The 144,179-nt window shown below is 44.5% G+C and overlaps 3 protein-coding genes across 4 annotated transcripts in view; 1 reads left to right on the top strand and 2 right to left on the bottom strand.

Annotated features, from left to right (window-relative positions):
* LOC146073981 (cocaine- and amphetamine-regulated transcript protein-like) overlaps window positions 1–1,276 on the bottom strand; it is a 12,879-nt gene extending 11,603 nt beyond the window's left edge. Inside the window, exon 1 of one of the 2 annotated variants that reach the window (XM_083181621.1) lies at window positions 1,025–1,276. In XM_083181621.1, the coding sequence (XP_083037747.1) occupies window positions 1,025–1,156 (132 nt within the window). In that variant the 5' untranslated portion in view covers window positions 1,157–1,276. The remainder of the gene's footprint in view (window positions 1–1,024) is intronic. The other variant, XM_083181630.1, reaches the window with a different exon arrangement.
* Window positions 1,277–28,946: 27,670 nt separating this feature from the next.
* On the top strand, window positions 28,947–90,000 carry MAP1S (microtubule associated protein 1S). The gene is made up of 7 exons (XM_083181597.1): window positions 28,947–29,132; window positions 35,408–35,509; window positions 70,158–70,240; window positions 70,329–70,472; window positions 70,562–73,634; window positions 75,551–75,792; window positions 88,025–90,000. The coding sequence occupies exons 1-7, from the start codon at window positions 29,018–29,020 to the stop codon at window positions 88,178–88,180; spliced, it is 3,915 nt and encodes a 1,304-aa protein (XP_083037723.1). The 5' UTR covers window positions 28,947–29,017; the 3' UTR covers window positions 88,181–90,000.
* Window positions 90,001–93,730: 3,730 nt separating this feature from the next.
* Window positions 93,731–105,036, bottom strand: LOC146073972 (acetylgalactosaminyl-O-glycosyl-glycoprotein beta-1,3-N-acetylglucosaminyltransferase-like). Its single transcript, XM_083181608.1, has 3 exons — window positions 104,923–105,036; window positions 98,928–99,035; window positions 93,731–96,941 (listed from the first exon to the last, which is right to left on the bottom strand). Exons 2-3 carry the CDS (start codon window positions 98,940–98,942, stop codon window positions 95,781–95,783), a joined length of 1,176 nt encoding a protein of 391 aa, XP_083037734.1. The 5' UTR covers window positions 98,943–99,035; window positions 104,923–105,036; the 3' UTR covers window positions 93,731–95,780.
* Between the last annotated feature and the right edge of the window lie 39,143 nt (window positions 105,037–144,179).

Below are 144,179 nucleotides of genomic sequence, written 5' to 3' on the forward strand. Positions count from 1 at the left end.
ACAATAATAAAAATAAGATTTTTTTTATATATATATTCTTTGTATTTTTGACATACATTATAAATTCAAAACTCCAGCATATACATTAGTATGACAGGAAAGGCTGTGCCTCACCCCACTGCTAACAGTTAGGGCCATTGTGGGAATTAAACCCATGACCCCAATGCTCTAAGGCAGTAATGCTAACCATCACACCATACATTCTGCCTAAAGATCTAGCCAGAAAGGTTTCTGTAAAATATCATGCTTCATATTTTGAATAAAGATATAATTTACTGTTGTGGCATGGGCCACAGTGCAGGGCAGTTAGGAGTCAAGGGTACAGGTGGAGAGGAGGATAGGGGGAGGGTGAGGACTACTTTGTCCACTCTCTCTACCTGCTGCCTCATGTCCTGACCCTCCCTGCCTTCCTCACTTCTTGCCTCAAGTCGCCTTACCTACACCTCATGTCACCTGTCTGTCTCCCCCTCCTTCTAGATTGTAAGCTCCTTAGAGCAGGGCCCTCTTCCCCCCTGTTAACACCCTTCTTGCATTTCAACTCTTACTCACCTACAATCTATACCTGCATCTCTTCTCACTCACTTCCCTATATCTCAGCTGTATTGTGTACTAAGATTTGTGCTGTTAATTGTTAATTGTGCTCTGTTTTTGATCTTCTTTCGCTGTTATGTCTAGTTCTGTGCATCCAGTACTATTCTAATGTGTTCTGTATGTACGGTGCTGCGTACCACTTGTGGCGCCTTATAAATAACAATATAATAATACGCTTTATAATTAAACATGTTGATTAATCATCTCCAGTGGATCCATATGCTGTATACTTCAGTGCTTTACAATAGATGTAGAATTACAAATGCAGCATAAAAAAAATAATACAGAATAAAAAAAATGGAAGAAATGGAATATAAGAAAGGATAGCAACGACAAATCACAATACACACAACTTACACTGTAAATGAAATGTTAGTTTTAGATCTCTGCATATCTTTTAATATCTCTTGGATACCTAAAGTACAGTACTCACCAGCTCTTTCTCTTCCTGGCTGTTGTTGTCGGATATTTCTACTGACCTGACCCCGATTGTCTCTTCGCTGCATGCTACCAGCATTAATAGAGATAAGGAACAACAGAGGAGAAGTAACCGACTGCTCACCATGGTGCTGATCCAGAGGATGTCTCTTACTGAACTGTCTGTGGTCCTGATCGGCACTTTTATACCTGACTGTGATTATTAAATGGATGCCAGTGTAATTACAGCTCTACTGTATGTGTATTTGTTAATGTTTATTGTTTGCCGACACCCCTACATGGAATTGTTAATGTTTATTGTTGACACACCTCCCATCTTCTTGATGCTCACGTTTTCTTATTAACCTATTGACTTTTACAGCAAACATGTGAAAAATAAATGGCACATTATTTATTAAGGAGCCAAACAGTTATACCCATGAGAGCCTGAAGAGGTGGAACATTTTGTAAATATTACATAATTAAAATCTATTACTCAATGCCATGCATGTTTAACCCCCCTATGTTAGAAGATTTTCAAGATTTATAAAAACACAGTGTATGCCCTATAGAAAAGTTATATGAATAAATTAATATTAGTTTCCAAAGTCATGTATACAAATTAATTATATATATATATATATATATATATATATATATAAGGGGGGTAGATTCGCGGCACTCACGCGGACTTCCAAATAACCACACAACACAGAGGATGCGGATAACGTTTCGGATATTACTCCTTTGTCAAATCCAAGAACCAAATGCATACAATACATTGCTTACCTATATACCGTGCTGGGTCCGGCTCCTCCTCCCGGCGTCTCGCTCACCTGGTGCGCTCTGTTCTCCCGTCGCTTCCGGGTCTACCACGCTGTACACTGAGTGACCTCACATCACCGCGTCAACGTGCGTCCCCGATAGCGTCCGGTTGCCAGGCAACCAGGGCGTGAGGTGACGCTGGAGAGTCGCCCGGACCTATACAAATACAAAAACCAAGACATAACAATAAATATAAAAAGTGACATTGGACCCACATAAAGAACATTACAACAAGACTGCGGCCATTATAGAAACATGTTAAATGAGATATATTTATTCAGCCCTCTAGGTCTCACTGTCCCCAATTTATGGATCCAGAATGTCTCCAACTGCAGTAATCTCTTTGCACGATCCCCACCCCTCTTATCTGCCGGGACATGATCAATTATTGTATACTTTAAATTAGCCAGGCTATGTTTTGCCTCGGCAAAATGCCTGGCTACAGGCTGATTGTTTTTTACAACCGTGTGTACAAAGACTGAGCTTTTTATATTTATTGTTATGTCTTGGTTTTTGTATTTGTATAGGTCCGGGCGACTCTCCAGCGTCACCTCACGTCCTGGTTGCCTGGCAACCGGACGCTATCGGGGACACACGTTGACGCGGTGATGTGAGGTCACTCAGTGTACAGCGTGGTAGACCCGGAAGTGACGGGAGAACAGAGCGCACCAGGTGAGCGAGACGCCGGGAGGAGGAGCCGGACCCAGCACGGTATATAGCTAAGCAATGTATTGTATGGGGTTGGGATCATTTGGTCTATTGCATTATGGTCAAAAGTCATTAGGTCGAATCCATTAGGTCGACATGCTAAAAGGTCGACATGACTCTAGGTCGACATGGGAAAAGGTCGACATGATTCTAGGTCGAAAGGTCATTAGTTCGACAGGTCATTAGTTCGACAAGGTCATTAGTTCGACATTGTCTATGTCGACATTCACAAGGTCAACATGGGGTTTTTCACTGTTTTTTTACCTGAATGTCAACACAGTCGACATGGACACAGTTTAAAGTGCACTGCATCCCCTCGCATCGCTCGCTGCGCTCGCGATGCGTCGGGCACGGTGCCTCGCTACGCTCGGCACACTATTTTATTCTCCCACCACGCCCTAGTGGATGGTAGGGCATGAAATACCGCCTGTCGGCACATGTTGGCTCAAAAAACAGTGAAAAACTCCATGTCGACCTTGTGAATGTCGACATAGACAATGTCGAACTAATGACCTTGTCGAACTAATGACCTGTCGAACTAATGACCTTTTGAACTAGAATCATGTCGACCTTTTCCCATGTCGACCTAGAGTCATGTCGACCTTTTAGCATGTCGACCTAATGGATTCGACCTAATGACTGTCGACCATAATGCAGTAGACCAAATGACCGCATCCCGTTTCAAGGCATGGGGTTGGATGTACAGATATATGCATACAGCAACGGTTCCCAAACTGTGTGCCGCGGCTTCCTTGGGTGCTTCAGAGAACTTGCAGAGGTGCTCTAGTTTGGTGGCCCAGAACCAATTCAGATTATTTATGTTCAATGTATTAGGCAAAGCCAGTGCTAGTGGCTTCTATCATAAAATATGTGGATAAACAGAAGCGAAAACTGTCCCTCACCCTCACAAATTCCTTCTCAACTATGTAATTGCAGCCAACTCAGGGACAAATGCATGATTTCTGGAGAATCTACAATCTCCCACTCTGCAGAATATTGTAGCAAGTGCATTAGACCAGGGAAGTGGTATAGGAACCTAGTAATGGGCATATTTGTTTATATTAGTCCTTTTCAACACTGAATATATACTAGATTGTCTATAATATATGCTGTATCAAACATTTAATATAATAAAATAAGTGGTCACGAAAAAAGGTTGAACATATTATCTAAACACATAAACATAACCAAACATGTAGGAGACAAAACTGCACTTTCTAGCACACATTCTCCCACCTCATGGTAATACACTTATCTCTTCTTCTTGGCAGCTACTGTCTGGTCCTGAGCACTGAGGCCCTTATTCTGGTTCACTCGCAGGGGCAAATACCTTCTCAAATGGACAAAACTATGTGCACTGCAGGGGGGGGGGCAGATGTAACATGTGCAGAGAGAATCAGATTTGGGTGGGGTTTTACTTCAAACGGATATCTATATTGCAGTTTAAAAATACAGGAGTCTGTATTTCCCCTGCACAGAAACAAAAAAACTCACCCAAATGTAATTCTCTCTGCACATGTTACATCTGCCCCATCTGCAGTGCACATGGTTTTGTCCATTTGAGAAGGAATTTGCCTCTACGAGTGAACCAGGATAAGGTCCTGAGTGATGGCTCAGATCCGGATACAGCAAACTTGGTAGAAGAAGTTACTACAGCTAGACATGTGCAGAAGCTTTGCTCTATCCCTTAAACTGCATGTAATTGTATTATGTATTGTGTATATTGTCATAATTTGAGGTGCTGGCTAAGCGGACAGGGTCTCCAGAAAACCGGAAACCTGCCTGCACTCGACTATGCAACTTGCAGATACTGTAGCTCAGCACACAGCCCTGAGCGATCTTGCTGAAGCGATTTGAGCGATCTAGCATCGCTCAGAATGCTTCAGCGTCTCCCCGTGTCGGTCCCTTAAGATCAGTTTGCTTGGCCACTATGGTGCCCTCCTCTGGGTCAGCCAACCCTAGAAACCAAAGGTGGAAGGATGAGCTGGCACTCAGAGACTTTAAGTGCAATAAAGTCTCCATTTTTGAAAATTAACAATTCATCTGCAGCAGAGAATTTAAATAATTTAAATCTTTAAAATGGTTCCTCATTTATAGATTTGGTTAAGTACGAAGGGAGAAAAAAAAATCACCTTCTACAAATAATATATATGATGGTCACATAAGCTCTGCATTCACCATATTTAAAAAAAAAAAAAAAAAAAAAAAAGAACATCAACACTGCTGTTGCTATCACGTTGGTGTTAAACATAAAACATGCCTCCTAGTCAAACGCTCACCTGCACACTCGCCTTTAAAGTTAATGCTGGGTACACATGATGCAATATCAGTAACAAACGATATATATTTAATGACATCATCGGAGCTCCCACACGAATTATATAGGGCATACATACTGAACGTTATTGTTAACCTTTGAGTGCCAAGAGAATTTGTCAAAATCAGTGTGAAAATTGCCAAGCAAACATTTATATTCATCACAATGACCTGTAATGTTTACCTTTTATATGAAATATAATCCTTTTTTTTTTTACACAATTTTTTTTATTTGAATTCTTATAATAAATGTGAGAGACGCTGGTATTTTTGCAAATATTTCGCATATCTCCCACAGAGCTGTTGGCACTCATATTTTGCTCACCTCTCACAGAGATGTTGGCTTTTTTAGTGGATATTTTTGCGTATCTCTCATAGAGGTGTTGGCACTCAAAGGGTTAAAGATATCGTTCAGTGACGTCACCCGGCTCTCTGCTGATCATGCAGTCATTGACAATAAATGCAGATCTGACTGCATGATGAGATAGCAGGAGGAGTCGTGTATATACTAGACCAGTGGTAGCCAACTCCAGTCCCCGAGAGCTACCAACAGTTCACATTTTCCAGACAATCTAGCTGCTGCACAGGTGCACTCATTACTCACTAACATTTTAAAACATCCACAGGTGGAGCTTATTAATTCACTATTAACTGTTGGTAGCTCTTGAGGACTGGAGTTGGCTACCTCAGTACTAGACAATAGCCATGATAATATTGTTAATTGTATCATTATCATGCATATCGTTTAAAAATATTGCATAATGTGTATACACTTATATTGCGCCCCCCCGCCGAAAATTTAGGTAGCCCCCCCCCCCCCCCCAGTAAAGTTAACACCACCACCACCACCACCACCGCCCATGCCCCCTGTGCCTTACCCTCCGCTCGCTGTGCCAGGGACCCGCAGGTTTTGTCTGCAGTCAGTCCCAGCTCCCCTACTGGCTTCTGCTGGTATGAAATGGACCATCATAAAATGTCCGCTCCCATACAGCAGACAGTTTCAGAGAACAGTCTGCTGTATGGGGATGGACATTTTATGATGGACCATTTTAATTTCTTTAGAACAAAATCCTCAAGAAGGGATACAAAGCAATAATTACTGTGACTAGGTGAGCTAACATCTGAGATGGGACACTATATATACATTTCCTCTCTCCCACAAGGACCAAATAAAATTTAAGCATCATTTGTAGCCAGCCCAGGGAAATTCTTTTAATCACTAAACTTTTTCTTTCTGTGCATTTGCACATCACAGTATATGTTGTGTGTATGTATGTCCAAAATTTTTAACTCTCAAAAAATGTCACAAGCTACAGAAGGAGACTATTCTGTGAGATCCTATATGTTAAAAAATCTGCACAGGATTATGTTCTCTCTTTTTACCTGAATATATTAATAAAGGTTACATTTTAAGAACCAATTTATTTTGAATATTTCCTCTCTTTGGAATATCTCTTCTCTTTGGTGTGCATCCACTGTGCAACTCTTTCTCCTCCTAAGCATTCTCATTTCAGCAGAAGCATGGAGGGGAGCCGGGACCGCTGCGCAGACGGGTAAATCTGTGGGTCCCAGCTGCAGCACAGCGCCATTACAATAGCCCCGCAGACCCCCGGCGCCCGCACTTACACAGCACCCCCCCCCCCACGCGCGGACGCAGAGTCTGCGGGGCTATTGTTATGCCACTGCTCCACCAAGCATGCCAGCTATAAAACACCTAGAAAAGCAACTGACACAAGTTTGATTTAATGAGCATACAGTGTGGTGCTTAAGAAGATGTGATCACCAAAATATGAATAAAAAAATGATCTAATAAAAAGCAATGATCTGCTGCACATGCCACTCCTATAGCTGGGGTGCAAATGGTATGTGACCACATTGTTAAAACAAAAATCCCCCTCCAAATATCATGTCAGCATGCTCAGATCACATGCAACCTGCCCTTACTGACACATCATTTATTTTTTGATATACTATGAGCTGCTTGGGCTCCTGCTCCCCCAATATATGTGTAACTGTCAGAATGTGGCTTCCTGCTTGTCTCCATACCGATTTTCACATCATGACACTGCCCCTGTCACATGCATCCCTGTTCCACATCTCCCAACAATTTATATTCGCAATTGTGATACTGCATGTTTTTCAGGAAAGGGGGCGTGGCTTTGCAGGAATGCCCACAATTGCGAGGCCATGCCCCATTTTCAGCACTGTGGGGGCATGGCCAGTACTCTGAGAGTGGCTGGCCATACCCTGTTCCCGCTTTCTTCTTTGAACAAGCAGCAAATAACAAGGAGACCATCAACTGCCCCCCCCCCCCCATGGGACACTGCTGCCCCCAAATGGGACGCAGGACAGTCACAAAAGATCATGACTGTCCCACAAAAATCAGGAAGGTTGGGAGGTCTGCTGGGTACTTGATTCCTAGAACGGCGCCAGCGATAAAAATTGTATCCATCGGGACCTAAAAAATCACGTCGATCGCATGCGATGCGATCGACGCGATTTTTACATTGGAACCAATGTAAAATGGTCCCTGAGACCCGATTTTACATTGGCCCCAATGTTAAATGCCCCCAGACCCCAATTATCATTGTATCCCCACCCTGATGGGTCAAATGTCCCCCCATTGTTAACGCCACCCCACGATTAACGAATACCCAAAGCATGGCGTGTGAAGCGAGGCCACGAGGGGCGGCGGTACGCGTCCTCCGACCTTTTCATACCCCCACTATCCACGTCGGTGTGGAGTTGATTTTATATAGTGTGACGAGCGCAGCCAGCCACCGAGCCCGAAGCATGGAGAGCGCAGCGAGCCCCGCGAGGGGACGCGCATAACTTCACAGGTATTACGCGTGCGCTCGCCACGCTTAGGGCTCAGTGGCTCGCTGCGCTCGCCACACTATATAAAATCAACTCCACGCTGACGTGGATAGTGGGAGTATGAAAAGGTCGGAGGACGCGTACCGCCGCCCCTCGCGGGTTCGCTGCGCTTGCCGCGCTTCGGGTTGGCGTTAACGATGGGGGGAGCATTTTACATACAAGTTACCCATCAGGGTGGGTATACAATCAAATATCGGGTCCATTGAGCCATTTAACATTGTTCCCTATGTAAAATGCTAGGAAACAAGTACCGTCTGCTGTACTCACTCATACCAATTCAATTCTCTGATATACTCTGTGCTGGTGTGACCATGCTCCATTCACTACTGTCAGACTGCTGCTTCCTACTGCTTCCATTTCTCTCCCCACATCACTGCCCCATCACATACAACCCTGCCCCACTCACCATACCTCCCAACATTGTAATCTGGGACACTCTCCAAAACGATGGAGCCTATAGGCTGACCTATCCTGAGATATCCCTCTAATCTAACTGGACTGTGCATATGGGACATTTCTGCCTTGATCCTAATTAACCCTCAAAACCAGTGGGACCTGCAATCTTTAGGAGTCTTTAGCTCTTGAAATCTAAAGCACACTAAAGCTATCTGTGGGAGGCACTTTTTTATGAATATTATTCTACAGCAATTACAGCTCAAATTCTAGTTTGATGTGTAATATACACTATATTCTACCAGCAATCATTTTATTGTGTTCTATATGTTAATGTCTCTTTTATACACATAAAAAAATAAAATTATAAAATTTATTAAACTATCTAGTAATATTTCAGTCAGCGCTGGCACATTCTCTGTTTGGGCCTATGGACAAAGGCATGTGGCAAATGCAGCCTTGTTCTCACTGACACATACTGTATCTAATCTCTTGATACTTTGTGCTGCTGGGGAGTTTGCTCCCTCCACTGTATAACTTTCAGTCTGCTGCTTTCTGCTGCTTGTGTTGTATACTTACATAATGTCAATGCTCTTGTCAAATGCAGCTCTGTCCACACTGACATCACTCATTTCCTGATATACTCTAAAGTACGGCAGTTGCAATTTCCTCATCTCCTGTTTTCACAGCAATAGATGCTAACTGCTGAGAGACAGACTTTATCCTGTCTATATAATCATTTATACTTCTGCATTCATGTAAATTTGTTATACAATACACATCTCAGGATTTTTTTACTTATTAGCCCTCCACCCTGATATGCAGACCACATGTCTGTAGATAAAACTTTTCCACTCGTTTAGGCACATGATACTAATGGCATGGGCCGATTTTCAGATAGCTTTAAGTATAAACCAGGGATTTGCATTTTGCTGCCATATAGTGGCATGCGATGCGATAATGATTTGTAATTGTACAGGCCCTATTTTTAATTGTACAGGGTCCCTGATGTTAAATGAACCCCTATTGTTAACGCCACCCCCACTATCAACGCCAACCCAAAGCGTGGCGAGCGCAGCGAGCCCGCGAGGGGCTGCGGTACGCATCTCCGACCTTTTCATACCCCCACTATCCACGTCGGCGTGGAGTTGATTTTAGATAGTGTGGCGAGCCCGAAGCGTGGTGAGCGCACACAGATTACTTTACAAGTACATACAGATAGTGGTAGATGCTCAATTAGTTCACTAATATTACTCAGGTGCATGAGGGAGGGGTTAATACTGAGTAAGTAAAACAAGACATTTTTTCCCTCAGCTCACAGAATAGTATTAGTAACCAATCTTGAACACTACCTGATAATAGAATTCAGAGATATTGGTTACATATACCTGCGCAGGTGTATGCTATGCCCCCAAGCCGCGTCAAGGCTTCTCTGTATATTGGGGGTCCCTAGCGCTATATCTAGGTGCAGGGTGTGGCACCCCAAAAACTATCATAAGCTAGGAAGCCCAGAGCGGCATGCCAGTGAGATACTATAGTGTTAATAATTAGTGATAGGAAGCCGAAGCTATATATAAAGAGAGAGAGAAAAAATAAAAAATGAAATGTAATTAAAATAAGAGAGAGATAGTGTTAGTGAGGGGAAAGTGTTAATAGAATGTAAGGGCGTGCCGCATTAAAGCCACCCAGCCCAACCAGTCCAGGGGCACCGCACCCCACATCCCCGTTACCCTAAACTGGGTCTACGATCACACGGAAGTGATGACGCAATTGCGCCTTCACTATGTGTGACCACAGCGTGGGTTCACGCAGATCAGTGTGCCCGAGTCATCATGTGCGCCCGCTTGATATGCGGCGCACACTGAATATTGCAATGGGTATATACTCCACAGCCCCACCTGACTGTGACTACAAACTATGATTGGTCGATGGCTCCGATCACGTGACCGAGCCGGGTCAGCTGATCGGAAGCCACAGAACAGGGTAAACTACCTTTATTTATTTGCCACTAACAAGGTTTAATTAGAATACTGCCTCCATCTCAGTCTGATTTTATTATTATTAATATACAAATTAATTGGATGATCTAAAGCACTCAGGTGCAATGTATTGTTGTAATCACTAGGGTATATAAGTCAGCATGACAATCACTATTACATCCTTGATAAAGCTGCACTCTGGGTAAGCAGCGAAATGCGTTGGAGAACCACCCAACTTCACACTGCTGCTTTGCTGGACACCCCACGTCAATCTTTTGACACACAATCTATTGGATACAATACCAACTAACCACCTCCATTGAATTGCTGACAGTACGACCGGAAAAACTCCAGTGGCCATGGAATCTGACCTTCTTTCCTGTGGCCATTCTCTAGAGAGGATCCAGCGTTTAGGAGCCATTTACCCTCCCAGCCCATTGGGGTTATAACATCAATCTCCACAAAACAATAGGAGAATTATACTGGAAATTGTTGGGACATCTATTCCCCACAAGCCAACTGGCAGGAGGATTCCTATCACCTATGTCACATATCATCTCTTTGGAGTGGTAAATATATCCATATAATACTAACTGTACTACGTCCATCCATTTTCCATCTTGGGACTACTCACCAATGTCCAACATGCAGAGTGTGCTATACAAAGTGTAATATCTTGGGTATGCATTGCCCCCTGACAAGGACAACTTAATGGGGGAAATTTACTAAAGGAAATTTGTAAAAAAAATAGGTGTGTTTGTATCCAGAAATACATTTTTTTTTTTTTTTTACATTTACTATCCCGAAAATACGGCAATTCGTAATCGTATTGATGTGCTATAAATACAAATACGAATTGCCGTATTTTCGGGACAGTAAATGTAAAAAAAAGGTGTATTTCTGGATACAAATACACCTATTTTTTACAAATTTCCTTAGAGATGCCCTTAGAGACTCTGCCGTTGACCATGACAGAATAAAGGAAAACAGACCCATAGACTAATGGCCCTTGCCATCCGTGCTTACAGTAGTGGACCAATCAGACCCCAGCACACTGGACCGGATTCAGTATTGAATCCCGGCGGTCGGGATCCCGACAGCCGAAATGCCGACAAGGGGGGGGACGTGGATCGCCCCCCCTTGCGGGCTCGCTGCGCTCGCCACGCAGCGGGCCCGGTGCCTCGCTACGCTCGGCACACTAATTTATTCTCCCTCCAGGGGTGTCGTGGACACCCCAGGAGGGATAAAGTGTCGGCATTTCGGCGGTCGGGATTCCGGCGTCGGGATTCTGAACGCCGGGATCCCGACCGCCGGGATCGTAACTGCATCCCCACTGGACCACAAATTAAGATGGCCCCAGTATGCTTTAAATGCGGACAGCAAGGACATTACCATGAGGGAATGTAAGATGTAAGGAAGGTCTTATATCACACAACCACAAAACAGTTGCAGACCCAGCAACCAACCCATATCTTATTAGACAGGTGGTGATATTACCAAACTCAAGACTTCCCTAGGGCGGTCAGATGGGCGCTGCCGTGGGGTGTGAGGTCAAAATAGAGCTGCTACTTGAGGGACTGAGTAGGTCCCTAAATATAGAAAAAAAGGGGAGAAAAGGAAAGTAGCGCTCACCAATGAGGAATTAAAGTAAAAAACATTTAATGTACATATAGATAACAATAAAAATTACATAGACATATAATGAATATAAAAACTCTCATATACGGCCCTTTATAAGGTGGTTAGATGGTAAGAATCCGCTCCTATAATACCGCCTAGATGGTGTATCAATTTGGGGGTGCAGTTCTTGTGGGGGAGTAATGGGTAAGCTTTCCACTGGATTCAAAAAGATATTTTGGAGGTAGATATAATTACCACTGTGGGTCACCTGGGAGTCTTGTATCCGTTTTGGGACTGCATGTATAGCTGTGATCTCCGTTGGGTGAGGTAGATGAATCTTTTCTCCACGTTAAGAATCACGATGGTTTTGTGGAAAGAGATGGAATTTTCCCAATAAGCAGTTCTCCGATGTTAGGAGGATAAGGGCGGCTGGTTGGATCCAGAAAGTGTACAATGCAATAATGGCAGTTAGGGGCCTTGAGAGTAGCAGCTCCAACGTGTTTCACTGCCTCTAGGGGCAGCTTTTTCAAGGATAAAAGCTGCCCCTAGAGGCAGTGAAACGCGTTGGAAGCTGCTACTCTCAAGGCCCCTAACTGCCATTATTGCATTGTACACTTTCTGGATCCAACCAGCCGCCCTTATCCTCCTAACATCGGAGAACTGCTTATTGGGAAAATTCCATCTCTTTCCACAAAACCATCGTGATTCTTAAATTGGAGAAAAGATTCATCTACCTCACCCAACGGAGATCACAAAATATATTTTTGAATCCAGTGGAAAGCTTACCCATTACTCCCCCACAAGAGCTGCACCCCCAAATTGATACAGGCGGTATTATAGGAGCGGATCCTAACCATCTAACCACCTTATAAAGGGCTGTATATGAGAGTTTTTATATTCATTATATGTCTATGTAATTTTTATTGTTATCTGTACTGTATGTACATTAAATGTTTTTTACTTTAATTCCTCATTGGTGAGCGCTACTTTCCTTTTCTCCCCAGGTGATATTACCAAGAATGAATCCCATGTTTCTCTGGTTCGGCATTTTCAATGCAGGAATTATTGAGTCAGACAAACAAAGACAGATTCCGTACATACTGAGAGGAACCTGGTGTTGTATTTTTAAGAATTGGAAGCAAGTCTGACAAGAGCTCCTGCTCTGGGTTTGCCTGGCCACAGGGCCATGTGATTTGCACTGCAAATAACTTGCTGGGTGTGCGACTAAAGTAGTGACGTAGAAACCTGGTGATGCCAGCTGACCAATGGCGTGTTGCAGTGCACAATTAAACCCAGTTGCTCGAGCACTTCCTACTTGTTTACACAGTGTAGTTGCCATAGCACTACCGGTAAACAAGACTGAGGATGTGGTGTTGGGGTGTGTTTTAACTATTTATGCTCCTCATATAGGCCCTTATTCTGATTGATGCGGACTTTACCGCGTACTTACGGATCGCGTCTTTCTGACGTCTGCGCATGCGTGGAGAACGCTACGCGCATGTGCCACGCCTTGACTCGGTACCAGTTCGGCCAAATCCCGTCCAAAACTGTTCACCGCTATCAGTCGGGAAATAGGGGCGTATTATGGGCGTCATGCGGAATGACACATGGGCGTAGTTTCAAAGTGGGCAAAACGGGGCGGAAACATGGGCGGACACGGGGGAGTACACTTATGTTGGGGGGCGTACATTCGGAAACCACTACGAATGCACGCGATGAAAAATGGGCAGAAATGTGCGGTGTCCACAAGTGTACTATTGCTTTGCGGACACCACTCGTTCATGCGGTTGGCGAACGTACGCCTAATGACTACAACCATTAACACCTGAACCCAATAGAATCTACTCCTTTACTCATTACTCACTAATAGGACGCTTGTCAGTGCTTTAATTGAAACCATTGCTGCTTCAAGGAACCCGTACTAAACACCCACATATGCTGTACTTGTCAGACACTTTCAAACTGCTAACAATGGACATGACAGAATATTAATACTAGCAATACACATGTGTATTTGACATGTACTCATGAAACCACACATTTTGGGTAAAGTAAACACATTTATTTATATTCATGTCACAGTCAATGGCAGTGTGATGCAATGACCATAAAATAATACATACAAACAATAAACAACATGGCAGGAATGCCGCAAAATAAATAATAATACAAAACAAATATAATTGCACACAGATGGACTCCAGCACCTCCTATGTGCCACTGCACATGCAGCCAGTGGGAAATGAGGAGGCTGCTGGCCCTTCTACAGCAGGGCAAGCTGCACCTGACCATTCAACAGCAGGGCACCCTACACCTGGCCCTTCTGCAGCAGGCCAACCTGCAGCTGGCTCATATGCACCATCAGCAGAATCATTTGGAACACAACCGGGGACTTCACAAGATAGTACCATGGCCATCACTTCAAGTACAGCTGACAGTAATGCCAGGCAAAAGAGGGCAACAGGGGAACCACAAAGGACATATGAAGCAAGGCCTCAGCTGGTTCCCCTCAGCACGTGATTGGACACAAGAAGCTGACACACACAGCACAATGGAAGATTTGGGAACACATAACGGCAGAGATTAATGCAGCCACAAGTTCATTTCCGACCACGTTTGGCCTTGGTAGGCTCCTTGGCCTGTGCAGCAGCTCTTCGGGGACGGCCAGATGCTGGGGCAGGTGGAGCAGATGATGTGGAGGGGTTGGCTGGTCTACCCCTCCTGCCAGCAGGGAGTGTTGCCGCTGGTAATGCACCAGAAACGGATGCCATTAGGACCCTGTTGCTGGTAACCAGCTCCACCATAAGCTCATTATGGTGGAGGAGGAGATCATTTTGGCGGGTGGCTTGCTCGGCCAGCACCTGAGCACTTGCAGCCATGGCCTGCATGCTCGCAGCCATGGACTGCTGGGTGCTGACCAAGCTCGCCAGGATCTCCTCGGTCCTACGCACCCGTTCTGATGCCAAGTCTCCCTGCTGGTTGATGTCCCCAAGCACCTCGGCCAAGGCGGCCAAATCGGCTTGGCCCGATGCCTGCTGCTGCACAGGCCTACCTCTGGGGCCAGGTGGCACGGACTCCTCCACCTCCTGAACAGAGTCGTCACCAAGCGGTGGGGTGTCTGTGGGCAAAGATAAACACAATTAGGAGACATTCTACGATAATTACTTGCACAAGTTTATGGCATGACCAATATTTACCTTCCAGAAAAGACGCAAACACTTCAGCTGGGGCCTCGCTATCCATAGTGCTCACCCCCCGGATCTCCTCAACTGATATGCAGCTCTCGGCCATCACCTCCAGGGGGGTGAGCTCTAGCCCTGATGGCATGGGGCCGGCCCCAGATGTCTGGCTGTGGTCCCACCGCTTGGTCAGCTTCCTCTTCAGGTTGGTTTTGAAGTCCTGCCACCTGCAATGTAAGTTGACATATTAATACATGTCACTCCCAATGTTAGCTGTTGCAGCCATTGCTCTGTGCTACATATTACAACATGTGATTATTGTCCCATATATAATTTTACATGCAACTATGATATCAACCGTTACAATACACATTCACAATCACCGTACTCTAACTCACAATGAAATTACATGGCAATAATGTATGTGTATTGTAACAACCTCACGGGCCATTTGCTAAATGCATCTAAGCATCAATTCAATCATTACTTGGCTATTACTGGCCACATGTATCACAAAACAACTTGCCTCTTCTTCACATGGTCCGTCTCACGAACTTGTGGCGCTACTTCATTAATCTCTGCCGTTATCTGTTCCCAAATCTTCCATCTGCGTGTGTGTGTCAGCCTCTCGGATGGACACTCTATCCAATCACGTGCTCGGGGAACCAGGATGGCCAGCTCCTGTGCTTCATATGCCTTATTTTTTTTGGGTGGTTCCGCTGTTGCACTGGCTCGCCCCTTGCCACGTCCCTGGCCACGCCCCCTGGCACCAGTCGCTGCACTTGAAGTGCTGGCCATGGTACTACCTTGTGAAGTCCCCTGTTGTGTTCCAAACAATTCTGCTGATGGTGGATATGAGCCCGCTGCAGGTTGGCCTGCTGCAGAAGGGCCAGGTGTAGGTTGCCCTGCTGTAGAATGGTCAGGTGCAGGTTCCCCTGCTGGAGAAGGGCCAGCAGCCTCCTCATTACCCACTGTCCGCATGTGCAGTGGCACATAGGTGGTGCTGGAGTCCATCTGGTCAAATAGTTGCTGCAGCACTGGGTCCACCTCTGGTTGGGTTCCAGACATGTTAGCAACAACATTGTCACCTTCTAATACACCTTTATATACTGTTTGTGTAATCTGTTTGGCGGACATCAGCGGCAGCTGCGTTCCGTGCGTGAGCGTACGTCGCTGGTTTTTCGCGCCGCATACGGTGGCGGAAATTCCATTGTGTAAAACCTGGCGAAAGTTCGACATGAAATACTGGTCACCAATGCAAACATTGCATCGAATCTTCTGATACACCTGTGACTATTGCTCAATACACATGCTATTTGCTAGCATGACATGACATTTCATTCATGACTACTGTGGTATTGTGGCGTTTTAGTGCAAGCTAAAAGTAGCCCATTCCCTTAGAGAATCCAGGCCACAAGTCATGCAATACTCATCTCTACTGTTATAGACCACACATGTGAGAGCCCTATAAATAATGTCTTCCTGCTAGAATCATTTGTCTTCAGATCTGGACTTGTCAGGGTCTAAGGTAAGCTCTTCCATGCTCCTTGTAGATATGATATCCATTAACAATGTAAGTGTATGAATGTATGCACTATTGCCTCACTGACTACAGATTGTTGGGCCAGCAAAGTGGTGTATTATTATTGCAACATGTCACATGTTCACTATTTCACTCACAGGGCTTAAACCTGTGTGGGTTCATCTATTGCAGGACAACATGTCCCAGCAATAGATGAAATGTGTCATAGTACATGATGTCTGCAAAAAATGCTGACACCTTTATCTGTGTGTTTTGGACGGTGTGTATTGAGTTCATATTATTGTGTCATCATTAGAGAGTCAAATGGATCTGCGGGATTTCATGGGGCGGCCATCTATTGTACGTATTGAAGGCTACAAATCTATTTGTAGTGGGATATGGCCATTATGTGCATAGGTGCATCAGTATTTATGTTCATTTCTTTATAGGTTGCAGAAGCTATTATGCGCTACATGGAGAGGAGGCTAAGGGCACTTGCGGCTCTCCCCACTCGTCGGCCAAGGAGGCCAGGACGTGCTAGAATCTATCGCACACGGGTGACTCTGTTTGCTATGCCCGATGATGAGGTACTTACTAGGTACCGGTTACCGCCACATGTCATTCTGGATCTGCTCACCTTAATTCAGAGCGATCTGGAACCTCTACACGGGATCACGACAGCAATTCCGCCTCACACACAGCTGCTGGCGGTGTTGCATTTCTGCGCCTCAGGATCATTCCAACAAGTAGTGGCAGTACTTGCTGGAATATCTCAGCCGGCCTTCTGCCGAATCCTGAGGCGTGTGACGTCGGCCATGTTCAGGCGCAAGGGGCACTTCATGGCCATGACATTTGCCACCGAGACCCTGCGCAGAAGCCAGCAGGCCTTCCATCAAATTGCTGGCTTCCCTAATGTGATAGGGGCTGTGGATGGCACCCATGTACCATTTGTGCCTCCATCTCGAAGTGAGAAGATATATAGGAACCGCAAATTGTTCCACTCACTGAACGTGATGGTGGTATGTGGCCCATCCATGGAGATTCTCGCCTTCAACTCGAAGTTTCCCGGAAGTGCCCATGACTCTCATGTCATCCGACAAACCGGGATATGGCATAGACTCCAAGAGCTGGAAGGCCGTGATGCGTGGGTTCTGGGTGACTCCGGTTACCCATGTACGCCCTGGCTACTTACGCCGTACAGCTACCCAGCACCGGGCCCACAGGAGGCATTCAATCGGGCGCATGTTGCCACCAGGCAAGTGGTGGAGCGCTCAATTGGGCTTTTAAAAGGTCGATTTAGAGTGCTCCACCGCACTGGTGGTGACTTACAATATGCGCCTGAAATGGTGTCGAGGATCGTGGGCCTGTGTATATTTTTCCACAACATTGCTGTGCGGCGTGAGATACCCTTTGATGAGTGGGAGGTACCATCTGAGCCGCAAGATCCGCCCATGCGCCCATCCCGCGCCCCTGAATGCCGGAGGGGATACCAGCTGCGGGACTCTGTGGCGCAAAGATACTTCAGGTACATGTTATTGAGTTGACAGAACACACCAATTAATGTACAAATCACCCCTTCAAATAAGTACAGTGTGTTAGTTGTCAGTGTTACAACACGAAAATTAGCCAGCCTGCCCTCCTAATGGCAAAGAAATAGGAGATATTTATCATATGTGCTTAGTTTGGGGGGAAGTTCAATATAGGTGCTAATTATTATACCTTGGACAAGGGATCTTATGTGTTTGTTATATCTTCATTATTGTAGTTGATACTATCCCTGATGACTGGTGAGTACATTGATTTATTCTATCATGTGTTGGGGATTATTTCCTGTGTTGATGTATGATTTGTTTGCATATATAGATATATATCTATATATGATGTTGGAATTTATTCACATGTTTCAACATTTCAAGGAGCATGCAGGCAGGCAGGCAGGCAGGCAGGCAGGCAGGCAGGCAGGGCTGGTGTATAATGCTGGTTTCAGGATACCTGCAAGTGTGTGTATGTGTCTTTTACACATAAATGTACGCATACACATAGATGCATAGAGTAATTAATGCTAACTACAGCTATGCGTTGCTAAGCTATAGCACGCGTTGCTTGGCGGAGCGCGGCCTTATTGGATTTGCTAAGGGCATACACACTGTGTTTTATATATATCAGATTTGTTCATTGCCATACATCAACACTACGGTTTTGAAGGCATGCGAATTTGTCACCATTTGTGTTGGCGCAGAGACGCTGTTAATGTCAAAATGAACAATAAAGTTATTATCACAAATAACTGTGATCAACCAATGCCACCACCTGATTGGTTGATAGATGCCATTGTCAACATGGCGGAGACACGAAGGGCAGAACCCTTCACGCATGAGGAGCTGCGAGTTCTTGTCTCCGTCATGGAGACAAGGCTGGGCCGTGCAGGGCCCTTTATAACAAACAGGCACAAGCGGAGGGCCTATGCTGCGGCAGGGCGCCGAATTTACGCCCGCACTCGGGTGCGGAGGTCCCTCGGGCAGCTGGAGAGGCGGTGGTCGGACCTCCGCAGGCGCCAGCCCCAGCTGCTTCACCAACTCAGGGGCGAAATAGCTGAGTGTGAGTATTTTAGCTATGAAATTTCGCACTTACAACATAGCATATATAAACAATAAAATGTGTCTCATGATAAGTGGGTGTCCATGGGTTTAAAAGTCCATAGACTGTTATGTGTGCTTCTTCCTGGTTAACATGCAGTCATGTGGCTTTTATATGTAATGGCATAGCATTGAGGATTCTGATGCATACAATGTGCCAGATCTAATATGTGTTACACATTGATAAATGCCTGGGTTGTAATGTGTGAACAAATTACTACCAATCACATACTAATTTAAATGTCACTATTTGGAATCCATTAACAGTAAGGAGCTACTTTCCTGCATCGTTTGCCATCATTATCACCCTTCCATGTATGTCTTGTTTTGGATTAATAAATGTGCCCCAATGAGCCAACATTGACCATGATGTTTTTTTCTACCACACAGCACGAGCCCGAGCCCGACAGGCCCGTCAAGAGGCGGAGGCAGGCCTGGCCCAGGACGAGGGCCAACACCCCGAGGAGGACGTGCCGGCAAGGGTGGAGGAGGAGGAAGTTGGCCAGGAGCAAATGGTGGAGGAGGAGGTGGAGGAGGAGGAGTTGCGTGAGGAGGTGGAAGAGGAGTTTGTGGCGGAGGAGGAGGTGTTGGTGGCGGAGGAGGAGGAGGAGGAGGTGGTGGTGGTGGTGGAGGAGGAGGTGGAGGAGGAGTTGGAGGAGGAGGTGGAGGAGGAGTTGGAGGAGGAGGTGGAGGAGGAGTTGCAGGAGGAGGATGTTGTGCCCGAGGAGATGGCGGAGGAGGGGGCTGAGGAGGCCACAGTTGCCCCGGACACCTCCAATTCAGAGGGGGAGGAGGCGTGCCAGGCACCGGAGTCGGCGCAGATCGGTATGTTGACATAATGCATAATTCATGAAGTAGTTGTACTGGTATTTGTTTTTTAGCACTGGTGATTACAAATTTTGGGCCCATACTAATCATATAGACCCCAAAGTGGGTAGCTACAGATACAGGTACGGGTTAGATGGGGTGTCCAAGGCATCCCTTTCATCCAGGACACCTCTGAATTACACAGGTTTGTGGGATGGGTTGGAGGTCCATTTTGACTGCCACATAACCGTTGTAGTTAAACTGGATCCTGGAGTAAAGGGATGAGTGGATCATTTGTGGCTTAAATTCACCTGCTGCAAGCGTGGATTATGACCCATCAAATAGTGGAATCTATATTGTTGGTGAATGTTATTTATAAACTCTAGGATGTATGCTATAAATGGAGTATGGCCCGGCCTACCTTGGAATGGAGTCAGAAGTTGCCAGTGTCCCAGGAGCCTCCTCTACCTAAACACCCCCTGTACTTCAGTTTTTTTTTTGGCCGTCACAGAATTGTAGGTTGGTTTAGACAGAATTATGATTTTGAGGATGTGTACTGTGCATTCCTTACATTTGCATAACTCCCATGCCACGAACCATCACTGAACTTATAGACTGAGCAGATTGTGACAAGTTCTTATTGACGGAGGCCATGACCTGCTTGTCATTGGTTAGTCATGGGTGGGTTGTGACTGAGAAGAAACAATATGACTGTTATGTCTTCTGCAGAGTAAAGTGTATAGGCCAAAAAATACAGTATGTAGTAAATAACTTAGCATGTATGTATATATGTGTCATATCTATTTATCTATGTGTGTCTCTATCTCTCTACATCATGGGTCCTCAAAGTGCGGCCCTCCAGATGTTGTGAAACTACAAATCCCGCCATGCCTTGCCACAGTTTTAACACTTCCTTATAGCAAAACTGTGGCAAGGCATGCTGGGATTTGTAGTTTCCCAACATCTGGAGGGCCGCAGTTTGAGGACCCATGCTCTACATAGATATATATATATATATATACACACATGTCACCTAGCATTTGTGCAATTTCTGTCGCAGTATGTGAAATGTATGCAAGAATAACATGACTAATTGTTGCCCCTTTGACATGCCCACAGATGACACCACACCGGCAGATGAGGGTGTGCATGGGGCCCTCCGGCGACTGGAGCACCATCTGCGGCTGGCGCAAGCAGACCTGCAGGACCTGAAGGACCTGCTTCTTTAATTTCTAATTTTATATTTTTTTCATTATGTTATTTGTCTCGTTAATAAAATTCTTTATGCAAGTTCACAGTTGTTGGTTTTATTTGCACTTTAAATAGTATATGTGTAGATTGTTTATAATCTTTTACACAGGGTGTAATACAAAGCATTGCACTTACATTGCTGTAAGGGTTAATGTGTGCAATGCATGTGTTAGGCATGCTTGTAAGGATATATTGGAATCTAATTGATTCCAATTCCAAATAAGCAGTTTTTTATGAGGATAGGTAATTGAATAAGTGGGTCATGTGATGTCTTGCAGAAGATACTTCATAGTGGGTTGTTTGGCGTAAATCCTCCGCTTACGTGCGGTAGCACCGCTTGGCTCCCGGTCGGATGCGGTATTCCCGAGCATACTCTGTAATACTCTGTAATACCGTGCCGAATCGGAGTGTTTCTCCCGCACACGCATGATTTGTATGTCGTCCGTAAACACGCCCTGTTCTTAAAGAGTGAGTCCGTCCGAATGCGGAGGACACGTGGGCGTTTCTACGGACGATGGCCGCATGCGGCAAAACACCGTGGCGTGCGGACCGCTCCGTAAGAATGCGGGAATATCCGCACAGATCAGAATAAAGGCCATAGTCTGGACACTCCTAAAATTCTGCCTAAACATGAGAAAAAGATTAATCAGCCAAGTTCACTAAATGGGAACTTGCATTGATGAATTTTATAAATATTACCAGTAAAATGTGTAATATTGTAAACCCAGCAACACTCTTACCAGGTGTGCCCTCCAAGGCACAAAGGGTGTGAGTTGATTCTGAGGTTACTGGAATGGTGGAATTTAGTGAGGGCCTAGACGAACATGATTCCATGACATGTTTGAATCAGACCTTTGCAGCATATCCCCAAAGGGTGGTAACAACCCATTGGAAGAGGTAATTAAATTTTTATTCTCTCTTTTCACTGATGGCAGCTGCCACAGAGACACCGAGATGGGAAAATTGTGCACTGGCTATACCGTGATAGATGGAGAAGGTATAGTAGAGACTGGGCCCCTTGGACCATCTCACTCAGCAACAGTAGCCTGGTTACTGGCACTGACCAAGGTGTGTGAGCTGGCTGATGGAAAAGCAGTCAATATTTATACTGACTCTAAGTACCTTTGTTGGGGTAATGCAAAAGATTTGGGGCCCTATGGCGCCTCAGTGATTTTGTGACAGTAGCTGGCACTCCAGTGGCGCAAGCGTTGTATGTCCAACGACTCCTGACAGCCGCACAGCTGCCGGACAGAGTGGCTGTTACCAAGTGTAAAGCCCACACCTTTGATAAGGATTCAGTGTCATTTGGTAATAGCCGTGCTGGCAGGGCGGCTGGGTGAGCCACACGCTCTGCGAATAATGTTTTTGTTCCCCTGTAAATGTCTGTGTGTTCACATAGAGGTGCAATATTTGTGTCCCCTGCAGGAGAAAGCAGTCTGGAAGCCGAAGGGATGTGCACAGAAATGGAAAGATGGACAAGGAAAACCAGTGACTCCCAGAGCATGCCACACTGTCATGGCAGAGATAGCCTATGGCCTGACTTGCCTTGGCAGGGAAGGTATGTGGAAATTGGTCAAAACTTACTGGTGTGCCCCAGAGTTCACTCCACAGGCAGACGGCAAGGTCATGCCTTACTTGTCTGAGGAAAGATACTGGAAAGGCTGTTCCCACAGAGCCATCTCCACATTCCTCCTCCAGAGGATTCTTTGCAGGTAATACAAATTGACTTTGTACAGTCCACTCTAAAAGTGTTTAGGAATTTCTTTGTATATTACTAGTATGTGTTGATGTATTTGTTTATAGATATGGTATCCCAAAAGCACACACTGTATATGAGAAGTCTTCTAAGTCATGTGTAAACTCCTAGGGATTGATGGTAAACTCTATACTCCTTGCGGATCTCAGGAAATTGAGCAAAGCTATGGTTGAAGTAAGGGTTTGCTATGGCCTGAGGCATTGCCGATAGTGCTGTATAGTATCAGAACCACTCTCAGAACTCCACTTAAACTGTCTCCCTTCAATTTATTGCTCAGAAGACATACACATTATGGCTAAAGTGTAATAATGAAGTGACTGTTAAATATCATAAAAAAGGAGAATCAACAAGTGAGGATGTAGCAGAGGAAGTTGACGTATCGCTAGAAGCTCTTGTTCCGGGAAGACTGAGAGACGACTAAAACCAACATATCCTAAAAGGAAAAGACAAAGGAAAGACTACTCTGACTATCCCCTGGCCAGACGAAGAAAGAAGCAGCAAGCAGAAGATGAAGACCTTACTTCGTTCTTGTTTTTCCCATCTCTTTTCTCCCCAAGGTGTTGCGTCGCTACCAAAGGGTGGATAAGGAAAGGCGGAGTTCTAACACTAGGTTGGCGGATCATAAGCAAGCCATGATAGGATCCCTAAGTAGTCCGGATACTTTGTTCAACCCTGGAGTTGGTAAGGAGTCTGAAGAACATGTAGTGTGAAGGTAATGTGATGGGTTGTCGTCTGATGAATATTGTATTTGCAGGAGGGGTAACCCTGAAATGGAGGAAACTTGTATCCACACGTCAACATGACTTGACAGCTGATGTAATGCAACTTCCTTTGGGTGGGTATCACTCGCTTGTAGGAAGAGTTTTGGATCAGACAGAATGATGGTTATGTTTGCAGGTACCCTGGAGCCGGAGTAGTATGGGTCTAATCCCGTACCCTCTAACTTTGGCAGAGATAAATAATCTAAGCAAAGGAAGACCCTTGCATATGAAATACGTATGCACTAGATCTTCTGCACTTAGATTACAACCATATCAGGTAGAAAAGTCCTTTATATGTTGGAACTTTGTTAGTTCAAAGGTACAAGGGACATGGGAAGTCATGCGGTATAATCAGACGATAACCTACTAGCAGCAGCCGATGGAGAGTCGATAGATTACAAATTGTAAGAAACCCACACAAGTGAAAAGACAGTATAAATAAATCTTATCGGTGAGTGCATACAGCCAAACCCTTGTGGAAGTCAGGTCGGGAAGGAGGGAGGGAATGCTCATATGGATATTGTATGACAAAGTTGTAAAATTCTCTGAACCTCATTCCTTTCCAGATGACGTTTATTTTTATTTTGTGACAGGCGAGCATTTAAAGGTGCTTTGTGAACCAAATCGAATGGTGTTTATTTAGGTGGAGCGATGACCCTTACACATGACTCAATGGTAAAAATCCACAAATGTATACCCTCTCCTTATACTCATACACACGTCAAACAATTCTTTAGAAGAGATCTGAGTGTCAGAAAGAACCTCCAGTCTCAGATCTAGTCCATGAGACCTTCGGGTGTCAAATTCCCCTCACATTAGATATCACCCATACTGCAAGGAGAATAATTAACTTCAATACTAACAAGTATTGACAGACTTAATGGATAACATAATGGAGACATATGATGACACATTCCGAAACACAGGAAAAGAGCTACAAGCCTATAAAAGAATTGGTTCTGCTCAGGAGGTTATGAACAAACTAGAAAAGGGACCTCCTGGTAGAGCCCAATGCATTGAGTTAAGAATGGTCCCAGGAGATCATAGACAACATAGAGAAACTGTTGCTCTGTATCAGTGGTGTCATCATGTGGCGCCGCTGAATGGCTCGGTAAATATGTTCCCCATGTTCGTGTCCCTTATTAGAATGCGTCTTGTGCATATCTGTATGTGTGATGTACATCTGTACTGCCATTGTTGCATGTTCCTAGTACTGATAACCCTTTCTATTGCAGTATGTGCATTGTTATTTTTAATGTCTGTAAAGCGCCTTGAGTCCTGTTGGAGAAAGTGTGCTATATAAATAAAACTTACTTACTTACTATCATATTATTCAGAGTGTTATTTAAAAGTATGTGGTGGGTAACCCGGAATAGACACAAAAACATTAGAATAATGAGTATAAGGACAAGTGGTCCCATGGAAGACAACCCACAGATAGAAACCATTATTTAGAAAGGGATACCATATCTAGAAACGTATGCCTGTTCCTGTTCCCATTTCCCAGTTATCACATGCCCCCTCCTTTTTAATCCCCCTATCGCACAAGGAGAAATGACTGCTTTCCACTCTTCCAAGTTTACATTATCCTGTAAAAATGTTTTGTTATGTTGTCCATCAATGTTTTTCCCAGCATCCTTTATAGGTCATATGAAGGTGGTTCACCCTATTACACCTTGCGGCAGGTTATACAGCACACGACCAATGCAGGAACACCACACTCACATATACACATCCCCAAATGTATCATTAAGTCAGGCGTGTCTGGGCTGTGGCCCTCCAACTGTTGCAGGGACCTGGTTTGGACATGCCGGCAGTAAATAAATGTACTCCCCCATATATTATTAATCTTGGATTAGCCCTAGCGCAAAAATTATACATCCCCTCTTACTGCACATACACACACAATCCACGCTTCACGAATCTCTATCAATGAAAAATTTTATGAAAAATTGAAATTTTTATGAAATATGGAAATTAATGCGAAATTGTGAATTAATTGTGAAATGTGAGTTTTATTTGACTGTCAAAGGGTGGACTGTGGAAAACGAAATTGCATCTCTACGCCATTAAGGTATTACGACCGCCCTCTGCGCAATTCCATTACGCCATTTGCATCTTATTAACTTAAACGTATCTACCAGGGCCGGACGTGAAACATTAATGGTTAATTCTTAAAGCTATGTTCCATTTGTCTTTCTCTGTTTGCGTGAAACTCCCTGAATAAACCTCAAATGTTGTTTTGATTTAACTTATCACAATTGCCGTCAACAGTCGCAAAGGTCAGTTTGGTGAAACAATCACTACACATGACCTTACTGCTACCTAGTCTGTGTTGTATGATGAATCAGTGTGCTTAAGAAACAATGGCTATAATTCCAGCTTATACCAGTTCCCTGTTCCACCTCACCCCAAGAACAAAGACAAAGAATCCAGCATGGTCTGACGAGATTCCCATTTACAGGAAGACGTCCCCGTGAAGCTGAGAGCCAAGGAAGAGTTGCCCAGGCCCCTTTCTTGTACCCAATGATCATCCAACCTGACCCCACACCCCTTTGCTTTAAAGGCCCAAGCATGGGATCCAAGAGCCACATATGTGATCTAACCAGAACACATACCCATGATCCTGGGATTTGTATCCGCCCATGGTATCTGCTTCCCTTGACGGTAATTGCTGTTTATTACATTTGGGTAGTAAATTTTTAACTTTTTGTGTACCTTTGAGCGCCCCACACTTCCTTTTTCTTGTGCTATGATCAAAGTACGCTACACTGATGCACCTCCGCCAACAGAACCCTCCACCATACAACCTCTCCCGGCTGCACACAACCACACAAATATACTGTGCTTGTTTTTCTCTGTTTTGCAGCAGCTCTCAGTATCTTTACATGTGGACCAACTGGTGCCTCAGAGCTGGTTTGGTGCTTGTAATAAATATCCCACTGTGCCTGGGGTTTTTCTGTATACACGCTGAATGTTCTGATGCCTCTTTTCCTAATTATGTTGAGGTGTCCCTTCTGTAGTGAAGTGTTCTATGTGTATTGGAACATTCATGCAGTGTCTGGGACTTGTAGTACCTTAGGGGTAGATTTATGAAGCAGTGAAAAGGGAGAAGTGATAAAGGGCCTGGTACTTTATCACCTAGGATGGATGAGATGCTGATTCATGCTACAGACTGCTGAACCTGACCCAAATCCACCCACCGGTGTCACACCTTTTTTTGTAACAGGAGGGAACACCAAATTCTAACTCGCCTTCAGGTGAATGGGATGAACTTACACCTCTGTTCAAATCACTGATGGTCCCATCTACTTTTACCAATGATTGAGGAGAACAGATGATTTACTGGAATTGACGTTGATTGGCTTACAGTTCACTAAACATTAAAGTACCGGTGACCATCGGTATGTAAAACCCATTGATGGTTCCCTTACAAATGGTTTTACTCCACTGAGGTTATCCATCAATGGCTATCCCTATCATGATAGCAGTGCAGAGTAGGGTTGACCATGGACCATCAATGGTTAACCACCAATAACAATGGATATTTTTGCCATTGAAGAGGGGAGCCAATGGTTATCAAAAATCAATGGTAGAGCCCCCCCTAGTGTGTTTTTACTTTGTGCCAGGACACAGAGCCTAGCCCTCTTCCACAGCCCTTATGCTCTTTTTCGCCTGCAGCCCAGTGAGTAATGAGCAGGAAGGACCATCAAGAGTTTGAAACCATCAACAGTTCTGTAAATGGTTTTAAACCAGAGCCAGTTTAGACCTCATTGCGCCCTAGGCAAGATACCAGTTTGAGGCCCCCCCTCCCTCAAACAACTATAGCGCTATATTTTAGCTGCTGAATGCAGGTGGCATTGAGAGTACCTTGGTGCGTGCAGTCTAAGGATAAATCATTAGCTGTGCAAACATCAGCATTGCATACAAATCTGAATCAGGTTTTAGGTGTTTTAGAAGTAGGCTCAATTTCTGTGTCATGTATAAAGTAAATACACATACAGTGAATGAAACCATTTTATCCTATCAAAGAGACTAAGGGAGTGCAGACAGGTCCATGTGATGTTGTGACGTCTCGCAGGCACCTCTGGGAACATTTTGGTTGTCTAGGATATCTTTATGGGGCACTTTGGAACCTGCTGGGCCCTAGACAGGCACTTAGGTTGTCTTGTGAAAGCCATCAAGATTATCCTCCAATAGTATCATCTATAATTAGCCCACAGATGAGCATGTCTGTGGCAGGGCTTTGGAACACCAGTTATTGTCAGGTAAAGTAGTGGATCACAAGAACTAAAAGGAGGCTATCCGTCCTCTACCATGCTGCTCATACACAATGGCAAGATAGAATTGCGTATGCACTGTACACTATAGGTAAACATCTTGATAAGGGAATGGAATTTCCCAAGAGGAGCCATGTAGCCACAGCCGTAGTGCACTTCACGTCTAAGGCTGGGGCCACACATAGCGGCCAGGCGGGTCCCGGCTGGGGTCACACCTGCAGAACAGGATCCGGCCACTGCCAACCAGATTTCAAGGAAAACACAGAAGTAGTATTTGGCGACTGCAGCGCCGCCACAAATGTATGCATAGGAGCCTGTGTGCAGGCTCCTTCCGACCAAGCACTGTGCCGCTATGTGTGGCCTGGCACTAACAGGAATAAGTGGCCTGGCACTAACAGGAAAAAAAGTGGAGGGGTGTTGAAATGAATGATAAAAGGGTACTTCCTCATCTTTCTGGCCACTGCTAATGCTACAGAACTTACGTAGCATCATAGTCCCCTCGCGGGCTCGCTTCACTAGCTGTGCTTCGGGCTTGGTGGCTCGCCACAACTTTTCTAAAGGTAATAGATGGTTGTCGTGGACACAGGGTGGTGCGGTTCCCTCACCGAAAATCCTTATGGAGCGGTTCAGTAGCGGCAAACGTAACTGGCGTAGCGGTGGCTGCAAAGATGAGGAAGTATCGATAAAAGTCATTTGCATCCCTGCTTCCTGTGCAATATGCAAGTTAATATTTTTTGCACAGTCTCCGCAATCCACATGGGACATTACTCCCGCTCGCCATAGCAGCATATATACATGTAACTGGCGGTAATACAGTATATTGCACTATTCTGCAGCACTGTACACTACAGCGCAGACTTTCTGCATTGAGGACACCGGCGGCTAAAGGCGCCCTGTAGCTCACTGACCACACTGATTAAGCTATACTGTATATCAGGCAGATGAGCGTGCTGTCACCTCTTGCGGTGATGTGGGTGCGTGTAACTGCGGCCGCCACTGCCTCCTCCGTGGGCGGGCTCGGGCCGGCTGCTGACCTCCGCTGACTACATCACTCTCTCCGTGCAGCAGCAGCTGTGTGCGTGTTGATGTCACATGCAAGATGGCGGCGGCTCGGGTGGGTCCTGGGCATCCTTGCTGCTCCAGTCTAGTGGTGTGTGGTGAAATCAGCCGGGGGCCAGGGCTGGTTAAACGGGCGGTGAACGAACTAAAAAGAGGTGAGACAGCCGCCTGTGTGTGTGTGTGTGTCTGTAGCTGCCGTGCCTGTCTGGAGTCTGCCTTAATGGGCACCCGGCTGCTCTGGTCTGCATGGGCTGTATAACTGTGTGCTGCAGATTGCCCAAAGCCCTGTCCCTGGTGTGCCTACTTGCTGCTGTGCACGGGTTACTAGGCTGCAGAAGGAATATGCCCCACACGCAAAGCATGTGAAATCGCCTTACAGTACTTCATTATATGGGGAAGAGGTACTAAGGCTTGGCGAGTGTAAAGTGGAGAGAGATAACGTAACAGCCAATCCGTTCCTATGTTACAGGCTGTTTTAAGAAAATTATAGGAGCTGACTTAAGCTGTGTGTACACGGCGGGCAATATATTGCTCAGTGTCTCCTTTTCCTCAGCGACCAGAGATGCAACCTCTGCCAGGGGAGACGCAGAGGGAATCGGCTGGTCGCAGGAGCAAGCTCCAGCAATCATAAGAGGGCTAAAAACAAGAGCGTGCACCCAATCGCCGGTGCACACTTCAATCGCTGGCAATATGGTCGCTCAGCGATAAATGCCCGTGTGTACGCACATTTAGTTTATCTCTACAGTACCATTCTCCAAGGCTTAGTACATCTGCTACTATAGATCAGCAGCCCAAAACATAAGCTGTATCTGATGCTTTGCACAATTACTGTGGCTGCATGTTTCTAGCTGTGTGGTTGTTACCTATGGCTGTGAGAATTTTTTTGGCTGATAAAGTAATTTTGAGGTAGGTCCACATCATAACTGACCATAGGTTCTGCATGTGATGCATTACACTAGTAAGGGTGTACATAGTGTATTTTTTTATTTACATTTTCTTATATAGTGCTTAATATTCTGCAGCATGTATTCATCACATAGCCTACAGTATTTAGCTGTGAACTATGATTTAGTGAATGTAAAGTTGATTTCCTTTATATTTGGCATGGAATAGGTGTGGGAGTGGGGCACAGTAACTACTATGGCACTTAAACTCTTTCCCAACACCAGACTGATGATTCTGACCACAGTACTTCTGTGTTCTAAATGGAGACCTTGTGCAGGTCATTGTTTTACAAGCCTCCATTACTATAAATACAAATTGCGATTATAGGAAACAATTGGTTCACGTAATTTACTAATTCTTTATGGTCATGTTTTGTTTTTCTTTGTGTTATCTTTAAAGCTGTCCATACACTTATACAACTTGGGCCCCTTTGACCCAATTCTGATCGGGCCAGCAAATAGGGTGAAATTTGCCCAAATCATACGTGCCTAACCTCCGATCGGATGTGCGGTCCTGTGAGCATTGGCTCCGGAGATCGAAAGTGCTACACCTAAGATTTATCGGATCTGGCAGCACTTGCTGTGGTCGCAAACAATACATTGTATGCTAAAGGACCACATATGATGTATCGTCTGCGGTCCAGCCGTCAGGGAACTGTGAGCAGTTTCCAAGGTATCGCATGTGAGGTTGCATGAGATATCTTGGATAAGTGTATGGCCAGATCAAAAACAACTATGTGTTTGATGCACGCCATTTTAATTCTGTCATTTTATAGGGAATTTCTCCGGTGGGAAAATTGCCAAGAAAACCATTATATTTAACCATTTGAGTGCCAACGCTGAGAGAGATTCTCAAAATATACGCTATAAATGCCAGCATTGATCACAGCGATTGTTCTTTTTTTTGGGGGGTGCAATATTTAACTAAGCTTTAATTAGTTGACTTGTATTTATTTAAACTAAAAGAACAGTAGCGGGCCAGGTGCCTCGCTACGCTCGGCAAACTAATTTATTCTCCCTCCAGGGGTGTCGTGGACACCCCAGGAGGGAGAAAGTGTCGGCATTTCGGCGGTCGGGATTCCGGCGTCGGGATTCTGAACGCCGGGATCCCGACCGCCGGGATGGTAACTGCATCCCCCCTCATCACACACCCGTCACTATCCCCACCGCTCAGTGAAGTTTTCTGCCACTTGGGAGTGTTCTGGCGCCTGAAAACATGAATGCACGAACACCGGAGATCTCCTGAGCCACCCCCTAGTGGCCCTGATCTATCCCAAGCAGCCGCACTCAGTCAATGCCAGACACAGCAGCTCGCCCTGTCTGTTATTTATTTTTATTTTTTTGGTTGTTGTCATTTCTGTATTGTTAGGCACTGCGGAACCTTTGTGGTGCACAAGCAACTTAATACCTGTTTTTTTTTTTTTTTTTTTATTTAACCATCTGGGCTGAAGAATTTATCACTAATACCTGTACTGTTAGTGGGCCTTGAGGACCAAGGTTGGGAATGAACACATACTCAATAAAAAAAACACATACTCAATAAAAAAAACATGAAGCCGCATGTACTGTAAAATTGTTCTGATTCAGCAAACTGAAATGAAACACACTGAGCAATACCCCTTTCAGACAGACATACCACCCGGGATTTTAAACCCGGGACAATCCCGGTTATTTAAAAATCGTGGGTCTATTACAGGTGCACAGGACCCGGGATTTAAAATCCCGGGAATAGCCATTTAGACATACGCTAGTCCCGGAATTATGCGCCTGCATGTGAAAAATGCCGGGATTTTTGCCTTTTCGCCTCTATATGTGCAAATAAAAATTTTGGTTAGTGGTGCAAAGTGCCTGTATTCCAACCAATTACCTGGCACTTTTGCAGCCATCAAAATTGATTGAGTTGCCCAATAAAAATGACACCACACCTGGGTAATTTACTGCTGTTTGTAAAGGGGCGAATCAGCGATTGCCTTTAGCTGCCCATACACGCTGCTAAGCGTGCTGAGCCGGTGTGCTTTGAGGTGCGCGCTCCCGCGCACCTCATCGCACAGTACAAAAAGTATGTGCTTGCACATACTTTTTGTACTTAGGTTTCATCAAATTGCATCGCATTGCATGCACATGCACATGCAATGCAATGTGATCCCTGCTATTGCAGCCCACAACGCACGCCCGCATCAGGACGTGTATGGGCTGCTTTAGCCTGACTTGCACAGCAGCCGCATGGCAGTTTAGCCTATGAGGCAGTGAGCACTTTGGGGCAAAATCCCACTGCTGTAAAGTATGGCAGTATTGACTGGTTTGAGTACCCCTTAGTAAAGAATACTTTATAATTACAGGTTTAGATCTTTTAAATGATTAAACATTGAGTCACATGTTGGATTTGGGATAACCTATAGTTTAAACAAATTCTTACACTGTATTTCTGTAACTTCTGTCCAAAAAGTAAGCTTTCAGCAACAATTCTGGATCATGCAAAGTGTATATCTGAGGTGGAATAGTACCATTACCAGGTGTTAATCTATTGCAAAGTTTGTAAGCACTCTATTGAGAGCCTTGTTGGTAATCCAATCACCGCATGACTGGTCATTGCAAATAAGAACATGTTGTTTTTTTGATACCTCCAGAGAGGTATTGGCCTAATGCCAGCATGTCATTATGGATGCTTTCAGATCTGTTTCTCCTATATAAAGAATAGTGTATACTCAAAGGGTTGTCATTCAATATTGACTTGTAAGTTTCTTAATGATTTAAATTGTATGCTTCTATCTACTATATCTGATGCACAGGTGGAACCTTCAATAATATTGGAGGGGAGAATAAAATAAGTGGCGAGCCACATTGCCCGCAGCGTGGCGAGTGCAGCGAGCCCGCAAGGGGCTTCATTACTCTTTCCCCGATGTCCAGTCGGGCTAACGACTGTCGTTGTGTTATACCACACCCATTAGGATATCCCACTTAAAGCTGCTAAACATATGTAAAGTACGGCACGCGGTAGAAAGTGACATTTTAGGTACGTTCCTTTTAACTGGCCAAATTTTCTACTGGCCCCCTCTGGCCTACCAAATAAACAATAGCTCCTTCTGGGTGCCAATTACTTGTGGACACCTAAAAACAATTGAGTTCTGCCCAATGAGTTAATGGGAGATCACGGATGATGGAGACATACAAATGCAATTGTTGGGGGGGATGGAAAAATATTGTGCAAAACAGAAGGTTAAGTGATTAAAAAGTAATATACAGTAGCATGGGCAGTGTTTCAGAAATGTTAAGTACTCGCAGGCTAAAGAAGAAATAGAATAAATTAATGGTTGTGACTAATGAATACAGAGGTTTTTATGTGGGATTATTATGGACTAGCTAGTTACTGTGGTGGTGCCATGATTGTGCTGAATCCATCTGAAGTTTTTTATTCCCCCTGTATTCACCTAATAGCCTCCAGTTGAAAGCTAAGGCAGTAGCACAATTTAAACATGCTTGGGATAGGCATATGAAGATCCTTACAAATAAATAAGGATCAAATAGGCTTTAAAAAAAGAGCAACTACATGGGCCATATCTGCCATTACATTCTATGTTTGCAATAAAGCGTATATTATGAAGATCTTTGTTTCTGTGAGATGAAATTAATAGCTTTGGGTCTGGTTTAATATAGTATGTGTAACAAACCTTTTTATTCTTCTAAAAAATGGGATAGAGGAAAGGAGAGGATATATATACGGATGATCAACGGTGGGGATTCCAGCAGTTAGAGTACAGACGCCCAACCCTAACCCTCCCTACGTTGTACACTGGGTAATTTGATTTGACTAGGTCACTGAGAAAATGCCCCTTCATCACTCTGTGTGTAGGGGCCATAGTGATGTGCTGCTCTAAGTGTTGCTATCACCCGGCGATTAAGATCCAGCATGCTGGATAAATCTAGTTAGATCACCAGTCAGGGCCAGTGTTCTTATAGGAAAAAACGGTACTTTTTCCTAGAACGGTGCCCACAATTTTGATCTTAGGCATCACAAGGAAAAAAAATCGCGTCGGTCGCATCACATGCGGCCAAAAAATCGCATGCGATGCGACCGACGCGATTTTACATAGGGAACAATGTTAAATGGCCCACAGACCCCAAATACCCACCCTGAAGTGTGAAATGGCCCCCCAATTGTTAACGCCACCCCACGATCAACGTCAACCTGAAGCGTGGCGAGCGGCGGCGGTACGCGTCCTCCGACCTTTTCATACCCCCACTATCCACGTCGACGTGGAGTTGAGAATAGAAAGTGTGGCGAGCCCGAAGCGTGGCGAGCGGACGCGGAACACGCTCCCGAAGTGTGGCGAGCGGACACGGATTACTTAACATGTATTCCGCGTCCCCTCGCAGGGCTCGCCGCGCTTTGGGCTCGTATTCCGCGTCGCCTCGCTTCGGGCTCGCTGCGCTCGCCACACTTTCTATTCTCAACTCCACGCCGACGTGGATAGTGGGGGTATGAAAAGGTCAGAGGACGCGTACCGCTGCCCCTCGTGGGCTCGCTGCGTTCGCCACGCTTCGGGTTGACGTTGATTGTGGGGTGGCGTTAACAATTGGGGGGGGCATTTCACACTTCAGGGTGGCTATTTGGGGTCTGTGGGCCATTTAACATTGTTCCCGATGTAAAATCGGGTCATTTGGGCCATTTAACATTGTTCCCTATGTAAAATCGGTAATCGCGTCGGCCGCATCGCATGCGATTTTTTTCAGGCCGCATGCGATGCGACTGCCGCGATTTACATTTTACCATGCATTTCTATGTAAAATCGCGGACATCGGTCGCATCGCATGCCATTATAATGGCATGCGATGTACATGCGATGGGCGCCATTCTAGGAAGCAAGTACCGAAAAAACTGGCCCTGACACATTGCTCAGCACACATCGCTGACACATAGCTATGCCTCGCTGTGAGCTGAGCGACCTAGCATCACTCGTCAAAATCTCTACACGTCTACCCCATTCCCTTCCCCTCCACCACCCCAGCCTTCCACTCCCCGTGTACTTAGGTTCAGGATGCAGTCTGAATTCCAACACAACATGGGACGCACCCAGGATTTGGAACCTGGGTCACACCTTTCACACTGAACCTGGGTCGCCAACTATGCACAGGACGATCTGGGTTATTCGGCCCGGGAATAACCTGGGTTATAAGTTTAAATAGTTTTAAATAAATAGTTTTTCAGGAACTTCAAAAAGCTATTTTGGTAGTACTTATGGTTTCAAGATGGTCACCAAGGTAATAAAACCTCTGGCATGGTATCCACTGAAGACTCTGTAGTGGTTTTTGTTTAAAAACTGTTTGCAGGGAAAGCAGGCACTTGTACAGGAGTCTCTGAGTGTTGAATCTAGCCAGTTTCATCCCTGTTTCCTCAGGGATAAGTTTAGGTAGCCCATGTAATGCCCACTAACACCGGTTTCGTTTTTCATTAAACTATGTGGTAAGCTTGTTTTCTTTCTTTATAGGTTTTTGTTCATGGGACTTGGATTCATCTGTCTGTAATTTGGATGATCAGTTGAAATTATTTGTCTCCAGACATTCAGCCACATTCTCCACAGAGTTTAAAGGTACGTTAATCTCTCATTCCCAATTCTTTCTTGGGTTTAAAATCTCTCTACAGGACACAATGCATTTTCCATTGTTTCCTTGCTGCACAGGGGTATCGTAGCTGTTACTATACACAGCACAATATTAAAACTCTGGTCATGGATGCTATTGTAACATTACCAAAGGACACTATGAATTTTTTTATGTTTTCAAATACAAGGGAAAACATGCAGAGGTGTCACCAGTTGTGGTGACACCAGGTACATTTAACAGAGCTCCCTCAAAGGGGTGTGGCATTGTAGGAATAGGCGTGCTCCTGTATTCATCAATCCAGGTGCGTGCCTAGTATTCCTAGAGGAGGTTCCAAAGACTTTGGCTGCACTATTGGCTCCTCCTCAGTTATATGAACCAGTGTTGTAGACAATGTTACAGTGCTGCACCAGACTCCCTGTCACTGTAGAGGAGCCAGTAGTTACCCCTCTTAGGGTGACACCCAGGTGCAGTCCACAAAACCATAGTCATGTCTGTGTGGAAGAGTGGGGCTTGTAATACTTACATCCAGCAAGCAGGAGGAGGAGTTTGCAGGTGCACACTAAATATATATGCTAGACCTTTTAATATCTTGCTATATTGCATTTGAGGTTATTAGCATAGTAATGGCCATTAGTATCGGCTTGTCCACCGCGTCCAGGTTACCTCATTAGGACAAGTCCCTAACACTACTCTGGGACAGGTCCAGGGCACAGGGCCCCCCAGGCCAGCCCAGCAGAACCACCCCATGGCATCACATTAGTATAAAATTAAAGTGATAGTAAAAGGGATAGGGGAAATTATATGTGATAGGACTTACCAAGGTAAGAAGTAATAATAAATGTGAAGGGTGCTACATATATATTAAACAAACTAAAGGGGTGATTGAAAGTATACGATATGATGCCATGGAGCAGCCCAGCAACAGCAGCCCAAAGAGCCCTGAGCCCCAAACACGGTCCCACAGACTAACACTCAGCATATATGTATAGTAGGACTTACCCTCATAGTGCCAAGCTGAGGTGTGCAGACGCCTTCCTCCTAAACTTGCACCCCACCCACCTGTCCCAAATTGATTTTAATTAGGTTGGAGTCCCAACATTCAAGACTGCACACCTCAGCTTGGCACTATGAGGGTAAGTCCTACTATACATATATGCTGAGTGTTAGTCTGTGGGACCGTGTTTGGGGCTCAGGGCTCTTTGGGCTGCTGTTGCTGGGCTGCTCCATGGCATCATATCGTATACTTTCAATCACCCCTTTAGTTTGTTTAATATATATGTAGCACCCTTCACATTTATTATTACTTCTTACCTTGGTAAGTCCTATCACATATAATTTCCCCTATCCCTTTTACTATCACTTTAATTTTACACTAATGTGATGCCATGGGGTGGTTCTGCTGGGCTGGCCTGGGGGGCCCTGTGCCCTGGACCTGTCCCAGAGTAGTGTTAGGGACTTGTCCTAATGAGGTAACCTGGACGCGGTGGACAAGCCGATACTAATGGCCATTACTATGCTAATAACCTCAAATGCAATATAGCAAGATATTAAAAGGTCTAGCATATATATTTAGTGTGCACCTGCAAACTCCTCCTCCTGCTTGCTGCACTACAAGTCTCAGCAGGTAGCACCTCATATGTCCAGGGTGTGCAGTTTAGGGCCCCTCCCCCTAAATACTTACATCCACAAAGATTGCATCAAACTACTTGTATATTTTCATTTAATTTGCTTCTAAATTTCAAAAAGGCAAAAGAAGCATGCTCACTGAAATCTGGCCATATAAGACTGGTCCTGCCACTTATAGTTTAGCCACCTACTGTATGGGTGACTTCTGTGAATTCATCTGATCAGACCATAAAGAGGCTGCTTTTGCTGCAGTAGTGCCTGTTACTGTATAACATATAGGGCAGTATTCAATGAGGCTGATTTTGTGCTATTTTCGTGCTGTAAGGCGATTTTTTTTTTTTTTTTTTTTTTACTAAAACGGTGAATCACCCTATTCAATGACCAGATGGCGAATACATTTCAAGGTTTTTATCGCCATGATTCACCGAGTAGCAATCGCTATCTTTTTATGGTGAAGTGGAATGTAAACTTTTTTAAAAGTGTTTTGTTTTTTACATTTGGTGTCAAAAAATCAGGAATTTTATTCTGAGGAGGGGCATGCTATTTTTATTCATGTGCTGTAAGTCAATAAGTTTTCCCAGTTTTTTTGTTGTGAAATTAGGTGCCTCGGCTTATATTCGGGTTGACTTATACTCGAGTATATACGGTACTAATTCTAGTAAAAGCTCTTTCCTTGTGTATCTCAATGTGCAAGGACTGAGATGTTCATTTAGATGCCCAGTGGCGGAACTACCAGGGGTGCAGGGGATGCAGCTGCTATGGGGCTCGGTGGCTGGGGGGGCCCGATGGAAAGCAGGCACTCCCCTGCACCATGCTTAAAATCTTTATTATATTTTTAAGAGTGCCGCAGCAGCTTTTAAGAAGGCTGAGCTGCACGGCACACGCAGGAGAGTAAAGAGCCGGGGGAGAAACGGACACACCCACGCTGTCTGCTAGGAGGCAGGAGCGTTATCGGCGGTGAGAGAAGACTCCTGTCAGTGAGTGTTGAGTCGACGTGCACAGACGTGGTGGTGGTTGGCTGTATCCATGGAGGCACAGCCCCCCGCCGGCTGCCGCCAATACACCCGCCGGCAGCCGCCAATACCTCTGGCCTCCCCTCCAGCTGCCGCCGATACCCCTGCTCCCCCCCGCCGGCAGCTGCCGCCGATACCCCTGCTCCCCCCCGCCGGCAGCTGCCGCCGATACCCCTGCTCCCCCCCGCCGGCAGCTGCCGCCGATACCCCTGCTCCCCCCCGCCGGCAGCTGCCGCCGATACACCTGGCCTCCCCTGCCGGCAGCCCCCGATACCTCCGCCCGCCGCCGATACCCCCGGCACCCATCTGTCGGCCACCGCCGATACCCCTGCCCCCCCCTCCCTCAGGGACAGGTGCAGGAACAGTCAAGCAGATCGGGGAATAGGCTGGAAGCCAAACTTGTAGAGATAGCGCAACTGCATGTTGAATTTGCCGCTATCCATGAACTAATCACTGCTCGCTCCTGATTGGCTTCTGGTCTGTGAGCTGTGATTAGCTTCAGGAGAGCGGCAAATTCAAAATGCCGCAGCACTGTCTCTACAAGTTTGGCTTCCAGCCCAGTCTCCGACCGATCTGCTTGACTCAGAGTCCTAGGAGGGACAGTATCAGCAATCTCCTGCATCTCAGGAGCTTTGTATATGGATCCACTGCCATGCCTGTCTTTGGGCCTGACACACCAGTCCCATTTTGTCCACCTCCTGATGCACCATTTTGTCCACCTCCCCTACAGCAACACGCCTGCCTGCCACCCACACCCCCCCTACTCCTATTGTCGCATGATTAAATGGACCCCCCCATGCTCCAACATTTACTGCCCAGCAGTAAGGCGATAGTCCAGAGGATTATCGTAATCCCGCACCTGTGAAGTAGAGAGGAGCCGCGGTGCCTGAGGAGCAGCTTGGGACAAGAAGGAAGAAGGAGGGTAAGTTTGTAATTGCTTTGTAAGGCAGAAGGGGGCCATAGAGTGTGTCAAATAATGTGTAATGGCATTGCGGTGTGTCGCATAATGTGTAATGGGCATTGCGGTGTGTCGCATAATGTGTAATGGGCTTTGCGGTGTGTCGCATAATGTGTAATGGGCTTTGCGGTGTGTCGCATAATGTGTAATGGAATTTTGGTGTGTCGCATAATGTGTAATGGAATTGCGGTGTGCCACTTAATGTGTAATGGAATTGCGGTGTGTCACATAATGTGTAATGGCATTGCGGTGTGTCACATAATGTGTAATGGGCATTGCGGTGTGTCGCATAATGTGTAATGGGCATTGCGGTGTGTCGCATAATGTGTAATGGGCATTGCGGTGTGTCGCATAATGTGTAATGGGCTTTGCGGTGTGTCGCATAATGTGTAATGGGCATTGCGGTGTGTCGCATAATGTGTAATGGGCTTTGCGGTGTGTCGCATAATGTGTAATGGGCATTGCGGTGTGTCGCATAATGTGTAATGGGCATTGCGGTGTGTCGCATAATGTGTAATGGGCTTTGCGGTGTGTCGCATAATGTGTAATGGGCATTGCGGTGTGTGTCGCATAATGTGTAATGGGAATTGCGGTGTGTCGCATAATGTGTAATGGAATTGCGGTGTGCCACTTAATGTGTAATGGAATTGCGGTGTGTCACATAATGTGTAATGGCATTGCGGTGTGTCACATAATGTGTAATGGGCATTGCGGTGTGTCGCATAATGTGTAATGGGCATTGCGGTGTGTCGCATAATGTGTAATGGGCATTGCGGTGTGTCGCATAATGTGTAATGGGCTTTGCGGTGTGTCGCATAATGTGTAATGGGCATTGCGGTGTGTCGCATAATGTGTAATGGGCATTGCGGTGTGTCGCATAATGTGTAATGGGCTTTGCGGTGTGTCGCATAATGTGTAATGGGCATTGCGGTGTGTGTCGCATAATGTGTAATGGGAATTGCGGTGTGTCGCATAATGTGTAATGGCATTGCGATCTATTGGAGTGGCACATTTTTTACTGTTCCCAAAACTGGTGCGCACTGGTAGAGACCTGAGTTGGGGGGGGGGGGGGGCCCATTATAAATTTTTGCTATGGGGCCCACAAAGTTCTAGTTACGCCTCTGTAGATGCCGTAATGCCATATTGTGCATCTTTAGATGCAACCATCAGTTTTCACCATCAAAACTTGCAGTAGCCCCATGCTAGCTATGGATTCTTGTTTGGAGCATGGCATGCAATGTGAGCTGTTAAGCATCTGTATTCAACCACTTTAGCGACCTTCCCACAACACTTCCATAGCACACCCATAATACGCTCCATCTTCATGCATCTGCTTAGCCACCTTGCAGTCACTGCCCAAATTATATACCAAGAACGGTGATGTGCAGACCTATTCAGAGTTGCACTCTATTTGGCTGCAATTTGTATTTGCATTGTGTGCACGCAAAGCTAAATGCAGACATTCTTCATCTGTATGTACAGTTGCATTTAAAGTGGGCAACACTGTCAGATAAGCATTGCCAAGGGTGGTTTATTATCCTTTATTTATATGGTGCAACATGGGATCTGTAGTGCAAACGAGTAAGAAAAACTTAGTTGACTACAATAGAGGACAAATAGGTAGGTATTCAATGTTGGGTCACGGCTGTCGAGCTGGCCCGACAGCCGTGACCCTGTCCTGTTCTCGGTTTGCTTGCCTGAGAATTTGCAGGCAGGATTCAATGTCCCGTCTGCTGCGGGACGAGAAGGGGGCGTGGCCGGGAAGAGGCGAGCTGCAGCCTGGAGCTCATCACTTCCCAGCTGTTCTCAGCAGAATGAGCACAACTGCTTGTGAATTCGTGCTCCTTCTGCCGAGATCCCCTGTTCAATGCTGCCGGGGAAGACAGCATTGAAGACTGCAGCCTTCTCTCCCCTGTCGGGAGACTGAAAATCACCCGTAGACTCAGAGCAGGGGTGGCCAAACCTGTCCTCAAGATCTACCAACGGTGCATGTTTTCCAGGCAACCTGTGAATCTATAGTAGGAATTAATGCAGCTGGTTTGAAAATGTGACAGTTAGTAATGACTGCAGCTGTGATCCAGCTAGGTAACCTGGAAAACATGGACCGTTGGTAGATCTCGAGGACCGGTTTTGCCACCCCTGCAGTGGAGGGTACATAACCATAGCTGCATCAGCAGATGACACTGAAAGAAGTATTTGGGTGGCAGAAAAGCACATGAGTATGGTATCATTGAAGATGGATTAAGTAAGAAATGGAAAAGCACTTTAGGGAAGAGGGCCCTGCTCGTGACTGCTGACAATCTAAATTGTATATTTAAATCTTATTTGCTATGCTGACAAATTACATGATTGCTTCAGAAACCAGTTGTGATCATCAGTGACACGATACAAAGAAATAAAATAGTTATTTTCTGACCTAAAGTAATTTTTTTTTTTCATTTATTGTGCACAAAGGAAAAATGGGTATGCCTTAAGAAATCTGAATGAACTTGACAAAATTGGTTGGGAAAAAAAAAGGTACTTGTGTATTTGCAGGGCGCCCAATTTGCATACATACGCAGGCGTAGTGAAATCGCATCATACGGTTTTGTGCCGTGCGATCTCACTAGTTAATATGGTACTTGTTTATTAGCACGGCGCCCATTATGCAGTTAGCGTAGCGGCGCTGTCAGAATCGGCATAGTGTTCGCGCGGGCTGTGTAAATAGCGTAGTCAGTCAGAAGTAGTGTAGTGTTCCCGCTCCCTGTCAGATTCAGTCAGAGGTGAAGGTGAAGTGACAGCGTAATGGCTGCAGAACCTGTCACAATGTTCACCTTGCCGCAGACAGAGGAGGCGGCAGTGGTTTTCTTCCAGCAACACCATTTGCTGCCAGTGACACAAACTTGTGTTAATGGACACCCAATGCGCTTAAATATGAAGGAGTGCAAGTGGTGCTGCCATATTAAAACCTATCGAAAGAAGGTGAGCCCCGTGCGGCACATTGGTTCCCGGGTTGCTGTTTAGCTTTCCTTACGCTGATACGGTTCATTTATTCATGGGCGGAGGAGCTCACGAGTATCAATTTCTGTGAGTGACAACTCAAGTTGTAAAATAAAACAACGGTGCATTGGTGGTCCTGGGAAAATTGTGGAAGTCGACGAGAGCCTCTTTGTACAGAGGAAAAGTCACATGGGACGGATCTTGCCTCAACAGTGGCTATTTGAAGGCATTTAAAAGAGCCACCGGTGAGTGCTTTGTTACACCAGTACAAAGACGTGACACCAGTACCCTGTTGGCCGCCATCAATCAATTCATTGAACCGGGGACGACTATCTACTCTGATTGCTGGCATGCCTATAACACAGAGCAGCTGGAGCAGGCAGGGTACCACCATGCTCGGGTGAACCACAGATTTAATTTAGTCAATCCGGAGACTGGTGTTCACACACTAAATATTGAGCGCCTTTGGGGATCCTGTAAATAGCGCAACAAGCGTCAAAGAGGCACCGTGCGCCACAATCTAGACTCCTACCTACAGGAATTTATCTGGCGAAAGACTGTGGGTGCAGAAAATGCTCTTGAGCGTATTATTTATGCACTTTCTCTTCTTCCAGAGGCTGATGCAGAATCAGAAGAAAAACTCTTATTTTCTTTGTTCTTGATTAATTGTTATTATTGTAATTTGTTAATTTGATATTTTCTTCTTAATTAAGTAAAATCCAGTTAACAGTTAACACATGTTGTCATTACGGTCTCATGCACTATCCACGGCAGCCCAAAGAGTGGCGAGCAGACGCATTATGCGTCCTCCTGACCTTTTCATACCCCCACTATCCACGTCGGTGTGGAGTTGATTTTATAAAGTGTCCCCTCACGGGGCTCGCTGCGCTTGCCTTGCTTCGGGCTTGGTGGCTCGCTGCGCTCGCCACACGGAAATGTGCCATGCTATGCGATTTTCACTACGCAGAATAGCCCACTAAGCAAATAGCTTAGTGGGCGCCCTGCAAATACACAAGTACCAAAAAAAATACACACCTGAGGATGTTTATTTCTACTTTATTTACGGAGTTGTACATTATTAACCAAATAATGCAGAGTTATCTGCATTATGTTACATATACAACTAAATATACAGTTTTAATAAACAAAGCAAAACTAGTCTACACTAGAATCTGGAAAGAATAGCAATGATTTAACTCCATGTCTAAAAACAAATGTTGAACATAGCAACAATATCTTTGAAACAAACACTGTAGAAAGCACAACACATAGTACAGACACATTTATGCTTTACCTGTAACCATAGTAGTCTTTCTGAAATGTGTGCTGGCAGTTTGGTGCACTTTTTGTATATGGAACTTTGAGAAGGAAAGCTCTCTGTGTTTGATTAATAAACTACCAGGAAATTGGCACTTTTTTTTTTTTTTATTCAATCTTTATAATTTAATAATAAAAAATATGAAGGATATGTTTACTTTTCTTTTTTAGAAAGAACAGTACAACAGGTTCCAAGTATTAACAAAAAACTTACACAAGCAGGTCTTAATAAGTTATCCACTATAAACAAGACTAAACAGTGATTTCGTGTTACTTGTACCACTGTGCCTTATAGCCCCCTATTTTACTGGGTAAAATAAACTACACTTTTATTACCCTATGTATTCTTTATATATCGATCATTACGACAAACCACTCATTATTCCCCCCCCCCATTGATTTATAGTGTAGTCATTGTGGTCTATTCAATGCCGTGGGCGAGCGGTGACAGCGAGCAGGACTTTCTGCTTGCTGTCACCGCTCACCCTGTCAGTATTCAACTCACCCCCTCATACGCCAGTTCCCCCTCTCTTCGTTTTTGGAGAGAGGGGGAATCAGCGTATGCTGCTGCAGAAGCAGAGATACTCGCTGCTAAATACAGCGTGTTTGCTGCATTAGCCGCAGGTCTTGCTGTTTGGGGAATCCTCGCCATCGTGTGACGGCGAGGATTCCCCCGGAAGGTTGAATAGGGCAAGTGGCCGGCAAGGGGATAAAACAGCGAGCGGCATTGAATACTAACCATTTCCTTTTCTGTGTATTACATTTTATAGTTGTGTTTTTTATTAAACTTCTTTCTATTGTGTAGTGATATATTACTATGTGTTATCCAATTTACCTTTGTGTAATTAATTTAATATATACACAGCAAGACTATATTTTCCTATTCATCATTAACTTAACATTAAGTGAACTATAATAACCTTGTGTCCATATTACACCTATATACGCCGTGATAATACATAAGTGTGTGTGTGTGTGTGTGTGTGTGTATATATGATAGCAAGAAACAAAGTGCGCCCCTAGATTGACTTCCACCACCACATCCAGTAAGAGGAACCGAATTTACAATGTTCAAATCACTGATCAACAGTTTTATTACAATTTTTTATAAAATACAATATAAAAACACTTTTTCATCTGTGAGTATTCGATAAATTCAGTTCTACAAATGCAAGGAAAAAGACCCAACGCGTTTCGTCGTAAACGACTTCCTCAGGGGTAACATTCCAAATGCATATAGAATACAAGTATAGATGAAGTATGATGACTCAAAAAGATGGATCCTTTGAAGATCCTGGTACGGGGATGCAAACCTGCATCAATTTCCATAGATGTCCTTATTAAAATAGGTATTCTTATTTAAAATCACCAATTCTGAGGGAAATCGGATATAATCCTCAGAAACGTCTCAGCAGGTATCGGTTCCAAACCAAACTGCAGGTTTGTATGTATGTTGATCAGTGATTTGAACATTGTAAATTCGGTTCCTCTTACTGGATGTGGTGGTGGAAGTCAATCTAGGGGCGCACTTTGTTTCTTGCTATCCATTTTCTCTTCCTTACCCCACTTGCTAACAGGGAGGAATAACTCAGTTGCTGCCCACCAAATACTAGTACAGCGCATTGAAGGGGTACTCTTTCTTGTAAAATGTATGTATGTGTGTGAACCAGGCACAGTGCTGTGCTACAATTACATGTTTGCATAATATCAATAAACCATCATACGTTCTACTATTATTATTATTCTATCCACCCCTTCCCTTAGGTTAACAAAGATATCCTATTTGTCCAATTAAGTGGTATATTCTCAAATAATGCTTATACAAGACTAGTCTATTACCCAGTCTAACTCTTACTTTATTTGGTGCCGATTCTGACCCAGCTCAGTTACACTACTCAGGAAACTACCATCTATCCCAAATCCTATGGTATTTCTGAACCGTTCGTCTAGCCAGATATACATATCTTTCATGTTCCTTGGTAGCCTTTACCAAGGCCAACCAAGTGGCTAGCCTAGGACCTTCTTTTGCCACCATTCTCTGGCGATACAGATCTTCGCCAGGGAACATAGATTGAGTAAAAATAATCTGGCACTGCTATCTAATGGTGTATCCTCTACGATAGCTAGAATACATGTATGAGGGTTACATATGTTTCTGGGGATGCCCCTAGATGACATCACCTCTGTTACTTCTGACCAGAATTCAGTCACAACTGGACAAGACCAGAGAAGGTGCCAAAATGAGCCCTCAGTTGATGAACATTTCGGGCAGCGAATACGATCTATGCCTCCAAATTTACACATACGCTCCGGTGTTATAGAAGTTCTGTGTATTATATAAAGTTGGACCTGTTGGAACCTGGCTTGAAGTTTTTTATGTAAACCATAATAAAGTATTAATACTTGTTCTTCAACCATGCTGCTTAACTACATAGGGCATGTGTGCATACTATAATATGCTAACTATCTCCCCCTTCACTTAAGTATATGTTAAGTGCTTAAGTCAGTGGTTCCCAAACTTTTTTGAATCACGGCACCCTAGAGCATCAAAATATTTTCAATGCATCCCTAGGCCAAATGCTTCTTATCGAGAAATAAAAAAATATAGATATTAAATTAAGTGCATTGTGTTTATATGTCAGTTATCTGACGAGGGACAGGATTTGCTTCTGTTTGTCCACATATATTATGCTTGGCAGCCACAAGCACTGGTTTTTCCTGGTACATTGACAATAAATAATATGAATTGATCTTGGTCCACCAACCCAAGGCACCCCTGCAAGTGTCCTGAGGCACCCCAGGGTGCCTAGGCACACAGTTTGGGAACCACTGGCTTAAGTACCCACAACAGGTCATGTTTTCTGGATTTCATTCATGGGTGACGTAGTTTATTTTGCAGAGTTAATCATTCTCACACTAGTTTCTGCAGGCAGAAATCCTGAAACATGACCTGTTGGGGTTACTTGTTGGGAACAAACAAGTTCTAAAATGCCAATGTATATATTTAATTGATGCCGGATCCATTCCGGTATTCTTTTGCTGGAATGGATCTGGCATAAATTATTCAATGCAGCGACCAAATCCAGATGTCTGATTTGGCCGCTGATGGATGCTCACCTGGCCGGCGCAGGCACCAGGTGAGTGCGGCGGGAGCCTGGATGGGGCAGAGCTGCTCTAGCACGGCGGCAGGTGGGTACGGGAGTTGGAGGGTGCAGGCAGGAGGCCTGTGCCGCATAAGCTGCTGCTGCTCACCCAGTGCCATCCTCCCTGCCTCAATTGGGTATCTTTTTATGTCCGATTGTGATTGGCTTTGTTTCCTTCAAAAGCAGGTGGATTAGTAGTAGTATGTTTTATTTATAAGGCGCCACAAAGTGTCCGCATTGCCGTACTTAGCAAACAAAAACAAATTACAAAGTAATGTACAGGGTGTGTTGATAAAATACAGCATAGATAGGGGTATAGCTAGTATAACTAAAATCAGCATCAGTTCCTAAGTAGGTGTCGAAATTGTCGAGGAGACTGAAGATGAAGTAGAGGGAGGAAGGGAAGAACAGGGCAGGAGCACTGGTGAGGTAAAGACGTAGGGTGAGTACGTGAGGAAGGAGGGCCCTACTCATAAGAGTAAACAGACTAAAAGGAGGTGGGTGGACGAACGAAAAACAATAGGATAAGTAGGAACAGATGGAGGGGTAGAGTAGGCAGGATAGAAGGAGCAAAAGAGGTTAGGAGGAGGAGGGATAGGCTACTCGGAAAAAGTGGATTTTAAGGGAGCACTTGAAGGAGGTAAGGGAATCAGAAAGCCTGATGGGTGGAGGGAGGTTGTTCCAGTGCAGGGGGGCAGCGTGAGAGAAGTCTTGGACATGGGAGTGGGAGGAGGTGATTAGGTGAGAGGTCGGTCGGCGGTGTAGCGAAGAGGATGGGAGGGAGTTTGGATAGAGACCAGTAAAGAGAGGTAAGGAGCGGTGGAGGAGGAGAGAGCTTTGTAGGTGGTGGTGAGGAATTTTAAGAGAACTCTGAAAGGAATGGGGAGCCAGTGAAGAGGTAGCCAGAGGGGGGAGCGGTGGAGGTAGAGCGGCAGGAGAGGAAGATGAGCCTAGCAGCAGCGTTAAGAATGGATTGGAGAGGGACGAGGCGGGCGAGAGTTAGCCCAGAGAGAAGCATGTTGCAGTAGTCAAGGCGGGAGATGACGAGAGTTAATGAGAATTTTGGTTGCGTCAGTGGAGAGGAATGGTCTGATGCGCGAGATGTTGCGGAGGTGAAAGCGGCAAGACTGTGAGAGAGCACGAATGTGGGGAGTGAAAGAGAGGGAGGAGTCGATGACACCAAGGCATCGCGTTTGGTAAGTCGAGGAGATCTCTGTTTCACCAATGCTGATGGAGATAGTGGGAGAAGAGGGGATGTTTGGGGGATGAAAGATTAGAAGTTCAGTTTTAGCAATGTTCAGTTTCAGGAAGCGTTGGGTCATCTAGGCTGAGATGGCCGTGAGGCATTCGGAGACCTTGGACAGGACTGATGGGGATAGGTTGGGGGAGGAGAGATAGATTAGAGTATCATCAGCATAAAGGTGGTAATGGAAGCCATAGGAGCTGATGAAGCTGGTGTAGAGGGAGAAGAGGAGAGGGCTAAGGACTGATCCTTGGGGAACACCGACTGGCTCCGGGGTAGTAGAGGAGGAGCTCGGAGTGGAGAAGGAGCAGGAGCGATTGGAGAGGTATGAGGTGAACCAGGAGAAGACCGTGCTAGTGATGCCAAAGGAGTGGAGGGCATTGAGCAGGAGAGGGTGATCAACAGTGTCAAAGGCAGCCGACAGATCAAGCTGGATGAGGATAGAGAAGAGGCCTTTGGATTTAGCCGATAGTAGATAGTTAGTGACTTTGGTCAGGGCAGATTCAGTGGAATGTGAAGGGCGGAACCCGGATTGGAGGGGGTCTAGAATGGAGTTAGCAGTAAGGTGGCTTAGGAGACGATTATAGGCCAGATGTTGTAGGAGCTTGGAGGCAAAAGGGAGGAGGGAGATGGGGGGAGAAGGGAGGAGAGTTTAGGTCCAGATTTGGTGTTTTGAGAATTGGGGAGACAAGAGCGTGTTTGAAGGAGGAGGGGAAGATCCCAGAGTATAGGGAAAGATTAAAGAGGTGAGCCAGGTGAGAGCAGACCGACGGACTGAGACGACACATAATATTGGAGGGGATAGGATCGAGCAAGCAGGTGGAGGGAGAAGCAGATTGAAGGATAGAATGGACTTCAGCTGCAGTGGTGGGGTAAAATGAGGACAGGGGTGGGAAGGAGGGGAATGGAGATGTAGGAGGGGAGGAGGGTAAGGTCATGGCAGCAGTGATGGCAGTCCTGAGAGAGGAGATTTTGGTTGAAAAGTAGGTAGCAAATTCAGTGGCTATGATGGAGGGGGGGAGAGCAAGGAGTTGAAGGTGGCGAAGAGCCTGAGGGGGTTGGATGATTGGGAAAGGATGAGGGACTTCAAGTAGGATTCCTTTGCTAGAGCAAGGGCAGAGCTGAAGGAGGAAATAATGAATTGGAAATGGAGATAATCCGTGAGGGAACGTGATTTCTTCCAGAAGCGCTCAGAAGTGCGAGAGGACTTTTTTAAGGAATAGGGTGATAGGCGAGTGCCACGGTTGGGGGTTGGAGCATCGAAGGGGGATTAAGGAGGTTCGGCCATGACATGGCGGCGATTGGGCCGTGTCTGAGAAGGCAGCAATATCAAGTGTGTTGACGTTATGCCGTGAGACAATGCGCTTGGGAGGGGGGGGGGGGTGGGAGAGGGGGAAGCAGTGAGGGAGAAGGAGATGAGGTGATGGTCAGAAAGAGGAAAAGCCGAGATAGTGTAGTCAGAAAGGGAACAAGAGCAGGAGAAGACTAGATCGAGGAAGTGTCCTTTGTGGACTGGGAATCTTATATTATATTAATACCTGGGGTGCCAATTATTGAAAAGGGGACTCTTCAATAATAATAAATTATGTATACTCTATTATACACGTTTATCCTATATATCTGCAAATATATTGCGTCAGACTTACAACCTAGGCTGCTGATACATACATGCAATTCTCATATATAGGAATTATGAAATTATGATTCCAAAGTGAGTTCAAACTTGGTTTTGCCGCTCTGATTAAAGATATTTTATTTACAGGAAAACACAAATCATACAGAATAAGTTGTGCACAGTAGTGATATATATGCTAATTATAATTATATTTATACTTCCTTATAAAACATTGAACATAAAACAAATTAACAAACTTAGACAATTACTAACACTAATTGAATACTTGCAAGTTCATTGTTCCATTCCTTAGGTGTGAACATCTCCACCAAGCTTTATTCATCTTCCCCTTCTTACTCTCATCCTTCTCCTCTCCTCCTGATGTCCCTCTGCTGACTGACTTCTACCCATAAGCTCATTCCTTTTATCCCATATTTTGCCCATTCAAACTGGCCTATTCCCATTGTGCCCAGTGTGTGAGATAATTATAGGGTTTGCCAGATTCCACAGTGTCATAAAACATGCCCTGCTCATTCTGCCCCAAGGTAGTGAGCATGTAGGGTATTTATGATCCCAAGATCATAAAACATAGTATTTCTTTAATCTTCAGAGGCTTCCCCTTGGTTGTGTTGATGTGTCAATGATCTGTTTTGCCTAGGGTATTTACATTGACAATTATAACCTGTTGGGAGTAGTTTGGTTTTGTGTTGTCATTGCCTCTGGCCTGCACCATAACTGGACAGTACAGTAGGTCAGCTGGCTTCTACACTTCTTAAGGTATGCAGATCTTTGATTGTGATCTGTAACTTTGCATCTAAACATCCCCCTGCACATACCAGGATCTGTTTACATATTATGTGGCCTAACAACCAGATGACCTGTTGACTTTATTCTACCAGGTTCTAATTATTTATTTGCTGTGAATCAGGCATACAGTAGGCATATACCTACATAAAAATCCATAACCTTGCGGTAAGACACAATTGTAGATCTATATACAGACATATTCAAACACTATCCTAAATCATATAAGCATTCACCTAATACATTTATATCTATTCCTCACTATACCCTATATCTATCTATCTAGACTATTCACTAAGGTTAAAATCACCTTTCATCAATAATATGTTTAATGAAAACAATATCTCTGATTCTAAGTTATAATTTATGCAAACAATTACCTATCTGGCAACACCTTGGATGTGGGTGGGTAGTCGGCTGAGAGAGGAGTTTGGAGGTGCCAGGATCAGTGGGGATATTAAAGTCACCAAGAATGACAGAAGGTAGGTCAGAGGAGAGGAAGTGTGGAAGCCAGGCAGCAAAGTTGTCAAGAAATTGAGAGATAGGGCCAGGGGGACGGTAGATTGCAGCGAAACGGAGGTGGTAGGGGTAGTACAGACGGATGGAGTGAGACTCAAATGAGGAGAAGAGGAGAGAGGGTTCAGGGTGAATGACACTGTAGGTGCAGGAGGCTGAGAGAAGCAAACCCACACCGCCCCCTTTGCGACCATCAGGCCTGGGGGTGTGAGAGATAGAGAGGCCACCGTGGGAGAGAGCAGCTGGAGAGCCAGGTCTCAGTGATAGCAAGGAGGTGGAATGCGCTAGAGAAGAATAGGTCATGGATGGCAGGGAGTTTGTTGCAGATGGATCTGGCGTTCCATAGGGCTCAGGAAAGAGGGGGAGGGGGTGGGTTGTGTATTCATGTGGATAAGGCTTTTGGGATTGCAGAAGCGAGGGGGGGTCCTTGGGAGGGTGGAGGAGCGGTGGCGAGGGGTCAGGATAGGTATGGGATGGGAGGGAGGAGGAGCGGTAGGAGAAAGTGAAGTTGAGAGATTAACAGCCATGAGGACCAGAGGTGAGAGGGTAGATTAGTGAAAGCAGACAGAGAGCAGGGATTTGGGAAGACAGACAGCATCTGTGGTAGATTGCGAGGATAAGTTAAATAACAGAGGCCCTTATTCTGATCTGTGCGGCCGGATCCGAATATGCGGCCAGGACCGTGCGTGCGAAACCCCGCCTTCCATACGGATCGCCATCTCCATCCGTACGCGGCAAGAAGCTGTCCGAACAGACCGCACGTGTATTTTTCATGGAATACGCCTCCTCCATCTCAGGGAACCTCCCCCATCATTCGATGGTCGCAGACCATCGAATGCTGGACCGAGTGTTCCGCCAGCTCCCGCAACCTCAGACCACACGGACATTTTTCCGTGCAAAAGCAGGGATCTGGGCGGGCAGCTGACATCCGGCGATGTGATATGTCCGCCCCCTACACGTGCGTCACGTCCGCATTACCATACGTACGCCCAGCGTTTGCATGGGAACGCCCATGAAACGCGGGGCGTACGCATATGGTAATGAGCCTAAAATAGCCCTTCACGCCCCTCTCCACCCCCTGTTCGGAGTGTTCACATTTCATGCGGGATTTGGCCGTACGCCCCGCTCGCACATGCGCAGAGACGCCTCTGCACATGCGCAGACACAAAACATCGGCGGCACGAACGCACGCGGATATTACCGCACCAACCAGAATAAGGGCCAGAGTGAGATAGCTTGGTATATGAAAGAGGAGAGAAGGTAACAGGCAAGGAACAGCTTTCAGAGAAGAGACAAGTGGGTAAAATCAGGTTGATTGAGTAATCCAATTGAGCATGAAACAACATGAAGCGAGAGGATGGAAGGAACAGAGAAGGTCAGAAGTGAGGCAAATGTGAGCAGGTGTGAAGAGGGAAACAGAGTGTAATAAATGTATGGCAAAGATAAGAGAAAATAACAGTGAATGAGTAAAATGAAATACAATGTTGGATAAAATATAGATAAAATTAATGGAGTGTCAAAATTTAAGCAACAGGTTGCAATAAGATAAAAAGATGCATATATCACAATAAAATAGAATATGAAAATTTAGACTTTTGTGTGCAAACTCACAAGTATTCAAGCTTCACTTTAGTCTGCAAGCTTCTCTCTCAGGGGTAGATTTATTAATATTCCCTTACCGTTCCTTAAGGGCGCAGGTTTGCTTCACCACTTTATCGTGGTGAAGAGAACCTGACTTTCGCCCGAATCTATTATTGTGTGGCCGCACGTTATGGGAGTGCGTTATCCCCTCCTGTTGGGGATACGCTCCCTCCCATAACGAATTATGCGTTGGCGTCCAGCGGCGTCTTCTGCGCATGTGCCAGATACCTTGGTCTCGTGTTGTGTACCCAGCGCATGCGCAGTTTTCCGCTTGCTGGTCTCCGGCGTCTGCAAATTCAAACTGCGCATGCGCCGGGTAATGTTCGCCGGGGATGCTGTGTACCCGTGCACAGTTAGAATTTGCAGATGCCGGAGACCAGCAAGCGGCACAGAAGAAAGCAGGAGAGCCCCGCAGTGCCAGATAATTCTGGCGATATGCACATACGAAAAACAGAGGAGCGCGCTGCCATCCAGCTAATTAATAAATAAGGTATATTAGGCAGGCGCCCAGTTAGATAATGTATATAACGTTATCCCTCCTTCCACATAGCGCCGCCATTACAGCACCCACACAGCGGGTTTGATAGATGAGGGGAAGCGCTATCCCCTGCTTTAGCGCACGGGGATAGCGCATATGCCCTATAGCGCAGAGTGATAAATCTACCCCTCAATGAGCAAGCTCCAAATGAGTCTGCTCACTAATTATATAGTATGTCAGGCAGCTGTTACACTCCTCCCCCTAATCTCTCTTCACACCTAGATTTAGCTCCTCCTCCTAGTTTCTGTTCACACCTAGTAACAATACACTAAACAGGTACAGGAACAACCAATATCACACTCAGATTTCTCCCTCAAAATGACAGTCTCTATATAGACAGACAGAATGCAAGATCAACTCACCAGCTTCTGTTTTAAACTCACAAGTCACTTAAGTATTCAAGCTTCACTTTAGTCTGCAAGCTTCTCGGCTTAGCGGCTATTCCGTCAATCCACCACCTGGTTTTCGGCAGGTCGAAATATTACGACCTGCCGGAAAAAAGAAACAGCTAGCATTGAATAGAACAAAACCCCCTTCCGATTTATGTCCAAAACTGCCGTATTTTCGTTAAGACGGCCGTTTCGACATGCACTAAATATACCCCCAAGTGTCTGCTTATAATCATCTTTTTTTTTTTTTATTGATATATATAGATTTATATGAGTGTGCAGAGGCGATACTTTTGGAAGGTTAATATAAAATATTATCAAGAAATTTGTAATGTACACTTTCTAAAGAAATAAATGGTCCCTGATGCATACTGTAGATGTTGACCTGAAGCTGCTAGTTGAGTTTAAAGTGTAAAAATGTAATAGTAAAGAAATCTAAACTTGCGTTGTCAACTTGAAGATATAAATAAATATGCCAATATTGTGAAAGTGCTTCATAATTGGGACAAAATTGGTTAAATTTAACAAAACCAAAATTCAAAATAAAACCCACAAAAAGCTAAAAAGGCATATAATTCTTCCTACTCTTAATAAAAGTCCAACAGCCTGCATTTGTGTCAGTTGGTGCATGGACATATAACCTATTTCTCCAAAGTGTAGGTATGTGTAAGCCTGCTTTTTCTAGTTTAGGATTAACACTTTTTGGTTGGTAGTGGCCTCCCACAGGCTTCCCAGTACTAACTGGGAAGTCTGGTGCTGGCTATTGTTATAAGAAACATCTTTTTACGTGGATTTTATTGCATTTTATTGATCTATGGAATAAATTGTCTTAATTATGAGGAACTTTTAGTGGAAGCGTATGTATGTATGTACTGTATGTATTACTATTTTTCTACATTTCTGAAGCATATCTGTCTGCTGGGAATTTAGAGTGTTTGTTTATATAATTTGGCTGCATGCTTTTTATTTCAAAATAGAGTCATTCTGTATTCTGTTTTTCTGTCCCCCTGACCTATAACTTCAGCTGTTTACAAATGTTGCCCCCATTATCACTTTAACCCCTTCCCGACATTTGACGTACATTTACGTCATGGCCGGGATGTACTTCCCGACACATGGCATAAATGTACGTCATGACTTTAAACTGTCACTGCGTCTCGAGACGCAGTGACAGAGGGACGATGTCTGCTGTCCCTGACAGCAGACATGTCCCTGCATGCCCAGGGGGGGCTGCGATGCCGCCCCCCTGTCGGCGATCGCTGTGATTGGCTGTTCAGTGTGAACAGCCATTCACAGCGTTTTCCTGTGTTACCAGCGAATCAGACGCTCGGTAACACAGGTGTCAATCACCGCCGGGCGTCAGGGGGCATGAGGGGGTCATCGGTGACGATGACACCTCACCCCACCCTCACCCCACCTGCCCCCAAGGCTGTGATTGGTCCGTGGGACCCACGGACCAATCACAGCCAAGGCGCGACATTTAAACTAACGGTGACTGCGCTGCAGACGCCATTCCGGTCTGGAATAGCGTGCAGAACGGTCACCGTGCCTGTCTGCCGTGATACCGACCTGATCCTTGCCTAATACTTACCTGATCCTTGCAAATACCTTACCTGATCACTGCTTGTAGCGTGCTGGACGCTTCCTGGATCTGACTTCTTGGGACTTCCTGCTGCTGCTGCTGCGAGAGAGAGAGAGAGAGAGAGAGAGAGAGAGAGATTTTGTGTCTGCTACCCCCCCTTTTTGGGGGTGCAGGGGTTTAAATAACGGTCAGTGCTGCTGCTGCAGTGTCATACAGTGATAGATAGTGAGAGGTAGAGAGATAGAGAGATTTGTGTCTGCTACCCCCCCTTTTTGGGGGTGCAGGGGTTTAATTTTATATATATAACTGTCAGTGCTGCTGCTGCAGTGTCATAGAGTGATAGATAGTGATAGATAGTGATAGATAGTGATAGATAGTGATAGATAGTGATAGATAGTGATAGATAGTGATAGATAGTGAGAGAGATAGAGAGAGATAGAGAGAGATAGAGAGAGATAGAGAGAGATAGAGAGAGATAGAGAGAGATAGAGAGAGAGATAGAGAGAGATAGAGAGAGAGATAGAGAGAGAGATAGAGAGAGAGAGAGAGAGAGATAGTGACAGAGAGTGATAGAGAGTGTATATTTTGTGTCTGCTACCCCCCCTTTTTGGGGGTGCAGGTTTTTTTTTATACATATAACTGTCAACTGTCAATAACTGCTGCTGCTGCAGTGTCCTAGAGTGATAGATAGTGAGAGATAGTGAGAGAGAGAGAGATAGAGAGAGAGAGAGAGATAGTGACAGAGAGTGATAGAGAGTGTATATTTTGTGTCTGCTACCCCCCCTTTTGTGCTGATCAGTATAACTGTGCTGATCAGCAACTTTTTGGGGGCGCAGGGTTTTTTTTTTTTTATATATATACCTGTCAGTTGCTGCCAGTTGCACTGTCAGTTGCACCAAAGGTTGTGCACCTGCTGCCCCTCACTGGTAATCAGTGTCGCATCACTGATCACCTTTTTTGTTTTTGTGTGGTCTTTTTTTTTTTATTTTTTTTTTTACACACACACACTGTGATTTTGTGGGTGTCCTGTGGCCACTGTGCGCTGATCAGTGACGTACATCACTGATCAGCTTTTTCGGCACAGGGTTGATCTATTTTATTTTTTTTTTTTGATCAAATTCCTGTTGCCTTTGAGCGCTGTTCAGTGACGGACGTTACTGACCAACATCTGTGCTCAATTTTTGGCGCAGGACCTTTTTTTTTTTTTTTTTAACCCCTTCAATTTTTTTTTTTTTTAACCCCTTCAATTTTTTTTTTTTTTTTAACCCCTTCAATTTTTTTTTTTTGTATAAAGTATTTTTTTTTTTCTGCACTACATACACACTACACACTACATACCCCCCGGGTTGAAATAAAGTTTGTACCCCCCCCTACACTATACACGTGTTGAAACATTTCACTACCAGTAACACAAAAATAAAAATGTCATCCCAAATGTCATCCCAAATGTCATCCCAGTCATCCAGAAGAATGTATTCAGTGGAGGAGGCATATGCCATGCTTGCCTCTGACTCTGACACAGCCAGTGATGCAAGCGGGGAATTTGAAGGATTCGTCTTAAGCTCCTCTTCCTCCTCTGGTGATGAGGGACCCCCTCAAAGACGCCCCCGTAGAGCAGCTGAGACCCCCCCCCCAATAATTGATCTCGTATGGACCCCACCACCAGACAATTTTGAGCCCCAGGTTCCTGAGTTTTTGGCCATGCCAGGAATCCAATTTGATTCCACAGGTCTCAGAGAAATTGACTTTTTCAAATTATTTTTCTCTGATGATTTTATAAATTTAATGGTGGACCAAACTAATTTATATGCCCAGCAGTTTATTGCTCAAAACCCCACGTCATCATTTGCTAGGTGGACCCCTGTAGATGCAGTAGAGATGATGACGTTTTGGGGTCTGGTGTTTCATATGGGCATAGTAAAAAAGCCAGAAATTAGGCAATATTGGAGTACAGATGTTCTGTACAGCACCCCATTTTACCGTATGGCCATGACCCGGACTCGTTTTGAGACAATTCTTAAATTTATACATTACACCGATAATGCACAGTGCCCACCCAGAGATGATCCCACCTTTGACCGGCTATTCAAAGTCAGGCCGGTCATTGATCATTTCAGTGCCAAATTTGCAGAGATGTACATCCCTGAAAAATTTATTTGCATTGACGAGTCCCTTATACATTTTAAAGGAAGGGTTAAATTCCGCCAGTACCTTCCCAGTAAGAGGGCAAGGTATGGCATAAAAATGTATAAGCTGTGTGAAAGCACCTCAGGGTACACCCACATGTTTAGGGTATATGAAGGGAAGGATTCAAGAATTGAACCGCCAGAATGCCCCCCCTCCCTCGTAGGTGTTAGTGGAAAAATTGTCTGGGATTTAGTGCACCCCTTCCTGGATAAAGGTTATCACCTCTATGTGGATAACTTTTACACCAGCATCCCCCTGTTTAAGGCCCTTGGTTCAAGAGGTACAGCAGCTTGCGGTACTGTGCGCAAGAACCAAAGAGGCCTCCCAAAAACGCACATTGCCCAAGTAATGAGAAGGGGTGAAAGCAGGGGAATATGCACCGAAAATATGTTGTTGGTCAAATATAAGGACAAGAGGGATGTCCTTATACTGACAACAATTCATGGAGACAGTACCACCTCCATCCCTGTACGAGGTACCACTACCCACACCTCAAAACCTAATTGTATCCTGGATTACAATAGGTACATGGGCGGAGTGGATCTTTCAGATCAGGTACTGAAGCCGTACAGTGCCCTGCGGAAAACAAAAATCTGGTACAAGAAGGTGGCCGTGTATATCATCCAGATGGCACTGTATAACGCTTACGTGCTATTCCGTTCTACCGGCCAGAGGGGGACATTTATGCACTTTCAAGAGGAAGTCATAAAGGGCCTAATATTTGGGAACCAGCAGGCAGAGGGCCCAAGTACTTCTAGTACTGGCCCCCGTATTGTACCAGGGCAGCATTTTCCTGATGAAATCCCCTCCACTGGAAAAAAGGGCAGGACACAAAAAAGGTGCAAAGTTTGCTATAAAAAGGGAATAAGAAAGCAAACTATTTTCCAGTGTGACACTTGCCCCGACAAACCCGGCCTATGTATAAAGGAGTGTTTTAAAATATACCACACATCTATAGGTTATTAGGTTCATAATTTCACCGTGCTTCGGGGGTCTTGCTAATGCCACATAGCACCCACCATTCATTCCACCAGAATCTGAGCCGCAAAATCCAAAAATCACTCCTTCCCTTCTGAGTCCTGCCATGCACCCAACTGATATTTTTTGGTCACATGTGAGGCATTGCCGTACTCGGGAGAAATTGGGGCACAGATTTTGGGGTGCTTTGTCTCCTTCATTCCTTCTGAAAATGAAAAATTTTGAGCCAGAACTGCATTTTTGTGTAAAAAATGTAATTTTTCATTTTCACTGCCCACTTGTATCAAAATTGGTGAAACCCCTGGGGGTTTGAAATGTACACTATACCCCTAGATGAATTCCCTGAGGGGTGTAGTTTGCAAAATGGGGTCACTTGTGGGGGGGTTCCACTGTATTGGTGCTTTGGGGGTCTTGCTAATGCGACATAGCACCCACCATCATTCCACCAGAATTTGTGCTGCAAAATCCAAATATCACTCCTTCCCTTCTGAGTCCTGCCATGCACCCAACTGGTATTTTTTGGTCACATGTGAGGCATTGCCGTACTCGGGAGAAATTGGGGCACAGATTTTGGGGTGCTTTTTCTCCTTCATACCTTCTGAAAATGAAAAATTTTGAGCCAGAACTGCATTTTTGTGTAAAAAAATGTAATTTTTCATTTTCACTGAACACTTGTATCAAAATTGGTGAAACCCCTGGGGGTTTGAAATGTACACTATACCCCTAGATGAATTCCCTGAGGGGTGTACTTTGCAAAATGGGGTGACTTGTGGGGGGGTTCCACTGTATTGGTGCAACATAGCACCCACCATTCATTCCACCAAAATCTGTGCTGCAAAATCCAAAAATCACTCCTTCCCTTCTGAGTCCTGCCATGCACCCAACTGGTATTTTTTGGTCACATGTGAGGCATTGCCGTACTCGGGAGAAATTGGGGCACAGATTTTGGGGTGCTTTTTCTCCTTCATTCCTTGTGAAAATGAAAAATTTTGAGCCAGAACTGCATTTTTGTGTAAAAAATTTAATTTTTCATTTTCACTGCCCAGTTGTATCAAAATTGGTGAAACCCCTGGGGGTTTGAAATGTACACTATACCCCTAGATGAATTCCCTGAGGGGTGTAGTTTGCAAAATGGGGTCACTTGTGGGGGGGTTCCTAACTTTTAGCATCTTATGGTGCCTAGAAACCTACATGGTGCCTAAAAAATAATCTCATAAAAAGGAGGCTCCAAAATCAAGTAGGTGCTCCTTCTATTATGAAGCCTGTGGTTTGGTCACCGTGCACACTAGGGCCACATATAGGATATTTATGAAAACCAAAGAATTGGGGGAATCAATTTTTAGTCACATTTCTCTAGTAAAATGTACTGTGTTCCTTAGAAAAATGTATTAAAATTGCAAATCTGCAAAAAAAATGAAATTTTGAAATTTCACCTACACTTTGTTTTAATTCCTGTGAAACACCTAAAGGGTTAACAAACTTCCAAAATGCTGTTTTGAATACTGTGAGGGGTGCAGTTTTTGAAATGGCATCATTTATGGGGGTGTCTCACATACAAGTCCCTCAAAGTCACATCAGAACTGAACTGGTCCCTAAAAAAATCAGTGTTTGAAATTTTCTTGAAAATTTGAGAATTTGCTATTCATATTGTAAGCCTCCTAGTGTCCAAAAAAATGAAAAGGAAGTTGAAATAATGATGGAAACATAAAGTAGACATATGGTCTATGTTAGTTATTAACTATTTTGAGTGGTATGATTATTTGTCTCACAAGCAGAAAATTTAACATTTTGCAAATTGCTAAATTTTCCATTTTTTCACGATATTTTGGTATTTTTCACAAAAAAACACAGACTGTATCGACCCAAATTTACCACTAATTTGAAGTACAATGTGTCACGAAAAAACAATCTCAAAATCACTGGGATAAGTAAAAGCAAAAAAAAGTTATCCCCACTTAAGTGATACATGCCAGATTTGAAAAAAAGGGCTCTGTCAGGAACGCAAAAACTGGCTCTGTCAGGAAGGGGTTAATATGTGTTTCACCAGATGCTTCATGGATTTTGGCATCTTGTCAACTTTCACCACCATTACAGAAGGCTTGGTTTTTGTATTTGGCTGTTCATAGTTATTTCATTCTAGGCAGATCTACACATTATATCCTAGTTTATGTTTCAGTTTCTGGTCCTTCTTATGTCCTTACTAAAAACATAACTCTGTTATATAAGCTTGGCTAGACATGCCAAGTATACTCATGTTTACCAATATGTGTAAAACAGTCATGTTCATGACCACTTCATGTTTTCATTACATTTAATCTATGAGTAGTAGATAATAGTACATTAAGTGTACTACATAGATATTGGGCGGTATTCAATGAGCCTGATTCGCCATGTTTTTATGGCGAATTTGTGCTGTTTGGCGAATTTTTGACAAAAACAGTGAATCACCCTAATCAATGACCACATGGCGAATACATTTGAAGGTTTTTTTCGCCATGATTCACTGAGTAGCAATCGCTATCTTTTTATGGTGAAGTGGAATGTGAACTTTTAAAATAAAGTGTTTTGTTTTTCTTCTACGATCCCCATGGCATCCCCATGACCTTAGGATTTCATCCCTCTCCCTCTAGTTAGACAGGCTGTTTTTTCCTTAGGACCTCCCTCTGCCAGTATAAATCCCAGCTCCTCCCCATCCACCTTGTCTTTTTTTCCTGTCTCCTTTTGTTTAGTTAGAGAGGCAGAGCAGGTTTGTTTTTTTCCAGGGAGCTTACCTTGAGGTATAGGGGCACTCTGGGGGACAGAGCGGCGTGGGAGCGTGGACTTGCGGTCTCCTGCCCATGTGAAAACTGCCTGGAAGCGTGGCCAGCGTTGGGTCCTGTCCAGGGCTGCTGAAGACTCGGAGCTCCGGCGGGGGTAAGTCTCCTGGAGCATCTTACAAGCCGGCTACAGCGGCTGGCAGCGTGTCCGCGACTTCCGGATGCGTGGTCGCGGACTACAGTACCCAGAAGTCAGAGCGTTACAGACGCGACTTCCGGGTATGACTTATTGAGCAGCGTGGACTACATTGCCCATAAGTCCGTGCGCGTGACGCACTTCCGGTGCGGGCGCAGCGGGAAAAGACTGCAGCATACAGGCTATTTAAATCCCTGTACGTTCTGGCAGCAGTATGCAGTTGGCTGCTGGTGAGAGAAGTTGCTGCATCCGGTGCTCTATACTGCTGGATAAGGTAAAGCTGACTGCTGCTGCAGTTAGCGCTTGGAGTGGTGTCTGCTGGACATGGTTTAATTCGATATATCCATTATAGGACTGCGTGTTTATTTCTGCTAGAATGGATTCGCCTTCCCCCCCAAAGACAGATAGTGCCCCTGTGAGGTAAGCTCCGGTATTACAGGTTAGGTAGGAAGATTTATTTTTTATTATGATAGTGACAGGCTTTTTACTGTTTTGTAGTGTGCCTGCCAATCCGGTGGTTCCCAAGAAGAAAATTGCAAAAAAGAAAAACATTGATAAGAGTTGTATGGTCTGCGATAAAGTATTCTCCGGGTCTCAGACAAAATCAGTATGTGATAAATGTGATGTTCAGCAAGTTCCTTCTCCTGAGCAACCAAAAATCCTATTGGACTTAATGGAATGGATGAGAAGTTCTTTTGTTTCCAAAGAAGAATATCTGGGAACACAGAGTAAAAGATCTAGGGATCAGGCCGGATTCGATGATAATGATGATGATGATGATGCGTCAGGGGGAATTCCGGATGCAGACTATGTGTCCTCTGAGGAATCTGGAGAGATTAAGGAAGAGGCTAGGAGTTTCAGTTTTGAGAAAGTAGAGAGTGTTTTGAAAGCTATATACAAAACCATGAACTATAAAGAGCCGGTTAGTACGGAAACAGGAGAGAACATTCTGTTTGAAGATCGGTCCAAAAAGAACCGACATTTTCCAATTCATAAAGTAATGAAGGATTTAATTACAAAGGAGTGGTCTAACTTGGACAAGAGACAAGGTAAACTGTCTAGAGTGGACAGAATGTATCCGGTCAAAGATGAGGTATTCTTGAATTGGTGTTCCCTACCCAAGGTGGACGCGGCAGTAGCAGAACTTACGGTACTCTTTACCTAGAACGGCGCCCATCGCGGTGATCGCGACATCGCGGGCATCACATAAACGGCCGCGACGCGATGCCCGCGATCACCGCGATTTTCCCATAGGGAACAATGTTAAAAAGTCAGATTGATCGCGATTTTGCATTCAATGCCTCAATGCCCGCGATTTTACCATAGGAATCAATGTTAAATGGGCTACAGAGCCCAAATAGGCTCAATTAACCCTTAAATGTCACCCCAATTTTTTTACGCCACCCCACGATCCACGCCAACCCGAAGCGTGGCGAGCGGCGGCGGTACGCGTCCTCCGACCTTTTCATGCCCTACTATCCATGTCGGCGTGGAGTTGAGAATAGAATAGTGTGGCGAGCGCAGCGAGCCACCGAGCCCGAAGCGTGGCGAGCGCAGCGAGCCCCGCGAGGGGACGCGGATACCTTCACAGTTATACGCGTCCCCTCGCGGACTTCACAGGTGTCCGTGGCGACGCGGACACCTGTGAAGCCCGCGAAGGGACGCGTTTACCTGTGAAGGTATCCGCGTCCCCTCGCGGGGCTCGCTGCGCTCGCCACGCTTCGGGCTCGGTGGCTCGCTGCGCTCGCCACACTATTCTATTCTCAACTCCACGCCGACGTGGATAGTAGGGCATGAAAAGGTCGGAGGACGCGTACCGCCGCCCCTCGCGGGCTCGCTGCGCTCGCCACGCTTCGGGTTGGCGTGGATCGTGGGGTGGCGTACAAAAATTGGGGGGACATTTAAGGGTTAATTGGGGCTATTTGGGCTCTGTAGCCCATTTAACATTGATTCCTATGGGAAAATCGCGGGCATTGAGGCATTTTACAGTAAAATCGCGGTCAATCAGGCTTTTTAACATTGTTCCGTATGGGAAAATCGCGGTAATCGCGGGTACCCGATTTTGATGTACCCGCGATTTACCCGCGATGCCCGCGATTACCGCGATTTTTTACCCCCGACGCCCGCGATTCTGATCGCGGGCGCCGTTCTAGGTAAAGAGTACCGAACTTACTTCCCGAACCACTCTCCCGCTAGAAGATGGGGCGTCATTCAAGGAGCCTATGGATAGGAGAATGGAGGGAGCCTTCAAGAAGCTCCATTTCTCATCTGCGGTGTCCCTTAAAGCAGGAGTTTCGGTGGCGTCAGTCTCTAGGGCGCTGAGGCTATGGGGAACCGAATTACATTCAGATATAGAAGAGAGAGTCTCCAAGCAATATTTATTGAAGAAATTGGAAACCATGCAGAAGGCGACGGAATTTGTCTGTGAGGCCTCACTAGACATTGTATCTTTTGCATCCAGGTCTATGGCGGCAGGCGTAACGGCGAGGAGAGCGCTCTGGCTGAGGTCGTGGGCCGCCGACGCTAACTCGAAGAACAGATTAGTGGCTCTTCCGTTTGAAGGCTCCCACTTGTTCGGAACAAAATTGGATACATTAATCCATAGGTTGACGGGAGGAAAATCACTAAAACTCCCTCAGGATAAGAGGAACAAGTTTCCATATCCAACCTCGTCTAGACAACAGTACAGAGAGGCTAAAGTCTACAGGCCGGGAAGACCATATGGTCAGAGGGGCTCTTTTCCCTTATCAAGGCAGTCCTTTCGGCAGTCTGCAAAATGAGGAGGTCGGCAATGACAGCCACAGAATACCAGAGGTGGGAGCTCGGCTACTGTCTTTTGCCAACCTCTGGAAAGATCTGATACAAGACAGATGGGTAATAGACATTGTAGAAAGGGGATACGAGATAGAGTTTCTAAGACAACCCACAAGAGATGTCTTTTGGGAATCCAGAAGACCCAAAACAGCGCTGGAAAGGATGGAGCTAAGAAAGCTGTTAAAACAGCTGAAAGAGATAAAAGCAGTAGAATCAGTTCCAGCCCGACAGGAAAAGAAAGGTTTTTACTCAAACATATTTTTGGTGAAGAAGAGTACGGGAAGCTTTCGAATTATCTTAGATCTGAAAAGATTGAACGGCTTTATAGATGTGAGAAGATTCAGGATGGAGACTCTGAAGACTATTCTGGCGGGGATAGAAGAGGGAGACTTTATGGTCTCGCTAGATCTAAAAGACGCATATTACCATGTGCCGGTCAAGATCCAGGACAGAAGGTTTTTGAGATTTTTTGTGATGAAGGAGCACCTCCAGTTCACATGCCTGCCTTTTGGCCTAGCCATGTCTCCCCGAGTCTTTACGAAGGTCCTAGTTACAATAATTGCCGTCCTAAGAAGAAAAAAGATTCGTATTTGGCCCTATCTGGACGACTTGTTGATAGCGGCATCCTCAAAAAAAAAAGTAATGGAAGACTTAGAGATGGTGATAGAGATGCTTCAAGGCCTAGGATGGATAATAAACTTCCAAAAAAGCCAATTAACACCGACAAGATCGATCCAGTTTCTAGGGGTTCTGATAGACTCAGAAAGATTCGAGACTCGTCTGTCAAGAGAAAGATGTCAGAAGATCAGAAGCTTGGCAGAAGATATTATGGGCACAGAATCCTCGCAGCTGAGGTTATGTCTTCAACTTCTGGGCATGATGATGTCTACCATCGGCACAATCCCGTGGGCTCATTGGAGGTTAAGGAAGTTCCAGTGGGCGCTTCTCCCCTTCATAAAGAGAAAATGGCCACTCAAAAAAAAGCATCAGAGTGGAGAAAGCAGTAAGAGACTCCCTGTTATGGTGGACAGATCGAGAGATGGAGAACAGGGCAGTGTCGCTAAGTCTCCCTAAATTCTCGGTGTTAACTACAGACGCAAGCGCCTCAGGCTGGGGGGCCCATATGGAAGATCAGAATATCCAAGGGTCCTGGTCAAAGGAAGAGAGCAGAAAGTCTTCCAACTGAAGGGAGGCGGAAGCGGTTTGGAGAGCCTTGATAGGCCTAGAGCACAGAGTCAGAAGGCCTAGAGCACAGAGTCAGAAGAAAACATATCAGAGGTTTTTCAGACAATATGACAGTAGTCTCGCATGTCAATCATCAAGGCGGCACCAGGAGTCGAGCACTGATGTCGGTTATGTCGAATATCCTGAGGTGGGCAGAGGAGAATGTTCTTTCTATTACGGCGGTCCATGTGCCAGGCAAAGAGAACGTGTTGGCGGACTTCCTGAGCAGGAGCAAAATCCTCCCTGGCGAATGGGAGCTGAATGGAGAAGTGTTCCAACAGATAGTCAAGTCTTTCGGGGTCCCAGATATAGACCTGATGGCTACAAATGTCAACAGAAAGGTGAGGAGATACTTCTCAAGGTACTATCTACCCCAAACATCAGCAGTAGATGCCTTTTCGATTCCATGGAAATGTCACCTAGGATACATCTTTCCTCCATTTCCGTTGATCCACAGAGTGCTAAAAAAGATAGTACAGGAAAAAGTGACAGTCATCATAATACTTCCTTTCTGGCCAAGAAGATCTTGGTTCTCGACGGTTCTGAAACTGGCAATACAGGAACCATTGACTCTCCCGGTCATTCCAAACCTTCTGTCTCAGGGGCCTGTAAGTCATCCAAATCCAGAGATGTTCTCTCTAAAGGCCTGGAAATTGAGAGGAAGCTGCTAAGAGAAGAGGGGCTTTCAGAACAGGTTACCTCTTTGTTACTGAAAGCTAGAAAAGAAGTATCGTCACTTGCATACTACAGAGTGTGGCAGGCGTTTATTCACTGGAAGGGCTCAGAGGAAAGAGTTGAGCGAGCCTCCAATCCTGAAGTGCTTCAGTTTCTATTTAATGGCTATGCAGCTGGCTTGGCCTTATCGACATTGAAAGTGCAAATCTCTGCTTTAAGTATCTTACTGGACAGAAAACTGGCAGAGGAAAGGCTCATAAAGAGGTTCTGCAATGCGGTTAAAAGAATTAGACCCTCAGTAAGGTCGTTGGTTGCTCCATGGGACTTCAACCTGGTCTTGAATGCTCTTATGAGAGATCCATTTGAACCATTAACAGAGACTCCTTTAAAACTTCTCACCTGGAAGATAGTATTCCTAGTCGCAATCACTTCCGCTAGGAGGGTCAGTGAACTTCAGGCGCTGTATATTGAGAAGCCTTATCTAAGAATTTTTGCGGATCGGGTAGTCTTGAGGACGCATCCCGATTTTTCTACCGAAGGTAATCAGTTCGTTCCATCTTAACCAAGAAATCACACTCCCAGCCTTTCATCCTGACCCAAAGGATAGGAAGGAGGAGGAATGGCACACATTGGACTTGGTGAGAGGTATCACCGTCTACCTAGACCGACTTAAAGATATAAGAAAGTCGAAGAATTTATTCGTTATCCCAGAAGGGGTGAGAAAGGGTCTGTCACCCTCTAAACAAACGATGGCGAGGTGGATCAGAGAACTGATCATATTCATCTATCAGCGGGAAGACAAAGAAGTTCCCGGTGTTATAAAGGCACACTCTACCAGGGCCATGGCGACTTCATGGGCAAGGAAGGCTCAAGCCTCGGTTAAGGATATCTGCGGTGCGGCAACTTGGTCATCCCTTCATACTTTTGCAAAGCATTATGCTCTTAATGTATCAAAGTCTTGCTTTGGGGATCAAGTGCTCCAAAGTGTCCTTGAGGATTAAAATTATTTTTTGGCATTGATTTAGTTTCCCTCCCTTTTGTTCTTGCTTTGGTATTATCCCAAGGTCTTGGCTGCCATGGGGATCGTAGAAGAAAACTGCGGATTATACTTACCGATAATTCCTTTTCTTCCTAGAGATCCCATGGCAGCCATTAGTTTTCCCTCCCCTTGTGGTGTTTTTTCCAGGACTGAGTAAAGGAGACACTAAAAAGACAAGGTGGATGGGGAGGAGCTGGGATTTATACTGGCAGAGGGAGGTCCTAAGGAAAAAACAGCCTGTCTAACTAGAGGGAGAGGGATGAAATCCCAAGGTCTTGGCTGCCATGGGATCTCTAGGAAGAAAAGGAATTATCGGTAAGTATAATCCGCAGTCTTTACATTTGGTGTCAAAAAATCAGGAATTTTATTCTGAGGAGGGGCATGCTATTTTTATTCATGTGCAGTAAGCACATGAATATATATTTAATTTAAATTTTTTTTTTTTTTTTTTTTTTACACAGCAGCCAGCAGGGGGCGCCGGAGCCGAGCCGCTCATTACATATTCATATATTCACTGCACCCGATGTTACGATCGGGTATAGTGAATATACGCGGCCCCCTGCTGGCACCCCCGGGGGGCAGCCTGTGCTGCCTGGCACCCGGGGAGCCCACCTGCCTCCCACAAACGTTCAGGGACAGGCAGAGAGACTTCCATCTCTCTGCCTGGCACCCTCCTCAGGCTCCCTGCGGCATTCGCCGCAGGAGCTCATATTCGCCTGTCAGGGGCAGCGAGCCCCTGACACGTTGAATACCGGAGCCCGCTGGCTCCGGAACGTGGCGAATGTGCAGCGAATCCTAAAAAGGATTCGCTGCACCTCGCAGGTATTCACATTGAATACCGCCCATAGTGTGTGTGTGTGTGTGTGTGTGTGTGTGTGTGTATATAGATATCAAGATAGATATAGAATATATGAAACTAAACATAGTTATATATTGTGCTTTAATATACACCACTCTGCAAATCCTTGTGAAGTTAGCAGATGTGGCTGTGCAGTTCATTTCTATTCTGCTCTCAAAGCTGCTTTTGTTTCTGCTTGTTTCAGCTGCTCCTCAGCTGATGCTAATCCTAAGAATCTGTCGCTTTCCCTCAACCCATCCCAGTATGCTGGTGAGAAATATCCAAAATATATAGGGATATTATTGTGTTGCCTGGGTGAGGAAGTGAGCTTTGCCAATTCCAGAAAGCAAAATACATGTTAATTTTTATTGACTTGTGCGAACATTTGTATTAAATCCCTTTCCCACTGCAGCTCTTAAATGGACATTTGCAGTTTTTTTAGCCTTTTTAAACGGGTAGAGCTGCAGTGGGAAAGCTCCATTAGCTTTACCTGTTTAACAAATACCGGTATTTGTTAAACGCGTACAAATCTGAGTTTTTACCCGTTTAAAAACAGTTTTTTCGGCAGTGGGAAAGGGGTATTCTTTCTACCCGTTAAAAAAAAAAAAAACAGCATGGGGTCCCCCCCCACTGCCGTAACCAGCACCAGGCTGAAGAGCCGGGGCTGGTATTAAAAAATCAGGAAACCCGGCAAATAGGGTCTCCGCTGATTTTTTTTTTTTTTTTTTTTTTTATGATTTTTTGTTTAATTTTTTTATTTTTTTTTAAACAGCTACAGGGCCGGGGCTGGTTCCCAAAATACGGGGGACAAAATGACTAGGGGTCCCCCGTATTTTAAGAACCAGCCCCAAACAGCCAGCAGGGTAATGCCACAGCCAGGGGACACTTATTATATAAGGTCCCGCGGCCAAAGCATTAATCCTACCGACCTGTCAGCCTGGCCAGGGCTCCTGGGGGAGTGGATACCCCCCCAATAAAGGGGTCCCCCCCATCCTCCAGGACTTGCCTGACCAGGCTGAAGCCTGGTGCTGTCCTTGATGCCCCTGGGCATCGAGCTGATTGCAGTGTAAAAAATTGAATAATAAACTATTGTCTTATACTGTGGAACTATGAGTCCAGATGTGCCTCCCCCGGATGCTGGGACTTGGAGAACCACAAGTCCCAGCATGCAGGGCATTAAAGGGCCCGCTGGCACTTGTAATTCTACAGTACAAGAAATAGTACAATAAACACACTGACAACCCAGAAAAATAAAAGTTTAATACATACATTACACAAACACACTGATACTTACCTATCTTTAGCCCATAGGTAGGTTCCTGGGTCTGGTTCTTAAAATACAGGGGACCCCATGTCATTTTGTCCCCTGTATAATGGGAACCAGCCCCGGCCCTGGAGCCTGGGGCTGGTTTTAAAAAATCAGCGGAGCCCCTATTTGCCGGGTTTCCTGATTTATTTATTTTTTTAATACCAGCCCCGGCTCTTTCAGACTTTTTCTAAGGAGTTTAACTCCCCTCTCACTTCTATGGTCTGTTTATATTGATGTGAATTTATTTGCAGTGGCTAATAATGCAGTTATTCAAAAGGAAATCTATATTCTGTATATTACACAGTGGCTATAAATATAATAATAATAATAATAATAATAATATAACACAATTCATTTGTATAGGGTTACTATAATTGCGTTTTAACAACCATTTATGTGCCTTAAGGGGTGTACACATGGTGTGATTTTACTTTCTGTTCGATCGAGATTGAATCGTGCGGTGTACACATTTGATTTATGCTGTGTACACACGGTGATATTTGACATAAGATTTTGACTATATATTAAAAATCGCATGCAGATCGCAAAGGTTTTTTACCTTGCGATCCCGATGCGCGCTCCCGTGACATCACAAATCGAAACCCAGATAGACAGGGCAGCAATGATTATAGTGCAAATTGAATGTAGATTGCATGAATTGTATGTGAATAGTACAGAGTTAGCAAAGATTGCATAGCAATCGAATCTTAAGTCAAATAGCAAGGGAATCTCACAGTGTGTACACCCCATTAGACAGATCTGTACTATATATAGTTTTGCCTAAAAACAGTCTATTTTCCTATTCGATTTCAATGCTGCGGTGCCACGCTTCAGGATCGAATCTGAACAAATCGATTACGATAGGATTTTGCTTATTTAAGCAAAATCGAATAAAAAAATAGATTAAATCTAACAGTGTGTACGTCCTATTACATTATTTCAACACCACATATGCATGTACAGTAATGTTTCAGAGTTTGGATCATATCTTCTAAAAGTGTAATTGTGGTTCTCAGTTCCGTGATTTAAAAAGTTTAAATAACTGGTTAAGCAACTTCATTTTTTTTTCAGCTGATTTCCAGCTACACACATTAACCAGGCAATATAGATTACTGCTGTGGAATATATGAGCCCAAAAATTACCTAAAGGTCTACCTGTTTCTGATAAGTTCTCTGATTACTTTGTTAATGCATACTATTACGTATTTTTTTTCCCTTTTGCATTACATGTCTTTTTTTTTATTATTATTTACAGGTCAAAAAAGTCTCTATCATGTAGGGGACACATTAGAGACCTTAGTTCTACTTAACCCTGCTAAGAAGTCATTATGTGATGAGGTATGGTGGTGAATTACAATTGTTCATGCAATGTCAGTCTAGAAATTGATAACCATATCCTCATTTAATGTTTGTCTACTCATTTCAGATTCGTAATCTGATCTGCCACTCATCCAGCTACAAGCTGCTAATATTTACTGGCCCTTTTCTAGAAGATACAGGGGAAATACTTCTGCAAGGTGGTGGGGGTTTTTCCATTGAAGACTTCATTCATATTTTTACAGACATAAAGGTACTTCCTCTTTCTAAGTCTCTAGTCAAATTTCCATATGAATAATTCGTGGAAACTCTTAAACATTAGTAACTCCTTTCTCTATTCAGATTGGGGAGGCATTGAGCTCTTCTGACCCCACAACCCGTGTCAGTCTGACAGTTTCTTGTCCTGAAGATTGGAATTTATCACATCTGGACAAGTGCAGCCTACAAGATTTTATTGAATTGCGGTTTAATAAAGACCCAATGCTTTCTGAGACTGAGGGCCTACAAGAGTTGGCAGAGTACCTTTCGGAGTCTCTTGAGCCCACGTCTCCCTTTGAACTGTTGGAATCTCCGATGACTGTGGGCTTTTTGAAGTTGTTCAAACCATGCTGCTATATATTCCCCGGGGGAAGGGGTGACTCTGCTTTCTTTGCTGTCAATGGGTTTAACATGTTGGTGAATGGAGGCTCTGATACAAGATCCCCATTCTGGAAATTAATACGCCATTTGGATAGAGTGGACTCCATCCTTGTCACACACATGGGCATAGACAATCTTCCTGGTATTAATAGTTTATTGCAAAGGAAGATCGCAGAAGAAGAGGAGGACATTAATCAAATTCCACAGCCCACTGATGAGTGGTTGAAAAACTTTGTATCTCCAGAGATAGGAGTTGTGTTTTTGAATACCGCTGAGAAGCTAACTGCTAAAGATGATTCCAGCAGTGTTAGGGTTAGAGAGGAAGCCACACTCACACTGCAGTGTTTAGAGAAGTTGGCAATACACCCAGAACCGCTGTATAGAAACAATGGTGCAACTCTGGAGCCAACTATTCTTTTCCAAAAGATGGGGGTTGGTAGATTAGAAATGTACATGCTAAACCCTGTGAAGGGAAGCAAGGATCTGGAAGCCTTCACAAAGCAGTGGTCTGGAAATGAGAAACAAAAGGGATCTAACTTACCACTGACCTCTCTGACCTCTGGATGTGCTCTACTTGTGTGGCACCCATTTGCACCTTCTGAAAAGATTGTAAGGGTATTGTTCCCAGGCTGCACCCCTCAGCAGAAAATTTTTGATGGTTTGGAAAAGCTAAAACATTTAGACTTTTTGAAAGATCCTGTCATAACACAAAAAGATCTGGAGGTAATGGGAAGTAATCGCATAGAGAGAATTGGTGCAAAACCAACCCGGACTGAGAGCAAAGAGAGCCTGGGATCTGGCTCAGGAAAACTGAGTAGTGATCTTAAATTTGGGCCAGTAAAAGAGAAATCCTTGAAAATCCAGAGAAAAGAATTGAGACCAGATGGGAAAGAGAGGGGCAAAACTGTTGTAGAATCAACTAAGGTATTTTCAACAGAGGCAGACAAATTAAAAGAGGGCAAAATTAAAATTGAAAGTTCAGGTGAAAAAATTAGATCTGATTCAAGATTGAAGACAGCAGTGGACAAAACTGGTGTAAAACGAGATCAGACAAAAGAAGAAAGGAAGTTTTCTGCAAAAAGAGATGATATTCTAGCAGATAAAAAAAAGGAAACTATAAAACCAGAAATCAAGAAGGATTTGCGCCCCTCTCTAAATGTCAGAGTGGAGACACCAAGGAGGGATATTAAAGAGAACAAGGGAGAGGAAGCAAAGACCAAACTAGGTGGAAAAGACCTGAAGAAAGTATCCATTACACCTGATTCCAGAAGGCCTATTTCCAAAGTAGGATCTCTGAAAAAGGAACTTGGAGGCTTAAAAAAAGATGTAGCTGCAGGTAGCAAAGTGGTGAGCAAGGGCAAGCCACCAAAGAAGGAGCAAGTTAAGGAAATTATTAGTGAGCCCTTAGAAAAGAATGTAGCCACAGAGAGTAGCAATCTAGTTCCCGGTGCCCCAGTAAGTAATGCTCAAGGGGCTTGTAAAAGTATTGAAGCTGCTGCATGTAGTGCAGCTGGTCATAATAAATGTGATGAGAATGGTTTATGCTCAGTTGAGCCTGAGAGCCCAAATGGCTTTCGTTATATGGAAACAAGCCCGCTCAAAGTCCTAGCATCTTTGTCCCCGTTAGCTAAAACACCCAAAAGTGAAATTAGTGTAAATTTTGACCTGACACCCACAAACCTGGAGATCCAAGAAAAGAGCAAAGCTGGACACCATGGTGAGGACTGGTTGGATGAAACCTGTGGAAGCACAAAAGAAAGGACTATGGAGATAGTATCACCTGTCAGTTCAGAGCATCATTCACTGGCCATGGCGCAACAGAAAAATTTAAACTCCTCCTCTTCCTCCTGGAGGGCTCCACCCAAATCTTCGCAAGAAAATTCAAATTCATCTCAGGGAAAGCAAACAAGTTGTTTATCTTTAAGTCCTTTTCGGGAGGACTTACCGGATGTCTCCCCGACAATCACCACTCCCTCTCTGCCTGCTGAAGTGGGTTCCCCACATTCTACAGAGGTAGATGAATCCCTCTCTATCTCTTCCTTTGAGCAGACACTCCCTCCAGTCAGTGAGTCCCCTAGAGATGTCTCACCAGAGACGCACAATGCAAATAGAATGGGTTTGAGTTTACCTGTACGTCCATCACACTCCAGTGAACCTGATGGACAGTATGAAAGGTCAGCATCTCCTCATGATGTGGACTTGTGCTTAGTTTCTCCATGTGAGTTTGAGCATCCTAAATCTGATGCTGTATTAAGCCCACATGACAGTGACAGTGATCCTTCCCAGGAACTACCCAAGCCCCCATGCTCTCCTGCAAAGAACTATCCAAATGGCTCAGAGACACCACCTACTTCAGTAAGTGAGTCTTTGCCAACAATCTCTGACTCTGGGCCCGAGGAGTGTCCTTCTATAGCTGTCGATGGAGCATCGGATTCTGAGGGGGACAACACTCCAAGACTTTTAGATCCTATTCCCCCACCTTTGAAAGACCCTCACCCTCTCCCGCCTCAACCAGGAACCTGTATGGTGGACCCAGAAACGATGCCTACAGATCATGGGGACAAAAAAACTGTAAACCACTCCTCCCCCTCTACCCTTCGTAGTAACATCAGCAAAGCCAAAGTTACTGAAGAAAAGGCAGGCAAGCTTACCTCTGGCAGAGCTGAAATGTCTGAGAAATCTCGTTCTACAGTGTACTCTAAACCATCTGTTGCTAGACGCAGTTTAGGGAATACAATCAAATCAAATCCGGCAGGAGGACGTTTGTATTCAGGAGGTGGGTGATTTCTCATTTGTTTGCATTTAAGTTTTTCTAAGCATCTGTGTAGCTGCTATTATGTTAAATATAAAGTTCAGCAGTTCCTAACATTGACAATTAGTTTGAGCTAGCCATTTTCTGCTATTGTATGTGCTCTATAGCAAACAGGTACTGAGTTGTGGCTATGCACAATACAGGTACATCAGCTGTGCAGTGTTATAATGTACCCTCGTCTAGCCTGCCTATGGCGGTTAGCGTGCAAACTCGCCACAGCACGCCTAGTCATGCTGCGAATGGTGTTACCGGATGAGAGTAATGCCAGCGATCAGCCACCAGATGTCCCTTTTTATAATCTCCACTGTGCATGCGTCAGATGTGTAATGCAAAGCTATAGCAAAAAAATATGGATTGCGTGAAGTGACTATTGGAATGCACTGTAGTGCAAGAACTACTTTGCTACTACTGTACATTACTGTACTGTTCAATAAGTTAGCTAGGCACTTTTTTATTACCAAAATACAATTGCATGGACGTGCATCTCATTACACTATTTTATAACAGGCTAACACATCAACTTCATGAACTGACTGTTCACATGAAGCCTACTATAATCTCACCCATTTTACATGTGCCACTGTAATGAGATAATTTTCTTCATAGTGGTTTTAATGTTATGGCTGGCTGGTGTATATTACAAACTTGGTTATGTAGCACTGTTGTGATTTACAATTGGGAAAAAACATTAATACAACAAGATTAGGTAATAAAAACAGACAAGGAGATAAGGGCCCTGCTCGCAAGCCTACAGTCTATGGAAATGTTGATGTTCATCTAACTATTCCTTAAAAACTGTACTGCTAACTTCCACAGACCTGTTCACATCAAAAAATTGCACAGGTGCTCTGGATTAAGGTTTACAGGAAAAATATAGAAATGTAAATGGATGCTTGAATGAGCACCAATACCATTTTTGCAATACTAATTGTAATATCTCAATGTCAGAGTCTGGAATAAAGTCCAATATTCTCCAGATATCTTCTTTCTGCAGCCAGTGACATTATGAAGTAGGTGTCTGGAGTAGGGTGGGGGAGTGAAAACCTCAGAGGTGAACAGATTTCTGTCACATGAGGTAAAATTCCCTAACCAGCATCTTGTTACTGTTTTGGCCAGCTCCTGGTATGAGGGGGAGTCTACAGTGCTTGTCTCCAGTGTCCGGGTTAATGCACAGTTGAGCCCTCCCCAGGGATTCTTCTTTTAGTGAGATCAGTACTTTGTACCCTCTAGTGGCTGTATCTCCATGTACCAGCATTCTTTTCTGTAGTGGGCCATGCCCTTGGTGTATGGTGCCACAATGCCCTGTTCTCTGGGTGAACACTGAAGTTTTAGCGCCATTCCCCCATTAAGGGACAACATGAACACTAAAGGGACCCATTCACTAGTGCAATATGGCCACTTTTTATCCAATTCCTAGATTCCAGGAAAAAGGGATCGGATGAAAAGTGTCCATATCGCATGTTATTTTCCTTTGACTTTTCCTTCGACTCTCTTTTCCGAGACACCTTTCCTGTGTTCCTTGTTTTGGAGTCGCAGATTGTCATGGCTGCCATGAATATCGATCATATTCCACAGCAATGACTGGGTTTGCATAGGTTTCATTCCCATATGATACATTGTATGCCAAAGGGCCGCACACATGGGTGCTCAGTTGGTAGGGTATTGCACGCGATACCTCTGCTGCCAGAAATAGAAGTTGAATATACAGCGTGTTGCTACAGCAAAACCTTATAATATAAAAAAAAAAAATGTAATAGATTTTTCCTTTTTTTTTTTTTTTCCCTTATGAACAACATTTGTCCATAGCCAGTCTGGTGTCTTTACATCTTTGATTCTTTTGCTAGAAATGGTATTAATGAATATTATTTTTTGTGTTCTAGCTTCTGCTTCAAGCAGAAATCCGCAGTCCAATTCCCCTTTGCCACCTGCTCTGCCTGTATACGTGGATCTTGCGTACCTGCCTGGTGGACCTGCAATCCAGACTGTAGAGGAAGAGTTTTTTAGGCGGGTACGATCCTCATTTTATGTTATTAGTGGGGATGATCCTGTAAAAGAGAAATCCATCCGCAAGATTTTGGACGCTCTGCTGGTTGGAAAAAGTCATTGGGCACAAGAGCTACAGGTAATTTCATTTCAATCCTTTTATATCTGTTGTGGAAATGAAAACCTAAAGTAACATTCTAGGTACTTGTGTATTATCATGGCGCCCATCGCATCGCATACCACTAATTAAGGTATGCAATGGACCCGATTTCAGCCTTTTCCCAGACTGAGTATACAATTTTAAAATCGCGTCACATTGCATGCCATTACAATGGCATGCGATGAAACGCGATTCCCCATAGAGTCCCATGTTAAATGTCACTCCCAGACCCGATTTTTAATTGTATACCCACCCTGATGGGTAATAAATATGTTAAATGCCCCCACATTGTTAACGGCCCCCCACTATCAACGCCAACCCTAAGCGTGGCGAGCGCAGCGAGCCCACGAGGGGCAGCGGTACGCGTCCTCTGACCTTTTCATACCCCCACTATCCACATCGGCATGGAGTTGACTTTAAAAAGGGTGCCGAGCGCAGCGAGCCACCGAGCCCGAAGCTTGCGAGGGGACGCGCATTCCTTCACAGGTATACGAGCCACGCTTCGGGCTCGGTGGCTCGCTGCGCTCGCCACACTTTATAAAATCAACTCCACGCTGACGTGGATAGTGGGGGTATGAATAGGTCGGAGGACGCGTACCGCCGCCCCTCGCGGGCTCTCTGCGCTCACCACGCTTCGGGATGACGTTCATAGTGGGGTGGCGTTACCAATGGGGGGGGGGGGGGCATTTCACATACTCATGACTCATGAGGGTGCGTATACAATTAAAAATCGGTTTTGGGGGGGCATTTAACATGGTAATAAGGCATCTGGGTGCCTGTACAATTAGAAATCGGGTGAAATCTCGTCGCATCGCATGCGATCATATCACATGCGACGCGATTTTTCATCGTACAATGCCCTGCGAATGAAATCGTGGGCGCCGTGATAATACACAAGTACCACATTCTATATGTTTATTATCCGGAATTTCCATTACATAAAACTTTGGCTAATTTATTTGCATCATAAATTCCCTTTGTGTTCAGAGCTGTGTCTCTGGGTGCGCTTGTATTTTTCACTGGCCTAGATAAAGTAAATCCATTTGAACTGGTGACGTTGTTATACAATAGTAGTCTTTGTGGGTTGAGATCATTTGGTCTACAGCATGATGGTCGACAGTCATTAGGTCGACACCATTAGGTCAACATGGGAAAAGGTTGACTTAGGTCCTGGTCGACATGGGAAAAGGTCGACATTATTCTAGGTCGAAAGGGCGTTAGTTTGACAGGTCATTAGTTCGACAATGTCTAGGTCGACATGGGGTTTATCAGTTTTTTCACCTGAATGTCAACAGTCGACATGGACACAGTTTAAAGTGCACCGCATCGCTTGCTGCACTCGCTATGTGTCAGGCACGGTGCCTCGCTACGCTCGGCACACTATTTTATTCTCCCAACATGCCCTAGTGGATGGTAGGGCATGAAATACCGCATGTCGGCACATGTTGGCTCAAAAAACAGTGAAAAGCCCCAGGTCGACCTTTTTACTGTCAAACTAATGACCTGTCGACCTAGAACCATGTAAACTTTTTCCCATGTCGACCTAATGAATGTCTACCATAATGCTGTAGACCAAATGACCGCATCCCGTCTTTGCATCTGCAAACAAAAGCTACATATTAAGCAGGGTAGACCTTTCATACTAACTGTGTGTATATATATATATATGTATATATATATATATATATATATATATATATATATATATATATATATATATATATATATATATATATATATATATATATATATATATATATATATATATATATATATATATATATATATATATATATATAATATATATATACACAAAGGGTACCTAAAAAACCGCGCCCTAGTGATGGACAGCAGCAACTCTGAGAGTCCCCTGTTAGCCGGGACCCAAAACAGATAGAGATACAAAAACAGGAACAGAGTGCGCTAAAAGTGAAGGTACACAACTTTCTCTTTCAATGGTCCTGGTGACACAGCTCAACATTGGGATGTAGGAGGGTCCGTAGGAGCCAGGCACCTATCCTAAAGCTTTTGGAGGGTAGGCTCCTCCCTTCTGCATCCCAGACTCCTCAGTTCGTGTTAGGTGCCCACTGGAGTGGGTGCTATTCTAAAGGGCTGCTGGAGCAGCCGAAGGATTAGAGTTAGTTAGGAGTTTTTTATTTTATTAACTTTTACACCAGCTAGGTAGGCACAGTGTGAGGATTCTCACTGAATCCTCACACTGACAGCGCAGCAGGAGCTGACAGAAGCGCATCCTGTCAGCTCACTGTGCACGGGGGAGTCGCTGTCTGGTCTCCCTGTGCAGCGCTTACAGCTTCTATTAAGAAGCTGCCTGGGCTCCGGAGCGCTCTGAAACCGGCTACACGCTAGGTGGGGATCAGGCGCTCTGAAACCGGCTACACGCTAGGTGCGGACAGGCGCTCCGTGATGGCGGCGGCCATTTTCTGCGGAGCTTACACACTGAGCTCCTATATGAGAGGACAGCAGTGTGTTACAGGCATGTTTCAAGTGGTCCCCAGCAGAGGGGGAGACACTGGAACTTGGAGATCCTGCAGTGGGCGGGGCTGTCTGGGGGTGGTTGGCACCAAAAGCCACGGAGCCCGCAGCAGCAGGGACTTGGTCTCTTCCCTCACTCTGTTTTGGCGCCATTCAGAACGCTTGCAGCGGAGCTGAGCTGGCTGACAGATCCTGGAAGAGTGATTGGATTTCCTGGGCATAGTTTTCCCCACTGTGAACGCTTCAGACAGATAAGTGACTGAGTACATTGGCTCTGTATAAAACGCCTGTACATTTTGCGCTGTGACTGTGTTAATTTTACATCATGTTTGAGCAACAGTCTGTGGCTTTGGGGGAGGGAGCCCTTAATGCATTGAGCGCCTGCAGTGTTTGTACACTGAATTTTGTCCCTGAGCAGATGGCCAAGGGGGGCTTGTGTATTACTTGCACTTTTGTGAGACCCATGGGGAGTGAAACCCAGAGGGTAGAGCAATCGGAACCTGCGTGGGCCAGTGCCCTGGGCAGGTCTGTTAATGCCTTAGTGCAATTGCTGGACAGGCAGAGCGATGTGTTGGTAGCTTCCCCGAGACCTATGTCATCATCTCAGCAGTCCTCTGGCTCCTTGCCTCTGACCCAGGCAGATCCTGGCTTCTTACAGGTCATGCAGGATACTGCTAAGGGGATCAGCAGGTTTAATGATTTGTTAGACAAATTTGATGGTGATACTGTGGGGACCCCTAAAAGGTCTTATTCAGTGCCATTGCTTGTTGCTGAAGAGGAGGGAGAGTACACAGACATCCCCTGGGATCAGGGTGATGACTCTGAGGATTCCTCGGCCTCAGGGGTGGAGGATTTGATTACTGCTGTTAAACAGGCTTTGAACTTGTCTGTGGAGGATAAAACTCCTGCAAAAGGTGTTTTTAAAAGGCAGCGTAAGGAAACTGTTACCTTTCCTGCCGATGAAGGTTTACAGGATTTATTGGAAGGGGCTTAGAAAACCCCCCAATAAAAGGCTGCAGATGCCTAAGAGATTTTTTTTAAGTCTATACCCCATGCCTGAGGCTCATGCAGACCTCTGGGAAAAAGTTCCGGTGGTAGATGCTTCTGTGGCACGGCTTTCTAAAGCCACGGTGCTACCTGTCCAGGGGGGGCAGCCTTTAAGGACCCCGTAGACAAGAAGCTGGAAGGTAACCTCAAGGCAATATTTGAGGGGGTAGGCTACACTTTACGCCCTCTTATAGCATCAGCCTGGGTCTCTAAGGCCATGATTGTGTGGGCCAATGACCTGTGTACAATTTTACATGCTGATCCATGTGTGTTGCTGCTTGCTGAGAAGCTTAAAGCAGCTGCGGAGTATGTGCTTGAGGCTGAGGAGGAAGCTCTCAAAATGGCTTCCAGAGTTTCCACAGTTTCCGTCAATGCCAGGAGAGTGCTTTGGCTTAAAGCCTGGGAGGCGGATAATGAATCAAAAAAGGCCTTCGAGGCATTAGCTTTTAAAGGAAAGCTGTTGTTTGGTTCAGAGCTGGAAGAAATTATTAAGCAGGCCACGGGAGGCAAAAGTACCTTCCTGCCGGCTCCTGCAGCTAAGCAGGCCTCAAGGTTTTTTGCTTTTAGGCCGTCCTTTCGGCCCTCCCCTAGAGGGGGTGCGTCCTTTCGAGGACAGTCTTTTATGGGAAAGTTTCAGTCCTCCAGGGGCAAGGCCCCAAAGTCAAAGTTCGGTTCCTTTCATAAGAAACCAAGCACCAAAGGAGAGGACAAGCCCTCCGCATGACTACCTGGGGAATACCCCAGCGGTGGTCAATGTGGGGGGGCGTCTGAGATGGTTCAGGGCTGCGTGGGCATTGTTGGACCGGGATTCCTGGGTGCTAGACATTGTATCCCAGGGTTACAGAATTCCCTTCAAAGGTCTTCCTCCGAGAAGATTCATTCCTACACCACTGCCAAAGGAGTTGCGGTTCCGTGTTGCTCTTTTGGCGGCGGCTCAATCTCTCTTAGAGAAAGGGGTGGTTATCCCGGTCCCTCGAGCGGAGAAGAAGAAAGGCTTTTATTCCACTCTGTTTTTGGTGCCCAAGCCAGACGGGTCTTTCAGACCAATCTTAAATCTAAAGTCCTTGAATCTCCATCTGTGGGTAGACCATTTCAAGATGGAATCTCTACGGTCTGTGCTGCTAAGCCTGAACCAGGGAGAATTTTTGGCGTCCATGGATGTCCAGGACGCGTATCTTCATGTGCCAATCCATCCGGAACATCAGGCTCTCTTGAGGTTTGTGATAGGAGACCTGCATTTGCAATTCCAGGCGTTGCCCTTTGGTCTGGCCACAGCACCAAGGGTATTCACCAAAATAATGTCAGTAATGGCGGCGGCCCTCCGACTGAGGGGAATCACTGTGATTCCGTATTTGGATGACCTGCTGAGTCGGCGGAAAAGTTGCAGAGTCACTTGGCAGAAGCCATCAGGTTTTTGCAGGCTCACGGTTGGCTTTTAAATTTACAAGTCTCAGTTGGTGCCGTCACAGAGACTCCAGTTCCTGGGAGTTGTCCTGGATACCCATATACATCGGGTATTACTACCAGAGACAAAGGCCAGGGACCTGGCCTCCTTGGTGCGGGAGATCCTGGCGTCTCGGAGCCCATCGGTTTGGAGGTGTCTCAAACTGTTGGGGAAAATGGTGGCGACTTTCGAGACTCTACAGTTCGCCAGGTTCCACTCTCGAGTGTTCCAGTGGAACATCCTGACATCTTGGTCAGGGAATACTCAGACCATGAAGTCAGAGCACATAGTGTTGTCTCCAGAGACACGGTCTTCCCTGCATTGGTGGATGGAGGTGGATTCCCTTCAGTGGGGTCGGTCTCTGCAGTCCTGGGACTGGCTGGTAGTCACTACCGACGCCAGTCTCAGGGGCTGGGGGGCAGTGGTCTTGGACCTGCGCCTCCAGGGCTTATGGACCTCGGAGGAGTCTGCCTTGCCGATCAATATCCTGGAACTGCGGGCTGTGTGGAAAGTGATATCTCTGGCAGGAGAAAGATTGCAGGGTCTTCCTTTAAGGATTCAGACCAACAACGCCACGGCTGTGGCGTACCTGAATCATCAGGGAGGCACACGCAGCAAGCTGGCCATGTGGGAGGTTTCCCGGATCTTCTTGTGGGTTGAACAGAATGTTCCAGCGTTGTCAGCGATATTCATCCCGGGGGTGGAGAATATCGAGGCCGATTTCCTGGGAAGGGAGGAGCTGCTAGAAGGGGAATGGAGCCTGAACCCACAGGTGTTTCATCAGATTACACTGAAGTGGGGAACTCCGGAGGTGGACCTGATGGCATCGAGGTTAAATCATCAGGTGCACAGGTTCTATGCCAGGACAAGAGATCCACTGGCCGAAGCAGTGGATGCAATGACTATTTCCTGGGAGGGGAATCTGCTTTATGCCTTTCCGCCGTTTCCAATGCTGGCGAGAGTATTGAAAAGAATCCAGTCCCAAGGAATTCCGGTGATTCTAGTAGCCCCGGATTGGCCAAGGAGGTCCTGGTACTCGAGGCTTCAGAGATTGCCTGTGGACTCGTGGCGTCTACCTCTGAGGTCAGATCTGTTAAACCAAGGGCCGTTCTTACACATGGATTCAGCTCGGCTAAATTTGACGGTTTGGCTATTGAAACCGCCATCTTGAAGAACAAGGGTTTCTCGGAGGCTGTGGTTAACACCATGGTAAAAGCTAGGAAGTCAGTGTCTTCAGCAAACTATTATAGTGTCTGGAAGATCTATATTAGGTGGTGTGAAAGGCAGAAGTCGCATACATCGCGGTTTCGACTTTCAAGATTGCTGGAGTTTTTGCAGGATGGTTTTTCGTCTGGGTTAAGCCTTCAATCACTCAAGGTACAGATATCGGCCTTGTCGATTTATTTCCAGAAAAGGATAGCTTTGCTACCGGAGGTGCAGACTTTCCTGCAGGGGGTTTCACGATTGAAACCTCCCTACAAGCAACCAGTGGCTCCATGGGATTTATCGCTGGTACTGGAGTGTCTTCAAAAGGCGCCCTTTGTGCTGCTGAGGTCGGCTGACCTTAAGTTCCTTACATGGAAGCTTGTATTTTTGTTGGCTGTTGCGTCAGCAAAGAGAGTATCAGAGTTGGGAGCGTTGTGATGCAAGTCTCCTTTTCTTATTTTTCATGATGACAGGGCTGTTCTTCGAACAGTACCCCAATTTTTGCCAAAAGTAGTCTCTGCTTTTCATCTGAATCAGGAGATAGTTCTGCCTGTGTTTCAACCCCCAGAGGGTTCAAGAAAAAGGGTCAAATTGAGGAATTTGGATGTTGTGCGCGCCTTGCGCATTTATGTGGACAGGGTGAAGGGTGTCTGGAAGACTGACACTTTGTTAGTCTTGTATGATGTGCACAAGATTGGTTGGCCTGCCTCTAAGCAGACCATTGCTAGGTGGTTGCGTTCTGTCATTGCCTTTGCATATACTAAGGTTGGTAGGCCTGTGCCAGCCAGGATTAATGCGCATACCACCAGGTCGGTCGCCACCTCTTGGGCGGTTTGACATGGGGCCACAGCTGAGCAGGTTTGCAGGGCCGCCACTTGGTCATCTGTTCACACTTTTGCCAAATTCTATAGGTTCCATGAGTTCGCGTCGGAGGACGCATCATTCGGGCGAGCAGTGATGAGGGCTGCAGACCTGAGCGTACCCACCCAAAGGACCGGCTCTGGAACATCCCAATGTTGAGCTGTGTCACCGGAAGTTCACTCTAGTGTATCCAAATAGCAGAATCTTCTGCTATTTGGATACACTAGAGTGAACTTCCGGTCACCCAGCATTGTCAAACCTTGATGTTGACATCTGTTACTGAGTGGGAGAACCAGGGTATTTAAGGGTTATACCTTGGGCCAGTTTTAACAAGAGCTCTGTTATCTGGTAAAATATATATACCCACAAAAAAAAATTCTTGTACACAATCAATTTGAGACACTGCAAGAAGTGCTACTGCATTTGTGTCAGTCAAGTCATCGAATGCCCCTGATGAAGTCACGTAGTTGACAACGCGTTGGGCCTGCTGTTGTATTGGAATACTATACATCATGTCAAATGTTTTTCATCTAATGACTATGTATATTGTGTATCTTTTATAAGCCGAGTTATAGGCTTTTATTAAATATTTTATAAACTGAGGAAAAGTTGTGTACCTTCACTTTTAGCGCACTCTGTTCCTGTTTTTGTGTGTGTATATATGTGTATATGTGTATATATGTGTGTGTGTGTGTGTGTGTGTGTGTGTGTGTGTGTGTGTGTGTATGTGTGTATATATATATATATATATATAATCAGTCTGGATGATGGCCGCACACGCTCAATAAAGATCAGGAATACACGTTCTTGACTACAAGAACGTGCATTCCTGATCTTTATTGAGTGTGTGCTGCCATCATCCAGACTGCTATTTGTTATATATATATATATATATATATATATATATGCTGTATTCGTGTAGATCTGCTGCTGTCCGTGATAAGTATTATGGCCTTATACATTTCTTCAAATAAATGTGTGGGGTTTTTTTTATATTCTTACAACGTGGATGTGCTGGTCCTATCATTGGCTGCTTGCTATTGGTATAAGACTGTATTAATTATTTTTGACCTGGCACTCGAAAAAAAAAAAAAAATATATATATATATATATATATATATATATATATATATATATATATATATATATATATATATATATATATATATATATATATATATATATATATATATATATATATACCATATACAAAAAAACGGCACTCAGGAGGCAGGATACATCTGGTTTCAAATACTTGGTGTATTAAAGCATGACACTTCAAGGACAAGCTTTCGGGGGATTAACCCCTTCTTCAGGTCACAACACCTACAGCAGTGAATGTTAAACAAAACATACCTTTTATACCTTAATGCTGTGTCCACACCTCGCTGCAAGGCACGCCAGACGCCGCCGGCCGGAAGTCAGGAAGTGACGCACTTCCGGATAGACACTCGGTCCAGTCGCTTAGCAACCTTCACAAGCGTCTCACTCCGGGAGGCGCACAGTCCCGACCCCAGCCGCAGTGTCATCGGCATATGCATATGCAGCCGATTGTTATGGAACACAGCACATCAGGTACATTACTTACCCCACTGAAGCAGGATCCCACCTGACAGGAGAGATATCCATTCTTCACCGCACGCCAGTACAGGACGCAGCAGGCGGTTGCTTAGCAACCCACCCCACCACATTGACCCAGGCTGCTGTATAAATGTCACTCGACCTCCAGCAGGGGGCATCCAGACCTGGGGAAGAGATGTACCACATATTACATACATATACATTAAACAAAAAAAACCGTTTCATATACAATATAAAGAAAACAAAAAAAGCAGAGAAAAAAACATTCATTCAAGGAGATATGAATCAAACAAAACTATTCCAATTTAATTTCTCATTTAACCCATTAGGGTAAATAGTATTTAACCGCAGGATCCATCTTGCCTCCAGCCGGAGCAAAGATTTAACCCTATCTCCTCCGCGCATAGATTCCTCAACCTGGTCAATCATAAAATATTTCAATACAGATAAAGGATGTCCCATAGCCTTAAAATGGCGGGCGACCGGTTGGTCATTATCCCTACCACCCAAGGCGAGACTAATTGCAGATCTATGCAGGCCCATCCGATCCCGGAAACTCCGAGACGTCTGGCCAACATAGTACAGCCCACACGGGCACACAATCACATAGACGACGTGAGTCGACCTACATGTCAACACTTTGCGAATTTCAAAAGTTTTGGGAGAATGTGGATGCTTAAAAGACTTGCACTTGACCAGGAAGTTACAGGTAGTACAACCCAAGCAACTATAACAGCCTGGCGGCTTAAAATAGGTGTTGGGGGCTCTGGGTAGGCCTCTCCCAGTAATATCTGTATGTACTAAGCGGTCTCTAAGATTACGGCCTCTTTTGAAGGCCGCAATCGGACGGACATTAGTTAAGCCAGGCAAGTCAGCATCTGATCTCACAATAGGCCAGAGTGCCCGGGTAGCTTGGCCAATCACCGGTGATTGGCCAAGCTACCCGGGCACTCTGGCCTATTGTGAGATCAGATGCTGACTTGCCTGGCTTAACTAATGTCCGTCCGATTGCGGCCTTCAAAAGAGGCCGTAATCTTAGAGACCGCTTAGTACATACAGATATTACTGGGAGAGGCCTACCCAGAGCCCCCAACACCTATTTTAAGCCGCCAGGCTGTTATAGTTGCTTGGGTTGTACTACCTGTAACTTCCTGGTTAAGTGCAAGTCTTTTAAGCATCCACATTCTCCCAAAACTTTTGAAATTCGCAAAGTGTTGACATGTAGGTCGACTCACGTCGTCTATGTGATTGTGTGCCCGTGTGGGCTGTACTATGTTGGCCAGACGTCTCGGAGTTTCCGGGATCGGATGGGCCTGCATAGATCTGCAATTAGTCTCGCCTTGGGTGGTAGGGATAATGACCAACCGGTCGCCCGCCATTTTAAGGCTATGGGACATCCTTTATCTGTATTGAAATATTTTATGATTGACCAGGTTGAGGAATCTATGCGCGGAGGAGATAGGGTTAAATCTTTGCTCCGGCTGGAGGCAAGATGGATCCTGCGGTTAAATACTATTTACCCTAATGGGTTAAATGAGAAATTAAATTGGAATAGTTTTGTTTGATTCATATCTCCTTGAATGAATGTTTTTTTCTCTGCTTTTTTTGTTTTCTTTATATTGTATATGAAACGGTTTTTTTTGTTTAATGTATATGTATGTAATATGTGGTACATCTCTTCCCCAGGTCTGGATGCCCCCTGCTGGAGGTCGAGTGACATTTATACAGCAGCCTGGGTCAATGTGGTGGGGTGGGTTGCTAAGCAACCGCCTGCTGCGTCCTGTACTGGCGTGCGGTGAAGAATGGATATCTCTCCTGTCAGGTGGGATCCTGCTTCAGTGGGGTAAGTAATGTACCTGATGTGCTGTGTTCCATAACAATCGGCTGCATATGCATATGCCGATGACACTGCGGCTGGGGTCGGGACTGTGCGCCTCCCGGAGTGAGACGCTTGTGAAGGTTGCTAAGCGACTGGACCGAGTGTCTATCCGGAAGTGCGTCACTTCCTGACTTCCGGCCGGCGGCGTCTGGCGTGCCTTGCAGCGAGGTGTGGACACAGCATTAAGGTATAAAAGGTATGTTTTGTTTAACATTCACTGCTGTAGGTGTTGTGACCTGAAGAAGGGGTTAATCCCCCGAAAGCTTGTCCTTGAAGTGTCATGCTTTAATACACCAAGTATTTGAAACCAGATGTATCCTGCCTCCTGAGTGCCGTTTTTTTGTATATGGTATATTATAATCTCCGTCGGGCACCGGGGCCAGTTGGAAAATTTGCTTGGAGTGAGTGCCGGCAGTCTTGTACGGATATATATATATATATATATATATATATATATATATATATATATATATATATATATATATATATATATATATATATATATATATATATTTATCCATCCAAAAATGCCGGCACTCCAATGTACTTGCAGCATCAACCCAGGTGCCAGTAAACGAATTTACACAGTCCAAAGTCCCACCAGGTAGGACAATAACGGCACTCAAAAGGATTTTTCAACACAAGAAAAACTGTATTAAAATACAGACATGTACAGAGTAATGGGTTACGTTTCGGGGGACAAACCCCCGGACAAACCCCGTCCTCAGACCCTCCTACAGCCTGTAGGAGGGTCTGAGGACGGGGTTTGTCCCCCGAAACGTAACCCATTACTCTGTACATGTCTGTATTTTAATACAGTTTTTCTTGTGTTGAAAAATCCTTTTGAGTGCCGTTATTGTCCTACCTGGTGGGACTTTGGACTGTATATATATATATATATATATATATATATATATATATATATATTTTTTTTTTTTTTTTTTTTATTACAAATGTTAACGTATGCTGCAGAATTCTAGGAGTCTAATGCTGTGTACACTTGGTCCGATTTCCTTTCCGATGTTGACGATATAGTCAACATCGGCTCGGCATCGGATGCAGATCGCAAGGGTTTTAAACCTTGCGATCCCGATCCGATCCCGATGCGCGTTCACGTATCGGAAGCCAGAAAGTCTTGGCTGCCTTGTCTATATAGTGCAGATAATGCAAATTGGATGTGCCTTAAGATCCTATCCACGATCCTATCTGATCGGATCGTGGATAGGATCTTAAGGCACATCTAATGTGTGTACACACCATTAGAGCTTTGTTGTCCCTTTACCTGCAATCCCATTTAAGTAAATAAATGGAATAGAGGCTGACCTTCCACCATGTCCACTTCCTTGGTTGGTTGTGGAATGTAGTCTTCATTCTAGCACCCTGCTCCTTGTAAAATATTTGCAGTTCCTCCTTTCTGCCTGCGGTGTCACGGTCTGCTGTGGTGTTTTTACAACAGTCTGTCTGTATTTCAACATTGAGATACAAACCAGACTGTTCTTGAAGTACCACAGCAGACAGCGACACCCCAGGCAGGAAGGAGGAACTGCAAGGATTTTACAAGGAGCAGGGTGCTAGAATGAACACTAGTATGTATTAAATTGGCAGGTAATATATATTTCTGTATCTTGTAAAGTTTTTAACTGTATCTAAATGATCTATTTTAGGTTTTGGTTCAAAAGAGTTTTTTCTTCTTTATACAGGTTACGCTGATTCCAACCTTTGAATCGCCGGCAGTCCATCGGTGGTATGAAGAAACGCATGCCCTTCAACAGACACTGGGTATTAATGTGTTTGGCAGCAACAGCAGCGTATCGATGCAGGGAGAAACATTCCCTGCCTGCAAAGTGGAGTTCTAATCCCATTCATACCCTGATATCTATATGCACATCTTGTATTGTTTTGGAACTTTTTCATACAGGGGTGCTTTTTAGATTTTGGATGGCCACTTCATTTTTCATTGCACACGCTTTGTTATTGGCAGATTCTGCAATCTTCAGAGGCAGGAGCATGCACATTCCTACCAAGTGGTCACCAGAAGACATTACTTTCTCCTGTACTGGGCTACCATAATGCCACCTATTTGGGGAATTGGGGGAGATCCTGCACAATTAAAGAGGAACTTTTTTGCACATTCACGCCAATGCTTACCCCACCTTGTTTTTCATGGTATTCTACAGCTGCCAACCACTGACTTTCCACCACCTGACCAGGAGAATATGTTAACACTTCACTTTCTGATGTTTACAGTTCATTTTTCTTTTGTACGTGAAGAGTTCGTAAATAATGTTAGCTGTTTCCAGTGGTGTACAAAACTCCACAAATGGTCATGTTCACTTTAATGGCTCACCCATTTCTATGTGTCATTAGGATGATTTTCCTAGAGGTTTGGGATAAGTATAAGCTTGTGGTTAATATCCCATTCCAAACCTTTAGTGAATATATACTCCCTGTAGCTGGGATGGGTAAAGTGTGTGTAGGTTCAATGCACCCTATTTCCTCTGTGATTTAGGTCTTGCGCAATAGATTAGGGTTAGTTAACAAGTAGCTCTTTGAGGGTTTTAAAGTCTATTGTTCTCTAGTTGTCAACCACATTTGCAATAATGTTGAGAAGGCTACTATTTAGCTGTCCTAGTCCGTTAAGCAGGGTACTGATTACAAAGTTGCTTGATGAGGATCATGGTAGCATTTTTTTTTTGTTTTTTTATTTTATTTATGACACTCCAATAGAACTTTACAATTAAGTCAAAATTTTAAATATATTTATCTGTCATTGCCTATGTGCTGTATCAACCTCTGTTTAATAGGCAAGTTCTCAGTTAATTTAAAAGACCATTATGCAGTCGAAGGTTGCTCATTTCCTAAAAGGAAATGTACTTTTGCCTGGGAAACAAAATGTATCTTTTAGTAGTGATGGGTTTTTTGCACTGATTCCAGCGAGTTTATCTGCAGTATTCAAGTAAGTGGTGAAGAGGGCATCACAGTAGCTTTTTGGATATTTTTAGAGTACACCAGGAATGCATTTTTAATTCTTCACTTTAACTAAGATGCAGCTTTGAACACTTCACCTGTGTTGACCCCCTTTACCTCAAGCCTCTCCCCCACCAGAAAAGTGGAAGACTTCTATCTAAACTCATCTGAGTACTGTCCTAATGTTAGACTTATTCATTTTCATGGGTACAATGGTTTGGGGCCAGTTTTAAAACTGTTGGGCTGTGTAGGCCCAAAATGAAATCGGTTTAGCCGCAAAATCTTATGTGGTTGTAATTTGTATTCCCATCTGTTTTGTAAAGTCTACTATGTCTAAACACTAAGCATTGTCCTCCTGTGGTATAAGATTATACTAGTAAGTTTGTTTTTTAAATGTATTATTGTAACGGTAAATGAAGGATTATTACCACGTACTTTCGCGCCACACACAAAATATCGAAGGGGGGGGGGGTGTTCCTTGGACATGCCTAGCAATTGTCAGAAGTGCCAGTCAGCCCCAAAAAGGAGCTGCAAAGGGGAAGGACTTAAACCCACTATTTTGTATTCTGTCTGACGAAGATCACATCCAGCACTGCGAGGTAAAGGCAGATTGTATGGATTATAAACCACCAGAATGTTAGACGGGAATTGTAATGTGACTTCACATAGCTTCTAGTAGTTAAGCAAATTAAAATCTGATTTAAACAAATATCCGAGTTCTTGTATTCATGTTCATATCAATAAAGTGTTTCTGAAAGGCCATAACACATGGGATCAGATTCTAAGTTGCAGTCTAATCAAGCGTCTCTGCCTTTTTTTTCTTTAGATGCATCTACAACCTTATGCTAGTCCTAGTATAAGGCTTTCCCTGGTGTACAAGTTTGGCAAATGTACAAGGGCTTGGACACCCACTTAGGGCATTTTTAGGTGCAAAATCCCACTTGGTTCTTCGTTAGGTGCAGAAATTGGGTGATATATGTATACTGCACCAGCCCCATGCTAGCTACAAAACCTCATTCAGTCTGGCCTTCAGTGATGGTATTCTGAATTTGCAACTAGGTATGCAACACACCTATAGCAGAGCTGTAATGCAGTGTACTCCATGCATCTGAGAAGCCTCCTCCCAGTCACAAACTAGCAATGCCCACTACAAAAACAAGTCTCGAGTCTCGCAAGGCAACAGCTTAGCGGACCAACATTCCCAACACCAATCATCACGCACAATCGCTAAAATACAAGCACCTGCACACAATACCCACACATGCACCATATAAGTTTCTCTCATTAACCAATTAACAATTTGGAAGCAAACATAACCATGATGTGCTGACATTACGCACATTATTAAAGGGAAAAACACCTTTTATTTTTTGGTGTTGATCACCGCACCATACTTTTAGCAAATAATAAAAGTAAACACAATAAAGGAAGGTTTTGGAACATAAACCAACTCAAGCATCAACCATGTAATAAAGCTAACTTGCTCATTGTTAATGGGGAGACAATTGTTCAATTAGTTCCAATGAAATGAGCCAAATCATCTAATTAATGAATGGTTTGGAAATGGCCTGAGAGCTTATTGTTACAGTTGTGAATGAAACCACCCACAGAGCCTGTTCGCACGTACGTACAATGGATGGGCTTGCGAACACGACTATGTGCGTACGAACAGTTAAGTGTGCGTGCACTTTCAGTCCACTACCCTTTTGGCTGTCGTTGCGAACGAACAAGTTTGCATGTGTTATGGGCGTGCCTTCACAGGCTTTGTGCATGTAGTGATAGGAGTGTGCCCCAGCGATAAATCGCCGGGTGCGAGCTCCCGTTTTCAGCCCAGTTCTAATCGCTGGTCGCAGGAGCTTGTATACTACAGACTCAAAGGTGTGCCAGGGATGCTAAGCTGCCACTTTAATGGCAAAGGAATTGGTTTTATACACCTAGTAGGTTATTCTTGGCCACACGCTCAAATTTTTCATGCAAGCGCAATGTTTTTTAAATGCATATGCGCATTTCGGCACATGTGCCGGGTGGGTGCGGCCACAGCGAACAGAGTGTTCGCTGGGCGCACACACCAAGGACTGGGGCAGTGAGCTGAGGGATTCATCCATGGAAATGCCCAGTGTTTTATGGGCGTTCCCTTTCAAATTGCCCTTTGACGCAGATGTGGAGGGTGGACAGGTGACATCACCAGATGTCAGCTGCTCACCCTGTTCCAGTCGAGGGTGCACACATCTAAAGGTGCATACACACTGTACAATTTTTTTACCAAATTCGTTCATCTTGGCCATTCTGAACGAAAATTGGTCAAAATATTTTTCTGTATGACTGCGATGAACAACAAATGATGAGTCGCATACCCGCCATTTGTTAATCAAGATTCTTCGTCAACTGTGCATGCAGCTCATTTGGATATCTTTCAAAAATAGCCTATAAACTGTAGCTAGATCTTTCGTCTTTCATCTGTCGTCGATATATCTTTTGCTAACATCTTTTTGTCCAGGACACTGGGTTCAAGGGAAATGTCTTTCAACAAAATTGCTAAAAAAAAATTGTACAGTGTGTATGCACCTTTAGGGGCCTGAGAGTTAATTAGAGAGTTAATCAATGATATTGATGCCAATGTGTTCTAGTGTGTGCGCGGGCCTTTACTGAATGAAGCACAGCAAAAATCGATGTTAAATGCTAGCCGCCCAACTGATAGTTACTTTTCCTTTAAAATGTAACTTTTATTCAAATATTCATTGAGAGGTGTACTGTTTACATCCTCTTAATAAGATAGCAAAATAGATGTGCAGAAAAGTTAAAAAAAGTGTGATTAAAAAACAAGATGTGGATGCTCAATTAGACACATTAAGTAAATTACATGTGTTTATTTCCCCTCCTGATATTATATATGGGATTATTATTGTATGTTCCTCTGCTCTTAATGTATTTCCCCTGATTTATCTTAAACGGGTTCTCTTGACCTCTGCAATGATTCAACTCTGTTGAATTTGCTAGTATTTATATGTTGTTTCAAGTATAGCCTTTAATTGAAACGACAACTCTCTTATTTAATTACAATGTAGGACTGTTGTTCTTATACAGTACCATGTTAAAGGCAGATGGGTACACTAGGTTATTTCTGCTTGGGCTACAAGGAGCAGGAGGTAAGCATCTCCCATGAAGGCGCTATAAAGAGATCTTGTGAATCACAATTGGACCCAGTGAGTCCCCATTGGACCCACTTCATCAAGTGAGGCCAAATCGTAAGGGACACTTGCGCACACTACTTAGCACTTTATATAACTATACGGTACCGTATGGACATCAGCTGTTGTTGCCACACATTTTTATTTATTTATTCTGTGCTTACAGTACTAAAATCTCATTCATATGTATGCATTATTTGCACGTCATCATTTCATTAAATGTAATATATTAACCGATAAGTGTGTGTTTGAATTCAAAATCGACTAGTGTGTGTGTGTATATAGGCCTTTAGAGACTGAGGGGTAGATTTATCAACGCACGGGGATAGCACATATTCCCCTTAATGACTAAGGCAGGGGATAGCGCTTTCCCTGATCTATCACACCTGCGATGCGAGTATTCAACGGGCGGCGGTGCAGGACAGGAAGGTTAGCGCACGTTCGTTATTTTATGTGTGTGACATGGAAACTGTGTGCCGTGTCCCCTCGCATGGCTTGCTGCGCTTGCCATGCTTCGGGCACACTATTTTATTCTCCCTCTATGCCCTAGTGGATGGTAGGGCATGAAATACTACCCGTTGCCCTTTTCTAATACGTATGGCTCCTTTTTGTGGGAGGCGCACCCCCTCCCATATAATCTGGCCCTGGTGTCCATCACTTTTAATTATTGGTTTTAAATCAAGGTTTCATTCAATAGCTAAATTACCCACTTGCAAGGTAATTGTTTTTTTGCTACTGAATAACATTGGTTTTATCAAATCAAGATTTAGTAAATCAATGCAACATGGAATTACGCAAGTGCAAAATGAATTGCTTTTTTAATTTTTGCTTTGCTCAAAAAAACAAAATCAGAATCGGCACCTATTTTTCTTTCTGCCACATTGAAGCACCCAATGTGTTAAGCTACAAGCTTGATCCCTCCTTTATATGGTCATTGCACAGCTTGTGACAGTGGTTATAGCCATCTGCGGCTCTTCCCTATTAGGGATGCTAATTCCGGGTCATTTTTTCAATCCCCAGGATTGAAAAATACTTCATCCCAGAATTACCAGGATCGGCTCCCCTAATAAAAAAAAAAACCTGCCCAGCCGCCCCACGTATTTACTTACATGTGTGGTGCGGCTGGGAGCCAGGTGGGCGGGCGATGCTGCCGGGTGGGTGGGCTTTTTGACTGGGAGCCCGGCAGGAGTCAGGATAGAACAGAACTGTCTGGCAGCGCACCAGGATCGAGGTGGGCTGTGTGGTCTGTGCAGCGTGACCTCTTCTCACTGAGCAGAGCTGCACTGCTGGGGGCAAGCAGTGTCTGAGCGTGTGCTCAGATGCTGCCCGGCATTAGACTGCGCATGCGCAGTCCAATTCTGGGATTTGAACCTCCAATCCCATGATTGAAATCCTGATGTTTTGGGGTCCAACTCCCCTGGTCCCACTGATCCCGGGATTGGCCACCCTAATACCTTTGTTGAGGAGGGGGCTGCTGCTGTTTTGTGTGCCAGAGGAGAGGCCCTGTTGCCACTGGCTGTGTTACCTCCATAATGAGACAGGTGCTGGGACTGGTGTATGTGCAAACCCCAGGTTCTATGGACTGCACAGGCTGTAGTCCATATACTGTAAGTCGTTTGGGTTGGTGATAAGGCAGAGAGTTGCTCCCTATAGGAACACCGCTCTCCCAGTCCTGGAGGTGTGAGGTAGGCAGATTGATCAATGATTATAAGGAAAATGCGAAGGAATTGAACACTTTCTTTTCATCAGTGTTTACTAGAGAGGAACAAATGTTGGGAATATCACAAAACAATACAATTGATAATGTCCCATTACTTAATATTTGTGAAGTATACATTTTTAAATTGGGCTAAAATTCTAAGTGGTATGCCTCAAGGTATGGTGCTGTGGTCTAGTGGTCTAGTGAGCAGTTTCCATTTTTGCAGATAACTGTGTAAGGTAGTTAAATCAGATCAGGATGTGGCCTCTCTGCAGAGCAACTTAAATAAACTAGAGGATGGGGCAGCAAATGGAAGATGAGGTTTGATTGGGTCCATAAACATGCATGCAGTCTATAATTTAAAGGGGGTTTTCATCAACAGTACACTCAGCTGCAGTGCTCAGTGTTAAGGAGCAGCAGTAGCAAAGGCCAATAAGGTATTAGCGTGCATAAAAAGGGGCATAGAGGTGAGGGAGACAGTGTAATCATGCCACTGTATAAATCCTTGGTACGGCCTCAACTGGAATACAATGTACAGATCTGGGCACTAGTCCATAAAAAAATGAAAACTTGGAACTCTAATGGTGTGTACACATGGTACAATTTAGACGACTATATAGTCAAAATTGTATGGTGATCGCACAGGTTTTTTTAACCTTTCAATCCCAATATACATTCCCATACAGAACAAATCGAAGCCAGATAGATAGGACTGCATTGCCTATATAGTACAGATCTGTACTATATAGTCAAAATTGCATGCATGTATTTTGGCTTGCTGTGCAATTCGCATCGGGTTTGAATAGCATGGCTGTCGACCGTGTGTACACGCACACACAGACATTCTAGGGTTAATTTTGTTGGGAGGAAAGCGGAGAAAACCCGCGCAAACACGGGGAGAATATACAAACGCCACACAGTTAGGGCCATGGTGGGTATATATCTAGTATATCTATGAATAGAAATGACATGCATCATGGCAAACTTAGTAAAAGGAGATATTAAATCATTGTTACATACACTAAAGGGTATGATCTGACATTCATAACACATCATATTGAAGGCTTCCACTTATCTCTCTGCTGAAACAAATTCTATCCGGACTAAAATTATTACTACCCCAGAGCGTTGATTTGGCTTGGTTTACGTATTAGAGCCTCAGGTTACAAGTAATCTCTTTAATATTATGATTGTATGCTGTAAGCAGCATGAAGCCAAACCTATAATATTGCAAAAGAAAGGTTAGTTATGTACGCCATCACACTTCTCCATATGCCCCAGACTCCTCCAACTGCCTCTTTTATTCCATGAGACATAAGCAGCTGTGAAGGCCAATATATGTAACCTCAGGGTTACTCAGATAGCCAATGTTCTCACGGATGATTCAGTGCTGGATATTAGGACACAACACTTGTATCTTTGGTAGCGATAGGAGGTGTCTTTTTTTTTCCTCCGGTGCCTCCTCAGTTTTATATGACTGCTGTATGAAAGATGCAGCAGTGATGTGTTCTACGTCCTATATCTTCAACTGAATAAATAAAATGAATAATCTCATGTTCATTAACAATCTTGTCTATATAAAATGAACTATAGAATTGTTGCTTAGTCAGTTATTTTGGAAACTGGCTTTGTGTATATGTAGCAGTGCTGCTTTGTTATCTGTAAAGCTTTCCACATTATTAACATTTCATGGGTCACAAATCGATGAATCATTAGTTTATCCTGATAATAACAGGGATCAAAAGAGTCCATACCAGCTCCTGACACCCGGATCCCATATGGGAGCATTCCCTGATGGTTACCTGGAATTATCCCTGCCATCTCCAAGCACATTCCCAGATAAGCATCATCGATTGGGAATAGAGGTATGTACGTTGATGCCCTGAAGATAGAATAGGAGGTGAAGCCTGACATAAGAATGCCAGCACCGGAACAGTAGGGAGGAAATGTATTGCCAGGAAAAAGTTCTTCTGGGACATGGTATTTAGTGTTGTTTTCACGGACAGGAGTCATCCCTATATTCAATGACCCAACAAAAAGATGACTGTCTCTTTCATGTTTTTCTAAGCTTTGCAAATATGTGATAACGTTGAAGGTGTGGACAAAGACATCATCATCTCCATTGAAAATGAACTGCACTCCAGGACATCTATGATTCTGCCACTGGAGGAAAAGGACCTGCTTCAAGGTTAAATTGTAGAAGGTATCTTCAAACCTCCACTGCAATATATCTCCATAGATCTGACTCTCTATAGCCAGCACCTGCATTAACTGCTTTGCTTCTCTTTGTGCCCTTGAGACTCCAATTAAAAAGATTCTTCTTACTTTGCCAAGTCCAAATGTTTTCTCTTCTCCCCATGTTTTCCGGATGACCTCACGACGTTCGTAATTTTCTGGAGAGCTCTTGATAGCTAATAATAGGAAAATGTCTTTAGAGGAATTAGGGCCGCCACACTTCATGGGAGAGTCGAGTAGCAACTGAAAACTCCTGCAATGACGATAAGTCAAAAATGTCTTCATGTTCTGTGTTTGCATATTAAAATTTGGGAAGCTTTGAATGGTATCATTTTCTACGCATTTGACAAGTGGTTGTCTAGAAATGGCTGGAGGGACATGACGAATAATCACCGTGTCTACTGGACTGGAGTTTACAGCATCTTGGGTTTCACTTGTTAAAAAAAGAGAGCGAAGAATGATGATAGTCACCACGAATGCAAACCAGAGACTGAAGTTATGTTTTCTCATGGTAACTCTGATGTGACTCTGAGAAAGGTGAAACACAAGAAATACTCTGTTATTAGCAATACTGATTTTTTATTAAATATGTGGCTTGCATTGATGATTTGGGGCTCTATGTACTAAGCCTTGGAGAGAGAGAGAGAGAGATAAAGTGGATGAAGATAAAGTACCAACCAATCGGCTCCTAACTTCCATGTCACAGGCTGTGTTGGCAGGGCTTAGTACATAGGGGCTAATTCAGATCTGAACGCAGGGCTGATTATCTAATCCTAATGTAGTGGCCAGCATTTGTGGGATTGCCCTGGAAAACACAGGTCGCTCCTGGCCATTAGGAAGGAGGGACCCTGATCTCAGCAGTGGTCCCGAACTCCACACGGCCTTCACAGTGCCAAGTAAGTCTAGACCTACTAGGCCTCTGCACACAGAGGGGTAGATTTATGAAGCATTGATAAGGGAGGAGAAGTGATACAGTGCCTGGTAATTTATCACCGGCCAATCAGCTCCTATTTAAACCCAGCCTGTAACTTAACAGTCAGAAGCTGATTGCAGTGGCAAACGCAGGATTTTCAGAAGGGGGTTTCCAGAGGGGCGGAGCAAAGCACGGAGATAGACATTTATATGACCCAGTATATCCCGGGTCAGTTAAAGTATTATAGATAGACCAAATGTATATAAATAATAATAATAATAATATACATACATACATACATACATACATACATGGGTTTCAACAGCAGTGTAGACCCCTGGGCATAGCAATGTATTGGGGCACCTACTGATCCTCCAGTGGTAGGGGTGGGGGAAGCTTTGATGTCCCCCGGGTGGTAGGGGGTGGTGTATCAACCACTCAGCATGTAGGGCCTGGATCAGTAATTTCCACTAATTACCCCTTTACTGCACAGATGGTGGGAGAAGGGGGCATTGGGCTGAATGAAGGGGCCCTGATACATAACTTCCAGGGTGGTAGAGGATGTTTAATATGCAGAGCAGGGGTGTATAGTGGAGTGGGCTTATTATTCATAATTTTGGTGGGAGGACAGCTTGCTTGACTCAGATATCTCCAGTTCCCAGAAATAGATTTATTTTAATGGAATTAAAAACTAGAGAATCCCACCTACCAAATGGTACTGGGGACTAGGGGATCAGAGCTCAGGAGGCAGAGCAATCTGCCAACGAGTATATAAAACTACATTCCAGGTGTGTGGAGCTGGAGCAGTAACCACCTGCTGGAAGGCTGATATCTCTGGTTCTGGGAACAGTAGAGACAAGCTACTAGTGTCCTTCAAAGGGGAAGAGTCCCAGCTTTTGGAAAAACTCTAAGTCAGACAGAACCTGAAATATCTGACTGGGAAGAGCAATTAACAGGCTTGGATGGGGACCACTGCTTTAAAGTCCGATATCTCCGGTTCCCTAGGGCCGATTTTTAAAATTCTTGTACCCATGGAAAGAGGGGACCCTCAGCTTTCAGCCTAAGGCCCTTAGACTCCTGGGGGGGTTTCTGGGTACTCAGAAACCCACCCTGCGTGCGCTACTGGATTGGCCGGTGATAAAGTACCAGGCACTTTATCACTTCTCCCTTATCACTACTTCATAAATCTACCCCAGAGGGTGAGGGACATATTTATTCAATGGGGGTTGAGTGTGAATGAATTTCTCCTTCTTTGCGCAGCTGCGATCGTATTCACAGCCATGCACAGGTAATGTCTCTGGCGGTGTGGCGGCTACGTGATCGCTGGGCGCTGAAGATTCGCAGCCATAGCAATCAGGTCTGAATCAGGCCCATAGACACTTTTATCAGTTATACAAAATTCAAAGCCCTGTTTCCTTTTTCCCCGAAATACTGGTTATTAGTTAAATAAAAACATGATTACTACAGTAGACTTCTTATATTAATTATTTCTATTGAGGTAATCACTAAAATGGAGTAGAATCACTAAAAAGTAAAAATTTGTAATAACCAAAGCCATATTGTTATAAACATTATTAATTTTTTTCTATTCCATCCCTTACCTTGCTGCTTGGCATATAAACCTTGTCCTTAATATAGTGCTCAGTTGCATAAGCTCCAGATTTCCGCTGTAACTACAGGCAATAGGAGTAAACTCATGAGGCGAAACTCTGCAACATAATTTTAATAACGGTAAAGCCAGCCATACTGTTACATTACATTAACAGTACATGTCATACATATTATCTACATATATTTTTACTTGTTCCTACATATAAAATATTTAGGGATGTGGTCATTTGGTCTACAGCATGATGATTGACAGTCATTAGGGGGGTTATTCTAGTTCACTCTTTCTGACAAATTCCTTCTTAGGTGGTCAAAACCATGTGCACTGCAGGGGGGCAGCTGTAACTTGTGCAGAGAGAGTTAGATTTGGGTGCGGTTTTACTTCAAAGTAAGATCTATATTGCAGTGTAAAAATAAAGCAGCCAGTGTTTACCCTGCACAGAAACAAAATAACTCACCCAAATCTAATTCTCTCTGCACATGTTACATATGCCCCCCTGCAGTGCACATGGTTTATTCTATCTAAGAAGGATTTTGTCAGAAAGAGTGAACTAGAATAAGGCCCTAGGTCGACATGGTTATAGGTGGACATGTCATTAGTTTGACAGTGTCTAGGTTGGCAGTCAAATGGTCGACATGTTTTTTGAGCTGACATGTGCTAGCAGGCAGTATTTCATGCCCTACCCTCCACTAGGGTGTGTTGGGAGAATAAGATAGTGTGCCGAGCGTAGCGAGCAATGCAAGGGGATGCGGTGCACTTTAAACTGTGTCCATGTCGACTGTGTTGACATTCAGATAAAAAAAACAGCGAAAACCCCTATGTCCACCTTTTAACTGTCGACCTAGACACTGTCGAACTAATGACCTTTCAACCTAGAACCATGTCGACCCTTTCCCATGTCGATCTAAAGACTGTCGACCATCATGCTGTAGATCAAATGATCCCAACCCAATATTTAACGGGTAATGAGATAAGATGGATAATGACTACAGTAAGTAAAAATAAGCCCCATGCCCCTCCAGTGTTCCTTTGATGTTTCAATTAAAGAAAAATATGTATAATTCAAGTAGAAACTATTACATATACTGTATATCAGTGGTTCCCAAACTTTTTTGAATCACAGCAACCCTGAGTATCAGAGTTATTTCACGGCACCCTTATTCAAAAAGTTTCTTATTGAGAAAATCAGAAAAAAAATTACGCCAAGTAAATTATATTTATATCTCATCCTTGGTGGTGGGGATTTAGTAAAAATAGGCTGCAAGATGAATGTGGACACATTTGTATTTAAGACTTTGATCAAGGGAGAAAATGCAATAGCAAATAATCTAAATCAGGGGTCCTCAAATTATTTTTCTCTGGGTCCCCAATAGACAATAAAAATAATGACAGGACCCATGCAAGTTACACATCGCATGTGTAGTCAGCAGACAGCATATGCATGGCAGTATTGTGGAGGCACAAAATGATGTGAGGAGTCTAAAATAACAGACCACTCAAAAGTTTTTTCAGACTCCTTGGGTGAGATTTAATAGGATGAGAGATTCAGAAAATGAGAGATTTTGTGAGAAATCTCCAGTTTTTTTAAATCAGCAATCATTTACACTGCAAAATCAAACTGATTTTGCAGTGTAAATGATTGCCGCTTTAAAAAAACTGTAGATTTCTCACAAAATCTCTCACTTTCTGAATCTCTCGTACTATTAAATCTCACCCCTAGAATCACTGACAGATTAGAAATTTCATCAGCCCGATGGAGTCGCGACCCCATGCTGAGAAGGTTGGTACCCACTTTGGCGTCAGGACCCACAGTTTGAGAACCGCTGATCTAAATCATTTTCTTAGTATTCACTACTGATTGAGAGTGGAAGGGACTATACTTACGTTGCAAATACATTCATAAAGATTAGGTAGATACAAGTACATTTACAGAGGACAAGATCCTAATAGAACTCTCAAAACTGAAAGTAAAGAAATCAATGACACACCACTGCACAAAAGTGAAAAAAAGAGGCAATTAACTACAGAAGAATTGCCAGGAAAGTAATAAAACCACTATTTAAAAATAAATAAAAAAAAAGCTTCTGGGTAATGCTGCACTGTCCTTTAACCCCAGAATGGACAGTCCTGGGTATAATGGATACCTCCGTCAAGCTCTCTTCTGACAATAAATATATTTTAACCATTGTATCCAGTGTTGCACGCAAATGCATATTACAAAAATGGATCTCACACCTACCACCATCCTTAAACATGTTTAAAGAATAACTTTTTTTCATCTTTAGAATGTCATGGATAGAAGCCTCTATACAAAAAGGTCCCCACATAACCAAATTCTTACGCCTTTGGGATAACTACATTAACACAAATTAACATATGCTTTAACCGCACATAGAGGAACTATTATTCTATTAACTGTTAACTATTATTTGCTATGATATCTTAGCTGAAAATTGCGGATGCACAGTCCATTCTTGGTTCTCTTCTTCTTCTTTCTTTCTCATCTCTTTATATCCCTTTATTTAACTCCTTTGTTCTTCTTTCTCTATCTTCCTTATGTACATAAATACACTACCAACTTTAATCTACAATTACATGAACACACCCCCAACCTTACAAATTTCCCCCTTTCTCCCGCTTCCCCTTTCCCCCTTTTTTTTCACTACCCTCCTTTGTCCGTGTCTTCCCTACTTAACCATCGCTTCCCCAACCCCCCTCCCCCAATATACACTTCATATAATGTTTTGACATTTACAATACCTTTTATAAAATAAAAACTCTGACCCTCTTTAGTTTATGTTTAAACATTAATGTTTATATGCATGACCAAAAAATATACTTGACATGATTTTCTCTTTAAACATATAATATGCATGATACCGTGTTCTCACTGCGAGTGAGAAATACACGGCTTTTCCCCGGCATTGAAATGCCGGGGACTGCCGCGCTGGACCCCCGTTCTCACTGCAAGGCAAATTCCCGGGTGCAGAAGTTCTACCCGTGAATTTGCCTTTTAACACGGGCTTTTCGGCAGTGTGAACGGGTCAACCTGTGTCTGCATACCCGGATCACAGACACGGGTAAAAAGAAGGGTTTTACCCGTGTCTGAGATCCGGGTATGGGACCCGTACACACTGCCAAAAATCCCGTGTTAAAAGGAAAATTCCCGGGTCTACATGTTAGACCCGGGAATTTGGCTGCAGTGAGAACGGGGTATAATTGTATTCAAATTTACAGAAAAAGATACTGTACAAAAGTTAAATACACATCAGAATATACACAATTTATTATTATAATTGTCTATCAAGACTATTCATTTTTTTACATTTCTAAAATTTCTAAAACCAATCAATTGTTTTACTTGAAATTGCTACTTATGTAAATCTTGCTAAACGATGACGTGTATAATTATGAACAAAGAAAGAGCTATAAGTGGATACACGCGCTAGAAACCATGTATAAATAAAAAGATTTAAGAATTTATTAAACAAATATATTTCACTGGCCAGTGATACTAAACAATATTAAAAACAGATATACATATAATATTAATAGCTGGTTTGTTCTTTGATAAACCAAAGAACAATTTTTTAGACAAGGGATGGATTGGCACATGTTATTTGTACAATTAGTAGGTGTATTGTAAGGTTTAATTTATGTATAGACCAACCAACCAGTAGTAACTGCTGTTGGTGGATATTCTAACAGCGATATATTTGATTGGTGGTGCTCCCAAAGAAGTTCAAACCGAACTAGAGAAAAAAGTCAAAGAGTGACTACAGGGAACGCTATAAGGTTTTTGGGGCACACTTTATGAAATAAATGATAGTAGAAATAAGACTTAACTTTTATTAGGTAGCTAAAATATTATAAGACGCATATAAAGAAAATGGATACATTTCAAATAATATATATATATATATATATATATATATATATATATATTAAGTCTTATTTCCACCTTATTTCTACTATCATTTATTTCATAAAGTGTGCCCCAAAAACCTTATAGCGTTCCCTGTAGTCACTCTTTGACTTTTTTCTCTAAACTAAAGAACAAACCAGCTATTAACCCCTTCCCGACATTTGACGTATATATACGTCATGGCCGGGAAGTACTTCCCGACACATGACGTATATATACGTCATGACTTCAAACTGTCACCCCGTCTCGAGACGAGGTGGCAGAGGGACAATGTCTGCTGTCCCTGGCAGCAGACATCCTCCCTCATTGCCCAGGGGGGGCAGCGATGCCTCCCGTCTTGGGCGATCGCTGCTATTGGCTGTTAAAAAGTGAATAGCCAAAAGTAGCGTTGAAATGCATTGAGTGTAAAATTTAGACTCTGCTGCCCCCTAGCGTCCCAAAAAAATAAAGGCGGTTTAAATAATGATTTAAAAATAAAGAATAGATATGGTCTTTGTTAGTTATTAACTATTTTGAGTGATATGATTATTTGTCTCACAAGCAGAAAATGGAACATTTTGCAAATAGCAAAATGTTCCATTTTTTCACGACACTTTGGTATTTTTCCCCCCCCAAAAAAAACTGTATCGACCAAATTTCACCACTAATTTAAAGTACAATGTGTCACGGGAAAACATTCTCAAAATCACTGGGATAAGTAAAAGCAAAAAAAAGTTATACCCACTTAAGTGATACATGTCAGATTTGAAAAAAATGGCTCTGTCAGGAAGGCAAAAACTGGCTGCGTCAGGAAGGGGTTAATATTATATGTATATCTGTTTTTTAATATTATTTAGCATCACTGGCCAGTGAAATATATTTGTTTAATAAATTCTTAAATCTTTTTATTTATACATTGTTTCTAGCGCGTGTATCCACTTATATCTCTTTCTTTGTTGCTACACTGGGAATTGGCGTCTCCCTTCCACGCTGCCTGAACCCTATATGCAAGGGAGATATCCTTGAGACTAGTTATGTTTTAATTTCTCCTCTGCGTATATATTGGTATATATTTACCACCATTAGTGGATTCAATAGCATTTCTGGGTTGACAGGGAAAACCTATAATCTTATACATTTCAATAAAAAGATTATTATAAAAAAAAAGCTGGAGGTCACTGGCCATCTACCCGCTCTTCTGCTCCTTTCTCCCTAGAGGGTGCATCCTCCTGTCCCTGCATAGTATCCTGTGGGTCAGGGACTGCTGGCTGGTCCGCACTCTGTGTCATCTGCTGAACCACTGCAGCCAGGACAGAGCTTCAGGAGCTGGCTGCTTCTGCACCCTGGGACCTAAGTCCTCCTGCCTGCTCTCCACTGCCTGGTTCTCTGAGGGGCCAGTCGAGTACTCTGGGGCCTCCTACTTCTACACCTCTACCTGCCACTTCGCTGAGTCCTACTGGTCTGCTCCCTTGGCCCCACTGCAGCTTCTGCCACACTGCAGATTCCCACCACCCAGCTCCCCCATTTCTGTCCAGCTGTCCTAAAGTAGGACTGTGCAAGAAATTGCACAGTCCTACTTTATTTTTGATTCATCCTCCACTGTACTGTTTCTACCTGGAACTCTGCTCTTGGCCTCTCACACATGCAGAAATCTTCTAATAAAACTCTGAAGCCAAAAAGAGGCGATATTTCATATTTTAGAAGGAGTTCAAGGTCGTCCCAGCAAAGGAATCCTGCCTCCCCTCTCACAGTGCCATGGATAAAGGTGATCCTCATTCCCTATCCACCATCGTAGCCCCCGGCACCCACATTACGGAGTTCAAAGACACGTTTGAAACCAAACTCAACAAAGTGGTTGCCTCTATTAAATCTAAAGTTTCAACTTTTGTCGCAAAACAACCAAACTTGAATCTCGCCAGGATGGTTTCCAGAGAGCCTTACACGGGTAGAGATCTTGATCATATTGTGTCTGAGCTCTCTGACTTCTGCACTAACAACGAAGATTTGGAAAACCGATAATGATAAAAAAAACATTCACAATATTCCATAAGAGTCCATTTTCCGTGATGCCTTGGAACCATACCTGAACCGCCTGTTCTCTTTCCTGATCCCTGATCTTGGATCTCTGATACTTCGATCTGAGGAAGCCGCTAACACCAGACTAGGAGGCGGGGAAATGCGTCATCGTTGATCACTCCATCAAAGGTTCAATTATTACCAACTATCTGTAATACAAGGAGGCTCTCTTAATGTACCTGGATATAAAGCAAAGGAGCGATTTCCAACCTGCTCCCCCAGCCTGCTAAAACAGCATTGTGTAGCTGTAAATTATATCTATCCACCTGGGGTCTCTATAAAATGAACAGGACCTAAGAGAGGGACCGAACTGTTGTCTGGCCAGAAATACCAGGACTGGTAACATTATTACCATTTTTAAACTTGTTATTTTTATTTATTTTTTCACAGTTTACTAACAACTACTAACCTGCATGCTTTCCATTAAGAAAAAATATATGGATTATTAACACCTATTGCAAGGCACTTGAATAACATACTTAGCTGCAAACTGTGAAATTCTGACTTTTATGCTACATATATTCTTCTATATATTATATATATTTTTTATGTTATTTTATAATTTTTTATTCTAAATGTTCACTGGCCAGTGATTTGTCTATAGATATTAAATCTGTTTATATATAAGTAGTTCCCAGCGCAGTTTTTAAATGTTGTCTGACATTTTTTGTTATTGTTAAAGGATTGAGCATTCCTTTCCAAAAAAACGCTGCAGGGGACTACCCCACCTGTTGCAAAAGGGAGGAAATAATTTCCTCTAGATAGCGCGAGTATTATGTTTGTGTTTTGATCATATTGTGTCTGAGCTCTCTGACTTCCCCACTAACAACGAAGATTTGGAATACCGAGAACGGCAAAATAACATCCGCATTCACAATATTCCATAAGAGTCCATTTTCCGTGACGCCTTGGAACCATACCTTAACCGCCTGTTCTCTTTCCTGATCCCTGATCTTGGATCTTAGATACTACCATTGGAAAGGACTCACCAAGCTCTACGGCCCAAACCCAAAGACATTGATCCTCCCCGAGATGTGATTATCCACTTTCTCAGCTACAAAGACAAGGAACTCATCCTTGCCCCCACCAGGGACATACCCCATATTATTTTCGACTCCATAAAACTCCAATTCTACCACGACCTCTCCCTCTTGCCAAACAAAGAGAATTTCGGGATCACATCAAAGTTCTTCCTGATAGGATAATCAGGTACCGAAGGGGTTTTCCCTTTAAGCTCATTGTCAATCTAAATGGTAAATCCATTCTTATTCGTGATCTCCATGAATGTAAGGACTCAAGGCTCTGAAGAATCTGTCCCTTCTCCTGATATGGTCCCCAATTAAACATAAATGCTCTTTTTTTTCTCTTATTATAATGTTTTTATCCTGTTTTCTCCAATAATTTTTGGACTAGATGTTACCCTCAGGATTATTGATTCAATGGACTGTACAAGACCTATATGTATAGACGAGTGTGTAAAGGAGACTGCAATTTCACATTATACAGTAGTTGAAAATGGTGTACTCTATAAATACGGTAACATACGCATTCGCATAGAAAAGCCACAAAATCCATATTTAATATTTTATCCATATAGTGCATAAGGCACACACAGTCTGTACACTCTTCCATGGCAAGTTACATTGTTCTAGAGTTGACTAGTATCTCTTGTAGACAACAGATACTGGACTATCATTGTTGCAAACAGCCATTGTGAAAAATACAATGTAGTTTTACTCATCTGCTTTCCTCTATTTCCAATGTAAATACCATATGTGTGTCTAAACCGCACGCATGAACACTTGAGAATTGTTAATCAATAGATGGGTCCATAGATTTTGGTCGGACATTGTTACACTAGAAGTCAGAACAAATAAAAACACAATATATAGCTTAAAAAAATCCAAGGATAGGCAAATGCCTGATTGTGTAATCAAACTAACAATTTAGAATCTTGACTGCCTAGACCAAGCATGTCCAAACTATGGCCCTCCAGCTGTTGTTAAACTACAAGTCCCATCATGCCATGCCACAGTTTTGCTATTAGGGAATGCTAAAATGGTTGCAAAGCATGCTGGAATATGTAGTTTCACAACAGCTGGAGGGCCATAGTTTGGACATGCCTGGCCTAGACCAGTAAGTGATTTAAGAAGCTGACATCCAAATGTACACAGACAAGACAATGATATAAGACATTGAGAATATGTATTAATAGTGATATTTTAAATGTATAAAATACATTTCCTCCTACATATATTCTTCACCCATCTGGTCAGTGAGTCTCTTACACTTCTAATACATGGTGACCGAGTTATCCAGCCAGACATGCTGGGAGGGAATGGGACAGCATCATGATTAGAGCATCATGCTTGGGATCAAAATGTTCAGTAATTTATAAGCAGTCATCTGGTGGTTGTGAGGTTATCGTTGCATACTGTATTGCAGCGACAAGTTATTAGCGATATCAGATTCCTGAATATTACTGTATGATAATGTGGTGGGTTTGACAGAGGCAAACAATTGTAATCACATCCCAGGACTTACGTTTTAATGGTCTTTTGTAGATCTGTATAGAATTGGACAAAATCACTTGTTGTACATTGGGATATATTGTGTTAGTGGGTAATTGAAAAGTATTTATTCCTGCCTAAAAAGTTTAAGTAGCAATGAACAGAAGTTGTCTGCTGGATGATTTTGGTGCACGGAGAAGATATTGTGTGTGGGGATAAGGATAATTGTTTGCCACAATCAGTAAGCAAATAGCATGTAGGTTGCCAGATTTGCATTGATTGTTTAAATAGTGTGTTACTGCATATTGTTAGCATCCGGTATACACGTGGCATAGTACAAATGTTCGTGCAACGTGAGCATGGGTAGGCGCCCTTTTTTTTGTGTGCGTAATTATGCACATATGCATAGTAGCGTGCACGCGGTACCCGCATATTAGAAAGTGATACTTTCTAAGTGGGATAGAAGAAACATTAAACAAGTGATTGTCCAATTTTAGCCAGATTATTATAAAGCTTATTAGAATTGTATCATCTTTGGAGCAGGATATCGGTTACAGGAAGTGAATTTCTTTCTGTCCAAAAAATATAAACGAAGTGTGGGTTTTGAAAAGTAAGAGTGAGTAAATTGAACCCCCGGAAATCGGAATCCTGTGGAGACACTGAGTTAGCAGAGGCTCAGTGGCATAAGGTCACCTGACTAACGTTAATAATAGAGAGTACGCAAGTCATGATGAGACTTGCACAGGAGCGTGATAGAGTATGAATTGAAGTTTAAGTTTTAGTGTTACGCTCCGGCTGTGGAGTGCAGCTTATGAATTTGACTTCACTGATCGTAGGGCGGGTAGATAACAAGTATCTATACGCTGTGCGATTGGACCACGCATTTGTGCATGCGATAAGTGGTGCAACGTGATACCAGTTTATGTGCTTTTTCATAAATTGTGTTCTCATACGCGTTGTGTAGAGCATACGCAAGCGTGATTTGTTTATAGTAGAAGGAAGTTTTTTCACTGTTTCTCTCAGGAAAAAAATTGCACAAGGTGAGATGTTCACTGGAAAGGGGGATCGATAGTCTGTTTATCTCCTCACGCAAATTTCAGTAAACAGAAACCAGTTGCTGATAGGGTCCTCACTGGGTACGCGGTGGTCACTGATACCCCTTTTACACCAAAAACGCCGGTCGCACCCGGGTTTTTTATCCCAGCTTCAAGCCGGGAGTGACCCGGTATTTGCTCCCTTTTACACCGCCACATCCCCAAGCCGCCGCTTGGAGATGACGTCATCTCCAAGTGCCGATCACCACCGCTGGGACCCGGACCGCTGCGCTGGGGGCTAGCCCAGCACTAAGGTAATCTGCTGGGCTGCCCCCAGCCCCTGTGCACCCCCAAGCCCCCATCCAGGAAGTGAATGGATGCCGCACACAGGCATCCATACACCTTCTCGGCTGCTTTCTGCAGAGTATAGCAGACAGCAGCGGAGGCTGTGTGTGTCCCCCCGCCCAAACTGCGGACTCTGCGGTCCACAGGTTGGACGTCCCCCATTTATGTAAACAGGAGCTGGGTCGGATGACCTGGCATACCCGTTTACAACGCCCTCTACCCAGGTCCTAGCCGTGTTCTACCCAGGTCAGGACTTGGGTAGAAGTCCTGTGTAAAGGGATACGGCGTGACCGATTTACACCGCCGCTGACCCGGGTCTGACCTGCCGATGACCCAGGTTTTTGCGGCGGTGTAAAAGGGGTATAATTGGAGTCGTAGTACAGCCAGCAGAGAAGTGGAGTGGGTGGAAAGAACTTGGAGAACTTTCACCATCTTTTCATTGTGCATTTGCGTATTGTGTTTAAAAAGGCCGCAATGGGATCCAATTGCACAAGCAGAAAGCGTTCGGCAGCCAGGGTTCAGGCTGGAGAGGTGCGGCTCAAGGGGTCATCAAGGTTCATAATGTGTGAGAAATATGGTCCACACGCAGAGGCCTTTTGCAATGAATGGGAACGAATGACTGGTGAAGACAAGGCATCATTTCCTAAAATTGGTAGTTTCAACCCAGAGGTGCTGCAAACAGTTAGAAATAGGATATGTTTGATTAAACCCAGGAAACTGAGGGTCAAGCATAATGACTGTCTAAATATATGGCAACAGGACAAAATGAATTGCTCATGCATGAAGCATAAGAGGAAATAGGGAAGTGAATGTGACTGCACCACCACAGCCACTATATGCCGAACTGAAAGAAACAGCTACAACCAATATCATGCTGAAAAATGTTGGGAATAATGATAACAAATGTACTAACCCCTCTAAATTATATCCTGTTCTAGGTTAATTTAAGGATCATAGTTCAGGAAGCGGTCATCTATTAGAATGAACTTAGGTCTACAGTCATTAGGTCGACCCCACTAGGTCGACTGGCAGGAAGGTCGACCTGACTTAAGGTCAACATGGGCCAAGGTCGACATGACTTAAGGTCGAATTTGCACAAAGGTCGACATGAGGAAGGTCGACTGGTCATAAGGTCGACATGAGATTTTTCACTGTTTTTTGAGCCGACATGTGCCGACAGGCGGTATTTCATGCCCTACCATCCACTAGGGCGTGGAGGAGGTTATTAAAGCTGTGGCGAGCGAAGCGAGCCACCGTGCCCGATGCATTGCGAGCGAAGCGAGCGATGCGAGGGTCCGATTCTCATTGGCAACTGTGTCCGTGTCGACTGTGTTGACATTCGGATAAAAAAACAGTGAAAAACCCATGTCGACCTTATGACCAGTCTACCTTCCTCATGTCGACCTTTATGCAAATTCGACCTTAAGTCATGTCGACCTTGGACCATGTCGACCTTAAATCAGGTCGACCTTCCAGCCAGTCGACCTAATGGGGTCGACCTAATGACTGTAGACCTAAGTTCATTCTGACAGATGTACCGATTCCTCATAGTTCAGAGGAGGAGTATGAACCTAGCCTGATCTCAGCCCTCTCTCAGGCAGTAACAATGCAGGACACAAGGGTTGGCCAAGCACAACCAGTAAGAGCCACAACCGCTGCCTCTGCAGGGGAGATGCCCGAGATCAGAGCTACGGGTAAGTATGGGACTGTCCATGAATAATCTATCCACCCCCAAGTTGAGGCAGAACGTAGTGATGTGGTGGAGTTACACCCTGCCGTATTATAGCCGTACCCAATGGGAGGACAGAGAGGGAAGGTGTAACTCCAATGAGGAATGTTACAATGTATTGCCCGTGGACTAGGTCTGAGCTGCGGTCACTCATTACAGAATTCCCAGTTTCCAGGAAAAATTTAACCGGTTGCCAGAAATTCATCAGGGATCAGGGTAATGCCCATTAACCCAAAAACAAGGATTGGCAGATTGTGTTAAGAGAGCCTGCTTACCCCATAACATTGACTATCAAAAATGTATAGCTGATTTGCAAAGTAGATGAAGACAGACCTCTAACTGATGACTACAATCAAGAGGTTGTAAAAAAAATTAATGTCCAACTGGGACTATATTTCCCCAATAGTCCTGAGGTGAAAACGATGTGAAACACAGGGAGTCTGTCAGAGTACAGACTTCCATGCCCAACTGGAGATGTGTCACTATAGATGCTTTAAGGGAGTCTGCAGTAGAACATGATAAAAATATCTTTAAGGTAAAGGAAATTCAGGGGGAAAGGTTGATGGAGGTGAGTATCCAGGCACTCGAAGGTAAGGCCCCACAACCGTACCCCCAAATTTCCAAGGATTATAGGAGAAAGCAATTGAAGTGCTTCTCTTGAGGGAAAGAGGGACATTACACAAAAAACTGTTGGAATGTAGTAATGCATGACAGACATAGCACCCCTACACAAGAATACGAGCCACCGTATTATCAAACACATAGACGGGAATATAACACACGCAGAAGGGATTCCCACTCACATAGAGGGGAAACGCAGAGATATCCTCCAAGGAATGACAGGCATGCTTCTAATATTCCCTCACACATAGTAGCTGCAAATGCTCTGTGGGGAGCAGGATACACATAATAGGGATCAGGCCACACCTGTATTCTGCAGCCGGTGAGACTGACTACTGGCCTCAAAGTTGAACCTGAAGTAATGGTCAGTGTAGCTGGTGTCAGACAACTATTCCTAGTGGATACAGGGGAGGCCAGATCTGTAATGACTTATCCATTTGGATTAATGAACACGGGTAAAATTATTTCGGCTATGGGAGTAATGGGGAAAGTGCTGCAGTATCCTTTGACTAGACCTGCGGAAGTTACAATAGGACCCTTGCATACCAAATAGTCTTTCATGTTGGCTGCAATGGCTCCCACAAATCTTTTAGGCAGAGATTTGTTATGTAAGATGAGATGAGTGTCATACATTATATTGTATCCCTGAGGGTGTATTCTTAGATATCCCTGGGACAAGACATGTTAGACACCCCTCAAAGGTTAATGCAGCACTCAACCGTTCTAGACAAATGTCCATCAAAGGTAGAGGAAATGAGCTCAGAAATACCGGGTTCCCTTTCGAGCAAAGATGGACAGGACACTGGATTGATGGCTAATGTATCCCCAGTAGTTGTTCAAATAAAAAAAATGGCAGGATAGCTCCAAAAAATCCCCCAGTACCCTCTGAAACCAGAGGTGGAATTAGGAGTATACCCTGTCATAGAATGGCTGCAACAGCAGGGCAACCTAGTCAGGACGTCCAGCTCGGCCAATAGTCCCATCTTCCCTGTGAAAAAGAGTGGGGGGAGGGGCTAAAGAAAAGTGCTGGACTTAAGGAGTATAAATAATATAGTTGAGAGTCAATTCCCCATAGTTCCCAATCCAGCTGTCATTCTCATTAAAATCCTGTCTACTTCCACCTACATTACTGTAATCGACCTCTGCTCTGCTTTCTTTTCTGTCCCTCTTCACCCCGATTAACGGCTATACAGAGACCTGACAGAGTGGCTGTTATCAAGTGTAAGGCACACAAGTCCAACCAAGATCCGATTTCCCTTGGTAACAGCCGGGCTGATGAAGCTGCAAAGTGGGTAGCAAACACCGCTAAATACATTGACATCACACAACTGATGACATTTATTGCATTAGATATGCAACAACTTCTCAAAATGCAAGATTTGTGTTCCCTGCAGGAGAAGCCTGTCTGGAAGGCAAAGGAGTATGGTCAGGAGTCCTTAGGACTCTGGAGAGATGACAAGGTAAGCCAGTGGCCCCCAGGGCATATCTCCAAAGCCTAGCTGAAGCGACACATGATCTGACTCATCTGGGCAAGGAAGGTATGTGCAAATTGGTAAGAGCCTACTGGAAGTTCACCAGGGTTCTCTTCTCAGGCAGGTAAGAAAGCAATGTCATGTCTTGCTTGAGGAAGAGCATTGGCAAGACAATACCAGCTGAGCCATCCGATATCCCTCCTACAGAGGGACCCCTTCAGGTAATACAAATTAATTTTATACAGTTACCACCCTGTAGAAATTTGAAATGTTTTGTTGTGCACTGATGTGTTTTCAAACTGGGTAGAAGCATTCCTTGCAGCCACAAACACTGCTGTATTTACTAAGACAATTGTGCAGGAATTTGTGCGTAGATATGGTGTCCCTAAAATTATTGAAAGTGATAGGGGTACCTATTTTAAAGGTGACGTTTTTCAAGTCATGTACAAACTTATAGCTATTAATAATAAACTTCACACTAAGGTGGCGAGGATGAACAGCACTATTAAGAACAAGCGGTACTTGTGTATTATCAGGGCGCCCAAGATTTCCATCGTACGACAAAGTTTTTGTCGCATTGCATGCGATCCGATTGCATGCGATCGCATGCGATGCGACCAAATTGGACCCAATTTTTAATTGTACAGGCACCGTGATGGGTGATTACTATGTAAAATGCACCCCCATTGTTAACGCCACCCCCACTATAAACGGGAACCTGAAGCATGGCGAGCGCAGCGAGCCAGCGAGGGGCGGCGGTATGCGTCCTCCAACCTTTTCATACCCCCACTATCCACGTCGGCGTGGAGTTGATCTTAGATAGTGTGGCGAGCGCAGCGAGCCACCGAGCCCAAAGCGTGGCGAGGGGATAGTGGGGTTATGAAAAGGTCAGAGGATGCGTACCGCCGCCCCTCGCGGGCCCGCTGCGCTCGCCACGCTTTGGGTGGCCGTTGATAGTAGGGTGGCATTAACAATGGGGGTGCATTTAACATAGTAATAACCCATCAGGGTGCCTGTATAATTTAATATCGCATCGTATGCCATTTGTAGTGGTATGCAATGCGATATTTTATCGCACAGTGTGGTTCACATTGCGGGTCACAAATCGGGTCCCATTGAATCCCATCGCATACCTTAATTAGTGGTATGCGATGCGATGTGATGGGCACCCGGATAATACACAAGTACCGCACAAGCTAAGCAAAGTAATGGCTGAAACTGGATTGTTGTGACCAGAGGCACTGCCACTCCCAGGTCACTGCTTATCCCTTTGAAATTATTTTTGGACAACAGCCCCCTGTAATGATAGACCCCCAGGAAGATTTAAAATACATCAACGAATTGACAGTGATATATTTGGTTAGGATGACCCAGCAATTGAGAAATCAACAAAGAAATTTGAAACTGACAATTCCTGACCTGCCAAACAGTAACTACCATGAAATTGAACCAGGGGCAGTGGTCGAAGTGGAAATTTTTAAGTGGGGGTATGGAAATTTTGAAGTGGGGGTATGGAAAAGTAAAGAGTGAATATAGTGCGCACCTTCGGACACCCCCCTGTCCATCAACGTCCCCTGCCAGACTGCCCCGTTGTACAGGGGTATTACAAAAGCACAATATGTGCTGCTGAGTGATCAGAGAGCATCCTGAGGGGGAAAAAAAACTTTTTTTTTTATCTTCAGATTAAAGTGGGGGTATGCCATACCCCCGTATACCGCCCCACTTCGACCACTGACCAGGGGTTCAATTTCACGCTCAGGTCTATTAGGCTCATGCTCAGGTTGTCTAATAGACAGTTGGGAGGGACCATACCAAGTCTTGCTGACCAGCCCAACATCATTGAAGGTTGCAAAGAGAGAGACTTGGGTCCATTCTTCCCACTGCAAGAAAATCGCTGACCCGAAGAAAACTCGCGTGAAAGAGAGAGGTGGAGAAAACCTGATATCACTGGAGAACCTATTCCGGGAAAGCTGAAAAGCAGCCTATCACTGTCGGATTATACCTGAGCATTGCAGAAGGAAAGATGGAGGACTGTTGGCCAAAACTTCTTTTTCATACCCCCTTTTTCAGACATGGAAATAAAGCAAAAGACTGAGTTATCCTTTCCCAGGATTTTGATTACAGCTCTATTTTTGACAGAGACACTTTGTTTTTGTGAGGGCCCCCGAAAAAGTCGAGCATAGATTCTGGGTTCTGGATTCATGGGTTCTGATGAGAATTATGGCTTAATAGAACCCCAGAAGCAGCCTATCACTTTGGTCAAAGCTGATATAAGTAAGATATCTGGTAGTCACGGAGCTTGAGCATTGAGAATGCGGCAGATCTAATATATGACCCCACGGTAGAGACATCACTGTGATAAGATTGCAAATGAATTTCATGATCTGTCTCTTTCACCATCTGTTAGTGTTTTCTCCCTTTTCCCCCAGAAGCCTCAGCCTGGACCCAATATCAGAGCACCATGACATAGGTATATGTATACATTTTTAATAATCCTAAACTGACATTTAAAAAAATACAATCCTTTCCCTGCATCTTTTATAGGTTAGACGTCATCCCACTTCCAACTAATTGGTCTAGGACCAGCAAAATGCATATAAAGGGTGTCCCACCCTTCTCCCCATATCTCTACCATCCCCCAATTATTTGAAAGATGTCAGACTGATGATGCAATATGTACATATATACTTAGGTCACAAATGTAAAAATTTAAATATTGTATCAAAATTATTTATTAATATTGTTATTAATTTTTGTTGGTGACTAATATTAGTTATGATTATTGTTTTAGTGATAGTTTATTACACTATCAAAGGGTGGACTGTGGAAGTTAAAAATATTATAGCCACATGTATCACGTCCAAACACCATTCAGAGTGGCCACTGTGCAGTTGTGTACAAGCCGTGCATGCGTAAACCCAGACACTGCGTACATTGGCCCGTGAAGCCCTGCATATTAGCACGTGGTATGAGTAAATATGGTAACATACGCATTTGCATAGAAAAGCCACTAAAGCCATATTTAATATTTTATCCATATAGTGCATAAGGCATACACAGTCTGTATACTCTTCCATGGCAAGTTACTGTGCGCACACATTATAATAAAATCACTCCCACACACAATCAAGGCGATACCTGTAAGAACTCCAGTATAAACAGTGTCTTGAATGTATCAGACTGTCTTGTTTACGCAAGGCTTTGTAAATCATGGAAAATAGACCCTGATCTATTTGAAAGGTAAATACCTACGTTTGACCCCCATTGTTCTAGAATTGCCCAGTATCTATTATAGACAACAGATACTGGACTATCATTGTTGCAAACAGCCATTGTGAAAAATACAAAAACTAATCTGCTTTCCTCTGTTTGAAAAGTAAATACCTTATGTGTGTCTAAACTGCAAGCATGAACAATTGAGAATAGAGAATAGATTTTGGTTGGTTATTGTTACACTAGAAGTCAAAACAAATAAAAACACAATATATAGCATACAAAAATCCAAGGATAGGCAAATGCCTAATTGTGTAATCAAACAAACAATTTAGAATCTTGTCTACCTAGACCTTTAAGGGGCAGATTTATTAAGCTTGGAGAAGAGATAAACTGGAGATAAAGCGGAGAAAAGGTAAAAGGAGATAAAGCACCAGCCAATCAGCTGTGTTTGAAATAGACAGTTGGGAGTTGATTGGCTGGTGCTTTATCTCCTTTTACCTTTTCTCAGCTTTATCTCCAGTTTATCTCTTCTCCAAGCTTAATAAATCTGCCCCTAAGTGATTTAAGAAGCTGGCATCCAAATGTACACAGACAAAACATTTATATAAGACATTGAGAATATGTATTAATAGTGATATTTCAAATGTATAAAATACATTTCCTCCTACATATATTCTTCACCCATCTGGTCAGTGAGTCTCTTACACTTCTAATACATGGTGACCGAGTTATCCAGCCAGACATGCTGGGAGGGAATGGGACAGCATTAGAGCATCATGCTTGGGATCAAAATGTTCAGTAATTTCTAAGCAGTAATCTGGTGGTTGTGAGGATGTCGTCTCATATTGCAGCGACAAGTTATTAGCAATATCAGATTCATGTATATTACTGTATGATAATGTGGTGGGTTTGACTGGTTTGACAGAGGTAAACAATTATAATCACATCCCAGGACTTAGGTATCGCCCACCATTTGAGCCAACCAATGATCCCCAGTGTACTGGATATGTCCCACCCCTGGACCAATGGAAAAAGAGCACACATTTTTTAACTATTTTATAAAAGAGCTCTTGGTCCAGGTCACATACACCTTCCTCGGAGGTCATCTTGCTATGATGACTGAGGCCTGGATCCAGGAGCACTTGCTTATCACCTACTGTATGTATATTGGTTGTGGCTATTTCTTTGTACTAGACTGTAAGACTGTATATTGTTTTTCAATAAGTAAAAGCTATGCTGCTGCTTCGGACCACAACATTAGAAACCAAGTATTGGTGTCACATTCCTTCTCTGATAGGGGTTTATTATATCCTTGTTTGTTGTAGATATTGGCGGGAAATTTACTAAAGGAAATTTGTAAAAAATAGGTGTATTTGTAACCAGAAATACACTTATTTTTTACATTTAATATCCCGAAAATACGGCAATTCGTATTCGTATTGATAGCACATCAATACTAATTGCCGTATTTTTTAAAAAAAATTCCTTTAGTAAATTTCCCCCATAATCTGTTTTGTTCCTGGTAAGTTTCACCTGTATTCACTGATTGCGCTAATTAGCGGCCTTAGCGGCATATATACGCAGACAACTATAAAATGTATATCTCTGCTAATAATTTGGATTCCATAGTATAATTGCGGTAACCAATGTTCAGCGAAACTAAAGTACCATCTACATACCTCCCTTGTCTGGATTTTTGCATGACTGTCCCTTTCTGCAGTGAATAGATGCTGTGCGCATATGCACAGTTTCTATTCACAGGTGAAAGAGGGAATGGGGGCATGCCATCAGCTCCTGGAGTACTTGGCATGCCCCTATGGTGATGGCAAATGGGAGGAATGGATCACTGCATTTTCGCAAAGCCATGCCCCTTTTGCCTAGGCCACACCCCTTTCAGTGTCACGTGACTTATTAAGAATGTTAGGAGGTATGCGTATATGTAATGGCATGGTATCCAAACAGGATTGTAACATCCTGAGGCAATAGAGTTGCCTGTCTCCAGGCTCCAACCCTTAAAGGAGGACCTGCATGTACAGCAGAACCTGTGTGGTTCCAAGCGGGATCCAAGTGTGACCACTGTGCTCTTCCAACGGAGCTCTGCAGCACACCTGCATAGTTAATTGGCTCTATCTGGCACCAATCATCCTGTGCTGCAGCAAGCGATGGTGCATCCACCACTGTTCCTGGACTGTGAGATGGGACCCACTGGTGAACTCTGGTTCTGAATGCTCGTGAGTCGGATCCTGACCCACCAGCCATTCTCACTGAGCGTACCTGAAGCCTTGCCAATTCACTGTGGGCTTCAGGACACAATATTTGTTTTCGTTTTGTTAAGGACTGCGGGGCACCAAACTCCAACTTGCCTCCGGGTGATTGGGAGGAATTTATACCTCTGTATCCAAACTGTATACTTCTCCTTTTCATAGTGATTACTCACATATCATGAAAAAAGGAGGCTGGCACTATGACACTATGGTATTAGACTGTCAGTGATTGGTGGGGAGAGAGCAACAATGAACCGTGTTTCTCAAAATAGAGTTGTATTGCCACCATTGATAGGAAGACAAAGCCAGGATGTTTGTCAAAGGATGGAAATTTACTGTCATTTTGCTTGGACCTCCAGCGGCTGACCATGGATCATGCAGCCAACCGGTGGTCATGATTTGATGCTGCATCCTAAGACACAGCTCAGTTCAGTAATGCAATCAGGAGACATGATGCCTCCTGCTGAAATAATATTGAAGTTCTGTTGCTACTGCTTCCATGTAAGTAGCAGTGATAGCTGCTATAAATAAACGTACTACTACTACTACTACTAGCAACCGTATCCAACCACAGCCGACTCAGACCGCTTGTAGAGCTACAAGTCCCAGGATGCTAGAAACTGGAATGATAGATTGGTGTCCTTGTGGCATACCAGGTGACATCTACCAATTATTTGTTACAACCACCTATTGGGTATGACAGAAGCCTGTAATTCTCAGAATGGCTGCAACATCCAGCTGAGAATCACATAAGAGAAATTTCCCCCGAATCCCCAGCCACTACAATGGTGTTTACATTTCCAACTATCTCTTAACACCATTTTCATTCATGAAGTGTGCAGATATGTCCAGACAGTCCGTAATATGAAAATGTGTCCATCCAGGGGAGCATACAGCATACCTCCTAATCTTCAGGCACTGAACCTGGACCCCTGCATGGCAAAGCTGCCCATGTGACAAAGAGGTGTGGCCTCACCAAAAGGGGTGTGGCTTCATGGGAATGACACCCCTTGTTGTCACCACTAAGCGGGCACAGCATGAACTCTATGAGCTGCTGGCCATACCCATTGTCTAATTACCATAGAGCATCTAATGACCAGGGTTCCCCCAACTACCCCCCCTTCATCCCCTTGCCTTGAGCCTAGATGAGCCTGTCCCACTTTCTCTGTTGCATACATTAAATAGCAGCTATTTTATGTATACGTATACCACCAGCCTGTCTTTTTGCACAGAAAATTTTGGCCTCTTGTTTTATTTTAGGAAGAGGAACAGTATATTTGCATGCCTTATAATATGAACCATTCCAGGAAATGCTCTGCTACTACACTTCAGTCTTCATCATACTTGCCTACTTTTAATTTCACCTCTCCGGGAGAAGCCCGGAGAGGCAACACGTCAGGGGGGCAAGTCTGACATCACTTGGCCTCCCCGCCATGCCGGAAAACTCCATGATTTGTGGGCCGCAGAGGGGGGTGGGGCTTAAAAGACACAAAATTCCGCAATCGCGTCATTTTAGCCCTGCCCCCTCTCCGCGGACCCGCTATTTCAGGTAATTACACCAGCGGGCAAGGGGGAAGCGGGGGCTATCTCCGGAAAGCGGGAGACTTGCCCACCTTCCCGGGGACTGGGAGAAGGACCCGATTTCCGGGAGGCTCCCGGCCATTCCGGGAGGGTAGACAAGCCTGGTCTTCATTTATAATTGTTATAATTTCTGTTGAACTAGATAGCTGATAAGAAAGGTGATTCAGTACAGGGCAATCATACATTTAAAGGGAAGTCCAGGAGCAGATGATTTTGTCCATCTTAGAATGGTTCATGTAGGGAACTCTGCGTTTATTCTCATTTATGGGCAATATGGATGGTTTAGTGGTTAGCATTACTGTCTCAAAGCTCTGAGGTCATGGGTTTGATTCCCACCATGGCCCTAGCTGTGCGGCGTTTGTATATTCTCCCTGTGTTTGAGTGGGTTTCCTCTGGGTACTCCGGTTTACTCCCACAATCCAAAAACATACTGTTCGGTTAATTGGCTTTCAACAAAAAAATTTTAATAAATTAACCCTAGAATGTCTGTGTGTGCCTGTACATGTGGTAGGGAATATAGATTGTAAGCTCCACTGCGGCAGGGACTGATGTGAATGTTCAAATATTCTCTGTAAAGCGCTGCAAAATGTGTGCGCTATATAAGAAACTGTTAATAAATAAATAATTTACCATGCTGTGTATAATGTACAGTCATCTGTTCCCAAATATATTATGTTTAGAGTGCAATTTATAATGAAAATAATATAAAGTACAAAAAGATATGTTTGGAGATCTTTTTATTATAACTTTAGGGACAAATACATTATGTTACTCATTATTTATTTTCCTTTTCATAGCATTGCAGTGGCTAGAGATGTCCACTTTGTGTGCAACAAAGTAGTGGCTGTAGTACTGTACTTAGATAAGGTAATACTGTCATCTACTGTATAAACCTCATATTGCATTTAGCAGCCATGTAAAAAAGATGGCATAGTTCAAACATTATTAAGCTTTCTCTGATGAAGATGATGAATTCTAGGATACATGTTTCAACTAGAGTAGTGGTTCCCAAGCTGCCAGGAGACTTATCATGAAGTGGGAGATTGGGATCTTAGAAAGTGAAGTACAGGTTATATGTTTGTGTATTTATTTATATGTTTAAACTTTTCCTGACCACTTATCTTATGGAGCCCACACACGCACCGATTCCAGCGTACGTTGTGGGCTTAACTAGCACACACAGCATCGCATCGTATGCCTTGTGCATACGATGTGCATGCGATGCGATGGTGTGCTAGAAAAAGCTAGTACAAAAAGTATGTGCAGCACATACTTTTTGTAATGTACGATGAGGTGCCGCGGGAGCGCGCACCCCATCGTACAGCATCGCACCGCCGGCATCGGCGCGTGTGTGGGCTGCATTATTTAAGAGTTTGAAATAGCCTATACTATAGACCGTCTTTATATTAACACTCTATTTCCTACAGTATTCATTGTATAAAATACCAATTTTTAGGGCTGTTTCCACAACCCCAGACTCCCGTACTTACTTCAATGCATTGCAGAGTGGAAGATTTTGGATTACCTTTGGAAACCCCCCTCAAAAAATCCTGCGTTTGCCACTGGCCTGATGACACGAATTGTGTCATTGTGGCCCCGCCCTCCCGACTCTGCAATGCCTGAAATACCGCACCACGATGATGAGATCGCAATGGCCACACCCCCAAATACAGCAAAGCATTTCAGCCCCGCCCCTTTATGGCATGTCCGCCAGGTCCGCCCCCTTCTTCGGCTAGCTGGCTGCCCTCTCCTAAAGAGGGCTGCTGAAAAGTAGGCAATCCTGCACAATGCTCTATTCGTGGACTTCCCTCTTCATTTATGATGTAACATCCTGCTGTAGGGGCATGACATGGTAGTGTCTAATTAACACTCCCCCATCTTTCATCATACTGAGGACATGCCTAGTGCTCCTCAAGCTGCAGGGTTGCCCCCAGTCCCTCTATTTGGTATTTAGATGGTATTTAGGTTGACCACTGTTAGTTGACAGTGTAATGTCAACACAGGAAAAAGGTCGACATGCACTGGGTTGGCATGTGCAAAAGGTCAACACATGCAAACGGTTAACACATGAAAAGGTCGACATGAGTTTTATTTACTTTTTTGCTATGTCAACATCTGTCGACATGGATGCCCAATTAATGTAACACATAACCTTGAATGGCTCGCATTGATCACCATGTTTTGGGCCTGGTGCCTCGATTCACTGGCATACTTTACCATTCCAAGTTGTAGTCCATGTGGTTAGTAAAGTCTGTATGTGATCGTAAAGTATCTGAATGAAAAAATTCTAAAAAACAAATGCATGTGTCAACATAGTCACTTTCGACTTAACAACCTGAACCTCAGACAAAGGTGCACAACATCCATTCAAAGTTGCTCTCCTATGCTGAGTAGCAGGTGAGTGGAAGTGCTGTATTCCCTGTTCACTTATGATTGCTTCTCGAAGCTGATATTGCTATAGTGGGTCTTATTGTCAATGATAATGAGTCAGACTACAGGCTGGAAGTAACCAGACTAGAGTCCTGGAGTAGGGACAATTGTTTGGTCCTAAATGTGAACAAGACCAAAGAAATGATTGTAGATTTTAGGAAATCCCACAAAGATCCATACTGCCCACTGGTTTTAAATGGTCAACAAGTGGAGACAGTTGATTCTTTCAATGAATTACTCATAAACAAAAAAGGCTCACCAGCGTATGTTTTTTTATGAGTAAACTGGTGTGTGTAAGAGAACTTTGGTGAATTTCTACACTAGTGCACTGTCATCGAGAGTGTTCTCACCTACGGTGTTGTAGTGTGGTTTGGCTCCTGCTCTGCCACTCATCATAAATCCCTTCAGAGGATGATATCACTGGCAAGCAGGGGCGTAGCGAGGGCGGAGCCACCGGAGCACACGCTCCGGGCGCAGAGAGATCAAATGGCGCCGGAGCCGCGTGCCGCCGGCTCCCCTGCCCTGCTTCCCCGCCCAGCTGCAGCGCTTAGTTACTTACAGTGCTAGTCGGAGTGGACAGTGGAGGTGCCGAGATTTAGCTGCCTGTGACTCAGAGGCACCCGGCAGGTCAGAGCAGCAGGGACAGTGGCACCATGGGAATTGTAGTTTATATGTTACTGCTCAAACTTTGAGCAGTTAACGTTTAAACTACAAATCCCATGAGGCCATGCTTTGCCCTGGGAGGAAGTTTCACAGGTGAACTTGTGAGACAGACGGAATGGGAACCGCGCTGGTGGGATCAGGATGCCTACATTCACACAGGGTCAGTGAATGCAGTTGAGAGTTCAGACAATAAGGCTGTCCTGGAGGGAGATAGCTCTGGAGTTCTCTCCCTCCCCCTACCTCCCCTGTGTTTGTCGAAGCAGGAGCAGCAGCGTCAGGAAGAGGACTCCTACATGCACAATATGTGCTGACTTTTTCACTGACTTGGTAAAGATCTGTTTTTTTGATAAGATAATTAAATTGATAGCTTATTCACTTTTTCATCAACATCTGTTACTATTCACCTCCTGCAAACAAATTGGTGTGGGTATGTGTACATATATATATATATATATATATATATATATATATATTTGTTGGGTTGTTTGGCACTCCTGTTGTCTGGTGCAGCTTGCCCGGTGCCTTCCTAAACAATGAATGATAGGGGGATGCTTGAGACCTGTGACAGGATCCACAAGAACGAGGCGGCACTCCAAAGGGCTCCTGGTTTTTAAACCATATTTATTGGTGTAGAAAAAGCAAAAGGTCTACAGCGTCATCTGTCGACGTTTCAAGGCCGTGTCGGCCTTTTCATCAGGACGTGGGCTTGAGAAAGTGCAAAGTGCTGTGAGTAAGAAGAAAGAAGTAGAGCCGTGCGCTCTCTTACCTTTTATTCAGCAGGATCTGTGTACCTGTGTCGGACGCCGGTGTCCGTGCGTGCGGCTTCCGGGTTGGTAGGCTCCGCCCTCGTGATGACACGCTGCCGTTGCCTAGTTACCTGGACTCTCGCAGCTTCAGACCTCCGGCTCCGTTGCAGGCTGTGTCAATCAGACCAGCAGCGCACTGCCGGAAATATAGTGCAAAAATTGTGATTAAAAACATGTAAAAAACGGGGTGATTAAACAATACTGCTGAATATACTAAGTGGGTGGACAATAAGGTTAAAAGCATGTGCAGATTGGAGTACTCATTTAAGTTAATGTAAGCAAAATGACGTATCAATTTATCTGTACGTCTGTATGGGCTGTCTCATCTCTTTGCACTTCTCTTACAATGCCACATAAGTATACATACATGAAAACATGCAACAATATTACGGTCTTGTTTATATATATTAACACATTGTCAGGTTATTAAGTGAATGCATTCCATGCAATTTTTTCGTTTAACCCCTCTGGTGCCATTGTATTTAATTTAAATATCCATTGGGATTCCCTTTGGGACAGTATTTTTTGTCTGTCTCCTCCTCTTGGTAGAGGGGGTACATGATCTATGATTTTACTGCGTAAACTGTTAACTGAATGGTTGCAAGATTTAAAATGTTTGGCCACCGGTTGTTCTATTTTCTCTCCGGCTAGGCAGGCGTTAATGGCCGATCGGTGAAGAGCCATACGTTCTCTGAACGTCCTTATTGTTTGGCCCACATACCATTTGCCACATGGGCATATTATGGTATATATAATGTACTGAGATTTGCAAGTGACAACATGGTTTATTTTAAATTTTTGACCCGTTTGTGGGTGTGCGAACTCTGCGCCTGTGGTCATAGTGCTACAGGTTGTACATGAAGGACATTTGTAGCAACCTGGTTTTTTCTTTTGTACATTAAATAAAGTTGGTTGGGGTTTAGGAAGGATGTTTGTTTTTACCAACATGTCTTTTAGGTTTTTACCCCGTTTGTAGCTGGGCATGATATTTTTCTGTTTAAAACAGGGTAAGGACGGGTCGCTCTTCACTAGTGGCCACACAGCATGTAAGGCTCTGGGTAAAACTTGACTTGGAGGGGTGTACGTTGTTACAAAGGGAATTCTGTCAAATGTTTTAGCTTTCTTGTTTTGTAATAGAATATTGCGTGGAATTTGCATTACTTGTATTTTTTGTTGTTGAAGTATGTTGGCATCATAGCCCCTTTCAATGAATTTTTGAACCATAAGATCAAGGCAGGCTTCTAGCTTGCTTGGATCGCTATTAATGCGGGCTACCCGAATCATTTGGGATTTCGGGAGCCCCTTTTTTAGAGGTGGGGCATGGTTGCTACTGTATTTTAATAACGTGTTACGGTCTGTGTTTTTTTGGAACACAGAAGTAGTAATGCTGTTGTTAGCAATGGTTAGCGTTACATCTAGATAATTGATGGTTGTATCATCTATGGTATGTGTCAATTTTATCGGGCCATCAGAATGGTTGATGTCGGATATAATGTTAGTAAGAGTTTCTGGTCCACCTGCCCATATCATTAGCAGATCATCAATGTATCTAGTGTACATGATGATGTTTGAACTGATGCTGGTGTCTGAAAAGAAAAAGTTATTCTCCTGTTCAAACATAAAAACATTTGCAAGTGACGGTGACACATTTGAACCCATTGAACACCCTGTGAGCTGTAAAAAATAAGCCTTACATGCTGTGTGGCCACTAGTGAAGAGCGACCCGTCCTTACCCTGTTTTAAACAGAAAAATATCATGCCCAGCTACAAACGGGGTAAAAACCTAAAAGACATGTTGGTAAAAACAAACATCCTTCCTAAACCCCAACCAACTTTATTTAATGTACAAAAGAAAAAAACAGGTTGCTACAAATGTCCTTCATGTACAACCTGTAGCACTATGACCACAGGCGCAGAGTTCGCACACCCACAAACGGGTCAAAAATTTAAAATAAACCATGTTGTCACTTGCAAATCTCAGTACATTATATATACCATAATATGCCCATGTGGCAAATGGTATGTGGGCCAAACAATAAGGACGTTCAGAGAACGTATGGCTCTTCACCGATCGGCCATTAACGCCTGCCTAGCCGGAGAGAAAATAGAACAACCGGTGGCCAAACATTTTAAATCTTGCAACCATTCAGTTAACAGTTTACGCAGTAAAATCATAGATCATGTACCCCCTCTACCAAGAGGAGGAGACAGACAAAAAATACTGTCCCAAAGGGAATCCCAATGGATATTTAAATTAAATACAATGGCACCAGAGGGGTTAAACGAAAAAATTGCATGGAATGCATTCACTTAATAACCTGACAATGTGTTAATATATATAAACAAGACCGTAATATTGTTGCATGTTTTCATGTATGTATACTTATGTGGCATTGTAAGAGAAGTGCAAAGAGATGAGACAGCCCATACAGACGTACAGATAAATTGATACGTCATTTTGCTTACATTAACTTAAATGAGTACTCCAATCTGCACATGCTTTTAACCTTATTGTCCACCCACTTAGTATATTCAGCAGTATTGTTTAATCACCCCGTTTTTTACATGTTTTTAATCACAATTTTTGCACTATATTTCCGGCAGTGCGCTGCTGGTCTGATTGACACAGCCTGCAACGGAGCCGGAGGTCTGAAGCTGCGAGAGTCCAGGTAACTAGGCAACGGCAGCGTGTCATCACGAGGGCGGAGCCTACCAACCCGGAAGCCGCACGCACGGACACCGGCGTCCGACACAGGTACACAGATCCTGCTGAATAAAAGGTAAGAGAGCGCACGGCTCTACTTCTTTCTTCTTACTCACAGCACTTTGCACTTTCTCAAGCCCACGTCCTGATGAAAAGGCCGACACGGCCTTGAAACGTCGACAGATGACGCTGTAGACCTTTTGCTTTTTCTACACCAATAAATATGGTTTAAAAACCAGGAGCCCTTTGGAGTGCCGCCTCGTTCTTGTGGATCCTGTCACAGGTCTCAAGCATCCCCCTATCATTATATATATATATATATATATATATGTATAATGGGCATCATGTGTGGCTTATGTGCAATTGGCATTACGGCATGTGGCACTATGTGTAATGTGCATTAAGGTGTGTCCTGTAATGTTAGGTTGTGCCCCCTTGTTGCCACGCAAGAGCCCTGCCTACTACAAAACTGAGTCTGTGTGTGTGTGTGTGTGTGTGTGTGTGTGTGTGTGGGGGGGTGTCGGGGGGGTGGTGGTGGTGGCTCGAAACATGCCCTTGCTCCGGGCACCGTGGCTCCTAGCTACACCTATGCTGGCAAGCAAAATAATTGGGGTTCCCTTACCAAGTATACAACACGTATCATATATACTCGAGTATAAGCCTACTTTTTCAGAACCTTTTTTATGCTGAAAAATCCCCCCTCGGCCTATACTCGAGTGATGGTCCCACTTGAGTCAATAAGTTTTCTGTGTTTTTTTTTTGTAAAATTAGGTGCCTTGGCTTATATTTGGGTCAACTTATACTCAAGTGTATACGGTATACGAAAATCGGCTTCTCTCAAAGACAAAAATTATCTTGAGGGATCCTTTTCACCCCAGTGGCGAATTATTCTCTTTACTGCCTTTAAATAAGCGATATTGTTCAGTTTTGTGTAAAACTAAACAATATAGAGAGTTTTTTCCCCGGTGGCAATCCGTACTTAAATACTTAGTGGGAATAATTGAATTCACGCATAATCTTGTATTCTGATGTCACTTTCTTTTATTGTCTTTTATTCTGTACTGCTCACACTTGAATTTCGTTAAATGTTCCTTGTACTGTATGTGGGCATTTGATGATACTAAAGATATTTTTATATTATTATTATTATTAACAACAGTAAAACGGTACTGTCCCACAATTTTTTTTATAGTTGGGAACTCTGCAGAAAAAAAACACAGAAATGTAATATTGGTAACACTCGCCATTTATATTCTACAATTACTACCATTAATACATGCTGACCACAACACAAAGATCATGTTTTGACATGCAGGGCGAGATTTAATGAGATGCATTTTTTAGGAATTTTTCTAAATCGCACCTTATCGTATTTGTTTAAATCGCATTTTTTGCCGCATTCGACTATTTAATGAGATGCGAATTTGTGGCAAAAAAGTGCGATATGGTGCGATGGCTGCCTAGGCGCTGTGCAGCTAGGCAGGTATGTGTTCCCTGTGTGAAAACTGTACCATCTCTATTTGTATTGTTACCTACCTGGCTGTTGCGGTGACCAGTGGCTACGCTGATGGCTGCCTAGGCGCTGTGCAGCATGGCGGGTATGTGTTTCCTTTGTGATAACTGTACTGTCTCTGCTTATATTGTTACCTACCTGGCTGTTACGGTGACCAGTGGTGCCGCTGATGGCTGCCTAGGCGCTGTGCAGCTTCGCAGGTATATGTTCCCTGTGTAAAAACTGTACCATCTCTATTTGTATTGTTACCTATCTGGCTGTAGTGGTACCAGTGGCGCTGCTGAGAAAAAGTCTGCTTAGGAGCTGTGCTGCTTGGTGAATATATGTTCATGTATATCTGTACTGTCACTGTTTAACTGTTACCTAACTGGCTGTTGCACAGCAATCCAAATCAAATTACTAGTATACGCAAGTACACCTGGCCAATAAAGCTGATTCTGATATGGTGTGATATTTAGTCATGAAAAAGGGCACATTTTCGAACATGTGCGATTTTGCTGGGAAAAAAAAACAGCGTGGGGTCCCCCCTCCTGAGCATAACCAGCCCTGGCCAGGGGTGGATTTATGGGCAGAGGCGCCCCTAGGCACAACATTTTTAGCCGCCCCCACCCCATTAGATGTATGGTGTGATGACATCACACAAATTAGTCTGGACTGGACCCGGAGGAATACAAGGGGGTGAGAGGTGCAGGGTAGTGTCGTCGGAGGCTGGCGTATTTCCTCACCATGGTGCATCCTTACCTGTCCTCCTGGATCTATGTCCTATGACATCCTTCTCTTCCTTTTGCAGTAACCGATAAGTGCAGCTGGTGCTTACTGGATGGGTCCCATGTACTTTGGCATGGTTAACGGGTGGGACTATGCAGGATAACGGACGTATGTGCCCCCATCCTGCATAAATATGACACCAGAGGCGGAACAAGTGAGTTGTGGGCACAGGTGCAAAAATATGGTTTGGGCCCCCTAAACACACAAAAAAATGCAGTGTCGTTTTGTTTTGTTTACTTCAAATGTAAAGTCCATTACACGTTATGCTGCACACTGCAGGGCCCTTTACACATTCACACACTGTAATGTCAAATACACATTCACACACACCGTAATGCCCATTACACATTGTCACCCACCATAATGCCCATTACACATTATGCCGCCACCGTAATGCCCATTCCATATTATGCCACACACCATAAGGCCCATGACATATTACGCTACACACCGTAATGCCAATTACACTACACACCGTAATGCCCATTACATATGATGCCACACACTGTACTGCCCATTACACATTGTGTCACACACTGTGATGCCCATTACAAATTATGCTACATGTAATGCCCTGCATATAGTTATTGCTCCCATTAGTGCCCCTTACACAACACCCCAGTAGTGTCTGTTACACACAATGCCACCAGTAGTGTCCCTTACAGTAATGCTCACATTTTTTACAGCATGGCATAAGGTATCTGTACTCTGCCACTGTTGCTGCTGAAGATGGGAGGGAAGGAGAGCGGTGCAGTGCTGCCATTGGGTCCTTGTCTATGCTTCCAGTTGCTGCTGGTCTGCGACTCTGCGTAGTGGTGGGAGATGAGAAGCGGCTTTCCTGCTCAGAGCTGCTGCCAGCTAGAGAGTGGCTCAGCAGGGACGAGGAGAGAAGCCACAGCTTAATGGCAGGCCTCGGCGGGGACAGGAGAGACAGGAGCCGCAGCATCATGAAAGGGTGAGGATGGGGGAGAGGAGAGTTAGCTACCGGGGGAGCTTCACTTGCCAGAGGGAGGATGGAGCTGCTAGGCAGGGGGGACACGCCGGGTCCCCTGCTATTGCCAGCCGTGCTGGGTCTCTTGCTCCTGCAGCCGTGCCAGTCCCCTCCGCCAGCAGCAGCGCTGGTCTCCTGCTAACACCGGCCGCATTGGGTACCCTCCTACCTCATCATTGCTGAGACACTTTCACAGCTGTGCAAGGTCCCCTCCTCCCACAGCAGTGCCAGCAGTCATCCTCTGGCAGCAGCGCCTGGTTCCTTCCTCCAGCAGCAGCAGCGCTCTGCCCACTGCTACCGCCTGCCGCGCAGGATTCCACTATTTTTTTTTTATTGAAAAAAAAAAAAATCAAGAGGGTGACTGACAGCTGCCGCCTGTACTAGGTGCCGCCCCTAGGCCCGTGCCTCATGTGCCTAGTGATAAATCCGGCCCTGGCCCTGGCTCAAAGAGTTTCATAAAATCACAGGTCTAACCGAGTAGGGGTCCCCTGGATTTTATTAAATCAGCACCAGGCTCAAGGACCATTCCTGGTTCCCAAAATATGGGGGACAAAATGAGTAGGAGTCCCCCATATTTCAAGAACCAGCACCTGGCCCAATCAGCCAGCAGGGTAATGCTACAGCAGAGGGAGACTTTTCATACAAGTCCCCGGTCCAAAGCATTCCTGCCCTGACCGGTCAGCATGGGCAGTGATCCTGGGGAAGTGGGGACCCCCCCCCCCCCCCCAATGGAGGGGTCATCCCCCCTCCAGAATTTCCCAGCCCATGCTGAAGCCCAGGGCTGTCCCCGATGCCTCTGGGTGGTGGCATCGGGCTGATAAATGTGTAAAACTAGAAGAAACTATTCTGTATTGTTGTGGAACTACAAGTCCCAGCAAGCCTGCACCGCATGCAGGGACTTGGAGAACAACAAGTCCCAGCAAGTGGGGCATTAAGGGCCTGCTGGGACTTGTAGTTCCACAGCAGTACAAATAGTTAAATAAATAAATACACACACACACACACCAGAAAAATAAAACTTTATTACATATGGAGCTCATTCATACATAAACTTACTTATGTTGATATTAGTTTGGTCCCCTTGTCCAGTAGAATCCATGTGCAGGGGCGAATTTAGGGGTCAGGCCGCCCCTAGGCACAATTTTTGCGCCCCCCACCCATGTGTATGTATATGTGCATATATATATATATATATATATATATATATATATATATATATATATATATATATATATATAGGGGTGAGTGTCGAGGGACACAGAGGGGGCGGCACTCGAGCGGATTTGCAATATGAATGAAAGACACAACCACAGTGTAGCGTTCTAACGTTTCGGCAACCAAATGCCTTTATCAAAGACACAGAATAAATGACATAAACACTTACTTATAGGGAGTGACATCCATGCTGGAACCGGTGCTCCCACGCTCGCAGCCGTGCTGGCGCCTAAGACTGACGTCATCGGGATCTCCTCTGTACAGTCAGCTGCTCTGCTTGGCGCGTTGCTATGGGAACCCTCCGGAGCCTGCAGTAACCAAGTGATACGAGTGAAACAATGTAAAAAACACCAAAACATGTACATGTTTTGGTGTTTTTTACATTGTTTCACTCGTATCACTTGGTTACTGCAGGCTCCGGAGGGTTCCCATAGCAACGCGCCAAGCAGAGCAGCTGACTGTACAGAGGAGATCCCGATGACGTCAGTCTTAGGCGCCAGCACGGCTGCGAGCGTGGGAGCACCGGTTTCAGCATGGATGTCACTCCCTATAAGTAAGTGTTTATGTCATTTATTCTGTGTCTTTGATAAAGGCATTTGGTTGCCGAAACGTTAGAACGCTACACTGTGGTTGTGTCTTTCATTCATATTGCAAATCCGCTCGAGTGCCGCCCCCTCTGTGTCCCTCGACACTCACCCCTATATCATACCCGGGAGGGCACCGCCGGTTGTTGTTCAGGACCATATCATTGAGTGCCGGACCCAAACGCTGTATATATATATATATATATATATATAGAGAGAGAGAGATATATATCACAGTAAACACAATAATTAGCTTTGGTACACACACTTAACATGACCATTTATTAGCACTTACTGATTAATAGCAGGGATGCAAACAGTTAAAGTGCTTCAGACACATTCTGTTAGCTCCCTGTAGCAGTGGCATGATGAGAGGGCAAAGGGCTCCATAACCTGAGTGAACTGCAGGGTATAACAGTAGTGTTTGACAGCTTGTGTGGACGGGCTCTGGATGCTGTCAGTGTGTGAGCAGTTCAGGCAATCTGCCTGTATGCTCTGCTTGGAAGGAGGGAGGGACGGACGGACGGATGGGACTTCAGGCTGCCAGCGCTGCTGCCCAGAGAGGGACAGGGAAAGGTACAGTGGCAGCCGACAGCAGCGCTGAGCGCACAGACACAGCTGTGGGGATGCAGGGAGGCTAGAGAGCTCCTCCCTGCACTGAGGAGCGGCGGCGAGCGGCCGCTCTGTAAAAGTCAGTGTCAGACTGACAAACTGAGTGACGACATGCCTGGCAGCTGCCGCCCTTGACAGGTGCCGCCCCTAGGCCCGTGCCTCACGACAAATCCGGCCCTGTCCATGTGGGGTTCCTGTTAAAAGAAAACATACTCACCAGCCAGCTTTGGTGCTTATCTGGGACCCCTGGAACGCTGTAGACACAAGCCCGTCTTGTGTTTACATCTGTGGCTCCACCCACAGACTGGGAGATAGGCCCGCCCACCAGCCAATCATTTTTGGCCATGATTGGCTGGTGGGTGGGTGGGTGGGCCTAACTTCCAGTCTCTGGGTGGAGCCACAGATGTAAACACAAGCCCTTTAATGCCCCGCATGCTGGGACTTGTGATTCTCTAATACCACTTTCACATCGCAGACCCGTTTTAAAAACCGGTATTTTAAACCGGTAATTAAAACGGGTCAGAGCCTTAATAGTGGCCAGATTACCGTTTTAAATGCAGTGTATCCTCAGAGCGAGGACGCCGGGGAAGCAACGAGTGATTGACGGCGGGTGCGCTGCTAGCCCCCTCCGGCGGGGATCGCTCCTGGACGCGGCGTATCCTGTGAGAGAGGACGCCGGGGAGCAGTGAGCGAGCGACAGCCGGGCGGGAGTGCGGCTCCCCGTCACAGGCAAAAACCAGCACCAACTCCCTTGAGAGAGGACGCTGGGGGAGCAGAGAGCAAGAGACGGCCGGGTGGAAGTGCGGCTGCCTCCCCCCAGGCAACGATTAATACCGGCGCCTGTGAGAAAGGACGCAGGGGAGCAGAGAGCAAGTGACACAGTTTACTTCCTGGTTCTGGGCAGTGACACCACGCAGGGGACAGCCTATCAGTGCTCTGTAGCTCTGTTCTAAGCCTGAAATACCGTTTCATTGAAACTGTACACATTCACATAGCAGAAAAAACGGCAAGGAACCGTGTAGGACTCTGCTTTTTACACGGTTCGAAATGCCAGTTAAATTGAAACGGTAAATCGGCTGTGGTGCATTCACAGTGCAGCCTTAAACGTTTTAAAAAGGGAAAAAAACGGCAATATACCGTTTTAAAAGTGCGATGTGAAAGGGGTATAAGTCCCTGCATGTGGTGCAGGCTTACTGGGAGTTTCTGAAGGGGAGAGACCCCTTCATTGGGGGGGTCCCCACTTTCCCAGGATCCCTGCCCATGCTGACCGGTCAGGGCGTGAATGATGTATGAAAAGTCTCCCTCTGCTGTAGCATTACCCTGCTGGCTGGTTGGGCCCGGTGCTGGTTCTTGAAATATGGGGGACCCCTTCTCATTTTGTCCCCCATATTTTGGGAACCAGGGTCGGCCCATGAGACTGGCGCTGGTTTTATAACATCCGGGGGACCCCTACTTGGTTTGTCCCATGATTTTATGAAACCAGGACCGATTTTATGAAACCAGTTATGCTCAGGAGGGGGGACCCCACGCCGTTTTTTGCTTTCGCTTTTAATTTTTTTACACATTTTTTGGGACAGAACCATGTACAGATCACACTGATCTGTGCATGGTTCTGTTAAAATCGCCCATCACAACCTTGTCTGTTTGTGTGGCGATTTTTAGTAATGTTTTCCTGAATTCGCAATCCATTAAATTAGCGATTTGTATACTTTTTAATGGGAAAACATCTGGATGCAAATCTAAAAAAAAAATCACCACTTCAGAAGGTGTGAATTTGTGGCAAAAAGTGCGATTTTCACCACAATTCGCATCTGATTAAGTTGGCGACTCCCGGGAAAACATACGATTTCTGATGTTTTTTTTACAAAAAAATCGCCAAAAAAAACAAAATCACATCCTATTAAATGTCACTCCTAATTTCTTTCCATTTCTGTGCAGTTTCTGGGGAAATTGTATTTACGATGGGAGTTCTAGTGAAGATGGGATGTTGCCCATAATACAGATTCTACTTATAGATTTAGCACCTTCTAGAACAGGCATGTCCAACGTTGGCCCTCCAGATGTTGTGAAACTACACATCCCAGCATGCTTTGCCACAGTTTTGCTATTAGAGAATGCTAAAACTATTGCAAAGCATGCTGGGATGTGTAGTTTCACAACATCTGGAGGGCCAACGTTGGACATGCCTGTTCTAGAAGATAATAGATAGAATCTGATTGGTGGCCCATAGCAACATCCTATCTTCAATAGAACTCCCATCTTAGTAAATTTACCCCTCTGTGTCTGTGGTGAATCTGTGAGTTTAATGCAAACTCTATTTTACATGAACTTGCTTGGACATCTGGTGAAGTGTGAGTCTAAAGATACAAGCAAAGCCCATCTGTCAGCTCTAATCTTTAAAATAAACTCTATAATCTCTTTTATTTGACTTTCATCATTTGGAAAGTTGGAAAACACATACAGGTTACTTTTTATTAGTATTAACATTTATCAAGAAGTCACTTGTCACAATATGCTTTTGCATTCTACACCCCATTGTCCCCCTTACGTGTTTTGATACTGCAATTATACTGCTGCTTTAGTATCAGCAATCCAGTGAAATAATAAGAAACAGAGTTGGATAAGCAGAAGTGTAGATGGGGCGGTTTCCTCCGGGACAGATGGGGCGGTCACTTAGGGGCCCCCCACACATTCGGTGCCCCCACACTGCTACTAATATAGCCCCAACCTGGCCCACTCGGCAAAGGCAACACTGCGGGGAGTGCGGGTCGCTCTGGGGTGTCACCTGATGAGGAATGACACCAAAATGCTGGCTCCTCTTAAGTGAAATGACTCATGTGCTGCACTGTAACATTATGTGCAGCACGAGGCTCCTTTCACAGTGAAGGAGCTGGCATTGCAGACAGCCTCCGGGGGCAGTCTATTATCTCTGGGACCCCTGGAGAGAAAAAAACTGGGGTCCTGCAAAATTCATTAAATACATATCTGCTGATCATAAAAGTTCCTAGGTCCTAATTAAACGTATCATTCCCTTCCAAAGCTGTACAAAAGAAAAAAATATTTAAAATAAGCAATTAAACAAAAACAGTGACTTTTTATATTTTATATGCTGCAAAACCAGAGCTTATTGCTCCTTGAAAGCCTTAGTTACAAGAATGTGCATATTAGGAAAGTTAACCTTTTTGCCAATACTTTAAGGGGCCAAATCAGCATATATAGCGAATTGATTGACTATCGAACAACTGCACATGCATACCGCACACATTGGTCTTTAAAACGTTTCTGCATGCTACAGAAACGAAACGCATCGACGTCACTTCCATTTACATCACCCTGGGATTCTTTGTCCACACACACAGTGCCTATATGCGTGCGGCTATCTGCTGTTCCCATCTCAACACAGCGTGTACTGTAACATCCAGCCGCACACCACCTTCGGCTGCCCAATAGCCATGCAGACACCCCTCTCTGCCTGGGACTGACATCACAAGGCCAATGGAGGGGTTTATCTCCACATCTACTGAGCTTCCCCCATCTCCTGTCCACTCCACAGGTGAAACTGAAGGTGAGACAAAAATATACAATATCTACTGTTGCTGCTTTAAAATCTGATGCCTTCAACCTGCTGCTTGCCAACTAACTGCAAACTGCGTGTTTTGCTTACATGCTAATCGGCTTTATTTGTGCTACCGGCTTATTAACCCTCAATTGTCCCGGCATGAGCTTCTGTTAACCCTTACTAAAGAACGTTTTTCACATTGACTGCACTGTGTATATTTTAATACAGAAATACTTATCCCTAATCTGACTCTTATAATTATCCAGTTATATCTTGTGTTTATAAAAACTTTTTTATTATTGTATCTGTATTTTAATGTGTTTTGCATATATATATATATATGTGCCTAATTTAATTGATCAATTTTCTCTATATATAAAATATTCTTGCAGAAAGCAGTGTGTCCGGTGTACGTTTGTGCGGTGGGGATCACTCAGAATCTATAATTCACCCAACAGCGCCGTGTTTAACCCACATTTCCGCACACATTGCTCATGCACAAGGGGAAATAGCAACTGAAAATGCATATGGATTGTAAAGGCAAGGACAGGAAGCCAGCATTTGAGGTGGGCACCTGACCTTTTCTGGGCGAGGTTGAAAATACACAGCTGTGCCCAGGTGTTTTTGAGGAGGGTCTGTGACATCCGCACTGACCACGGGACCATACAGATATCAGCACAGGTCCAATTTGCCCACTTTTCACATTATCCGTCACCCCGATAAGTTGGAATCGGGTGAAAACAGGTCCAATCTGACCTGTGTATGGGCATCTTAACTCACATTTGCACAAAAATTCTTCGATGGTTCAAGAATCGTGTATAGATTTGCAGTTGGATATCGAGCAATTCCCAATCCTCTCACAATTTTGCATGGGGCGGTTATTCTCTCTGTATCGGTGGCGGCTATCTACTTGCTTGATCCATGCTGAATCCCATTGCAAAGGGCAATTGAAACAAATCGCTGTTCAGTAAATATCCCCCATTAGGATTTAAAAATCTGAATTATTATACAGTACTGTAGGTTTTGACTTAGTAGAATAACTTTGGGCCTTATTCTGGTCTGTGCGTACATTCGCGCACTCTTTCGGATGGCGTTTTTTAGCCGTCTGCGCATGCGTGGGCAACGCTATGCGCATGTGCCACGCATGGTCTCCGTACTTGTTCTCACTAATACCGTACAGAATTGTGCACCGCAATCACTCGGGAAATATGGGCGTATTATGGGCGTCATTCGAAACTACACAGGGGCGTACTTTCAAAGTGGGCTAAACTGGGCGTAAACATGGGCGTACACGAGGGAGTGCACTCATTCTGGTAGGCGTGCATTCGGACAGCACACCGAATGCACAAGAACCAAAAGGCTAGAAATATGCGGTGTCCATAAGCAAGTATTTCTTTGCGGACACCACTCGGTCATGCGCTAGGCAATCGGAACGCCTAATCACTACGGGCGCACCGCAACCAATGTCAGCTGAACACAATACAATCCACTCCTTTACTCATTACTTATTAATTACACGCTTGTCAGTGCTTCAATTGGAACCATTGCAGCTTCAATGGACCATTACTAAACACACACATATATGCTGCAGTTTGGACACACATTTACACTGCAACCAATGGACAGAACTTACTATCACTAGTAGAAATAGACATGTCACTTCTACATTTAACAATTAAACCACACATTTGGGGATAAAAATATTCATTTATTAAAATAACTTAAAACAGAAAATGTGAAAAGCATGTTTTTCGACACATGTAACAAATTAAAAGGTACCATGCTAGGAATGTACACAAAGAAAACAAAATAAAAACATGTATTCTTGACATACATAGCCACAGCAGAATCATTAGGAACACATCAGGTGGCTTCACAACAAAAGTATAGCACCAACACTTCAAGTACAGCAGACAGTAATGGTAGCCGAAAGAGGGCAACAGGGGAACCAAACAACACATTCGAACCGAGGGCAAATGTGGGTACCCTCTGCACGGGATTGGACACAGGAAGCTGACACACACAGCTCAATGAAAGATTTGGGAAGACATAAGGGTGGAGATTAATGCGGACACAAGTTCATTTGTGGGCACGTTTGGCCCTGGTGGGCTCCTTGCCACGTGCAGCAGCTCTTCGGCCACGGCCATGTTGGGATGGTGGCCCAGGTGGAGCAGATGCTGGTGAAGGGGGGGGGGGGTGTTCCCCCTCTGCCAGCAGGGAGTGCTGCTGGTGGAAATGCACCAGAAACGGATGACAATAGGGCCCTATTGCTGGAAACTAGCTCCACCATAAGCTCATTATGGTGTAGGAGGAGGTCATTTTGGCGCAGGGCTTGATCTGCCAGCACCTGCAGGCTTGCAGCTATTGACTGCTGGGTGCCAGCCATGGCCTGCTGGGCTTGAGCCAAAGCCTGCAGGCTCCCAGCTATTGTCTGCTGGGTGATGACCAAACCCTGCATGACCTCCTCGGTCCTACGCATCCGCTCTGATGCTAAGTCTCCCTGCTGGTGAATCTGCCCAAGCACCTGCACCCACCTGTCGTATTCCGGTTCGGCCAGTGGCTGCTGCTGCTGCACATGCCTGCCACTGGTGGCAGGTGGCACAGACTCCGCCACCTCCTCAAGAGATTCTTGACCAAGCGGTGGGGATGCTGGTGAAAGAGAAAATTACAATTACAACACATTCCAAGCAAATTAGTACCAACTACTTATGCCATGGCAAATAATGACCTTCAACAAAAGCAGCAAAGACTTCCGCTGGGGCCTCGCTATCCATGTTGCTCACCCCCTGGACCTCCTCTACTGCAATACAGCACTCGGCCATCTCCTCCAGGGGGGTGAGCTTCAGGCGGCCTGGCATGGGGCCAGCCCCAGAGGTGTGGCTGTGTTCCCACCGTTTGGTCAGTTTCTTCTTGAGGTTGGTTTTGAAGTCGTGCCACCTGCAATCAAAGTTTACATATTACTACATGTCACTCCTGATGTTTGCTGTAGTACCCATTGCAATCTGCAACAGATTACAACATGTGCTTCATTGCACACAACTTACATTCTATTAAAATATACAAACAACCCTTAGAAGATACATTCACACTCACCCTACAATAACTATCGATTAAATTACATGGCAATCATGTCTGTGGCTCCAGGCAACGTGACCGGCCATTTACCAACTCCATCTAACATCTATTTTAAACATTACTGGTCTTGTACTGGTCAAATGTAACACACATGAACTTGCCTCTTCTTAACGTGCTCTGCCTCACGAACTTGTGGAGCCACCGCATTAATCTCTGCAGTTATGTCCTCCCAAATCTTCCATCTCCTTGTGTGTGTCAACCTGTCCTGTGGACACTCGATCCAATCCCGTGCGCGGGGTACCAGTATGGCAAGCTCCTGCGGTTCGAATGCCATGTTCCTGCTGCTTGGTTCCTCTGTTGGCCTCTTTCGCCCACGGCCATGGCCACCTGTCGCTGTACTTGAAGTGCTGGCCAGGCTACTCTGTTGGGAAGCCACCTGCTGTGTTCCCAATGATTCTGCTGAGGCAGAAGATGGCCCAGCTGCAGATTGGGCTGATGTGGATGGCCCAGCAGCCTCCTCTTCTCCCACTGGCTGGTCTGTGGTGAGGGGCACATAGGAGGTGCTGGAATCCAGGCGTTGAAAAAGTTCCTGGCACTCCTGGTCTCCTTCAGATTGAGATCCAGCCATGTTTGCAACAACATTTAGTTTTTCTATCACACCTTTATATACTATTTCTGTAATTGGCGTACATCAGCGACACCCTGCGTTCCGTGCGGCAGCGTTCCGTACGGCAGCGTAGACCGTGCGGCGCATAGGCCACGCCCATACCAGCGGAAAAAAAAACAAAAAAAACCCAGGCATACTTGATAAGTCTGATTTAGTAGTTAATGGCAGATTTGAACACCAATAAACACCTCAAACTGTGGCCAGAAATGAAATGTATATGTGAATGTACATTTGTACTGTGCACTTGTTTGGTATGTACTACTAATGACACTAACCCATTCCATATGTAAATCCAGTCCACCACTCAGGCAATAGTAATCAGTGCTTGCATCCAAATCACATGTGAAAGGTCTCCAAATACTGGCTTGATGCTAGGTACATTGAATTCCACATCTCTAGTGTGGGCCGGTAGAAGGTAAGTGTTCACATGGCACCATGGCCTAATATTGGGAAATGGGCTTGCACTATTTGCTATGTTTCTGGTGTATAGCTTTCACTATAATAAAGCTGTCTAGTTTAGTACCTTGTAGAGTTAGGTGTAACTGGCTAGTGATGCACACTATTTCACCTGTTGTTTTCACCCATGTTTGGTGAATGTAATAGATTATATATAATGGGTTGCAAACTTCTTTCACCCTGACTGTTTTGGAGATACTAAGCAATGGCATGGTCTGCTCAACTATGCAAAGCTACAGCAAGTGTTGTTTTGCGATGCAATGGTTTAGCCGTCTGTTGTGGCGCATACACGCTGTTAATGACAAAATGAACAATAAAGTTAATACCAAATATCACTCTGAACAACCAATTACAGGACATGATTGCTTGAATTGTGCCATTGCTAAGATGGCGGCCTATGGGAGAGCAGCCCCATTCTCTCCTGCGGAGCTGAGGGCACTGGTCTCCGTTATGGTGACCAGGCTGGGGCGTGCGGGCCCTTTCATTACCAACCGGCAGAAGCGCCATGCATATGCCGCGGCCCGCAGGCGCATATTCGCGCGCACCCAGGTGCGCAGGACCATTGCACAGCTGGAGCGGCGATGGTCTGATCTGAGGCGGCGCCAGCCCGAATTGCTCCAGGAAATAAGGGCCAGCATTGCACGATGTGAGTGTTTACACATTAAATGGCCAATTGTACATTAATGCTTTCATGACCTTTTTTTAGCCAATAAGGTAACATGTTTGACATGCTGTAATGTGGGTCTAATATGTCATTGTTTTTGCTGCATGATGAATGAACAAATCATGTGCCTTATTTAACACTCTGCATTTTGAATTTTCTTACAGCACGTGACCGTGCAAGACAGGCCCGTGAGCAGGGCCAGGAGGAGGTGGCCTCGGAGGTGATGGGCCAGGAGGAGGTGGCCTCGGAGGTGATGGGCCAGGAGGAGGTGGCCGGGGAGGTCGTGGCCCAGGAGGAGCTGGCCGAGGAGGTCGTGGACGAGAAGGAGGCGTGTGAGGTGGTGGAGGTTGAAGGAAGTGGTAGGTAAACATAAGGCATCATTAATAATTGGTGGTACTACTATTTGTTAGGTACCACTGCTGAATCTAGTGTGTTTTACTCGGTACTCTTTACCTAGCACGGCGCCCACGATGTCGCATCGCATGCACTACAGTAACGGGTGCGACGCGACCGACGCGATGCCCGCGATTTCCCATAGGGATCAATGTTAAATTTTTCAATGGACCCGATTTTTCAGTTCAATGCCTCAATGCCCGCGATTTTGCCATAGGAAACAATGTTAAATGGGCCACAGAGCCCAAATAGGCACCCTTAGCAGTGAAATGTCCCCCACAATTGTTAACGACAGCCCACGATCCACGCGAACCCGAAGCGTGGCGAGCGCAGCGAGCCCGCGAGGGGCGGCGGTACGCGTCCTCCGACCTTTTCATACCCCCACTATCCACGTCGGCGTGGAGTTGATAATAGAATAGTGTGGCGAGCGCAGCGAGCCCCGCGAGGGGACGCGGATACCTTCACAGGTAAACGCGGCCCTACGCGGGCTTCACAGGTATCCGCGGCCCCTCGCGGGGCTCGCTGCGCTCGCCACTCCAGCCCTCTGGACTACCTCGGATCCCGGACCCCGGATTCTGCAGCCCAGGAGCCCCGGAACCCCAGGACCAAGGCCCCGGAACCGGACTCTTCTGCCCTGGAGCCCCGGAGGACGGACCCAGGATCCAGGGACCGACCTACGGGCTCAAGGTAGGTAAGTATCAGTGTGTGTGTGTTTTGTGTGTATTAAAGTTTTATTTTACAGGGTGTCAGTGTGATTTTGTGCACTATTTTTTTCACTGCAGAACTACAAGTGCCAGCGGGCCCTTTAATGCCCCGCATGCTGGGACTTGTGGTTCCCCAAGTCCCAGCATGCGGGGTAGGCTTGCTGGGACTCATAGTTCGCCAGTGTAAAACAATAGTTTTAATTCTTTTTTTTTACACAAATCATCAGCCCGATGCCCACCGGCCAGGGGCATCGGGGACAGCCTCGGACTATCAGCATGGGCTGGTAAGTCCTGGAGGGGGGGGACCCCTTCATTAGGGGGGTCCCCACTTCCCCAGGACCCCTGCCCATGCTGACCAGCCAGGGGGTTAATGCTTTGGCCGCGGTAGCTTATATAATAAGTTTCCCCCGGCTGTGGCATTACCCTGCTGGCTGGTTGTGTCCGGTGCTGGTTCTTAAAATACGGGGGACCCCTAGTCACTTTGTCCCCTGTATTTTGGGAACCAGCGCCGGACCTTGAGTCTGGTGCTGGTTTCATAAAATCAAGGGGACCCCTATTTGTCGGGGACCCTGATTTTATGTCACCAGCACCGGCTCAGTGAGCCCGGGGCTGGTTATGCTCGGGCGGGGGACCCCGCGCTCGTTTTTTTTTTTTACAACTTTGCGCTGTCCTGCAAATGTGCGATTTTCAGACATGAAAATCGCACATTTTCAGGACTAAATACAGCGCACCACTTCGCTGCAAATCGCCCCTCTTCGCACTTTTCAGCCTCCAATGCGCATCACATTAAATATGCGCATTTTGACTGAAAAATGTGATTTTAAAATTGGCGATTTGCGGCGATGTGGTGCGCAAATAAAACATGCGCATTTAGCGCATAGCATAGAATCTCACCCAAACCCTTTTGAATGAGGTTGACTAATTGCATAAGTGGGTCATGTTACAGATTTGGGTGTTCTGATAATAGTGGTGATTTGTGCGTAAATACACCACATCGGTGCATACGGCCAGGTTCCCGTCCGTTCTGACGCGGTAAGACCGTGCTTACGCTGTAAGACCGTGCCGAATCTGTGCATGTCCACCGCACACGCAAGGTTTGTATGTCCTCCGTAAACATGCCCTCTTCTTAAACAGTGAGTCCGTCCGAATGCGGAGGCTCGGTGGGCGTTTCTACGGACGATGTCCGCACAGCGTGGCGTGCGGCCCGCTACGTAAAAATTCGGGAAAGTACGCACCGATCAGAATAAGGGCCTTTATGTTCACTCTAAATTGAATTACTAAATTGTGCATTTATTCAGAATACTATTATAAAATGTAAAATCTTGTAAATTAACATACAGAGGCCCGATAAAGTAATACGTATGCAAATCCATTATTTACATAAATCTCAAATGTTAAATAATCTGCACATGTGCAGATCTGGTTCTGTGATGCTGTTCACAATGCCCCAATAGCTGCAGCCAGGGCAGGCGACAGGGGGGGTCAAAGGGGACACTCGTACCGGGCCCGACCAGTTGAGGGGCCCCAAGACTTTGAGGGACTGAGGGTCTGAAAGCATGGCTGCCTAATCACTCGTCTGGCTACCTGTACTAATGAGTTTAGTGACATCACGCAACACACTAAACCATACAACACACAATGCTGTGCCCTCCCATCTCTGCCCTCCCGTATTATATTGCATTGTAAATTTTAATGATCTATTTACTTCTAATAATAAAAAAATACATCCAATATGCAATGTAATAAGAATCCGCGTTCAGTGTTGGGGGCCCCCCGAGATATCAGTGTTCCGGGCCCCAAGATTTTTGTTGCCAGCCCTGGCTGCAGCATGATTAATGGGGAGTGTTCCAGAAATTGGGTGCCTGTTATCCCTATTTTGTGGGCAAGCCGGTGCCAATGGTCCTGTCCATGAACATAGCCTCACTGGCCATGGCAGCGTGATCTTGATGGACAACTGAGGGTTAACCAGATGTCCAATGTTCATGCTGTTGATCTGATGCTGCCTCTTCAGAATCAGCAATAGACCAGACAAGCAGTGTTCCCTCTAAGCTGTGCGTGTGTGCGCGCGCACACAACTCCACGAGCATGCGCACAGACATTACAACAGAGCGCACAAAGTAGCAGTGGTCCCTTTTTGCAGTTGTAGACTCACTTAATGTGTTTCACCCATTAACTACATTGTGTGCTGTGTTTTGAATGTTTTAAATGTTTAACATCATTTTGAAGTAAAGTTAACACAAATGCAGAACGTCGTTTTCCAGTTATATATGATGCACAGAAATTTTAATTTCCTTCCAAAGTTGCACAGCCAAAATCTTTTGCCGCACACAGCTTTCGTAAAATTAGAGGGAACATTGCAGACAAGCCAGCAGTGGGTGTCTTTAGACTTAAGACACCCTCTGCACACAGTGGCTCTGACTTTTGTGTTTACCTCTGCATCAGACCCTCACCATGGATATTCTTTGCTTATTATATATGTTTATTAAGTTAGTATCAGATCTGACTCTGATTCACTTGCAAATTATCTGTCTGAGGAAGCCGCCGAAAAGCAACTACAGGCGGGGAAACGTGTTAACCATACTGCAATTATAACTGAACCATCGGGTCCTGACTCCGCCAAAAGGACTCCAGATAAAGCTGCACCCTTCACAGGACAAACAACAGCAGCTGGGAGAGGACGGACAGTGC

The sequence above is a fragment of the Crinia signifera genome, chromosome 1 (assembly GCF_055691185.1).
Source record: "Crinia signifera chromosome 1, ASM5569118v1, whole genome shotgun sequence".
Taxonomy (NCBI): domain Eukaryota; kingdom Metazoa; phylum Chordata; class Amphibia; order Anura; family Myobatrachidae; genus Crinia; species Crinia signifera.

Coding starts and splice junctions, on each gene's coding strand:
- MAP1S (XM_083181597.1), top strand. CDS start 29,018: ATGGCGGCGGCTCGGGTGGGTCCTGGGCATCCTTGCTGCTCCAGTCTA. Junction 70,241..70,328: donor AGAAGTCATTATGTGATGAG/GTATGGTGGTGA, acceptor TACTCATTTCAG/ATTCGTAATCTGATCTGCCA. Junction 70,473..70,561: donor ATATTTTTACAGACATAAAG/GTACTTCCTCTT, acceptor TTCTCTATTCAG/ATTGGGGAGGCATTGAGCTC.